The sequence below is a fragment of the Alosa sapidissima genome, chromosome 6 (assembly GCF_018492685.1).
Source record: "Alosa sapidissima isolate fAloSap1 chromosome 6, fAloSap1.pri, whole genome shotgun sequence".
NCBI classification, from domain to species: domain Eukaryota; kingdom Metazoa; phylum Chordata; class Actinopteri; order Clupeiformes; family Clupeidae; genus Alosa; species Alosa sapidissima.
In genome coordinates, this window is record NC_055962.1 from 3,878,784 (window position 1) to 4,022,962 (window position 144,179).

General features: G+C 42.4%; 3 protein-coding genes, 1 long non-coding RNA gene and 1 pseudogene across 4 annotated transcripts; 4 read left to right on the forward strand and 1 right to left on the reverse strand.

The window, feature by feature from the left end:
• Positions 1 to 6,805: 6,805 nt before the first annotated feature.
• On the reverse strand, positions 6,806 to 56,069 carry nt5dc1 (5'-nucleotidase domain containing 1). The gene is made up of 12 exons (XM_042094627.1): positions 55,657 to 56,069; positions 55,000 to 55,091; positions 54,642 to 54,713; positions 54,303 to 54,412; positions 53,227 to 53,306; positions 53,013 to 53,094; positions 25,500 to 25,674; positions 23,443 to 23,540; positions 16,866 to 16,987; positions 11,892 to 12,065; positions 9,128 to 9,296; positions 6,806 to 8,145 (listed from the first exon to the last, which is right to left on the reverse strand). The coding sequence occupies exons 1-12, from the start codon at positions 55,747 to 55,749 to the stop codon at positions 8,033 to 8,035; spliced, it is 1,380 nt and encodes a 459-aa protein (XP_041950561.1). The 5' UTR covers positions 55,750 to 56,069; the 3' UTR covers positions 6,806 to 8,032.
• LOC121712386 lies at positions 27,920 to 28,051 on the forward strand (annotated as a pseudogene).
• col10a1b (collagen, type X, alpha 1b) lies at positions 46,127 to 51,723 on the forward strand. Its single transcript, XM_042094614.1, has 3 exons — positions 46,127 to 46,256; positions 46,616 to 46,748; positions 49,345 to 51,723. The coding sequence occupies exons 2-3, from the start codon at positions 46,631 to 46,633 to the stop codon at positions 51,210 to 51,212; spliced, it is 1,986 nt and encodes a 661-aa protein (XP_041950548.1). The 5' UTR covers positions 46,127 to 46,256; positions 46,616 to 46,630; the 3' UTR covers positions 51,213 to 51,723.
• A 10,061-nt stretch (positions 56,070 to 66,130) lies between the features above and the next one.
• On the forward strand, positions 66,131 to 71,467 carry LOC121711244. Its single transcript, XR_006032272.1, has 3 exons — positions 66,131 to 66,370; positions 67,305 to 67,477; positions 70,733 to 71,467. It is a non-coding gene; the product is annotated as an uncharacterized LOC121711244 (long non-coding RNA).
• Positions 71,468 to 83,778: 12,311 nt separating this feature from the next.
• On the forward strand, positions 83,779 to 99,888 carry frk (fyn-related Src family tyrosine kinase). Its single transcript, XM_042094622.1, has 8 exons — positions 83,779 to 84,510; positions 90,409 to 90,530; positions 95,107 to 95,270; positions 95,559 to 95,727; positions 95,818 to 95,976; positions 97,417 to 97,598; positions 98,045 to 98,204; positions 98,621 to 99,888. Exons 1-8 carry the CDS (start codon positions 84,128 to 84,130, stop codon positions 98,827 to 98,829), a joined length of 1,548 nt encoding a protein of 515 aa, XP_041950556.1. The 5' UTR covers positions 83,779 to 84,127; the 3' UTR covers positions 98,830 to 99,888.
• Positions 99,889 to 144,179: the final 44,291 nt, after the last annotated feature.

Here is a 144,179-nt window from a genome sequence, read left to right on the forward strand (position 1 = left end):
AAAAGTTGAGAACAGGACTTTTTATGATAATAGCGGTGTGTTGAATTCCACTAGCCCTGGGGCAGCCGTGGCCTACACTGTTCCCAAGCTGGATTTTGAGTTTTTGACCATCTAATTAGCAAAAACAAAATAGTTGCCAAAATGGCAATTTGTGGCACTTATTGGGCGGGCATCAGTAAATAAATTCATATTGTTTACATGTGTGCATCCCAAAAATCTCCCTTGGATCAAAAGTACAGGCTGTGAAAAATCTATTATTATGCCTATACCGTATGCTAATTACCTACCGCAACTTAATCTCTGATTTCTCTATGCCCAGGTAGCAGTGCTTCACCCTAATATACTCCCAAGTCAATATATGCCTAAATCGCCTCATCTTAATCTGCACTGCCATTTTGTGCTCGTTGTGAATACACAGGCCACAAGAAGTCATTAAGGATTTTTTTGGTGCATTTACTTTTGTGTATATACTGTATGTGCTTCTCTGTGTGTCTGCTTGCCTGCATTATGTGTGTGTGCATGTGTGTGCATACCTGTGTGTGTGTGTGTGTATGTGTGCGCCTGTGTGTGTGTATGTTTGTTTGTGTCTTTGTGTGTTTATGTGTGTCTGTTTATGTGTGTGCGTGTGTGTGCATGTATCTCTATGTGCATATGTTTGCGTGTGTTCATCAGAATCAGCTTTATTGACCAGGTTTTTCCGTAAACAAACAAGGAATTTGACTCTTAATTAATCTTTGCTCTCAAAGTACAACATTCACTTAAGAATAAAAAATAATAAGAAAATTTAAAAGAATAAAAACAGAACAGTAAGAATAGAATGAAGGGCAGTAGAATATGGCTATGTATAAGAATAAATATGTACATTTGCAAATGACAAATTGCACATAGACACTAAGGTGGTATAGGGTAAAGCAATTGTCCATGGGAGTGCGGCTGGGGATGACCAGCTCCTTGTTGTCCCTGTCAAGGTTGCCAAGTCATGGACACCTCAACAGGCATAGTGCAATATCAGTATAGACTGATTAAATATAAATATAGTGCAAGGCAGTTCAGTGCAATGATAATGTATTAATAACAATTATTGTAAGTGTAAGGTTGAAGTACAGTACACATGAGGTAGATGAGCAGAACAGTGTTGATTGACTTTGTTTAGTGTAAGGGTGGGGGTTGTTTCTGAGTGTTCAAAAGAGTGACTGCTTGGGGGAAGAAGCTGTCTTTGTGTCGATTGGTTTTGGCGAACAGTGCCCTGTATGGTCTACCAGAGGGAAAGAGGTTGAACAGTCTCCTAAAGTCCACTGTCATCTCCACAGTCTTCTTGGGGTTGAGCTCCAGGTGGTTGTGACTGCACCACTGGACCAGCTGTTCCACCTCCTGTCTGTAAGCAGACTCATCACCATCCTGGATCAAACCAATGATGGTGGTGTCATCTGCAAACTTCAGGAGTTTTTAGAGTTTTACAGTTGGGCTCTTTGAGGTGCAGTCATTAGTGTAGAGGGAGAAGAGCAGCGGGGAAAGGACACACACCGGGTTTTGGATGAGAAGTTCCACAGTCTGACATGCTGCTGCCGCCAGTCAGAAAGCTGATGATCCACTGACAGGTAGAGGCAGGTACTGAGAACTGGGTGAGCTTCTGATGTAGAAGTTCAGGCATGATGGTGTTGAATGCCGAGCTGAAGTCCAACAAACAGGATCCTGGCGTACGTCCCTGGGGAGTCGAGGTGGTGCAGGATGAATTGCAGTCCCATATTTGACGGCGTCATCTGCCGACCTGTTTGCCCTGTAAGCAAACTGCAGGGGGTCCAGCAGGGGGCCTGTTATGTCCTTCAGATGGCTCAACACGCAGACAAGAGGGGGACACAACATCAGGTCCTGGAGCCTTCTTGATCTTCTGCTTCTGAAAGAGCCGGGACACATCCTTCTCGCAGATTGTTAACGCAGGTGGGGGCAGGGGGTTTGTGTGTGAGGGGTGTGATTGTGGGTGCTTTTCAAACCTGCAGTAAAAGTCATTCAGGTAGTTCATGAGTGAGTGTGTGTGTGTGCATGCATGTGTCACTAAATGTACATATATTCATTTATTGTCTGGTTCCCCATACCTTGTTTATAACAAATGTTCATATGTTCAACAAATGTGAATGTTCATATATAAATGTGATCACATGGAGGTACATGGCAAATATAAACCATAACTGATGTCTTTATCATTGGTAATTGAGCTAAAGTAAACATTTTTACATAAATTGCTATGGCTGTATTGATTTAAAAGCCTAATAATGTGGTGGGTCCACCAGACCCAAGGACATGGGCTGAGTAGCACAAATATGAACACATTGCAAGGATTAATCTCATCACTCATCAACACAACATATTTCCATGTTAATATAGGCATTAAGCTGCAACCAAGAAGTAACACTAATCACTGTATACCGCAGTTACTTTACTGTCTCTTCACTAGCACACCTAGAGTTCCCCACTGAAAGACCCACTTCTGGCTTCTTTGAGCTCCATATCTGGATTTCTGACGTTTCATTTCATCTTCTCAAGAGTTGAGAGTTTTATGGATGTAGTACAGCACGTTAACAGAGTGAAAGTGGGTAGGGAGGCGATGTAGGAGTTACATTCTCATTTCCTGCATTTTCGGCGTTGAGTCTTGCATGCACAGGCTAGCATCTCAAGGCAACTGTCTGAACTGGGACTCGGTGCCATCAGTACGTGTGCAGGGAGCTCATGTGTGGAGCTTTGGGTATTTCTCCATATCCCTGTTTGATAGTGTACTGTCTGTGCGACTTAAGTGCAACTATTAGAAATGTGCCAGTTCTGCTTAATTTTCTGCTAGTTATAAGTATAAGTATATATATAAGTATATATACTCTTTTACAAGGATACAAGGATACAAAGAAGTTTATTGTCACATGCATATAGTTACTAATTGTAAGAAATGCAGTGAAATTATGTCTGGTGTCAGCCTATTTGTGCATTTATGGGGGGGTGGGGTAAAAAGTGCAGTAGAAGAGGGGTTTAGTAGATTAAGTGGCAAGGGCTGCATAAGAAAGGTGGGGGAGGATTGGGATTGGGGGGGGGGGGGGGGGGGGGGGGGCACCAACAAGGAGCACCCAAGAGCAACAGGGGCAAGGAAAAACTCCCTTAGGAAGAAACCTTGGACAGATCCACGGCTCAAGGGGCTAACCCAACTGCCAGGGGTCTTGGTGTGTGTGGTGCAGAAAGGCTAGGCAATCAAGGACCTGGGTAGATCGATGGAGGAGAAATCAAAAATAATAAATAAAAAGTTCTATGGAGATGTGCAAAAATTGGAGAAAGTCAGATATGTGTGTGTGCGTGTGTGTGTGTGTGTGTGTGTGTGTGTGTGTTTTGACGTGTGATGAAATAAGAATAAAAGGTCTGTAGCATAGGGAGAGGGATGTAAAAGTGCTAAAAGTCATGTAGTGTGTTTGTGTGTGTGTGTGTGGGGGGGCATTAGTGCTGAGGAGTGAATGAGTGCAAAATTAGTATAGTGTGAGTTCAGAGTTGGGAAATGTTTGAGAGTGCTGAGGAGTGAATGTGTGCAAAGTCAGTATAGTGTGAGTTCAGAGTTTGGATGGCCTGGGGATAAAAACTTCTCCTGAGTCTCTCAGTTCTGGCTTCGTGACTACATAGGCATCTTCTTGATTTCAGCGGTAGGAATAATCCATTGTTAGGATGAGAAGAGTCCTTCAGAATCTTTTGGGCTCTTAGGAGTACTCTTCTGGAATAGATATCTTGTAGAGCAGGGAGTTGAGTTCTTATAGTACGTTCAGCTGAGCGCACTACTCTGCAGAGTACTACAATCTCTAAATGTGGAGTTCCCATACCAGGTGATGATGCTACCAGTTAGAACATCAACCGCTGAAGTGTAGAAGGCCTTCATGATGGATGTAGAAACTTTGAATTTCCTTAGCTGACGAAGGAAGTAGAGTCGTTGTCTGGACTTCTTCAGAACATATTGAGTGTTAACAGTCCATGTTAAGTCTTCAGTAATGTGGACACCAAGGTATTTAAAACTTGTGACTCTCTCTACAGGTTGCCCGCTGATCATTAGTGGGGTGTAACTGTAGTTCTGCTGCTGCCTTCTGTAATCCACTACCATTTCCTTGGTTTTATTGACATTCAGTGTCAAGCTGTTAGATTGACACCACTGTGCCACCTCATCAACCTGATCCAAATAGAGCTGTTCATTGTTGTTACTAATCAGGCTCAAGATCACTGTGCCATCTGCAAACTTGATGATGGAGGTATGACTACTGTTGGCTTTGCAGTCATGTGTGTAGATGTTGTACAGCAGTGGACTCAAAACACAGCCTTGGGGAGCACCAGTGCTGATGGTTAATGTGTCAGATGTCAGACCCCCCACTCTAACCACTTGTGAACGGTTGGTGAGAAAGTCAAATATCCAGTGACAGGGGGGTGTTCAGTCCTAAGGCCTTCATCTTTGTGACCAAGGTGAGAGGTACTATCGTGTTGAATGCTGAACTAAAGTCAATGAACAGCATCCTCACATAATTCCCATTCCCCTCCTCCAGGTGAGTTGAGTAGTGTGCATGAGGTTTGAGATGGCATCCTCTGTAGACCTGTTGGCTCTCTAAGCAAATTGGAGGGGGTTGAAGGAGACAGGGAGGGATGAGCAGATAATGTTTTTCACAAGCTTCTCAAAACACTTTCAGGGCTACTGGGCGGTAGTCATTCAGACATGATGGACTTTTGTTTTTCGGTACTGGAACAATAACAGACTGCTTGAGGCAAGTAGAAACTGTCTCTTGAGCCAATGATGTGTTAAAGATATAAGTGAACACAGGAGCTAACTGAGTAGTGCAGGATTTCAAAACCCTGTTAGAAATTCCATCCGGTCCAGCAGCTTTTCTACAATTAACCCTCCTAAAGGCATTGCTCACATCGACCTCAGAGACACAGAAAGGTGCATCCTCACCTTTTGATCCTGTGAGGGAAATTTGGTCTCTGCATTTATCCCTGTTTATTGGTCATTGGACCAGCATTGGACACAATACTGCTTTGCACAATGTCTGTCAACAGTACAAAGTCTGAAACATATCTACTGTCTTGAAATATCTCTACTGTCTTGAAACATATGTCTTGCAACCAACCCCCTCCACACAATAATAACTTTGTAGTTTATACATAGCAATGCCACATAGAACATAGTGCTGCCTTACACATTGTTTATTAGAACATATTTAGTCATATTGACAACAAGACAAAACAGTTTGACTATCTTGACATTAGCATGGACTGACAGTTTCATTGGTATAAATACTTGCTTTTGAGACATAAGCATTATGAGCAAGATACATGTTGCAGGTAACTATGTGGTGCAGTTTACACTAATTGTTTTGAGAAATGCAGTCACTGTTGTGCAAACATTAGTGATTTGAGAAATGCACCAAAGAGAAAAGCTGTTTTATCACTCTATTGTGTAACATTTCCATTCCAGTAAGTGAAGGTGCCATTTGCCTCACTGAGATCACAGATCACAGAGTGTATTAAGAAGACATCTCTGGCTTCCTTCCTCTTTTCTCAGTAACCTCTTGATGAACATTTTCACAACAGGATGTAGAAGATCACAGTGATAGTATGATCAGATAGCAGTTTTTAGGTCACATATGTGCACTGAGATAAGAAGTATACAGCGGTATTAGCTTGTTAGTCACACTTACCAGTAACTATTCATCTAGTGAGTTGGTGGAGTATACCTTTTGGTGTTGCACATATAATGCGATGAGTATTAATGCATTGCACTGCAGTACTGTATGTAATGCAATGCATAGGCTACATTTAAATGTGCAGGTGCTTTTTGACAGTTGACTCTTGTTAATTATGTTAAATTAGTTTTTTTTAGTTATCAGCTTATGTCAGCTGTTGGTTTCTACGCCATTAGCTACATCTGTCTAACTCCAGTGTTATACTTCAATGGGTCACAGAGTAGCTTCCTGAGGTCATGTTCTATCCCAGCATGGGGGTTAAGGACAGAACAGGAGCATGTCTCTCCTGCAGTGGTTTGATTATGGGCCTCCTCTCTTGTTGGTAGTTGTGCAGCAGAGTTAAGTTCAGACCTGAGCTAGAGGTAGCACTCCATCTCTGCTCTGGTAAACTCAAACATGCAGAGACAGACTATCAGGGATGATTGGTGAAGATACATTTGAGACACATTACTTTAAGTCTTAAGATGTGAGACATATTTTTTCAGTGTAATATTCATGCATGAAACCATGATTCGTTTGGATGAAGCATCTCAATGTGATGTCAATTTGATTATGTAATAATCTTAGACCTCTCTGAACTAATCATAATTGTAATAATCATAATCCATACATGATTTGCTCAGAGACTTTCTAATGAGGAGACACAGCACTCAAAAAATCCTCCATAGAAATGCATGGGTTAGTTTGGCAGCTGTACACATATCACACCCCTTCCGCTGCAAAACGTTGACATGTGAATACATTGAGCCAATCATGTGGTGTGTTGTGAAGACATCGTGCCAATCATGTGTTGTGATCTCGCCGCTGGAGCAAGATTGGTGTCGTGAAGCCTTACGCACACGCATTTCTGTCGAATTAGATGCCCGAAAAGTGCCCAAAAAGGGTTGCAATATGGCCGCCAAGTGGAGGGACTTGCCTAAAAGGACTTTGATTTGCTCCAAATTACACCTTGAGGAATCCCTATTAGTGCATGGACACTGTAACTGAAAAGGTTTTTCTCAGTAGCTAAATATCAGTTTTGTCAGATGAATTTGAAAGGAATACACACAAGGGGGAAGTCGGTGTATGCATGTCTTTATTCCACAGATGAGGTGAATGACACTGCTCCTGAATTTTACAGAGTACAAACTATGGATGAGGACAGCACAAGGCCAAATAGGGTTTCTTTAAACTGTAAGAGCAAGATAACACCATTAACCAACTGTAACTAAAGGCTAATCAACTCGATACATACAAAATAGAAAACATTTGGACAAATGAGCTCACCTCATTTTGGCTTTAACTGTGCTTTAAGTACTGTTTGATCCAACACAAATAGTTACAACACAACCTACAGCCAGCTTTCATTCAAACTAACAATGAAAAACATTCAATTCATTCAGTGGTCAGTTTAAGCATGGCTGACATTGCTTCTGCATACAATATGGCACATATGTATCCCACACATATACAGTACAGTAGATCACTGAGCAGGACATTACACTAGAACAATAGAGTACATAGACAAGCTTTTACACTTTTTTTCCACGTGAAACTCATTTTAAGTTCACTTCAAGATGTATGAATGACACAGCATGGTATGACATATTTGTGTAGTTAGTACTATTTCCCATTATGGCACACGGAGGAAAATGATCAATAATTGAATGGAGCATTGCATACAACAACGTAACTCCAAGGCAAACAAATATCCACAGAATATACTGTGCAAGATTTGACACAATCAGTACAATCAGTCTTTTATTATTTATTAAGACATCATGGGGTACTTTCAACAAACAGAATACTTTCAACTGTTAAGCAGAGAACACATGGCAGTCCTAAAAAGAAAATGCAAGCTTACAATGATCAGAAATGAATATTTCCCATTATAGCCAGGTTTGGAATGATGGCCCCCCTGAGTTATATGCTTATTAAGTAAAATGGACGGTGGTCAATTTAAATGCACCAACCAATGCATAGTGTTGCAGAAATCAATGGCTAAGTATGGAGAATTAGGTCTTAGACAGATTTGGAAAGCCATTTAAGTTTTCAAGTCCTTTCAAAACAGGAGGTAAAGTAACTTGACGGTTTGACGGACACACTCCAACATCAACAGGTTACATGTTTTCAATTCGAATGACAGACAATGTCTAAACAGACTTAACACGGAGATGCTGATGTGCTGCACTGGGGCAGCACCTTCACATGGTGATCTATCTATGCGCTCGAGAGATGGGGATGCTGCGCATGGGGCAGCCAGGGGCCTGGAGAGACCCCGGGACTCAGTGGGTGGAGATGGACACTCATGGGTGGCTCTGGGACCACTTCAGCAGGGAGTCGGGGGGCCGGGGGTAGTATCCTGTAGTGCTGGGCTTGTCTGGAGAGAACCGTGGGAATTTGTAGTCCAGAGGAAGATCTAAGAAAGGAAAAGAACATCATCAGAGTAAAAAACCTCAAAAGGGCCTAGATGAGAACGGCAGTCAAACCAGCAAGCTAATAACAATGAATAAATAAATAAACAAATACATCCAAAAATCATATTGTAGACACAAAACCGACCTTGTATTATATAGGGCATCACTAGTTGCTCCAATACACCAATTTTAACAGGGCTATTTAGACTGGTGATAAGAAGTATAATCACAAATGCCACAGTCACTCTCCACATTTTAAAGCATAGTTTTAGCCACCTAAAAGGCTTGCAAAAGTTTGCAAACACCCATATTTTTTCACATATTTTACAAAAACATACACCATCAAAAATTAATTTGAAGGTGATACAGTACCAACGATGGTTGCCTGATAAAAGTATACCTCAAAACATGGCAAATTGCAACATAGTGTTGCTTTAAAGCAAATGACATAATAATGACTAAGCATCTTTTTTATACACTGCTTTCCCCCACTCCCTCTCCCATGAAACCATCCATTATCATTTACAGCTAGACTCTCATATGCCATTTTTCAATGAAAGCAGACAGTAATGTAGTTGCGGCCCATCGTAAAGATAACATAGTTTCCTGCTCCTACTTTGGTATTTCTCAACATTCTCTTCTCATCAACCGCTACCGGATTTGTCTATTACTCCTTCACATTGTTTGTCACAATTATCACCTTTGTGTGCAAATTAAATATGATAACAGAGCATGGAGTCAACTGAAGCTTCACACATTTATTTCTTCACACACGTAGCACATTTCATACGCTCTTAACATTGTAAATTATATTGCCAAAAGACACCAGTATGTTAACAAGCTTTTATCAATGCCACTTGGGCTGACTGAGGTGTTTGTAAGGTTTTTGCATGAAGGTAGTTAAGTTGGTCAGTGTTGACCAAAACCCCCTAATGCTGTGCTAACGGCATGGATGACCTCGAGGTCATTTCAAGCAGACCGTACCTGCGATGGCTTCTACACTGGGGATGGCCACGGTGCTGTATGTGTGGATGCTGTGAGTGCACCAGGTGAGTTTGAGCGCCTCCTCTTCCCCATCGGCGCTCTTGGGCACGTCCGTAAAGTAGGAGCCCCACTGCTCAGACGAAGCCGAGGGAGTCTTCATGCCTTGATCCTAAAAAATAACATCACACCAGCATGACGGGCCAGAGGAGAGCATTCCACACCCAGACTGCCTCTGGATGGGTGGCTACAGGGTGCCCAAAGCAATATTGTTTGTGTTTATTCTCCACATAAATAACAAATGGAAAACAATACCAATGAACAGACAAACCCAACCGCATTTCATTCAGTAAAAACAAACTAACTCATCCGTGCCACAGGCTAAACAAAAGACTGTGGTGACAAACACATTGCTGTGTTGATGCGCTAATAACCGCTGTGTCATTGGGCCGCACACAAGAGCACCCAGAGATGCTATAGACTGGATGATAAACTCACTTCTTCACACTTCCTTCAGGCGAGGGAACCTTTTTGCCGTTTTGTAGTTTATTCTCTCTTTGGTCAAACACGGATCCACACAGTTTCAAACATGCCCCATTGTTATGCTGACCCTCACTCTTCAGCCTCTCCCCAGGCACAGCCCCCAGCTCTGTGCCATTAATAGAAGGCAAATCTCAGAGGTGCTTCCAGTCAGATGAAAGGATGACATCCATCAGATCCCCTGCGTCTGCCCAGTGAAAACAAACTTGAGCCGACACTGGGCCTTTGTGCGGACTTTCCCTACAGGAAAGCGCCATTCCTCTGAACCCCAACACATGACAACACTGACCCCCCTGAGTCAAACAAAAACTCCAAAGGCACACAAATTACATACTACTGTGGACATTTCCAGTACATCCTCAAGATCCAAAGCATCAGATGATGGAAAGAAAAGTCTGCACTAGTTCAGAGGAATTCAAAGTCTCAAGAGAGCCTGGATCACGTGAGGAGCCAGACAGATGCATTTGGTCAGGGCTGATATATGTGGAAAGACTGGGCGGCAAACGGCTGGGAGAACCACCGGACATCTCCGGCTGAATCACTCCCCGACTTCTTGTCGCTGCCACACTTTTCTGTGAACCATTTCACAAGAATGAGGTGGAGAGTGTGAGTGTGTGTGTGAGAGAGCGAGAGAAAGAGAGAGAGAGGAGTTGAAGGATGTCAGGAGACAGCAGAGGAGGGAGGCCAAAAGAAAAAGTGAGAGGTAGAAGGACGAGCGCCTACACAAATGGAAGTAGAAATGGAAAATGGGTGCTAGAGAGAAGGGGCGGCAGAAGGAGGATTGTGGGAAGGCAAGGGGCGGGGGGGGGATTGGGGGGTGCGGTGGTAGGCGAGCAGAACAGACTAGGAGTCACTACTCGGTGGAGTGCTCAGACCAAGCTCCTTACACTCCTGCCAACAAAACTGCTGACTCATACCCCACTATCCCTGCACTACACTCTCCCTCCAACACACACACACACACACACACACACACACACACACACACACACACACACACACACACACACTCTTTCTCTCTCCCACACACAGACACACACACACATTCATCGGTCTTCATGGCTAACAAACATCCTGCAGCCTGATACCTGTCCAGGAAGTGACCCCACTGAACGCATAGGCCGAGGGGAAACACTCAAGGTCTGGTCAATGAATGAGACCACTGCCTAATGGCATTGCATCCTGACTTCTACAAGCCGTTTTATTGTTTCCTTCCATGCCATGCGTCAAGAGCCCTGGCCTCCCCTCTCTGCAGTCGCACGCAGACTTTCACTTTTCTCCTCTAATCCTCCTCTCCTCTCCTCTCCTCTCCTCTCCCACGCTCGCTTGCCTTACAGTGCTGCCAGTGGTGTACTTTGCATAAACATGCTGCAACACGACTAAACAGTCTACAAACCCAGCAACTTGAAAGCATAGTTACTGAAACTGGAACTGATTTGCAGTTTACAGATGTTTACCGGGTGTCTTGCCGGCCCTCTCTCTGTGGGCACACACTCACACACTCTCTCTCTCTCTCTGACACACAGACTCACACACACACACACACACACACACACACACACACTAACACTCTCTCTCTCTCACACTCACACACACTCACACTCTCTCTCACACACACATTCACACACACTCACACTCACACACACACACACATGTAAGAGAGACAGGACTAGGGGGAGAGAGTGTGTGTGTGTGAGTGAGTGCCTGAATGGATTGAGTGTGGAGTGAAGGTGGGGGCTGCTGAAACTGAGCTCCACAGTGGACGCTTTGTGGCACGTTGCCAGAGGGCTGAGGTGGGGTTCTCTCTCTCTCTCTCCCTCTCTTTCTCCCTCCACCCCCCTCTCTCTCTCCCTCCACCCCTCTCTCTCTGCTTCCCTCCACCTCTCGCTCTCTTTCCACCCCCCCTCCCTCCCTCTCTCTCTCTCTCCACCCCCTCCCTCTCCCTCCACCCCTCTCTCTCTCCACCCCCCTCTCTCTCTCCCTCCCTCCACCCCCCCCCCTCTCTCTCTCTCTCCCTCCACCCCCCCCCTCTCTCTCTCTCTCTTTCCACCCCCCCTCCCTCCCTCCCTCTCGCTCTCTCTCCACCCCCTCCCTCTCCCTCTCCCTCCACCTCTCTCTCTCTCTCTCTCTCTCTCCCTCCCTCCACCTCTCTCTCTCTCTCTCTGACAGGGGGCAGGTGGGTGTGCTGCGTAAGCAGAAACAGCTGCGTGTGCCGGCCGCTGCTCACCTCATACTTCCCCTTCTTCTCCAGGGGCTCCGCGGGGGCCTCGCTGCTCTTGGCCGTGCTGCTGCCCGGGACTCCCTCGCCCTCCATCTCCTCCACGATCATCACCGTCTCCCACTTCCCGTAGCTGCTGGCGGGGAACATGTCCGAGCGCATGCTGTCTCCAAAATACACCACCTGCACAGCATAGGAGGGCAGAGCACAGTCGACACATCAATGAATGAGTTGGGATGACAGACAGGCATGGTCATGGTTTAGCGTTTATATCTCTCAGTTCAAACACATATACAGAGCATTCAGGGAGTATTCAAGTTCTTTCACCTTTTCACATTTTGTTTTGTTGCAGCCTTATGCTAACCGTTTAATGCTACAGTAGCCACATCATTCAAATACTATCCAAAGGAGCTTTTTAGTGTAAACAGTTGTCATTTAGAGATTTTCTTATATCATCCGAATATCCGTGTGTCCGAAACACGATTTGTGATTTGTATGGTTTTGATTGATTGGTTTCAACTTGCAAGTAGATAATCCAGAAACACTTATGCTAAGGAATAATACACTTTACTTAAAGGTGCTCTAAGCGATGGCGCACGTTTTTTAGGCTAAAACATTTTATGTCACTTACTGCAAACATCACCTAACCAACTGCTAGCTGTCTGTGTCCTGAATACACTGTAAAAAAACGAGATCTCTGTGGACAGTCCAGGCTCCAAAAACGGCAACAACAACAACCAGGGCAAACCTAGCCCATGAAAACATAAACTGTTCCAGCAAATCACAGACAAGATGCGCATTTAGGAGAGTTTCAATTGCACGGGAGCAGCTCGGGAGGGAGGTGGAGGAAGTAGCGAGCTAACTCTCTGTTTTGTTTGAAAGTCAACAGAAGTGACGTTACCCAGCATCGCTTAGCCTTAGAGCACCTTAAAGTCCGAAGTCTATGTCTCTAAAAACAGCTGTTTAATGTGACTGCTGTTCAGTTCTAAAACTAACTTTTTTTTGTCTTGTTTTTTTCCTATGCAATTTTGGTTTCCCTTATAATATCTTATTTTTTCCTATGTGCTGTTTATCTGTTCCAGTGTAAAATTGTAGCCTGGTCCTACCCGCCTAGTATTTTCATTCACTTTCATTTCACTGAGATACTAGTCTGGCATCTGACAATACACTAACGTTTCTCTTGGACATCCAAGGTGCCGGGCCAACCAGAGAAGAAGTGGATAATGTTAGTTTTCAAATTGAAAGTGGCTGTGGTAAACGGTAGTAGCAACACCTGCACACATGCAGTACAGCAAACTAGGTAGACTAAATGCATTGTTTCCTGACTGCTGATGCGGCTTAATATCAGTTTGTAGAATAAGAAGAAGAATCCCTGATCAAGGTGAATGGTTAATCTGGAACAATGATTTCAAAGTGAACACAAAATCTATGTCTGTTATGATGCTAGAGTTAGAAACATTTCCCAATCACGAGAGGCCAGACTCTCTTCACAAAGTGAAACAAAGTAGTGAGTCTGGAAACCAGGCTATATGAGCTGTGCTATATTAATAAGCGTGCCTTTCCTTGCCTAGCCTAAGTCTATCTGACACCTGATGAGATTGTAAATTCCTGTGATGGCGATCATCTCATGGGCTGGACCAAGGGAAAACCACACAATCGAGTTCAGGCCTGCCAAGCAGTACAGGCAGCACGGACTCATTGGAAGGCCCTTTCTTGTCTCGTGTGCACATGGGGCATTTGGAGGAAGGAGGAAAACACTGCACCCTGTGTCTCCATATCAAGTGCACTGCATCTCTCAAACCTGGAAAAGAGGAAAATAAAACAGCGGATGCAGGAGCAACAAGCAGAATGTGTTACGACCTGACGAGCTGTTTGCCAAAACCACAGCACTTCCTCAAACAAATGAGAGCTGTTAAGTGTCACAGCAGTGGACAACCAATGACTCTCCCACCAGGGTCACCTGAAGCAGACTTTATAGAGAGAGTAAAGGCTAGTACCCCAGGCAGTGTGCTGGAGGGGTAATGAAAACTTTTTAGTGCTAAAGGAGTTGCACTCAGAGGCCCTTTCTGCAGCTCCACAGTGGAATGCAAGGTTGGGGGAGGCAGGAGAGAGACTCCCGACACAGAGCCAGGGGAGCTGAGGGAGAGGTGGGGGAGGGGAGTGGGAGACGAAGAGGAGGGGTTGGTGTTGGTGTTGGTGTTGGTGGTCAGTGTTACTCCCGATGACTGCTGGGGCAACTCCGGAAATTAGCCCCTCGGTTAGTGGGCCGTGTGTACGAGCCGGCCGCTTGGCGGGCGTAAATAAACAGTGTCTCTGAGGTGGACTCGGGTTTCGGGTTTCCAGACATTCCCAGAACTCTGCGCCCGTCCCCGCCACAGTCATCCCCCGTCCCAGTCCCAGGCCCCCAGCCTCAACGCTGGCCCTGCAGCATGACCGTGTCCACTGATCAGTTTTCAGCTCTCCGCTGCCAAAGGGGCAGGTAAAGTATGAAAAATATTTACAGGCCAAGGAATTCCATCCCCTGGCATGGCGGAATAGAGCCGCCTTTATGGGCCTCTTTATTGGCAACATGTGCCTGTATTAAAACCTCACCTCAATTCCTCTCAGGCCACTGGGATGGACGGCCTACTGAGCACAATCTGGTTAATTAAACCATTTCACACAGTGATTTACAAAGGATGTCAGCTTGTGAGGATGATGCTTACAGCCCAGGACGGCTCACTGACCACAGGCATAAATACAGGCCAAGATGGAACAGTGACTCGATAGGACAGTTTTGGAAACACGTCTCCTTGTAAAACCAAACAGATCCATCACAGGGCTTGTTTATCCCCAATAGGGCACACAAGGGCTCTTTGTGCTGACCAGTTCCTGCGCATCATTTGAGCAACAGAACTGTTTCTATTTCATGTTTAAAAACATTTCACTTGCAGAAGAAGGTTATTACAAGGCTTCATTTGATTACTTTAAGTCTGGAAACCGATTTGTGGTGTTAACAGAAACAGGGCATCCAGTGGGGTGAATGTCTATAAATAGGAATACACACCCTCATTTTCAAATGATGAATTTTCAGTTCTCTATCACCACTTCATGAGACTAAGGCAATTAAAAGGCACCAGTGGTAGGTTTGCAGAATTAACTTGAATGCAACAGTTTTTAACAAATTAGCGCAGCGTGGTTATGATGCTAACCAGCTTTAACCACAATTTAGTACAACCTGGAAAATCATTGTGTGGTGGTCAATGTTGATATACAAATAAGTCAATGTATGGGAAACACTGAGGCACACTACCTGATGTTTGCCACCTAGTTGTGCAACTGCGGTAGTGGTCATTTTTACAGTACCGCAGTATAAATACAGTGTTACAATATGCTACAGTGATGAAACAACATTTATCCAATACTCCAAGTTTGGCTGTGTTCTGAGCAGTCAAAACATCAACAAGGTAAAAAAAAGTGTCAAAACATCACCAAGGAGGCCAGTGAGTACTGAAACATCAACAAACTTCACGGTTCAAAATACTAAGGCGTGCATTGCACTAGGAAGCTTAACATAACAGTCAACTTTGCATTTCTACAATTCGCTATATTATTGTGCATTTATGAATGTACAGTATGACTTGCTTGTATGCCTTTAGTTTAAAGAACAACAATTTTATACTGTTATACTGTTAAAAAATCTTCTCTTCTCCCTGGACACACACATAATGTCAGAATAAATGTCATTCATGTGTTTCTGCACCCAGCATTTTTACGGTAAGCCAACACTAGGAAAATAATTCCATAATGCATTTAAAGATTGATTAACAGTTCCAAGGATTACATCTTCTGAAATACGTTTAGGCACGTGAATGTGACATTGTGTCCTGTGGGGAGGGAGGGAGGGCCCTCGTCAGTCTGCACTCTAAGGCCTATAAGCCCGTGTGAATGGGGCCCATTCAGCCAGGCTGCCATAAGTCCCGTCAGGTGAAAGTGGAGCGAACCCAAAACATTACAGACACAGGTCACCTCAGAGGCCCCCTCAAGTGGCAGGTTGACACTGCATTCCGAGGGAGCGCCGTCCACACAGCCCCCCCAAGAACACTGGAACACTGGGAGCATTCAGCCACGCGTGGCGGAAAAAGAACCCAAGGAGGATGTGGAGGATGGGCATCCCTAGCTGCACTCACTTTGTGTGTGTGTGTTTGTGTGTGTCTCTGTGTGTGTGTGTGTTTGTGTGTTTGTGTCTCTGTGCGTGTGTGTGTTTGTGTTTGTGTCTCTGTGTGTGTGTGTGTTTGTGTGTGTGTGTGTGTTTGTGTCTCTGTGTGTGTGTGTGTGTGTGTTTGTGTCTCTGTGTGTGTGTGTGTGTTTGTGTGTGTGTGTGTGTGTGTGTCCCTGTGTGTGTGTGTGTGTGTGTGTGTGTGTGTGTGTGTCTGTGTGTGTGTGTCCCTGTGTGTGTGTGTGTGTGTGTGTGTGTCTGTGTGTGTGTGTCCCTGTGTGTGTGTGTGGTGTGTGTTTTCTGCTTTGGGGTGGAGTCATTTTTTCCTACACAGCTTTGCCTTGTGCACTGGCAGCCTGCAGGCTTCACCGAGGCCCAGCCCTGTTGGCAGATCGCCGCCACGCGGCGGGAGCGTCATCTTTCACAGGGGCCGGCCGCTGCAGGTGTCTGCTGCCGTATGCCGGTGAGAACTTGTGTCTGTTTGAGTTACGGCGTGGCGCTCTCTGATCCTGTGCCAGTGCTGCGAATGAGAGTCAATCTCAAAGCTCTGCTTGATGCGCTCCCTGACAGCTGGTATGAGGTGCTCAGGATTCCCATATGGATTAGGTTTGATAGTGTAGCAGGAATTTTCACGGGCTGGTTCACTTGTGAATTTGACAGGGATTGACACTAAATTACACAAAAAGATCCCATAGATCATCAGAAGACACTGCTCTGAGTATACAAAAGCAAACACACTCACCCACACTCATGTGCGCACACACACACACACCCTCCTTTCTTACCTTAGGATCCTGCTTTCCTGTCATGGTCTTCACCAGCTCATGGAGATGTGGCCAGTTGCCCTGTGAGTACCAGCCTGGCTTGTCCAGCGATGGCAGACCCTCACTGTCCTCCATATCGTTCACTGTACAGAGGAACATTTCTCACAGTCACTGAGAAGCCCTACAACTCAGTCCACTCCATGTTGCCTCTACCAGAAAAGACTTCCTTGTTTATATTACATCATATTTAACTAATAAAGGAACTGGCCAGACACAGTTGTTGAAATAGTCAAATAAATACTGTACTAGATGTTTTATGAAACAAATAAACTGACTCAGTGACACGTATCCAATCCTGGATCTAATTTATTGCAATTCCATGTGATGAAGATTACATTAGGAGTACTTGCACTGAGTTCACATTCATTTGGCTTGCTCTAATTTATCCTTTCATCATACAATCTTTGTTGTGACAGCTGAATGCATGAATGAACAACCAGAGTAAAACAGCAACGACATGACAATCATGACAAGTCTGTTCTTACCAGCATGGTAATAAGAAACTATCTAACTACCTGTGATAGATAGATAGATAGATAGATATACTTTATTGATCCCTAGGGGAAATTCAAGACTCATGAGCCACACTCAACATTTGCAATTTTGCAATCTCCTTGTATGGCTCATGTTCACAGCTGCCTGGGCTACCATGGCTACCACCTCTGGAGGCGTCAGCTCCAGTCCCGCATGATCACAACTCATGCTCCAACATTTAACAACTTTGTCTCCACTCAGACAAGACATCTTGATCCTTCCAGCATGTTAAAGTAACGGAGAAAGTGCACAGCCTGTTAAAGTAACGGAGAAAGTGCACAGCCTGTTAAAGTAACGGAGAAAGTGCACAGCCTGTTAAAGTAACGGAGAAAGTGCACAGCCTGTTAAAGTAACGGAGAAAGTGCACAGCCTGTTAAAGTAACGGAGAAAGTGCACAGCCTGTTAAAGTAACGGAGAAAGTGCACAGCCTCCACACAGCTGTGCCCTGAATACGTCTGTGTTCCCCATCCAGTCAATCGGCCTGCCTCTCCACATGCTCTTTGGCTTGCTCACATGTGATTGATATGGTGAAATACCACTCAACTAGTAGGCTTGTCTAAGATGCAAAATAACTCCTAATTCTTCATCCTCCTTGGGTGACCACAGACCATGCTGAGCAACCACTCAACTTCCCCTGCTGGGCACTAGTGTCCTCCACAGTTTTCTGCCCACTCTGAGGTTGTGGCTGCCTTCTCTCTCTCCTTCTCTAGTTTGGACACCTCTGGGCTGTTCAGGCACATACTGTAATGGTCCTGCAGGCCTAACAGCCCCATGTGTGCTGCAGTTGCTACACAGGGTTTCTGACACAATGAATGGCTCAATCAACCAACCAAAGTCAATATCTTATTCAAAGGAAACATCCAATGCACATCCAAATGGGGCAGCCACTGGTTAGCACTCTGGACTTGTAACCGGAGGGTTGCCGGTTCGAGCCCCGACCAGTGGGCCACGGCTGAAGTGCCCTTGAGCAAGGCACATAACCCCTCACTGCTCCCCGAGCGCCGCCGTTGAAGCAGGCAGCTCACTGCGCCAGGATTAGTGTGTGCTTCACTTCACTGTGTGTTCACTGTGTGCTGTTTGTGTTTCACTAATTCACCGATTGTGTTAAATGCAGAGACCAAATTTCCCTCACAGGATCAAAAAAGTATATATACTTAAATCAAAGCTGTATCAGAACAAGGTGGACCAAATTTGAGAAATTAACAATTACAATGAATAAAGTAACTTGTTAATTGTTAGAAAGTAACTTTTTACACTAGAGAAATATGTTGCTTTCCATGTTCTTTTACGGATTGTACAATTGATGCACAGTTTCAACAATGCTCAATTCTGATTTACTGGTAATACTTGCCTACGGGAAGCTTCAGGGCATTACAGACTCCATACGGTAAGCAGCTGCATAAGCATGCAATGCCTCCTCTGTCATCCACCAAAGTGTGATACAAAAACAACTCTTTTTTCAGCACGTTTCAGAGTGGGTCATGTTTAATCCTCACATGGACATAATGGTCTGAGGAGATAAGCATGTGTGTTTTTAACCCATCACCGTCCTTTTTTAATTATTATCTGGCTCATTCCTATGGCTTAAAAAATGTTATATAGGCCTGTATCTTTTGATTTGAAAGTTTTGAACTCATCCCATAGGTTTCGCATGATTCTCCACTGAAATGGCAACACACATATCACTTAATTAAGAATTACTTAAGAGACAGAGACAAAATAATAGTTCTATGTCTTACATGTTAAAGGGATACATCACATGGGTGCTGGAGTGCAGCATTAACCACAGAAAGCTGGCCTGAAGGATTGCTGGAATTGTAGCTTGGAGAAATATGGTGGGCAAGTGAACATACTGTAACATTTTGAGTGACAGAAATAAAAAATGTAGAATGTATCATTCTAATATAAGGGCCAGTACTGCCCATTACTGGCCTTAGTGTTGTTTCACACACAAAGCCGCACGGTTTGGGTTTCCCACTCGGGGTGGATTCCTGCGTAACTGCTGGTAAGTATTATGGCAGCCATTCCATCACAAGAGTACGGAACAGCAGCAGCGGGTGATTAGAAACAGACCAATCACAGCTCAGCCCTTTCCTGTGCACTCCCCCCCCCTCCCCCGGGGGCATGCTCCAGCCGCTCACTCTGCTGCAGTCTCATGTCTGAGAGGGGTTTCTCTACGCTGCTCTGTTTCAGCATGACTAATGACCCAACACACACACACACACAGAAAGACATACACACAAACACACACTTTTATCCTTTCAAGTACAATCTACTAATAGCACACACACACACAAACTTTCCACTCAACTACACAGCCTTCTGACTAGCATACTGGTTCTACATCTGTAAACTGTGATGGTTACCTCATGGAAGCCTTCATACTTCATAGCACTTTTCTGAAACCTTTTCTTAAAAATCATGTTCATGATGTAAAAGCAGATGAGAATGGCAAGAAAAATGTCAGCCGACCCAAAGGGTCTGGCAGGAGCAGGAACATTTTTGGTGAGTAATCACACAAAATACTTTACTTCTAGCTTCCAATGGATCTCCGCCAAGATAAGAGACAGAGGGACTGAACAACACAGCTCCCAGAGTATTACTCATGCTTGAAAACCCTCCAGGGGGCCCCAGGAACAACGTCCATTTGAAAATAAACCAAATGGAAGGTCATGAAACTTGCACTTCATTTAATTAATTACAAGGCACACATTTAATCAAGCCACCAAGACCAGACCACTGACTATGCATCTGGATTTTAATGAATCGTAACAAGACAAGTATTGTTTTCAGTGTCAAGTGTGTGTGTGTGTGTGTGTATGTTGCTTTACTCATCTTACAGGCAACAAGATTGAACTGACGAGTCAAAAAATTTGTGAATGGTAAAAATGTACATATGTATGTCTTAATGCTCTTTGGTGCACCATAGAAACAACATTGGGAGAAGTGACCCCTATCCAAAAATGACATCCATTCTTGGATGGAAAAACAAGTTTACATTTTTGTGAAGGTTAAACATTTTATCCACACTGTGGCAAAGGGGAAAAGAAACATGTAAATACATACGATCCAACACAAATAAACAGACAAGCCCAAGCATACACACACACAAAGAATGGAATGAGAAGATAGTACTGCGGCATGTGAGAAGAGTTGTTATTGTAAAAGTGACTTGAACCAAATGTTTACTGCCGAATTTCATAACCACAGAGAGTGCCGACATTTGGGACAGGCTGTTTGCCCTGCTATTATGAAAAAACAGGAAGGCAAATGTGTTAATGGATATTCACTCCATTCACTTCCACTAGTTTTGCCACGGCATACTACATGTAGATTAGATTAGGATGGATAGACAGATAGACAGATAGACAGATAGATAGATAGATAAATAGATAGATAGATAGATAAAGATAGATACTTTATTGATCCCCAAGGGGAAATTCCAGAAATGTAACTCTTTTTCTGAGAACACTCTGAAACTCTGAATAAAATGTGGGGTTGTGTTGGACTTTTCCCTCATATGCTACTGTCTAGTCGTGGTGCCGCCATGTGTTTTGGCCACTGGCATCTCTGGTCATGCACACGTGTGGCCACACCAATGAGGCTGGTACTAATGAAGTCATGTGGGCCTTTCCATGATGGCATGTCTTTTGCCAAATGAAATGCTTAAATACAGAACTGAACACATTTCATGAAACCAAAGATTGAAACCACTGTGGTCTGGACTTCAAATTGGATTCAATGGTGTTCATAATTCTTAAACTAAACCAAATTCCAATGTGATAGGGGGAAAACTGTATGGGCTCAAGCTTGCGTCCAGGAATAATGGATTATTCCATTAATATAATAACAAGAACCCAACACTAACATTATTTTTCACCACCACAGAGAAGGAGACTCAGGCAGTGACGGTGATCAATCACAGGACAAGGGTCTATTCTTCTTCTCCCTGCAGTAGGAGAGAGTAGCTTCACAAAGTTGATCCACTAGTCCCTGATTAGTATATAGTATATATAGTATAGTATATATACTTTTTTTGATCCTGTTAAGGAAATTTGGTCTCTGCATTTAACCCAATCGGTGAATTAGTGAAACACAAACAGCACACAGTGAACACACAGTGAGGTGAAGCACACACTAATCCTGGTGCAGTGAGCTGCCTGCTACAACGGCGGCGCTCAGGGAGCAGTGAGGGGTTAGGTGCCTTGCTCAAGGGCACTTCAGCCGCGGCCCACTGGTCGGGGCTCGAACCGGCAACCCTCCGGAGTCCAGAGTGCTAACCAGTGGGCCACGGCTGCCCCCTGTCCAAAAGTGTAAGATAACCAAGTTACCCAAATTGATATCACATCAAGAAACTTTACTGAAACCACCAATGACTACAGATGTGCTGTAACAGAGGCAAACATTTCAGAATCTTTCACTTTCTAAGGAAGCATGTTGCCAATTTATCTTCCCTTATCATCGCAACTTGATAGTCTGTCTCTGCTTGATGGGGTTTACCAGAACAAGGTGAGCTATCTCTACCTCAGGTCTGAGCATCTCATAACCAGAGAGAGGAGATATCTACACTTCTGTCCTTAGCCCTGATGCTGGGACAGGAACCTGGTCTTGGTAAACTAGCACTCTCTAAAGTAAGACGTAGACGTATTTAAAACAAACACATATAAACAAACACATATAAATCAACAATTGACATTACTTTGAAACTTCAAAATTGCTCCATAACAAAATCCAATCTGTCTGATTTCAATTTGAAAATAACAGCTTAAATAACTGGAAATAACTAAGTTCATAAAGAGAAAAAAAAATCTCTATCTGAGGAATGTACAGGTAACCATGACAACAGCCAATTCCCCTGTGAGCCATGTGGAGAAGTTGTTTGAGAGAGACACACTGCATATCTGCAGCAGAATAACAGGTCAGCTGAGGATTGACACAAAGCAGTGACGCGCTGGACGGAGGAGATAACAGAGCAGCAGACCACCAAAGACTGTGGACAGCTGTGCCAGCGTGGCGACGCTACGAGAGAGTGGACGGGAGAGGAGTCACCGGTCTGCAGACTTGCTTATTTCAGCCTCATCTCCTCCACATGATCTGGCTCAGGAAGCCCGTCCAGATGGGGAGCGACCAAGAATGACAGCCTGATACGAGCTCTGCAGAGGAACACCAGCTGAGATGGGGCTTGGCCAAGCCCCGAGCTCGCCTCTCGGTACAAATCTGAATAGAACCGCTGAACCTGAGATACAATGAGCACAATCAGACGTCCTCGTTTCAAAACTCTCTGACGAGCCTGTGGGACACAGCGTGGCATTATTAGGATGGGAAGAAAAACAGAGTGCTCACGCTGCAATTAAACCCGATGCAAGACAAACACGGCGCGGGCCAAACCCACTCGCGGATGGGGATACTTGAGCCTGGGACACTATCTGAAGAATAACACTTTAGTCAGCATGTTTCTTCTCAAACAGGAAATTCTGGGACGTGGTCCTCCCAGAAACGTCCAAAATCAGCTCAGAGAGTTCAGAGGGCTAGAAAGGAAAAGTGTGCAGTAATCCCTCTCACAAGGTCTGCACTGCAGCTTGAGAAAATAGGCCACAGTATGGCAGCATGAGCTGTAGCTAGGCATAGTAAAAAGGTCCAACAGACATTGCATTACACTAACACACTACTCAAAAACTAAATAGTCAGAAGACATACGAAAGAGGCAATTGCAAAAAATATCAACCAAACAAAACCTAATTTGTGTTAAAGACTGGTCCAATATAACATAGTTTATGGTCCTCTAACCACAACACATGGGAGCACTAAGAGGATTTACATTTACGGCCGGTCAGCATAAAGCACACAACACATACACAGTCCACATACTAACATCACACCATATGCACTGCCGTTGCACTAGTTTATACTCTCCCTTGCGTCTCCACAAAGTGGGACAGCTGCAACATAAAGAGATCTATAGAAGTGATTGTAGTGTCATTGGGCTGGACTCACTGCAACTCACCCAGTGTTCGGAAAGGCCTCTGATGGGGCACCAGTGAGAAGAAGCCAGGCTTCAAGGCATTGGTGATAATGACATCAAACAGCTCCTCAAAGTCTTTCCTGAAAAAAGTCACAGTACAAAACTATTCAACATAGCTGAGCCTGAGGTCACACTTTGGCCAGTGCAGCCTCTTGGACAGACTAAAGCACTGCTGCTCATGACTGTATGGAAAACAGAGTGTGGATTTGAGCAAAAAGCAAAATACAGCAGGAATGTGTCTAACATAAACATAATGGAAAGGGGTTGGAGATCGCATGCTGAGCCCTTCAGGGGTAAGCGAGGCTGTTGTTTTAAAGTTCTGCGTCCAAATGCACCTGGACCGCTGAAGTAGCATCCTGTCTCCGGGGCTTTTCCTCAAAGTGGAGCTGCCTAATGGGTGCAGCGGGGTAATGGCTCCCTATTCCCAGAGTTGAAATTCACAAAAATGTCAAGGGGAAAGAGAATGTTTCCACTGCAGGCTTACGTTGGCAGGTGGAGCTGAAGCCAAGTCAGGTCACGAGAGAAAGACCATAAAGCTCTTTATCACACAGCTGTGACAGCCACATGGAGGGGAAACAGGTTCAAATTCACAAATGCCAGAATAAGTGCAATACGTTTTTGACTTTCCAAAACATTCCTGCCGCAATTGCCAGGATTCAAGATTAGGTATTACTTAAGACATGGCAATACAGCAAGAGAAGGAGGAGGAGGGGAAAGAGGAGGAGGAAGAAGAAGAAGAAGGACAAAGAAGAAGAAATAATAACCCAAAACTGAACAGCACAGCTCTGCTAATGGCATACTGCTGTTCACATGTGCACATTCTCCTGGCATTAGGTAGTCAGAAAGTAGGGCAGCAAAGGTGAGGTGGCTGCAGCCTGGTCGTGTGACACTTCCCAGCTGCTGCTCGCTAGCCCAGGGCTAGCAGACCTCAGGGACCTCGGAAAGTGTGGCCTCTCCCGGGAAGCATGCCCTTTAACAAGCTCCAGGAAAACAGTGCCTCACTGACAGATTCAGGACCCAGCTGAGTGACTGAACACTTTCCTACACATGGTCCGGGGCGAACATGCCTGCTGCATGCAAGAGAGCTTAGAAGAAAGGCCTCATGGGAAGGGGGAGGGGAGGTGGTTTTGGTATAGTTACTTGGTGCTTTAGCGACAGCAGAGAGGTTCATATACAGGCCAATGTATGACTCTGAACAAAGCCCTCTTATTCACAGCTCCTGAGATGGACAAGACCCAGCCTGGGAGTCCTGTACTTCACCCAGAGCTTATCTTGACACAAATCTAAGTCTCCACGTCTTGTTAACACGCTCTCTGAAAACAGGCCTCTGCGCCAGCATGACAGGGTGCCCCCATTCCACCGGCCCGCCCGCACAGTGAGGTGGCCCGTGTCCAGAGGTGAGAGGCCACTGGGACACTGGGGACACTGGGAGCAGCTGCGGCAGCAGCAGCAGGGTCCTCTGGGGGAGCAGTGAGCGGCCAGGCCGGGGTATTTGACAGGAAATTGCTGAGGGAAAAGCTTGTGCCACATGAATCCGCAGAGGCCCAGCGGGCGTCCAGAACAAACGCCTCCCCCTTTCCAGAGTTCCGCTCGCGAGCAGCTCTCCCTTACAAACAATGCTCAGTCCCCCCTCACTGTCACAACACAAGCTGCAGACCCTCTGGCCAGGTGGTTGCTGGACACACTACCACTTTGGACGTGGGCCATTTTAATATAACAGAGCTTCTGTGGGGCTACAGAGCTGATAAACTACCCCACATGTCTGTGGGACATCTGCTGGAGAGCCTGGCCAAGACTGTAAGTGGGATCAGGCTCTAATAACAGACTGCAGACCACAGCGAACACCGCCACTGCCACAGGCAAAGGACAGGGCCCCAAGAGCAACCACTCAAAGTGGTGGTGGTGGCGTGAAAGACAGTGGGCTACGGGTGGGAGGTGGGAGTGTGTGTGTGTGTGTGTGTGTGTGTGTGAGATGTGAAGTGTTGATGACCGCCTCAGCCCAGGTGGAGGAGGGCTGTGTGCAGGAGGAGGTGACTCACCCCAGGATGTGCTCACACACCAGTCTGCAGTAGTCGCTGTGGGAGCTGGTGATGAGGAGCAGCACCTTGCCCGCGTCCTTCATCCGACGCAGCCAGGCCTTGACCGAGTCCGAGCAGGGCTGCAGGTAGCGGCCCGGGTTCTGCTTCACACAGGGGAAGTACGTCCCAGCATCCTCTGATGGACACAAGCAAACAGCAGCAAGGAACTATCAACGTCAGTGCTGTGTCTCACGCCAGTCAGCCAAAGAGCATCAAAACTGAACTCTTGTCCCATATTTGCATCTTACTTACTAACCTTATCACTGTGTGTTTTTTAGCAATCACAAAGTCTTATACACAATAGAATTGAGAATCCAAATAAACCAAGCAGGTGCTGAATATATGAGTATACATAATACATAAAAATCCCCACAATCAAGCCAATTCAAGGCACTATATGAAGAGTAGCTAATGTATTTCTCCTATGGTATTACAGAGATTTACGGTGTAATCTATTCACATATATAACAGTGAAGCTGCCTTTAAGAGAATGTTAAAGTGTAGGCCAGATGCAGGACACTGCAGGGAGCTAGGGTCTACTTTTGTAACTCACTGAGCTCTAATAGCCTTACCATTTGCTGTTTGACTGCAGGATACTCAAAACCATCATACCCATGTATCTGGTCAGCTTACTTCAGTCAGCCATTTTACAATCATTTTCTTCGCTTATTCAGACATGTTATGGCCAATTTCCAGTCACCAACAAATCCCACATTCCACAGAATCCCACTGTTCTCTGAGTCTCCCTTATGAGTAGCATGATGAGTCATCCACCCACTGAGTTCATTAGAGTAGAATACGCAGAAGATGTTCCACTTCACAGTTCATACCCCACGTGACTCTAAAGCCATTGTATTTCTCTAATTGTTAAGAAAACAATACCAATGAAGCCTAGAAGAGGAAATATGAGAAAATGCTTTAATCCTTGCTTTCATTCACACAAATGGGACATTAAAAAAGTATTTTACAAAACCAAAATTTCACCAAGGGTAAACAAAAACGCGTTGTGAAAAATCGGTATATGGCTTACAGGGGTCGATACATGTCTGCTATTTTCCCTAAGCCTTTCGATGACATTACCTCACCAGACTCAGGCAGCCTGTGAAGTAAAACTGAGGTCAACATTTGGAATTAATTAGAGATGAAGTGACACATGAAAAAGAGGCGAAGCTATACTTTCCCTCGAACAACATAAAGCTACCAGCACAGGAAGTGCGTTGGGGTTTACACAGGGGAGGAAGAATGTGGACCGTATGTGAGAAGTGGGACACGTCTATTTTCATACGTCGAGGGAGAAAAGGCTTCAGAGAGCAGGGAGCACACCCACATGAGCACCATGCAGCACAGGCACAGGAGGCCACCTGGAGCTCACCTGGTACACTACCACACACTCACCAGCATTACCACACAGTCTCCTACACTCCTCTGCACCACAAGCACGTGGCCTCCTAGCTGCAAACATGGTGGACATGGTGGTGTGGGCATGTGGTACACGGGGATGCAAAGAGAGGCAGCCACTTGAGGGTGAGAGGATGAGCTGGGGTGGTGGTGAGGAAGCAAGAAAGGTCTCCGACACAGCAGACGCCAAACTTAAATCTGTGGATTTATTCTACACTGAAGCTCAGGGAACTGTGAATCCTTCCCCACAATCACTAGAGTCATTTAAAATGATTCAGCTTTAACTGATCTGTGACTTCAAAGAAATGCTCTGATTGGAGCCGGAGTGTTCCCGAGCACTCTCCACAGTAAACCCCCCATAACACACATACCAGAGATGGGAGATGATTCCTCTACGAACACTGCTCTCTGGTGGCAGAACAAATACTGTACACTTCAACACTAGTGGGCAGCTTAAAGTAGAAATGCAACGGCGAGATAAATACATACAGTATTTATAGCATCAATTAATTATTTCATTATACCAAAATAAAAAAACAATTAATAAAAGAAAGCAAAAAAAAAGCACGCTTTTACGTTAAAATTGGTTACCTAGTACGCCTTTGTTTTTGCCATGGTGTGGGATCACAAGGTTGTTTAGCATGAGTTTAACATTGTACAGTTCAATGGAGCTCGAAAGTTTGGACGAACGGGCCAATTTCAGAACCGGATTACTTGGGAACGGCTAAACGTACAGAAGAATGCTTTACATCATTGCATTTGGTAATCATTGTATTTGGAAATCATTATTTTGATATAATGGGTTGTTCAAGTGTTGAGTGAAGTGTTACAATTCATGTGATATCTGTGTAATGCGATTATTCCGCTAAATGTATCAACTGTTTTGAAATTATCTTATTGTATGCACATAGATATTAACATCATATTGTCACCTGGAACAATGTGAAATGTGAAATGTATAATTCAAAAAAGTATAACAGAAGAAGGTTGTTTGGAAGGTTGTTTGCCCAGGGCGAGGCTCGGCCATTGCACGTCCGGTAGTGCTGACCCCTGCGAATTCCTCAAATGTGGGAATCTCGACTGCACAATTTTTTTAGTGGGCAGCCGTGGCCCACTGGTTAGCACTCTGGACTTGTAACCGGAGGGTTGCCGGTTCGAGCCCCGGCCAGTGGGCCGCAGCTGAAGTGCCCTTGAGCAAGGCACCTAACCCCTCACTGCTCCCCGAGCGCCGCCGTTGTAGCAGGCAGCTCACTGCTCCGGGATTAGTGTGTGCTTCACCTCACTGTGCTGTTTGTGTTTCACTAATTCACCGATTGGGTTAAATGCAGAGACCAAATTTCCCTCACGGGATCAAAAAAGTATATATACTTATACTTAGAAGCTGAACCATTCCGGGAACGTCATCATCTGCCTTGATCAAAGATGGCTGTGCCTTGGATTAGTAGCTCACTGTCCAGCAAAACCACTTAAAGCAACATTCATAACAGAACAATGATATGGTGAAGACATTGTGATGATGAGGTGCAAGCAATGAAGGATTTTGATGACCCCATTCTAACTCTAATTATACATTATTTTCAGCAGTTCATTAGATCAGTGTTTATCTAGTTCAGCTAACTGAGCACATATGGTATTGAATCCAGATGACTATATACTGTATAAAAAGACACTGTTTTCAAAAAACCTTCAATTCAAAATAATAGAACTAACCATGGCTTTGCGGGAGGAATGACGGCCCAAAAATAGTGCAAAAAATACTAAAAAAAGCACAAGTATGGATATTTCAATGTATCCATAACCACATGTGTGTCACTTAGCCCTGTTCGAAATGACAAAACAATCTGTTTAGAAATGTATCACATACACTATGTTATATTCATTCTGACATATTGGCTCTCTAATTCAGGTTGTGACCAAAGCGACTGCATTAGTCATTTGCCAAGTCACGACAGGATGGTAAAGTACAGGCAGAAATGATGCCCTCTTCTGGACAACTCTGGGAGTTGCATCTAAACTAATGCACTATACAGCATATGAAGTGCAATGCAAATAGGCTACAACAGACACACACATTCACACAGACATTTTGTGTTCGAAACACAATTAAACCATTGGAGTATTGCTTTTTCTTGATTATGTTTCATGTGTTTTAAAAAGGGATAAATCCAGTGGACATCATTGTTAAAATATGAAATGCACATCTAAAGTCTGTAGGCAGGGACTGAAATTAGCACCAGTCACCAGCCAAATGCTGATAAAAGTGGCAACAATGACACATGTGCATAAATGGCAGGTTGACTCACACTCAAAAATACAGTTTACGTGTTTAATAAAACAGAAACAGAAACTGAATCTGACTATGATCCCAAAGGGAGATCATTCAAACAGTCCCACATATTAAATATGTAAATATTATTCTTGACTCCAATTTATCTTTCAAAAAACAAGCGAAGGAATATGCAAACTTCGAAATATAATCTGGCAAATGTTAGATATATAAGAATCTGTCTGACAACAACAACAGCAAAACTGTACATGAATGCCATGATCATCCACACCTAACAAACTGCATGACGAGCTGGACTCAGGCAAAAACTCTGAAGACCATTCTCTCACTTTACAAGCAAGCTCTCAAGGTATTAGACAGAAAACACATGTCTTATCATCACTGTGTGGCTGTGTGAACATTCTAGGAGTGTCTGTTGATGCTTTATGTTGGATCTGTGAGGGTTGTGTGAACGTTTGTGTGCTCCTCCTTGTGTATGTGCTTTTGTTTTTATCTACATGGTTGATGGCCAGTCCTGTATTGCTCTTTTCATGTGCTTTTGTAAAATATATTTGATTATTATTAACTTGGCATTTAAGAACAAGTTAATTGATGATTTCATAACATCTTGCCAAAGGACTACAATTGATAATTAGCTGGCTGGCTAACACTTGCACATTTACAGAAATGTTAATGAATGTGTGTTTTCTTTATGTTATTCTTAGGGGCAGCCGTGGCCTACTGGTTAGGGCTTCGGGCTTGATACCGGAGGGTTGCCGGCCAACCAGTAGGAAAAATGTGGGCGGGGGAAGTGGTTGAGCACTGCTCTCCCATGCCCACATCCATGGCTGAAATGCCCTTGAGCAAGGCACCTAAACACTGCTCCCCGAGCGCCGTTGTAGCAGGCAGCTCACTGCTCCGGATTAGTGTGTACTTCACCTCACTGTGTGTTTCCCTAATTCACGGATGGGATAAATGCAGAGATAAATGCAAATTTCCCTCAAGGGATCAAAAGAGTATCTATACTTATAAATAAATAGATGGTAAATTTCAGACACAAAATAATGATTTACTATTGAATGGACAGTGAATTTGACTGACATTTGTCATTTAGCAGGAAGATAATCAAATTTTTAAAAGTAAATATTTAACTGTCTCTGGAGGTTCTATAGTTCTTACCCTAATTATCTAGTATGCATAGTGCTGCTACCAATGCAGTGTTCTCTCTGCTGACTCCATGATGAGAGCTTGTCAATGCTGTTTGTCATGAGAGGATACTGCTATGAGCCACATATGACAGAAGTGAGGATGCTTGGCAATGGAATTGTAGAGCTAAGTGAGTATATCATGTGCTGAGTGGATCTTTGCCAGTCACTGTCAGATGTACACTCTATGACAAGCTCTCGCCCCCTAGAGGTCATGCAAGAAGTTGTAATTTAACAACTACATTACTGGTCAAAAGTTTGGGGTCACTTAGAAATGTCCATTCCACTACATTATAGACAGAATACCAGCTGAGATCAGTTGCATTGTTTTTTTGTTTTTTTTAATCGGGCAGCAGTTTTCAGATTACATTATGTGCTTACATAAACAGACTCACATGCATCAACCATACCGCAGCCAAAGCAATAGGCCTCCCCACCCCTAAATTATCTGACCTCAACAGCACACTCACCAAGAACAGAGCACGGCCCATCGCTCATGACCCCACCCACCCCCTCAATCCCTTCTTCATTCTGCTTTCATCAAAACGCAGATACAGGGCTATGGAGTGGAAGCGAGTACGCTTCAGGAAAAGCTTTGTGCCCTCTGCAATAGCAGCACTTAACAACAGATCACAGCGGTGATGGATCACTGTGCCGCCCTCATTCCTCTGTAATGTCAACTGGTGATGGTTTTCCTGTTTGTATCTGTGTAATGTGATGTACATGTGCTGTTCGTGTGCTGTTGTGATGTATGTGGGTGGGGTATGTGGTGGCAGGATGGTGGGTGGTGGGTGAAGAACCGTGACTGTGTGTATCTATGTATTTCATGTCTGTGAGGCTTGTATGGTATGTGAAAACAAATTTCCTATGTAAGGACAAATAAACTAACTAACTTACATAGTTGCAAACGGGTTCTCCAATGTTTTCTCAGTAGCCTTTTAAAATTATATCAGATTAGTAAACAGCATGTGCCTTTGCAACATTGGATGAATGGTTGCTGATAATGGGCAATATAGATATTGCGTTAAAGATCAGCCATTTCTTTCTACAACAGTCAAGAACCTTTTGCAATTATGTAAGCACATAATGTAATGTGAAAACTGTTTCCCTGATTTAAAAAAAAAAAAAAAAAATCAGTCAGGTTACTGGTTATCCCCTTGCCCACTGGACCGGATGTGTTTAACCTGGAGGAATAATCTTGCAGAAACTCGAACAGAAATCAATAGAGAACTATGATCTATTTTGCCAAAAATGTCACAATGATGCAGTATGTCATACGCCGTCGTACACAGCATGTCCAGCAGGTGGTGCTGTTGGATGTTTATAGTTTCCTTCACTCTACACTATTTCATGTGGCCTCCCTCTCTACTCTCGTCTCTCTATCTGTCTCCTCTCCATCACACACATACAGTACGCAAATGCAAAGGTTTTAACATGTCACAGCAATTAATAAATTATTGGAGCTCCATATGCTGACGTAATTGCAAGAAAAATGATATGCAACGTACACAGGTTAGTGTTTAATTATGACCGCCGCGCAGCGAAGCGGCGGTCATATAGGTTTAGTCAGATTTTTTTTTTTCTTTTTCGCACGTCCAAATTTCCGTCAAGGATTCCCGGGACACTGAAAGACCGGGGTACACGAAACTTGGTGGCCATGTAACCCCACATGGATAGCATGGAACCATCGTTTTGATCTGTAGCCCCCCCGCTGGACTGGACCCCCCGAAAGGAGGGTAGGGCAGACACAGTTTTCTGTGAATATCTCGAGAACCGTAGGGTTTAGGAGGACCATTTTTTTTTGTATGTTGATCTCAAGGGGCCATGTCAACCCATTCCATAACCACTCATTTCATGTATAGCACCACCTAGATAAACACAAAAAAGTAAAAATGAGGTGTTGTAATCGCAGGTATCTGTGACCTAACATAGTCAAAACTGCACGAAATTGGAAGTGTAGGATCATTATGACACCCTCTGAATGCACACCAAGTTTCGTGGAATTCCATTCATGGGGGGCCACACAATAAATTAATTTATGTTACTATACACCAACTGGCCTGTAGGTGGCCGGAGGCAGTTTTCTGTGAATATCTCGAGAACCGTAGGGCCTAGGAGGTCCACCTTTTTATTTGTATGTTGGGTACACGAAACTTGGTGGGCATGTAACCCCACATGGATAGCATGGAACCATCGTTTTTCGTTTTGATCTGTAGCCCCCCCGCTGGACTGGACCCCCCGAAAGGAGGGTAGGGCAGACACAGTTTTCTGTGAATATCTTGAGAACCGTAGGGCCTAGGATGACCAATTTTTTCTGTATGTTTACCTCCAGGGGTCATGTTAACCCATTCCATGTGCACACATGTGCATAAACAGATACACACGCACACACATACATTCACAGTAATCATACGTATGACACATACTCACACAGTAGACATATGTACGCATGCAAGCACATGCACAAACACACATACGCAGACAAACACACAAGCACGCACACACAAACACACACACACACACACATAAACATAAACGTGTGCACGCACACATGCACACAATTCAAGAATTTCTCAGAATTATGAACAGGCAAGATGGGGGTGGGGTTGTATAAAATGAATTTTACATGTGAAATCTATAAACTAATCATGTTTTGGTACTTGTTGTCTAGCAGATACCAGTGAGAATTGAGTGTGGATAATGCAATTTAGTGAGACAGTTAGAATCATATAGGCCTTTCAGAAAAAATGTGCTGGACTGGGCGGCGGTCATATTTTGCACCGCTCTGCGGTACATCTAGTTATAATAATCATTTCATTTTTTTCCATCTACTCTCATTGATTTAATGAGATTTTCTCAAATAAATAACATTACTGGGACTGAGGGTCATTTCTGCAGAGTCTCTTTCTATTCCTATTTCCTGAAACATCCTCCCAGACAAAAGATTGTCAAAACTGAGGGGCACGCATTTGGGGAGGAGAGGAGAAGGAGAGCCGGCAGTCTTTGGGTGGACAACGTTCCACAGCAGATCTTATCCTGCCCGGCTAACTGGACTGCATGTTCCATGAGAATCACAGCTGAAAAAATGTCCAGCTTTACAAAAACATCATTTGCACTTTTTGTAAAGCACAGAGGCAATTTCCCTGACCACCCACAATTGCTGACGATTTTTTGAAGGTGGAGAAGCATTTACAGGAAATTATTTTAAACCATTCTCACAGAAAAAAAAATGTTTTATCCAAGAACGTCCTACTGAACATCAGAGCAATTTCACCTGCGTAAGAGACAAGCTCCCTCAACTCCCTCTTCCAAACAGACACACCCAAACGTTCTGTTAACCAAAACTCTTGGATACAGGAGACTGTCCCAATGTCTCATGTCAAAGGGAGGCTTCTCCACAAGCCTTCCTTATTTCAACCAGACAGACTGAGAGGCACACCATGCAGAAACACAGTCCCATTTAAAGAGCGATCACAGAATGGAGAGATCAACAGGAAATTATCCTCCAGACTAGAACCATTTTCAACCACAGGCAGGGCTAAAAAAGAGCTAACTGCCTTGCATCATTCCCAAAGCCCAAGCTGAAGCCTTGATACTACCAAAAACTCCTATAATGTTACTGAAGATCGCAGAACACCTCTAAGGTAGAGAGGTACAAGTTGTTGGACTAAGTTCAGTTAAAACGACTCTATTCAAGTGACTACATTTCTTATGCCAATCCAGGGCCATGTACTCATTTAGCGGGCACAACGGTTGAATGCTCAGCAAACAGAGTCAATGAAGCACATATCCTCACACTGAGAACTATAATCTTGTGTGTGTTTTCTAAAAACGCCTTACCTTACTTAACCTTCACCCATTTCCACTCTGCACATGTCTTCACATTGGGGAAACCACTCAATCTTTAAAATCAAGCCACATTTAGAAACAGTACCGCAAAGAGCAGCCTATGGGGCACCAGCCAATATTTTCTTCCATTGAGTGTGACAAACGGCAGGATTTATGACCAATGGTGGCAATAAGTATAAGATGTGCTCTGATGTCAATTCTTTGATTGATGGTGCTCCACCTGCACCCCCTGCATTGGGGGTGGTCAAGCCCAAATCATGTGACCGTCTGTCTGCTCTAGAATTTCCCTCCAAACTTTTGTGTCTCTTTGTGAGGACGAGCTCCACAGCAGACACTCTGCACTTGCAAAAACGCCAGCAGGCCCACTGAGTGGCCACAAGCTCCCTGCCTGCCTTGCTATGACGAGTCAGACGGATCACGATTATACCTTTCCATTGGAGTGGCCTGCCATATGAATGACCCTGTTTGGTGACTCAGCATCACAAACTGACATCAAAACTGTTCTTTTCTTGTCCAACCACTCACTTTCCATCTCTGAGTCTCTCTCCTTTCTTTTCTGTCTTTAGTGAACGTGGCACAGAGCAGTTTTTTACAACCATACTTTGATACAACGCAACATAATGAAAAGCCCTGGGGAAAGACCAGACTGGAAATAGGGGCATTTTATCATAGTTGTCAAACATTAAGGAGAGTTATTTCTAATTTAAAGTAAAAATCCTTCATGGATGAAATGATCTGGTTAACACTAAATACATTGCAATTTGGGTGGTTAAGTGTTTTCTTTTACTATCTATAACTTTGCCTTACCACAACTGACCTGATGCTTGTTGTAATGACTACCACTACACACACAAAAAGTCAAATAAAGGAATTGGCCACATGAGAAATGAACAATGCATGGCAATGAAGAAACACAAGAGTGGTTTCTGGGATACCCATGTGAGGTGATGCAGGGAGCCGCTGACGCCAGTTGCACGGTCATGCCCTCTTTGAGGGGAAAGTGTGGACTTAGCCATCTGTCATTACACAAACCCAAGCTAGACATCAGTATGCCTGGGTGGGTCTAGCATTCTCCAAAAGCCTAGTACTCCCAACCTCGAATTAGATGCAATTGAGCTTAATCTTACTGTGATCCCCGTAATGCAATCATAATGCAGAATTAATGTGGGAAATACATTTAAGAAGTATATATTATATCCCTATTCCCCATCATTTCACCCAGTCAAACTCCCTGTTTTGTTTCTTGTGTGGCAATAAAATTATAAAATAAAATGAAATGGTTAAAAATCTCTATTGTAAACAGTAATGATGAACAATTTTATTTTATCTCCATGTAAGCCATCAGGGGATTAAAATGGTGTTACACAAAACAGAGACATATAAGTAAAATGTCTGCAATCGGTCTTTGATATCTTAGATTAGAGGCTCACGACATCAGCTAGTCATAAATCATGTATTTCAAAGGAGTAACACAGGTTTACATGCACGGAAATCTAATTAAGTCTCCCTTGCTAAATTAGCTAAAGAAGTGGTCCAAATGTCTGACCCATGTGCAATAGTAGGCAGCTGGTTCTGCACAATGAGTAAACCTCCCTCCCGACAGCGTCAGAGGCGTGCTAGCGACACACTCTAGCACCATGGGCTTTGTTAGCACTCCCGCCTCCCATTCTGAGCCTCTGAGGATGCGAGTCCAAGTCCAGACGAGTGTGTATACACGACACAGGGTGCAATGGTGACGTGAACCGGATGGGAGTGATGTTTTGGGGGGTGAGTGTAACATCAGTCAGCCAGTAGAGCACTGTACACTGACTAAACCTCCCTCCTGACTCCTTGAAAGACGTGTTAGCAATAGACGCTAGCGCTGAGGGGTTTTAGCCTCCCATTCCCCTGCCTTATTGGCTGCGAGTTTGGGTCCAGGAAACACAATGCAGGATAGGCATCCACCAGCAGCAGTTCCTGGGGAGTCATCTCTTTTTTACCCGCCGAATATTCAGTAGCCCTAGAAGCAAAGTTGACAGTGTTTCCACAATGTTCCCCCAAGAGAAAGAAATAGAATTCTGACTGTGCAAACTCAATTGCAAACAAGGCCAACAAATGTCCAAGGAGACATTTCAAGGAGTTATGTTTGCGTAGAAGCTATATACATGAATCCCATCCTTCACCTATGGGTAGAGATTTGTGTTTAGTTGCAGGAGCCTCAGTTAAAGGATTTTTTAAAACAAAGTGCAAACTTCTACAATTGCATACTGAGGTACTGTAGGTGACGACAGCAGCAAACCATAAAAGAACAGGAATGATAATTCTGGAACGTCAAGAAAGGAACATCACAAAGGCAGTCTTCTCCACTAGACACTTTCAGTCAAATTATAGCCTGCTGTGCATAGATGTGTCATTATAACACACTCCTTGGAACTGACCATGACAGCCTGGATTATAAAATACTGGAACGTAACAAGTGTGATCTGTGCACTGTTATCGGATTTCTGGAATAAGCCATTCTCCCCAACAGTAAAAACACACAGTCAATCAACTGAATCGTGGGCTGTGCTGTTTAAGTGTTAGGGGCAAAGCAAATAACACATGAAGCAGAAACACACATACTGCCATTGAAAAAAGGGAGGGAAATGAAGGGTGGGTACACGCACAAGCCCCTTCATCTGCTGCCAAACTTCACAATTATTATACAAGAAAGGCATACAACTCATTAACAGATCATTGGCCTTCATTTTCAGACTTTAGACGGGCTGCTAAATGCATGGGAGAATCACACCATCAATGGCAAGAAATGGCGAAAACATACCATGTTGATATTTAACACAAACACACAGCAGTTGCATGACAAAACTACAGAGAGACCGTACAAATGTAAACAGAATGAAATCCTGCCTAGTTTGGGAAAACAAACTTCACCTCTTCCTCCTCACAAATAAATACCTCCCAAAACAAACGTAGAAAATGCTTTAGAAGTATGACAACCTAAGGCCTAACAGACCAAAACACAAACACAACAATTACCACACTATTTACAAACAACTGTGTACATTCCCACCCAGACAAGAATTAAGCTATGAAATTGACACTGACTATGAATTAACGGTTTCGTCCTAAACTGACATCAATCCACCAATAGGTGAACCATATAGCTCACCACATAAAAAAAAAAAAAATAAATAAAAAATAAAAAAAAATAATTACACAAAGAGTACACAATCCTTACACAAATAGCGATACTGATTGGCTGTCTACTGACTGACCCAGTTGCTATGATAAATGCACTTGTCAAACATCACTTTTGCAATCTAGTTGGGGTTTGGGCAAATCCCCTAATCTATCAACACTGTGGGGTGTGGGGCCTACTGCAAATACACCATGAACACAGACAGACACAAAAATGCTACAATTTCCACAGCATAACCCAGTTCACCATATGAAATCACCAAATGATAACAATCTTTAAAAGTTGCCTAGGTAATCCCACAGATACAAAGTTGTAAATGTTGTACATTATTATGCTAAGCTATTTAGGATAAACTAAATTCTCAATACCACTCTTCTTCTACAGAAACAACCTCTAGTTTCCAATATATCAGCACCTGAGGACATGCCTCAACTAAAATAATTAGAAGAATTAGCAAAAATCGCTCAAATACAAGTGGCTTCAATTGTTTAACACTGTCATACATAAACAGCATGGCTTATTTGTTGTGTTGTTGTTGTTTCACATGTTTCACTAGCCTGGGTGTTCCCATGCTGCCTTGCGCGCGATTTGATTCACGCTGCTAAGGCAGCCTGGAGACCATGGAGCACATTTTCGCCTGAGATAGGGAACCAATCACAGAACAGGGGGGAAAGCAAGACGATGATGAGCTATGCACAGACGCATTTGATAGACATCCGTGACACCCAATAAACGGATCTGGGCATTTTTTTCAAATACGAGAAAATGAACATTTGGTTCCCAGACCACGTCTCATTGAGAAGTGGTGGCGCTAGCCAGGCTAATGTTTCACAGAAACAACTTTGCATAGCAGTGGTCTTACAAGACATGGTTTCGTTATTGAAAACTTGCACAGAGGTATTGGCCTTTGGCAAAAATGATTATAATTCTTTAGGATCTAGTTGAGTCTATATCAAATTAATTCAACATTATGCACTTGCATCACCTATCTCCACCCCTTTTCCAATACCCAATAAAAAGACCAGTACATTTTCAATGCAAAACATTCTTAGCTGAAACAAACATCACTTTGCTAATTGGTGGATAAACAATGCAGACTTTCAGTTGCAAAATAGTTGCAGTTTCACTCAAGGGGAGACAGTTTTCCACCATCTTGACCCCTCTTCTGCCACATGGAATGCCTAAGGTAGATAGAAATAGAAAATGAAGACATAAACAAAGAATGCCATAATTATGTGTGTCGCTTCCACTTGGGCTTTGAGGTCGGACATTTGTGCACTCCTTTGGTTTCTAATTGAGCGGAATAAGCTAAAATGGGGATGCTAGGAGAAAGATAAACTGGGAATGTATCTTCATGAATTAAAAAACAACAACACTTGCACCTATTTTAAGTCAGTTTTGCCCAGTTATCAAAAGGTCTTGATATCATAGTCATCATAGTCTATGGATGAAATGCTAATTTCCAAAATGTACATACCACAAGAGCAGCATTTTCTCATCAATGATTCTTGTCTCAAAAATGTATTTTCTTTGTCTCACAAGAAATAAAACAGCTCACTGATTCCTAAACAATAAGGAGATATATGAATAGATTGAGAAAGAAATTCAAAGGGAGCGGAGACTGAAGAGGGGCTATTTCTCAGGAGTTCAAAATAAGAAATTGGAGAACATGGTTAAAATCTCATACTGATTAAACTATGCTCAATTATGTCTAGGAGACATAGTATAGACAAAGGAGATTTTTTCCTTTCCTAATAGGCAGGAACACAAACTGGACAATGCACTGAGGTTACATCAATCTGTTAGATGTGAAGATTGACAAAATAATTTAGACTTTTTTCTTTTCTTTTGCAATAAAGACTTTGAAAGCATACACATAAAATAAACCCAAATTTAGAAATGTCGCAGTGCCAGTGAAAAACTCCATCCACCCAGTGGCAGGGCTGCTGACGTATTGTTAAGCCTTTTCTTTCATCTTCCCCACTCAACCCAACTCCATAAAAAAATACTATTAAATGGAAACTCTGCAACACAACTACTGCGCTGCTGTAAACATTTTCAGCCATGTACTTTTAAAATATTTATATTTTAGCAGACAGGGTCTTAACAGGTTATTCTTCTAGCATCAGACATTTTTCTGTAAACTTGAAGGAAGGATGTGGTAAACAACTATTTTAGTGTATAAACTAGTTTGGCTTAATATGGTTGTCAAAGATGATGTTAAATGCTAAATTGAGTATATTTACAATCTTGAACAGGACATCCCCTAAAAAAACTACCAGAGTATAATAAACAAATTTAAATAGCACTCGAAAAGGAAAATCTCTTGACTCTGCAAATCTCTGTGCTAAAATACTGAAATGGCCACAACCACTTTATGAAGTCACACTATAATTATTAAGTTGGGAGGATGGATACTTGATGGTTAGAGAGCCTGAGCCTGTGGCCTGCTTTAGGGCCTGAGTGATTCCAAGATGGTTGGACAAGGCTTACTGTGAGCAGCCAGCTATTGGTTTATTTGGGGATAGATAATTGAAGCCTTTATAATTGGGGAGGCCATGTCCCTTTTAATGTCAACATGGTACACTTCTGCAGTCTCACAGAGGACACAACTTTGTCAGCTTCAAAACATTACAGGTCCTTGTTTGGGTTTGCAGTCTAACAGTTATTTTTGTGTGTTTCCTTTTCACGGCATCATACATTTTGTTTTGTGGTACGAATCCAACACCATTTACACTGTTGTAATAAAAGCAGTCAGTGCAACACCAAAAAAAAAAAAAAACGACTTCTGTTTTCTGCATGACTTGGTATGGGACTTTGGTATTTCAAGTACATGCATCAAATTCAAATTAAAAGAGCATTCTCAAAGAGACACACTACAGGAACAAAAGAGTGAAGTTAACAGGGGCTCTTCTGTCAATATATATCACAGTTGAGATAATCACTCATAGGTTGGTCATGAAGGTCCTGGAATTCCAGAGAACAGGCTTCCTACTGCTGCATCTCTTTCACTCAAAGGCTGAACCAGCAACCTGACAAGGCCACCTGCAACCTGACAAGGCCACAGTCCATTTGAAATGTGAGACATACTATATGGTCATCATCTTACGACTTTGACTGTTGGCTGCTGAGGACGTGGAGAAGATAAATAAAAGGGTTGATTCCACACATAGTTTGCTAATTACCTATAAACACAATGGCTGCACCAACAGCCAACAGCTCAAAGCCATAAATAATGTCCAGAGATGGCTCTTGGACACAAGAGACCTCTATTTAGGGATCCAAAGAGATCTCTACACTATCTTTAAATGTTCAAGGAACTCTTGAGGCCAACTGTCAAAAATGAACATGTAGGCGAGAAATTCCATGTCTTTCCTCCTACACATTCTCTCAGTTTTTTCGGGCTGTCCTACACATTCAGCACAATCATGCACATGCACACATACACACACACAGCCACAGAGAGAGAGAGAGAGGAGAGAGAGAGAGAAAGAAAGAAAAAAAGAAAGAAAGAGAGAGAGAAGGAAAGAAAGAGAAATAGAGATACAGTAAACATTATACACAGTCCACTAAAGGTCAAAAGCCATGGTAAAGCTTTACAGCTTGCGAAATTATTCTGGCTTATATCAGGATCATAAAACACATCATTTAAAAAAAAAACTGGGTTTCAGTTGTCAAAATCATTCTAATGTCAAAACACTCACAGTGCAAATTAAGTATTTTTAGTTTGGTCAATTTTCTGCCAATGGCATGCTAAAAATAAAAACACTGGGCACAGATTATTTGATACCACTGACAGAGAAAATAACTTCCAGGAAAAGTATTCCAGTCAAAAATGCTATGTTTTTCCTACTTTCGGAATTTAAAAAGGTACCTCTTGTAGAGTAATCCTGTACTACAGAACAGCACAGGGCTAAATTAGGCCACTGGTGCACAACTCCTTTGCAGCAAATCATATTAAAATCATCCTGAGCTAAATGTCAGACGGACTGACTGAAAAGCTGAGGAATGGAGAATGTACAGTATAGAGCAAGAAGCACAGGAGGCAGGAATCAAAATTAGGCTCAAAATCAGCAGGCATGAAACGAGGCGATGTCCAAACAGCTAACCAAGGGGAAAAAAACAAAGATTATTTTTAAAATGTCATGCACAAAATCATCAAACAATCCTTGACCTATTAGAAACACCCTGTCAGGAAATGTCACATTTCTCTTGCATTTCTTTACAAAGGAGGTAGAGAGAAGCAATTGCTTCTGCTGTTTGTGATGTGTGAATCTCAGGCACCTACATACACCCAACTCCTTTCTCCACATTAATCACTTTGAAAGGGTGACAATTTGGTCTAAAAAAAGCCCTCCATATAGAGAAACAACAACAAGGATAAGAAAAGCATCACAGTAATGTTCAAGACAGTGGCTTTGGCATACAACACCTAGCTTGCTAGTCACCACTAACCCTGACACCACCTCCACAGCCGTATACTTTGGGTCACCAATCAGGAAAAAGACTGAACACTCTGGTCAGCCCATGTCCTCTTAGGTTGAGTGAGAACCCAACTGTAAGTGGTCGTTTTCCAGATGGTGCCCTCAAAACGGGCAACCTCATTGCTTGTGGGCAGAACTTCCTCCCCCAAACTCTGAACTTGGTAAAGTGCCCATTAACCAGGGAAACGCATAAACAAGATAAATCTTCTAGCTCTGGCTAGACCCTGAAATGACTCTATATGAAATCTTGACACAGACAGAGAGAAAAAAGCTGGAGGTCATTCAACCATGATCACAGCTTTACTGCTACACTGAGCATAGCCAAAATTGATGCAGTTTTGGTGTCCTTGTGCAGCAATGACATGTCATATTTAACAAACAAAAAAATACCAACTAGTCTGCAGACAATGGTACTAACCTTTCGCATAATTGGACTGAATTCCATAGCTTGATATATACAGCAATTATGTATTAATCTAAGGGAGATTTTATACAGAGTATATGATGCCAAACAAAGTAGGCAATGCAATACTTCTCTGAAGAAGATCTATGACTAATATAACTTTATTGTGACTGAGCACAAAACAAAACTTAACTTAAACAACTCCTTCAAAATAAGGATGTAACGATTACCGGTATAATGATAAACCGTGATAAAATGTTGATGATAACAATTACCGTTTACTTTTGAAATATCATAATTATCACGGTTGATTACCGTGGTGTTGAAACCGTGTGATTAATCCTTCCCAGCTTCATCCGAGCCCGCTTGACATACTGTAGGCCTGGTACAATGAAGCAAAACTGGTACCCTACTGATTCTGTGGTCTAATTGATGGTTTTAACTGCGATTCGGATTAGGCTACACCTGATTTTAAAAGGCGGAACATTTTCACTGCAAAACGTGCACTGTATCATTTAGCCACTCTGCGTCCACATTTAATCCGTTCCACTCACGTTATCAGAACACAGTAGCCTAAAGTTTCATTTCAAACACTTACTTTGGTCTCACTCATTGGATCCAAATAACAGTAATTGCAACCTCCAAGTCATGGTAGGGTAAGTTAAGCTATAAGCACATAGCCAATTAAACATGAAAAAGTGAACAGGACTCTTTTTGAAACTATTTTAGGTTGTATAGGCCTATCAGTGCTTTCTGAACATAATGACACACTTCATTGAACAAAAATACCGTGATAATACCGAAAATCATGATCATTTTTGTCACTATAACTGTGAGGTTAAATTTTCATACCGTTATATCCCTAATTCAAAAACGCCTTAAACTCCAGTAGAGTGATATTTTTAGGAAGTAGTAAACCAAATTTGTGTGCAGTTATGCCTCTTCAACAATTTTGTCTTTTCTGTAAGCCTCATGATGGTTAAACTTCCGGCAATGATTTGAGGCGTTTGTCTTTGGGTGTCTGTAATTGAACTTTAACTCATCCTGGTGGGTCACCACTATCACTCCTTACAATCATAAAATGAAAGTGTCTCTTAGTGGCCCATTTGGTTTATTAAAACATTAAATCTGTATTCCCTTCAACTTCCACGTAGGAGAAAAAAGAACAGGCTATGTATAGTTGCTACGTTTTGTCTTGGTGGCTAAATCAGTCACCTTAACCTTCAATTAGCTTTTTCCCCCCTACAAGTGGTGCCACAACATTAAGTCACCAGGAGAGTTAAAGGAAGGACAGAGTCTAAACACAGACAAACATGTCTCAGGAGGGTTTTGGCACCTTATCAACATGGCCAGGTGCTACATGACACCTAAATGTAGCAGAGATGTTCAGACTATAGTGTGAGATGCAGCATTACTGAAGCAAAAGTCATCTGGGAAATCAAGTGACTGTCATGTAAACCCCTACCCCCATTTCTTTTGTATGTCTAACAAGCCCAGCCTCAGACTACAATATAAGAAAAAGGCCCACTTGTTTCAACCACTAATCTGCTCCACTTGTCTCAAGTGGAAACTAACATAGACACCATTCAGTTACCATAGGAACACAACACAGTCAAGTATCTACTGTATGGAATTACATATGTGACGAGAAACACTGTTTACCAATTAAAACAATACATCACAGGAGCTAAATATGATGACAAAGAAACCATAGGAGTTAAAATGTTTTTCTATTTCCAGAACTCAAAGCAAATCATACTCTAAATGAGAAGGCACAAATGGCTCCCAAAAACAGTTACAACCATTATCTGCTTTAATTCCCTAACAACCACAAAGACAGAAAATCCCATGGCAAAATCCCAAATGATATCAGCACGCAATCTAACATCAGGACCATGAAAATACTGATACTATAATGGGATAACTGGAGGCGATCATGATTATGATCCAGTAAGCTGCTTTGTTAAGCTTGTGGCAGGTGTTTACATGTGGTCCCTGTGTGCCAGGTGCACTGCATGTACAATACTCATCCCATTAAACCAAACTCAAATTCACAGAATAATGTAGGAGATTATGCCAGGCTCACAACCCCACAGGAAGTTTATTTTTAGATGGGAATGCATTTTTTGTGACAGGATGCAAATCCAGAGAAATCAGTAAACAAGTTGCCTCTATGTGGTCACATATGCCCAGAGGGAGAATATCTATAAGATGCATTGATTGGAGTCTACAATGTTGTTAAGTGTCAGCTTCAGTCCATGTAACTCTGTCATTTGGCTTAAAAGGAGTTCCCTCAGGATGGCCGTGGTTCTCTTGGCTTTTGGCTATAAAGCGGAGAGGTTTTCAAATAATATGTTTAGCATACCGATTAAGGCTCACCGGAACCATAGCAACACGTGCCAAATCACTAATGCCACATGATCAAAAAGCACAGTTGGAGACAGAGATTGTTTCTCCTCATCTGTTTGGCTGAGACTCTTCTAAAATTATTTGAAAACAACAAAACAACACAGGATAAGACTGATAAAATTGTTCTTGCTTTTATGCAGCCAAAGGGAATGATCCATATGTCCAGTGTAAAGTGGCTACAATGTCTGAAACACACTCAGAAGTGACACAATTCAGTGCAACTTTAGACAGCCTATTCTAAAAGAACTACTGAACGAACAATGATATGTACTCTCCTTAACAAGATTATGACAATCTCAGCATTTGACAGCAAGTGTTATGATATATAAATGCCAGTATTAACATCAGAGAAGCCACAAACTTATTTCTGGCAACCAGTCTCTAACCACTACTCATAACACTCCCAAACACACACAGATACCACATACTAAAACAAATAACTCCCACAAGCTGTGGACAAGGTTAATGCCACAGAATGGTTGCATTACTATTTTAGTGAGTATTATTACATCCTCACATTTTTAGGGTGTGTACACAAGGATGACAGCACAATGATAGCAGGTCAATATTTCCTTGCAGTTTGGCGAAAGCAGACACAGAGGACTAAACTGATTAAGGTGGCTATAGATAATAACTAGATACTCAAAGATCCCCACCTACTGAAAGTGTTTGGCACTAAGTACTGGTTTTAAGATGCTGAAAATAGCTTACATTAGGACCACAATAGCAACTGTGGAAACTGGTTCCCATGAGAAACTGAAAGATCTCTACTATCCCCCCTGCTGTTGCTTTGCAGTACTGCACATACAGTAAAACAGTCTCATGACATGCTAGACTTTTTTGAACAAATAACAACTTTAATAGAAATTTGCTTAGCATAGGATTTTGACAACTCATTTTAATATCTTTCAGATGAATGAAAAATAATTAATATGTTAACACAGAAGTTTGCAAAAGTATAACTGGTTCTAATTAAACATCTATATATATTTGACAAATATTCTTCATATGAACTACAGACCTCACAAAACTTTTACTGATAACTCAACACATTTCTAACTTAGTTCCATTTTTACTTATTTCAGACACTTTTAACAAGTATATGTACACAATTGTCCTCTCCCAACACACTTTTGCCTGGGCTGATAACAACTAAAAACGATTTCTTTTTTTTTTTTTTTAAAACAACTTTTTTTTTTTTCAAAGAAAGCCTCAAAAAGTCACTGACAAAATACCTTTATATATTTTTTTTCAGTGTAAGTTTAGACAAAGCCATCCAAAATGTAGCATGGCTTCACAAGGGACAACAAACCCCTCATTGAAGCTGACATCACACAAGGGAGGTGCCTCAGCACTAGGTAGATGCTGGGTGATGCTGGAGGCCGACTCCATATAAATACCCGTATGACTTCACATCAAAACAGTAGCAGCTCCACAGACAGACTCAACACCTGAGGATTTATTGCACAGCCCGGGACAGCAGCCCCGAGTCCTACCCCTCTGAATTTTGGAGCCCAGACCTTCTGGTAAGTGTTCCCTTATCTTCTCTATGACCTGCATGATTTTGATCATCTCATGTGACCTTGCTCATGAGATCCTATAAGGCGAAGAGTGTGTCTACAGATCAAATCTGTAGATCATGTTTGTAGAGGAATGCATGCAAAGACATACATGGGTTGAATAGAGTGAGTGATGGAAGTGATGGAATACTGTGTTCTGTGTCACCTCGAGTGTGACTTATTCTTCGTCTGCTCCTATTTTTTGTGATGTGTTTTGATCAGTACAGCAGACAGAATGAAAAAAAAAATTGAAGTTCACAATCATGCTCATGCTGCAGCACCATGAGAAGTTGACTAGCCTGTGCTGGCTCTATTACATCTTCCAGGTTTAGCTTCAGAGGATGGACCTCCGACTCAATTGCGTTCTACTTCTGGTGGTGGCCTTGGCAGAGGCCACCCCAGAAAGATACCACTACCAAGTGAAGAAGCACCACCCTCCACCTCCAGTCAAGGCCCACCGTATGTCTGCATATTTTATTTACCGTAATTTCCCAAGTATTAGCCGTGGCTTATACATTCATTTTGCAAAATGTCTTCAGCTATGTGGTTAATACACGGGGGCAGTTAACATGGTATTAATATGGTTTTGTTTTTTTAACTTGCATAAGTAACTTGCACACAGTCCTGCGTCTTATACACAATGTGACTAATACGACATTACTGTACCATCTAATTTGATTGGGCCATAATACATCAGCTTTGAACGACACCGTTTTTCACTGCAGGATATGACTGCATATTTGCTGCATGCTAAACAGGCAGGCATGTTCAATGTCTACACAAACAAAACAGCACAAGTAGACCCAAGATTATATCAAAAGGAGATAAAATTGCCATTTAGACTACTACTACTGTCTGTGCCAAATGAATGTCATTTAAGTGAATACAACAAGATACAATATTTATTCATTAAGTTGTAATTATAATTACTGGGACAACAATGGCCAAATAAGCAAAAAGGAAAAAAAGGTCAGCAGAAGAAGCCAATTAATATGTTTAATTCAAATGAGCTTTCATGTATATGATACCTATGAGTACTGTTGCATGTAGCATATTGCCTCATTACTTATTCACTTGGACTTGCTCATGCATTGACAAGCAGATTTCCTATAATACACAGAGAGATGCATATAGCTCCACAGGTGAAATTATATTAATATATATGGTTTAAACACTTCTGTATATCTGAGACAATCATATTGATCTGACGATTCAGAGAAAATGTGATCATGAAATATTGGACTCACTGAGATAACAATAGCCTGTGAGTACCCGTTCCTGCTAAGGCTCTTTCCCACAAACTCCCATCTATGGGTCAGAGAGAGTACAACGGAAGAAGCTTACACCACTTCCACAACCTTCACAGTTTTTCTGTATGATTCACACACTTTAATCACAGGACGTTTTGTCTATGTTTAAGAGCTGTGGCTCCAAAAGTGACTTAAAACTGAACATTGTGTCAACTAAGGTGCAATTAATATAAAAAGAGACTAGAAGTTCAAATTCATTCTCCATGAAAGTCCACTCGTGGTTTTCACGGGTGACATGCCAACACTTAAACAGGTCTTTCCTAGGGTCAGCTGAGGCTCTTTTTTGAAAACTGTCCAGACCAGATGTTACCATGGCATGCTAGGCACACCCAAAACAAACCACTTTTGAGGTGCTAAATTATGCCACAACAGTTTAGACCAAAACAATCCAAAAAGTAAATTACAAAAATCCAAGGGGCAAGTCTTTTACTCAAGCAAACCGTTTTTTCAGGAAATATAGTATATTATATTATTACTGAATAAATGCTATTTGACATTATTATATATTAACTGTTACTAATGGTCAAGAATTATTGATTGATGTTATATTTTGAAGAATAAACAAGGATATCACAACATCAAAATTTGAAAATTGCCCCCGTCATTGCTGGTTAGTTTTATGAGCTGTGGCTACAGCTGGGGAAGCACCGCTGGCAACCGACACTGCTATGGTGGCTTTTAGCAACCTGCTGATTTCTAACTCTCAAATAGTAGATTAGGTTCTTCAACTGCTAGTCTAAAACAAAAGAGACATAGCTGGGTGTAACAAAAAGTCCACAATAGCTGCACAACATTCCAAACTGTTTTTTGGAGTATTTTATAGTAGAATGCTGAATATTAATATAATATGTGCTGCAATACATCGCATTGAGATGGGCGGGGGGAAATAAAGGAAAGAAAACACAACATTTAAATGTTGCTTTCATACTTAAAACTGAATATTGATTTAACATTTCTATGCTCTCAGTTCTAACATTTTTTTTTTAAATCCATACTAAGAGTGTAGCTCTGCTCTCATTTGGCTTGTAAACTGACATGCCATATGTCCTGCTTAGCCTTCACATGCTCCAAACACAGTTGAGGTCACACAAGGTTATGTAATGACCTTACCTCAGGAATGAAAATGACTTGACAGTGCCACGGAAGAGCAGGGCAAATACATTTCATGCCAGAATTCAGTAATCTGGAGTCAGTAATTCTTATTTATCCTTAAAATGACTTTCTCACAATATCCCATGTTGTTGCTAATTAAAGCTACATTGAGTCAGATTTTTGAAATACATAAAAAGATCATGCTGCATCATACGTCTTCAACATGCTCATACAAAAAAAATGTATACTGAAAATGAATTTCCACATCAAAACTAGAAAAGTATGCAACAAAATACACCATCACCTACTATGATCATAGCTCAGAGAGATGACTGATAACTAGCAGAGTAGACAATGGAATGATCAATTTATCCAACCTACTGATGCATGAAAGCACTGGCCATCAATACCAGTACACAAAAAGAGGACACCTTCATCTAACCTCAAAGGGGATTCAGCTTTAACTGAAGAAAAGGGACACATGCTTAGAACATATTTTATCCACAGAAAGCTGCAGATCTTTGCTTGAACTCACTAATTTCAATCAAATGGAAACTGTAAATTTGAGTGATGCAGTTGAAAGGACCATGATGGTATTTTTCAGCAATGTATGTCCATACATCACATTGTAATTTTGTGTGTCTATTTTTTAGCTATCCCTGGGGAGCCAGGACCTCAAGGTAGCCCTGGATTACCTGGACCACAAGGGCCCCCCGGAGCCCCTGGAGCACCTGGAAAAAGTGGCGTTGGACACCCTGGACCAAAGGGTCCCCCTGGACCACCAGGAGCACCCGGCTACTCTGCAACTGGCAAGCCCGGTAACCCAGGATCCCCTGGGAAGCCTGGCGCCAATGGTCTTCCTGGGGCAAAAGGACATGCTGGTCCTCCAGGTGCAATGGGCCCTAGAGGGGCATCAGGTAGCCCTGGAACCCCTGGACCTGCTGGATACTCTGCTGTTGGAAAACCTGGACCTGTAGGATCTCCAGGGCCAATGGGACCAAGTGGTGGAATGGGACCTTCTGGTTCACCTGGCATGCCAGGAATGCCAGGTCAAAAAGGTGAAAGAGGTGTGGGCATTCCAGGCTCACCAGGTGGCCCAGGTGGAATGGGACCAATGGGTCCCGTTGGTCCACCTGGAAAGTCTGGAATCGGGGCACCAGGTGCAACAGGACATCCTGGTGATCCTGGAAAGCCAGGTGGCCCAGGTAGAGATGGTATTCCAGGAACTCCTGGTCAACCAGGTTTAAAAGGCCACCCTGGCCCTCCAGGAGTGGGCGCTCCAGGTAAATCTGGAGTAAATGGTAGCCCTGGCATGCCTGGCCAACATGGGCCTAAAGGTCCACAAGGACCTGCCGGACAGCCAGGGTCTCCAGGTCTACCAGGTGTTGGCAAGCCAGGGCCACATGGAATTCCAGGAGACAGAGGTGCACCAGGTTCTCCAGGTACAACAGGGCAGAAAGGTGAGCCAGGCCCAACAGGATTTACAGGTGCTCCAGGAGCTATTGGTCCCATAGGCCCAGCTGGTCCTCAGGGAGCTAGGGGATTTCAGGGAGAGCAAGGTGCTATGGGTGCTAAAGGTGATATGGGAGGCATGGGACCTCAAGGGCCAAAGGGTCTTAAGGGTGATCAGGGACATCAAGGTTTAACAGGAAAGCCAGGTATTCCAGGTACTGTTGGACCAACTGGCCCTACAGGTCATATGGGACATCAAGGTCAAAAGGGTGAGCAGGGTTATACTGGTGCACCAGGTATTCCAGGTACAAAGGGGCCAGAAGGAGTTAAGGGGCATCCAGGACCACCTGGACCAAGAGGAGAGCGGGGAGAAAATGGGTTCCCAGGGGGTAGAGGGCCAGTTGGGCCAAGTGGTCCAAGTGGAATCCCAGGGCTTAAAGGTCATCCAGGTCCCCCAGGTGCTCCTGGGCCCGCAGGTGTCATTGCTAAGGGAATGTCTGGTCCTCAAGGGCCACCAGGACCTCCTGGTGCCAGAGGTCATGATGGTCTCCCAGGTCCATCTGGACCCCCAGGAGCCCCTGGCCCACCAGGTGAGGTCATTTACCATCATGAGAAGAGCATGCCAATAAAATCCCATGAGGTTATGCCTGTTGCTCATGAGTTGGTTAAGGCCCCAATGTCTGCCTTTTCGGCTGTTCTGACCAGGGCTTACCCACCAGCAGGTTCCCCTATTGCCTTTGAGACCGTTTTGTACAACGGTGAGCAACATTATGATCCTAGCTCTGGAATCTTTACCTGCCAAGTCCCTGGACTCTATTACTTTGCTTACCATATGCATGTCAATGGGGCAAATCTCTTGGTTGCACTTTACAAAAATGGTCAGCCAGTGGTTTTCACTTATGACGAGTATAATAAGGGATTCCTGGATCAAATGTCTGGAAGTGCTGTTCTTGAGTTGCACGCTCATGACACAGTTTACATCGCAGTTCCTGATGAGGAATCTAATGGCGTGTTTGCTGCTGATAATGTTCACTGCTCTTTCTCTGGTTTCCTAATTGCCGCAACGTGATACAGACACTGAACAAAACAGCAAACTTTAACATCAAAGAGCAGTTTGTCAAAAAACAAACATTTGCAATCACCATCACTAAGTGCAGGTAATTTTGTTTAGTAATGAGCACTTTTATAAGGTGTACCCAAAACATTATATTGAATGGTTTGCTGAAGAAAGTAAACATAAAATTCCACAAGACCCTTTCAAAAGCCTAACTATGTTAAGTACACTTCTATGGTAACATGAAGATTTTCCATCCATATGTATTGTTTAAAATGTGTTTAAAATCCTGTTCATTATTGTTTTCTGGCTTTAGTGTGAGATACGCCAATCTTGACATGTATAATAGAAAAGTTCACTTCTAAATGGCAGAAATTTTGTAAAATTGTAACTAGATGTCATATGACAAGCAGAAATTACTAGAAATGAAGGACAAGTCTGTTAATGCAACATTTGTTTTGTATATCAAAAGATCACATTATGTACAACATATTGACCGAAATAAAAAAATATTCTAGTTCCCAAACTGATCAGTCTCCTTCTTCTTACCATAAGTCATCAACTGTCTTCAAGGACACTTCTGTAATCTAACACCCACAACCCTTACCACTCAAAAACGTACTAATACCATTTTAGTAGTAGGGGTGTCACGATTTCGAATTTAAATCGAAATCGATCAAAATTACATCTCAATCTTGAACTCAAATGTAGAATCGACGATGCAGCCACTCCCCCAATGTCACGTCCAGCATGTATGCCAAGACGCACAAACGCACACACACGTGCTGAACTGCAGCGTCAACACTCCTCTAATTTTAGGCTGCAGCCACTTAAAATATACACATCAACCGGACGAAAATCGAAGCCCCTCTTGCTACTCTGAAATCACCGGTGTGGAAGTATTTTGTCATTCACGTCAATTAACACTAACTTAGCCTACTCAACTAAGCAAGTGAAAAGATGATCTAGTTGCAGTCCAAAATTACCTTAGGGCTTAAACTGCACATTGATTAGGACATATTCCATGAACACTAACCTTGGGTCTTGAGAGTGTGCTGAAACAATGAAATTATCATTCTGTGTTGTATAATTCCACTTTGTTCACGTCTCTGTTTAATGTTTGTTCAGTTTGCAACCTCGCGGTTGGAACGGTTTAAAAAAAAAAACCTCCCCCCTGAAACAGAATTGAAAAAGGCCAAAAAAAGTAAATAACATATAAGGAATGCATTAATAGCAATATTAAAATAGATCGAAAATCAAATCGTGACTTTAAAATCGAAAATTAAATCGAATCGAGGATTTGGAGAATCGTGAAACCCCTATTTAGTAGAATGGTTAAAGGCGAACTATGCAGGTTTTTTAGCTTAATTTTCCTTCACTTAACAGCTTCGGAGTCATTGGAATGGTTATATGACTTTTTTCGGGATGAATGGTGGCTGTCACGCTCCCCCCTTGCGCCTGTGACCGGAAAAACCACCCTTGCAACTTCGGGCCGGTGGCCTCAGTGTCAGGAAGTATAACGAGTGTAACGAATTGCTTTACTGCATTTAAATACACATACACTCCAGGCACCGGCTAGAACAAGGTAGCGATGGTGTTTCTCAGACATTCATCATGACAGAGCCAGCGAAAAAGAATCAAAAACCTAGAAAACAGTGAGGAAATTGCCAATACTGCATAGTTTCTCTTTAATAAACATATGCTTTGCCACTTGCTGCCCTACGTATCTATATGCACCTCTGTTTTGATGGTTTCTCTTGCAGAACTGCAAAACCGACTTTTAAATGTGAATATAAAAAGTCCACGCTAACTCACCTTTAAATGCTGATGTGTTGTAATTGTGATCAATAGCGGCAATCATGTCTTTCCAAAAGTCAGATGTCACCTCATTACCACGCTGTAAATGGTGAAAAGTTTGCCAATGAATACCAATGAAAAATACAAAATATGAATTGTTGTGTTCAAACAACAATAACAACTTTTTTAAGGAGAAGTACTGTAACATCATTTAAACATCCTTGGGCTTTACCTTGTGCAACATATCCACGACTCTTGCACAGAGTAGTGCTCCAGGGAGGTCAAAGTAGTTGTCATAGAAATAGTATTTTGCTGGAGAATGATAGAAAATACTTAAAAATATATATTTAACCCCAAAGAAACACACGTTGGGCCCTAATTTAAACAATATGCAAAGTCACTCAATGAGCAAAGTGTCTTGTGCCTGGACTAAAGCTATTGTGTAGCGTGTGGGAGCACTGAGCTAATCCACCAATGCTTGAGCTTAAGATCTTGCTCATTGTATTGGATTAGCAAATAGGTTTTGCCTTGTCATTAAATTAAGGTAAAACTTCCAATAATAGCTAAGTCTCCAATGACCATAGGTCCTAGAAATAAACGCCGGGGAAATTAAATGCACTTTTCATGACTAATACAAAAGAGTGCATACAGCAGTTCTATTCTTTTCTTCTTTTTAAAAATTGAAATAGCACCGGTTTGGGAAAAGTAGTTTCTTCAACTATATAGAAGGGCCACACGGTGGTTTGAAAGGGGGGGGTTGTCTGAGGAGTTGTAAATCGTCCACTGCTGAAAGAGGAATTATATGCAACAAGGAAAGGCTCGTGCAATCTTAACAACTGCAGGGAATTGTGTTCGACCTGGATTTTCAATATCACTGTTTATCACTAACAATGATTATTAAGTTAACTCATGGGAGTCTAACATTAAGGCCAGGTGACTTTGCAGCCCTGCTTTCACTTGTGCCGTTGAAGTTGAACTTGACAAAGACAGCAGAAGTTTCTTTAATGCTTTTATCTAGTGTTTCCTAGTCTTTTGTTAGGAATACTGTAGGCCTATTTCTCATTGACCGAAATGGGCAGTTACATGCTACAGCTACACGTAACCTTGTAAGCCTGAGCTTAATTTGAAATAAACGCAGGTCTCTTATAATCGCAGTGGCCCCAATAAACACTGTTAACTAAGTAATTAAAGTAATTATTGGAAGTTTTAGTTAGACTTTACACTTTTGCCCCTCCCCACACACACATACACATTATTTAAATTAGGGCCCTTGAAATAAATGGCTATAACATAATAACAATACTGCACCAGATCGTGTGTACGAGGTATTAAGGCTATTGAAATGCTTCCATTCCCTCTTTGAACCATAGTGCTTCAGTAAGTCTTCTGTGCTAAGGTCATGTGTCCCATGGGTTGCCCTGGATTGAAAAAAGGGAATCAACTATAGGAGCAGCAGCATCCCTTCTCCAAAAGGTGAAGTGCCATATTAATGTGCCAAATGTCAACAATGACAAATAATTATAATCTGACAAAAAAAAAATAATGCATGCACCTCCTAATCACAGGTATCCTCTCCCAAATAATCAGCCATGTATTTTCATTCTCAATCAATTACATCAAAAATAACTTTTAGAAATAATTGAATACCTCAAAACAGTTCCATCTGCAGCCAATTTTACAAGGTTTCCATCTTCGAGGTCCAACACTAAACCTTTGAAACTGTAAAATAATAAATAACAAAATACATTGATTTGGGGTTAATGAACCAGAGATTTCATGTTGACGCTAAGGACATTTTCAATTTTCATTACAGGCTACACCTGATCTTAACAACTTCAGGCTCTGCGAAGTCAAGTCACGACAGACTCATTTAAAATGCATGACTGGTGACGCGGTGTCTGTGCATCATCTCCTTGACCTACGTGTTATTATCACACATAGGCTACTGATGTATTCGGTAGCCTGTTATCCAATTTAAGATGAAAAGGAGACAAAGCCAACTCACCAAAAATCCCAGGTGGCGGGACTGAGGGTCAAAAGATCTTGGTCATATCCTTTATGTTCCACCAAATACCTGGCAAAGCTTTCATAGATAAGCTGCAACATAGGAACATATCTGAAGGTTGATAATCGCGAACAGGCTATGTTAAATCATCACATACAGGTTGAATGTTCAACATCAAGGATAAACGGTCAGTGAGCATCACTCAGTTACATAAGGCATGGTGCTGTGTCAAGTCATATATGTGAGTAGCGCAATAGGCCACATATGATTCATTTTGCACAATATGAGACGAGGATGATGAAAGCCATACAAACTAAACCCTGTCACATACTATCGCCTAGTAGTAGTAGTCTAGGCTGCTACAACCGATACTGCTGCAGCGAGCAGTGAGGCTATGTTTGCAAGGAGCTGATTCTGTGATGCCTATAAAAAGGCCATCTGAAATCCTTATTTGACCAAATCATTACGTACGAGAATGCACAGACCTAGCATACTCAATTTGGTAGCGCACGAATCTAATCTAAGTCAAATATAGGGAGCTATGCAGCATATTCACTGACTGATTGCTTCAATGAGTTCTCATTCAAATAAAAAAAAATAAAAGCCTGCGTCTCCAAGAGGAGTAGGCTATCATATAATAATCATACTCAAACTCACCCTAGAGGTCTCCTTCAAATGGTACCGACATAGGGTATGGTCCAAATCGAAACCAATTACATCACAGTCTGAAAGACAGAAATATTCGCTCATAATGACTGGTGACAGGAAGGTGAGACTACGCTGCCCCGAAGTTTTGTGTCGACCAGTATCACTGTCACTGATGACTAAAAACTGCACCGCTAGCTATGGTGGCTAACGTTAGCTAATGGACGGGGAATCTTCCACTGCATGTGTCAGTTAGGCGACACGTGGGACAGCCTTACGTTACAAAACACTGATATTGGTACAGGTCATCAAAGCAATAGTAAAGCTTATAATATGGTTTACAAAGAAATCAGTGCTATAATGAAATCACAAACAGTCGTGAGAAGCAAAACACTCATATGTGACTATCATTAAGCTACTTTTTGTTTCAGACTTCCGGGTAAATGTACCGTAATGTATGATGTAGAGGTGAAATTCAAGTTTAACTTGGTTTTGCAAGGGTCATAGGGCCAAAGATTGTTAAGGCAGAGCAAGATATTTCATCAGGAGCCACTTCCGGGAACCCGGATCGCACGAGGGGGGGGGGGGGGGTCAAAATCCCCCTTTATGCAGAGCAGAGGCAGCGACTGCTCCATTGAAGTCTATGGGCATAGCTCAGAATTTCACCACATGTGTTAAGGTCTAGGTTCTATAGAGTTAGGAATTAGCCTGGCGGGGCCATCCTATATCATTGAGATGTATAGTCTGGCATCGAACCATTCACCTCGCTTAATCCAAGGGGCGGGCAGAGAATTGTCTTTCAAACTGCCTAGGCATGCAATAGGCCAGCGCTACGACCATATCCGTATCCGGTCGGCAAAACGGCAAATACATCCTTCTTCGAAAGTAATGACTTAAGTGCATTGTGTTGCTCAACTTTCAAAGAAAAAGTCCAACTCCTCCAAAGTTGACGCCAACGCCGATTCAAACAACCGCTCTTCGTTCGCCATAGCCACCTTCCTTGTTGTTCACAGTCGCAGGACTGTCGTTATCCTGTTAAGCACGCCTTAAGACTCTCTAACAAAATAGAGCGCTGTGATTGGAGAACATCCATGGTGCTAAGCCAATAGAAATCCCTATGGTTCGATACTAGACGTACAGGCTGAGCAAATTAATTTGCTGCCGCTAGGGTGCGTCTAGATTTCTAGGCTAGTTAGGAATGTGAATTTCGGGCACATTTTCATGATCCTCAAACCCTTCTGAACATTTCAGGTACATTTTTAGCATTTTTGAGCAATCCAGTCTGGAGAAAATCAACCTTATATCAGGTGTGCGCTGGTTATTTATGCCGCTGCTGTTGGCCGGTTGCAACCATAGACAGTAAAAGAAATGGACGAACAGACTCCGTCGTTTTCAATGGGAGGGCACTGAGTCAAATAGAACGATTTTTCAGTTGGTCCCCCCAGTACTGCACAGACTCACACTTAACTTCGTGACGTTAGCCATCAAACTGAATCTTGTAACTCATATGATAGATACACAGAAATTCTTCTCACACTTCCTTCGCCTTCAAAGTAATCAAAGTTAAACATTTATTTATGTATTATTATTAATATCATCCTCACCAAGTCGTGTTAATGTTGAAGCTACCATACATGATCATCTTCAAAAACATGCTAAAACAAAACAAAAAAGTTATAGTCTTGAAGCTAATCTTCTTTACACTTTTCCGACCTACGGTCAATCCATCGAAAACCTCTGAAATGATTAGTGCCGTTTTTAAAAAAATTAGGTTTACTTTTTTATTATTATTAGGTTGCCTCTGTGTAATGCTTTACCTTAACATACGGTCGTGTATGCTAGGTTTTGCTCATGAGTTACCGTCATAGACAGTAAGGTGGACTGAGCTTCTTATCCAAACAATACGGTTATCTCCCTACGGCGCGAAAGAGAGATTACGTCAAAGCTAGCTTCCCTCCAACTGAACAAGCAAAACATTCTTCTTACGGGTAACCAACGTTACGGACGAGGTAGTGGAGTTTGTTTTGCCTTTGTAGTGTTTATGTGGATTACACAGAAGCTACGATATCAGCACAGGATATATGTTATATGAAGTTATGGTATTTCAAAAAAATCCTAGAATGAATGGGCTTCTATGGGAGTTAGCAGAGAGGTGGTCCCTCCAGCCTACGTCGATTCTTCTACTTCCGGGAATTCGCCTGCCCCCTTGGTTGCAACTTACGCTCGTCAATACGTCATCGGCACGCCTCTTTATGCAGACAGGATTCGATCCCCATTTCGCGCCCATACACATGAACTACGACGAAGTATCTTGCTCCGCCTTAACAATCTTTAATAGAGCTGGTAAGTCCCGCCCTTTCCGCTGGACCTCTAGATTGAAAAATCGTCAATGCAAGTGAATGTGAGAAAATAATTATTTTCTGGTCCCGTTTGATTTGTGCCATGAATGTGAACATATGTCGTCTGTGAATTTTTAATATAATTTTTCATGTTACGAGTTTGACAGTATATTATATGACTCTTCGGCTATCAGTTGTGGAAAAGACATAACGAGAAAGACTACATGTCGCCTGTGACGTGAGCTAGCTCTAATCGCTAACATTAACTGAGATGCTAGTTTTTGTAACGGCAGGAATAAACACACATGGTAACAAAAATATTTGAAACATGTCTAGCTTCACTCAACACATTAACACTACGATACAGTGTGATTGTAAAGTTGTATGGTTCACTGTGTTCAAAGTCGATCTTAATAACCCTCTACATCTCGACCAACTGATGGTTGTTATGGGAAACTAGTGATCTGTCGTCTAGCGGAAAGTTGTAGTCCACAAAGTGCTCTCACACAAAGTTTAACCGCATCAAACTTCTACCCGCTCAATTGTAGCATTCTTTACACGAAAATTGATATTAAAAATTCACAGACAACATATGTTCACATTCATGGCAAAATTCAAACGGGACCAGAAAATAATTATTTTCTCACATTCACTTGCATTAACGATTTTTCAATCTAGAGGTCCAGCAAAGGGCGGGACTTACCAGCTCTATAGGGCTACTTAAAACCCATCTCTTCCTACTCCAAGTTTATTGATTAGCAGGGATTGATCATGTCCGGTTCCAGGGTTTTAGTAGTCTGGGAGCAAAAGGCTAGTAACTTGGTAAACCTGACTTTGTTGACTGTGTTTTTTTCTTTGCTGTCTGCTTAAGGGTTACTCAATGAGAATAAGGTGCCCGGTGATATTCCTTTGGCAATTTCCATAAAAATACCAAATTAATTAGCCTAGGCCTACTCTTTTTGAAGGACATGCATGTAAACCCATTTTTTTGTTATGCCTAGCCCATAATGCCACAATTTTATGTCACCCAGTACTGTAGACAACTTAAAAACATTAGATCTGTCTTTTCTGTTTTATCATCCATGTCTGAAAAAAAATAAAAAGTTACTAACTTCAGGAGCTTCAACTATCAGGTGTGTCAAGTGCTAGGACTAAAATTGGAAAACGACACAGATAAGATACTGAGGGACATTATTGTTCTTCCTAGGCTTTTTCTTATTACAGTGCATGAAAATGCACTGTACTGTTCTTCCTAGGCTTCCTATCCTAAAGCCAAACCGAAGTATCCCGAGGTCTTTATGTGGTCGGATAGAGAGTCCAGAATTAATTTCACCTTTCCGGAAAAGTTGCCATCTTTGCTGCTGTAGGAGTCGGTTGCAAGTGTGCTCTGGAAATTCACAATTTCGTCGCCGTTTAAAAAAAAAAAAAAAAACAAGCGAAATAATATGCCCTTCTCACTTCCACGCTAACGAGCTTTGACTAAAAACGGTAACATCGAACTTTCTTAAAACACATCCGAATGACATGATTTGGATGTCAACTCAACGTATGTACTCCCAATCATCCGTAAATCGATCTAAAGTGCATTTTACTCCGGATAATTCCTTTAATGCAGCTTCAACCGTTTAACGTAGAAACTTCATTCAAACTATGTTGCGTAGGACATGGGGGCTTTGTATTTTTCATCTTTGTAACTTTTATACTTTTTAAACTATTAATTATTAACTTTTTATAAAATCCCAATAGACTTAACATTAGGCTGATGACATCACAATGGACTAATTAACTTGATTTGCACCTGTATCAACTTCCAGCTGCTCATCTAGGCCCCATCAAAGAATCAGTTCAACTGATTGCACCTGTATCAACTGCTTTCTGCTGAACTCTCTCTGTGTCTCTCCATTCTACAAGGATATAAGGCACATTTCATCCAACTTTCTATCCATTCATCCTCTTCAAACCATTCACTCATCCACCCATTAAACTATCCATCAACATCCATTAAACAATCTGCCTATCAACATCCATTCAACTTTCTGTCTATCAACATCCATTACACTATCTACATTTTTTTAAACTATATACTCTGTCTCAGGCTTTAAGCATACAATATGGCTCTATTAAGACTGCCGTTAAGCAATTAGAATCCTAGGCCAGGTGGCCAGGCTATATTAAACCTTGTCTACCTAGTTCAGTCATTCCAACTATTAAACCTCATCTACCTAGCAAATAATTTAACCTTTTAAACTATCCACCTATTTAACTGTTCAGTCATTCCAACTATATTAAACCTCATCTACCTAGTTCAGTCATTCCAACTCTATTAAACCTCATCTACCTAGCAAATAATTTAACCTTTTACACTATCCACCTATTTAACTGTTCAGTCATTCCAACTATATTAAACCTCATCTACCTAGTTCAGTCATTCCAACTATATTAAATCTCATCTACCTAGCAAATAATTTAACCATTTAAACTATCCACCTGTCCAGTCATTCCAACTATATTAAACCTTGTCTACCTAGCAAATAATTTAACCTTTTAAACTATCCACCTATATTAAACCTCATCTACCAAGCAAATAATTTAACCATTTAAACTATCCACCTATTAACATTTTTCATGTGACGTATTCTAGGTTCTAAGCTTTGTTTAATCCACCTGATAGGCAAGGGACAAGTTGAACCCATTGAACATCGTTGTCTGCAGCTGCCTCTCAGTAGGCTCCATCTCTGTATTTCAGCAATGTCAACATTTCAGGCATCAATAAAGGTGATGATGAAACGTTATCCCATTGTTCAATATTTGATAGCCTGTCACAGGTACGTTATTTCGCTAAAATTGCCCTGATTTGGTACATTGATCTGTATCGATAACGTTATGGGATAACCTGCAGTAGCCTAATGGTAGCCTAACTTTTTTTCTCTGTTCAAAACTCGGTTTACACGAATACGATAGACTTTCTTAGAAGCTGTGAAATTTGGCCAGAAAGGAACGTCTTCCCTCTGAAAGTTGACACAAAATCAAACGATATTTGATCATTCAACTTCAACTGACAGCGACAGGTTTTGGTAGGCATGTAGACTCAGCAGACGTTAAACGGTAGCCTACAGTTATAGCCAGCGTCAGTCAGCATCATGTAACATTAATGGCGTTAAAGTCATGAATCCTGTAACATATTATAACATAACAGCAATGGCTTATTCGAAGACGATCTGCATGGATATAACCCTCACAAACTTTTACCAGTTTGTTGACTGCCCAACTAGGAAAAACAGGACAATAGATCTCATGTATGCAAACGTGAGGGATGCTTACAGTGCCACCCCCCTTCCCCCACTGGGAAAGTTGGACCATAACCTCATTCATTTGCAGCCAATGTACAAGCCAAAAGTTCAGAGGCTACCAGTTGCCACGCTACTGAATGGAGAGGACTTCACAGGTCCCACATTGCACTACTGACTATCTGAACTTCTGTATGGACATTGTTGTTCCCACAAGGACTGTACGCTGCTATCCAAATAACAAGCCTTGGATAACCAGTAATGTCAAGACCCTTCTCAATAGGAAAAAGATGGCGTTTAAGGAGGGGGACATGGCAGAGCTGAGGCGAGTACAGGGGGAACTCAAGATTAAGCTGAAAGAGGCTAAGGAGGACTACAGAAGGAAGATGGAACAGAAGCTGCAAGATAACAACATGAAGGAGGTGTGGGACTGTATGAAATCTATCACTGGCCTTAAGAAGAGCAGCAGCTCTGTGGAGGGAGACCTGGACAGGGCGAACCAGCTGAACCACTTTTACAACAGGTTCGATTGCCCATCCCCCAGCCCCCACCCCACCTCATTACCAGGGCAACACTCACCCCCACCATCACTGGATATTGCACCCCTCCCCCACATGGCGACCACGAACAAAGAGGTGACAACGACCTCAGTCAACAGCCATCAGACACACATACCTCAGATGCTGCCCCCCTCCCCTCCCTTCCCCCCTCCATCCCTCCATCACCACTGCTGATCAGGCTATTGCACCTCTCCCCCACATGGTGACCACGAGCAGTGAGGAAACAATGGCTTCAGCCAATGGCCATCAGTCTCTAGCCACACGACAACCCTCACAGAAGCACCCCTCCTCCTCCTCACCCTCCACTCCCCTCATCCCCCCCATCATTTCAGCGGACCAAGTAAAACTCCATCCTCATAAGGCAGCCGGGCCTGACAGACTGTGTCCAAGGCTGCTCAAGGCCTGTGCTGCTGAACTGGGGGAGCCACTGAAGCACATCTTCAACTGGAGTCTACGTCTCGGACAAGTTCCAACACTGTGGAAGACATCATGTCTCATCCCCGTTCCCAAGAAACCACACCCCAGCGAGCTTAATGACTTCAGGCCTGTCGCTCTAACATTACATGTGATGAAAACAATGGAGCGGCTGGTCTTAGGTATGCTCAGACCCCAGGTGCGCCATGCACTAGACCCGTTACAGTTTGCATACCAGGAGAAAATGGGCGTGGACGATGCCATCACTTATCTTCTACACAGGACACATTCTCACCTAGACAAGGGGAAAAGTGCTGTGAGAATCATGTTCTTTGATTTCTCAAGTGCTTTTAACACCATCCAACCCCTCAGACTGGGAGACAAGCTCTTGCAGATGGATGTGGACGCTCACCTGGTAACCTGGATTACAGATTACCTGACCGAGCGACCACAGTTTGTCAGACTGAAGAACTGCCTCTCTGACACTGTGATCAGCAGCACCGGAGCGCCACAGGGAACTGTGCTCTCTCCAGTCCTGTTCACCCTGTACACATCTGACTTCTGCTACAACACCGAGTCATGCCACATGCAGAAGTTTTCTGATGATACTGCAATTGTGGGGTGTATCAGGGACGAGCAAGAGGAGGAGTACAGGAGCCTGGTGGAGGACTTTGTGCAGTGGTGCAAACTCAATCACCTTCAACTAAACACTTCAAAGACCAAGGAGATGGTGGTGGATTTCCGAAGGTCTAAGCCCGCTCTGCTACCAGTCTCCATTGATGGGGTCAATGTGGAGGTGGTAAGCACCTACAAGTATCTGGGTCTCCACCTGGACAATAAACTGGACTGGTCAGCCAACACTGATGCACTCTACAAGAAAGGACAGAGCAGGCTGTACTTCCTGAGGAGGCTGCGGTCCTTCAATGTGTGCAGCAATCTCCTCAGGATGTTCTATCAGTCTGTTGTGGCCAGCGCCCTCTTCTATGCAGTGGTATGCTGGGGAGGAAGCACAAAGAAGAAGGATGCTGGGCGACTTGACAGGCTGGTAAGTCTGGCTCTGTAGTGGGAGCTGAACTGGAGTGCATCACTTCAATATCTGACAAAAGGACCCTAAACAAACTGATCAACATCTTGGACAATGAATGTCATCCGCTCTACAGCACTATTAAAAACCAAAAGAGCTTGATCAGCTGGAGACTTCGCTCACTGCCATGCACAACTGAAAGGCTGAGGAAGTCATTTGTTCCTAGGGCCATTGAACTGTTCAATGCCTCACTAAAGGGAAGAGGAGAGATAGACTTCTCTGCTTAGTCTGTCTGCCTCTCCATGTCCATGTTTTTTGAGTACTGACTGCCCACTACTGCTTACTACTGTTTTACTACTGTTTTACTATTGTACACAGCCTAATGTTTTCACTACTGTTTTACTGCTACACTGTTTTTCATGCTATATTAGCACACATGATCAATGGCTGCAGTCAGGCTTCTGATACAAACATCCACGGTGCTAAGCCAATAGAAATCCCTATGGTTCGATACTAGACGTATAGGCTGAGCAAATTAATTTGCCGCCGCTAGGGTGCGTCTAGATTTCTAGGCTAACCTCAACCTGTTCTTGCACTGAAATAGTTTTTTATTTTACCTTGTCTACATTACACTTTACTCTCCTATTTGTCTATATTATTTATGCTGGTCTCTAGACCTTACTCTTGCACTGTTGCACTGTTGGACTAATGTTGGACTACTTTTTGCACCTCCACCATGACACTCACTCTCTTGAGCACCTTGCCAGGCACACATAACTAAGGACTGTGGTTGGAATACTGTTTGCACCTTCACCATGCCACTCACTCCCTTTAGCACCTCACCAGTCCCGGCCCTGTCACTACAAGCGTCTTATGCTTGATCACCCTCAAGCACATTGGACTTTCTTAATTTAACTTATATAGCGTATTTAGTATTTAGTTTTGTTAGTTTTCTTATCTGTCTTATCTTCTACTGTCTTTATTGTACAGTGGAGTTTAGTTATATGTTTATACTTATACTTATGTTTACCATTTCTGCTGTAAGTGCATGTTGTGTGTTATTTCTGTATGCTACTGAGACCCTTGAATTTCCCCTTGAGGATCAATAAAGTATCTATCTATCTATCTATCTATCTAACCACCCAGAAAAACTCAGAATGTGAATGATAAAGTTGATTAATTGTATGAGACTTTTTATTAGTTATCCATTGCTATATTAGGCTGTTATGCTAGCTCAGCCTTTAAATATGCTGTTTTTTTGGTCATGTGGACTTGATTAAACGGGTAAAGATAATTAGAGTGCATGAAAATGCACTCTACTGTTATCCGAATTATTCTTATTAGAGTGCATGAAAATGCACTCTATTGTTATCAGATTTATTACAGTGCATGAAAATGCACTGTACTGTTATTCCAAGGCATTTTATTATTACAGTGCATGAAAATGCACTGTACTGTTCTTCCTAGGCTTCTTTTTACAGTGCATGAACTTTCATTCCTTTGGAAATAGATGCATGTATGACATGATGCTGTGTCATTATTATCTTTAAATAATATAAAAGTGTGAATAGCGCAGTGAAATGCCATCAGTCACATTATTACTCATACTTACAGTGGGCTCCGCAATTTGGAAAAACAATATATATATTTGTCATGTAGCTATCCGTTTTGTACAGATTACTCAGGTATGCACATGTGTATATTGTATGCGCATGCATATATCGTAAAAGATTTCAAGACAGAAACATTGAACATATTTTAATCTGTATTTATAAAAAAATACAGTGGATTAGATGGAAGTGTTAAAATTATGATCGATAGTCTAATAATGCCATTATTAAGTGAAGAGTACCTGATGACTTGTTCAGGACTTGAAAAAGATTGGGACTTGGACTTGGACTCGACTTGGCTTTGATGAGACTTGCCCTCTGTATTTACTTGGGACTTGACTTGGACTTGAGTGCTAAGACTTGGGACTTACTTGTGACTTGGTCCCACCTCTGGTTGGAATGACTGAACAGTTAAAATAGGTGGATAGTTTATATGGTTAAATTATTTAGGTAGATAGTTGACGATAACTGACAGTTGGAATGGCTCTAATGTTTGCTAGCAGTTATGCTAACTATGTTAACAAATATAATAATGATAACCAAGTTACTTAATGTTTTCATTTTTAGTAGTTATGCTAACTAGCATGTTAACATGCTAACTATGCTAACATGTGACTTAGCTAACCTAGCTAATCATTTTTAGTAGCTATGCTAACTAGCATGCTAACTATGCTAACCATGTGACTTAGCTACCCTAGCTAATCATTTTTAGTAGCTATGCTAACTAACATGCTAGCAATGCTAACTATGCTAACCATGTGACTTAGCTATCCTAGCTAATCATTTTTAGCAGTTATGCTAACTATGTTAACTAACATGCTAACCATATGACTTAGCTAACTTAGCTAATCATTTTAGCAGTTATGTTATCTATGATAACTATCATGCTAGCAATGCTAACCATGTTACTTAGTTAACTTAGCTAATCATTTTTAGCAGTTATGCTAACTATGCTAGATAGCATGTTAGCAATGTTAACTATGCTAACCATGTGACTTAGCTAACTTAGCTAATCATTTTAGCAGTTATGTTAACTATGTTTACCATGTTACTTAGTTAACTTAGCTAATCATTTTTAGCAGTTTTGCTAAAAATGCTAAAAATGTTAGCAATGCTAACTACTACTAAACTACTGAACTTTTTAACTGTGCAGCCATTGTAACTGTTACTTGTCATCAACTATGACTCCTACCCACTGTAGATAGTTAGCATGGTTAGCATAGTTAACATTGTTATTGTTGACGTTCAGTCTAATAACTCCAACCAATTTTATACCCCAACCAATTTTATCAATGAAAACTTCCTCAAAAACGTCACATCATAGGCTTTCTGGCGATATGATTGGTTAAGGGATTTGTGGCGCTAATTTCTTTTACTACATGAAGGAAAAATCAAGAGTTGACGTCTCCCTCCACTAGAGGAAAAACAGCAGGAAGCACTATGCATCATTGATCTTGACGTCTCTAAAGGAGAAACTACTGGATCATCTGAGGTAAAAAGTCTTTTTATGTTATCATTACTTGTTATCCATGTTATTACTTCAAAATCGTTTTTAAAAGTTATTTTTGCTGGTAATTACACCTTGTATGCATGGCCATAACATAATGCATGTGTGTGTTCACTTCAGCTGATGACAGCTGGTATTTTAGCACACCGTAATCTTTAGTAAACTCATCATTTTCAGTCATTTTTGGGGGGTTACTATATGTCAACCAAGATTACAGACCTACTAAGACTGACACTTTAACGATTTGTTCTATTTTGAACGATGTTGCTAGCTTGTCATCTGATAGAAAACTAGCTAAGTTAGGTAACGTTAGCATCAGGAGAGGCTGCAACATGTCCTTGACGTGTAGTCGCGATAAAGTTCACTCCCGTACTTCACGACTGCCAACTTTATGTCAAGTACACCTAATCAGTATTTTATTGTCAAATAAACCTTTCATTCCTTCGTAATATGTATAGCACAATTTACAGTTGTTTGTAGCCAAGTTGCTTAGCTTACTTAGATAGAAACATCTGACATGAATGACAACGTTAATGTTACGTTACCGACGTGAAGACTATTTTGATCACCGATGGTGTAACGTAAGGATTTTATTCATTGACTGCTGTTTTCATGAATACATGACTGAAGATTTGTTATAAATGTGTCTTAGTATTGTTTAGCTTTTAGGCTGTAAGGTTGGCTGCTACGATTATGAGGTTTTTGGGTGGCTAACTATGATGGGAGCTCATACACCAAGCCTACTCGTCGACACATTTTCTAAGGGGGTGTTTTGTCTTTACGCAACTGCAGTAGCCTATGCACGGTGTGTATGTGTATGCATACGCTGTTTAGATGTTTTCTGTCATATCTCCTGACTGAGTAATGTAAAATAAAACTAAACAACTATCAGACCTGTGATTTTTTTTTGTTATTTTAGATGGAGGGAGAGAAGTACGTGCAACTGGGGTGAAAGCAGCCGACTGCTGATGGCAAATATGACCCCAAGGACCACGATGGCATGGACATGGGACGTGGATGGGTAGCTTCTGGATGAAGAAGAAGACAATGATGTGGTACAGGAGGAGATAATCTCCCATCATCCTCAGCTGGGTAAGCATGTTTGTGTGTGTGTGCGTGTGTGCGTCCATCTGGGCGCAAGCACATTTCTGGTTGTGATATTGCTTATAACAATAATGAGAGGGATTATAGTGATAATAGTTTGGTTAGATTTGTAATTCAATTTCTATATTTCTTATCTGACAATTTCTTTATTTTGAGTTTGGTCAAGTCCCATGTCAGGTAGAAAGCATACACTTTGCCTATCCTTCCAACACAGACAGAGACACCAACTCCAATAGCATTTACACCCCATCGTCTGCTAGGCTTAGATGGACACACACGCATGCACACCAGTGTTGCGCGGGTTTGGTCACAAGCGGCCCGCGGTCGCCCGATATTTTAATCAACCCGACCGCAACTCGGACCGCGAATATTAATTAGGACAAAATTATACCCGACCCGAGATCCGACCCGCTTATTTACAAAATGTGTGCTTTTGGTTATAGTCTGCATGCAGTGTGACCGTAGGCCATTTCTTGTAAAACAAACTAATTTATTTAGGCATGCAGAACATAATGTTTGCGTATGGAGAGAGAATGAGAATAAGAGCGCAAGCACGCACGCAACCATCAAGGATTAGAACACTAGGATAAGATTTGAAGGCCATGGACATACATCTTTCTTTCGAAAACAGAAATGGTGAGGCAAGGTAGGCTAGAGAGATACATTGCTGGTCAAAACGTTAGCGTAAGAACTGGTTTATAATGCTGAATGAAGCACAAAGCTTTACAAAAGCACATCCACTGTTTAAAGTCACAAACACAACGAACTGTAACTTTTATGCATGCGCAAACCTATACATAGGATGTGCCATAACATTTATTCCTGCAGGCTGCCCGTTTTGGCTGTCATACTTTTAAATGGCTTCGCAAGAAGCAGGCCTACATAGACCATAACTTACTGTCATCTTCTTTAAGAACTTTTCCCAAAATTTCCCATAGCCTATATCGCTTTTCCTGAAGGGGTGTCTATTATTTTTAACTCGCGTCTTCAGCTTCTTTACTGTTGACTTTACTGTAGGCCTATTGATGCTTTACTGTATTGATGCCAGCCTTCTTGTGATATTTTAAGTAGGCCTAGGCCTATTTGTAGAAAATATATATTTAATTAATTTTAACTGACCCGCCCGCAAATGACCCGAATATCATTAAAATATTTTCTTTATGACTCATAACCGCGGGTGACCGCGGGCAACCGCTTAATTTCGGGCAGACCGCGCAACACTGATGCACACACACACACACACACACACAACCATGCCACAGCTGTGACAATGCACACACCACGGATCTGGTGTGAATGTGGCGTTAGTGTATCACCTTATGTGTAGGGCAAATGATATCGATAATTATATATTGTATCCAATTTATATGCTGTATGGTTGTTAAATGTATTGAATTTCTTCTAACGTTTTAATTGTTTATATATATGTGTGAATGTTAGTATGAATTGATGTTTTGTTCACCATGTAAGATTTGTTGATCTTTGTTATACTGTTGTCTTGTCATTCTTGTAGTTCTAATAGTTACTGCATGTTTGTAAACATATGTTTATGTTATTTACCTGAAGTTGTTGTTCCTGGTTATTTAATCACATTGTTTAAGACTTTTCTAAATAAAATGATTTATTTCCCCTTTCGTAAACCTAACACATGTGCCAGTGTCTCTATATTCTTGTTTTCGTAGTAGAATGAAGCACACGGAGAAGCAGTTACAATCAGCTAGTCTGTCTTTCAGCCTTTATCTATCCTCCCCACAATTGATTTTTCCTCTTCAGAGTACAGTAAGACATCCCATATTGAGCTTGTTTTGATGGTAAAACATCTTATTTTTTTACATGACCATTATATCTGTATTTTTAGGTCAGATGCCAAACCGGGAAATGAAAACATTCTACTCTTTAAAAATTCTACTTGTTACTGTTATGAGTAAATTAATCATAACTTCTGAACCAAAGGTGATAAATTGAGTCTGTTTTTTTCACTGAGGAGAACACAACACTGGCTATAATTTGCACACTATATCTACAACAGACATTAGGTGACAAGAAAAATTAATCTTGACAAATTGATATCTTCACATTTTTTGATGTTGAATTTTGAAGGTTTTGTTTAAAAACAATGTGTGTTACACTCAAACTTATTAACTATGATATGTACCATTGTAAAGGGCTAGTTCTCCTGATTACAATGGTGGGTATATCTTATCTCTGCCATGCAGCATGGCCACACAATAAGCCTTTTTGTCTCACAAGGGCATCAAGTATGAAAAAACGGAATGTTTCGTGCCGTCTGCAAAGGTCTAATAAATGTATCATAACTTTTGAACAAAAGGTGACACATATCACTGAGTAGAGGACAAAATTGTGAATCTCCTATACACTATGTTTTTCTCTATCTACAATAGAAATTGGGAGAAAAATGAGATTAATCTTGACAAACTGATATTTTCGTGTTTTTTGGGGTTGAATTTTAAAGATATTTTTTAAAAATTATGTATGTTCTCCTCAAACTTATTAATTATATTTTATACCATTTGAAAGGGCTATTTCTCCTGATTACAGTGGTGGGTATATTGTATCTCTGTCATGTAGCATAATCATACAATAAGCCTTTTTGTGCCATAAGGCCATCGAGTATGAAAAAATGGAATGTTCGGCACAGTCTGCAAAGGGTTAACCTAGTGCTCGTTGTTATGAACATTATTAGAATCTCGTGAGTGACGCTAGCTTGCGTGTAGGTAAAATTGGCTGACTGGCTTGCGTGTTCGTAAAATTGATTTTTATTTCTCTGGCTGTTGCAATTGATATCAATGATTAATATGAATATGACGGTTACAAACAGTCACGCACTTGGCTTCATAAGAGATCGCGCGTGCCCGCCCTCATGCACGCACGCACGGACTCGTGATTGCGGACAGCGGTAAAATTAACGTGAGACCGGGCGACAGCGGCATCATGCCGGATTCAAACCAGCGATGCTGGCACAATTGTTCATGTGCTTCGTACAGCTGTCATGTAGTAGAGTCTAGGAACCATAAGTGGGGAAATAGTTGAGTGACGGACTAGCCGGCACTCATGTAAACAAACCAGCTGTAGCTTATCAACTGATAACTGATTAGTAATTGCACTGGGTTATTGGATCACACTTGATTGGTAGGAAGGGGCGAGAGGTATGTTGATAAGCCAGTGTGAATGTGTCTGTGGAGAGTTTGTGCCTTATCTCTGGCTTGTCTTTGTGTGTTGCAGCGTTGGAGTGGTGGATCGCTAAGGGACCGACGGACGGCTTATGTCGCCAGCTAGACAAGCAGTTTTCACGCAGGACGGCATCTGGTTGAGCCCGGAGAAGGGGAGCAGACTGCGTGATCCGGAACGCCACTGGCCACGACGACGCTGGGGAGAACATTGGAATAACGCTCAATGACGACAGGCCACAGACTGCAGGCTGCCGGACCAGTGATCAGTGTGGAATTACACCTCCCTTACGCAACTGCCTTGGGGAGAGAGAAGTGTGGAGCTTTCCCCCCATGTTGAGCTAAGTGGCCCTTCCCTTCCGTTTAGAGTTATTAATCGTAGTTTGAGTGTGGGTTTGCTTGTGCGTGATTGGGGGGTAGTGTAACGTAGCGAGCAGAGCATTGGAGCTTACGTGGGTAGCAGGTGGAGTATAACTAGCAGGGGCTCCTTAATATATATTTATTTGGGTATGGGGATCTATTGTATTAGGGTTTTGAGCCTCGTAAATTCCTGTAGTGCCACCCGGTGTTCGTGTGTAGGGTTAAAGTTCCCCAAGTGCTGTATGACAGAAGTGTGTGTGTGTTTGTCATGTGTTCCAGCTTAGGCCTCCGGTAGACAGGAAAGGACTGGACTTTCTTCACGGTCGACAGTGGATTAGGAGAGTGGAGGGCCAAAGAATTGACATTGGACTTTTTAATTATATCATCTATGAGTACAGAATTGTAAAATAAAGACTTTTGTATTTTCTTACCTATTTCTCCGAGTCTGTGTGTGGGTGCAGGGGAGTGCTTCATTACAGCCAAAATGTCAGTAGAAATGAATTGTTGGAATCTAAGTTCACATAACCACGACTACTGAACCTGTGACATTAAATTGGGGTAGCAGGCAGGACTTTTGATCTGTGTGAAGCACCCTTTAACAGCCATGTCAGACTCCGAAGAGGCTGGAACGTCGACAGGTATAGGGTGACAGGGTAGAAGCACAGGATACAGAGCAGATGCAGCTCAGCAAGGTAATATGATTGGTATGTCCCCCTACTTCATTGGCTCCCCATGGGTACCGAGATTTAGAGGTATAGATTCTGAGTTGTCCTATGGAGAATGGAAAGCTCAAATTAAGTTTATGTTGGCATCAATGTCGGCATGGTCACGTTTACAACAGAGTGATTTTGTGATTGGAGCTTTGGATGGTGAGGCTAGGAGGGAAGTAATGATTCTCATTGAAGATGAGCGGTCCACTCCAAGAGACATTTTCAAGTATCTTAATGGGTTATATGGGGATAATACACCCTTAGCGCTGTTACGTGGCATGTTCTTTGATTGTAGGCAACGCCCCGGGGAAACCGTGCGAGCCTTTTCCCTCCGGCGTCGAGAGCTTTACCAGCGGCTGAAAGACAGAGACCCAGATTTTTTCCAGGAGACGGGGCTAGTTCTAAGAGATCAGTTCATCATGGGCCTGCAAGATGCCGAACTCAGACGAGAATTGAACCGGATGATTCGTAGGAGGGAGGTAACGACATTTGAACAGGCCCGCGAGGAAGCCCTCCAGGTGGAGGGTGATAAACAGACTAACATCTGGCAACCACCAACATGTGCAGCAGTGTGGAGTGGAGAACCTCACTCAAGGCTGGAGCCCCAGAGTGATTGGAAAGCAGAGTTGAAGACCGAACTGCTATCGGAGATTAGCCTAGAAATCTAGACGCACCCTAGCGGCGGCAAATTAATTTGCTCAGCCTGTACGTCTAGCATCAAACCATAGGGATTTCTATTGGCTGACGCCGTGGACGTCATCCAATCACAGCGCTCTATTTTGTTAGAGAGTCTTAAGGCGGGCTTAACAGGATAACGACAGTCCTGTGACGGTGAACAACAAGGAAGGTGGCTATGGCTAACGAAGAGCGGTTGTTTGAATTGGAGTTGGCGTCAACTTTGGAGGAGTTGGACTTGTGCTTTTCTTTGAAAGTTGAGCAACACAATGCACTTAAGTCATTCCTTTCAAAGAAGGATGTATTTGCCGTTTTTCCGACCGGATACGGATATGGTCGTAGCGCTGGCCTATTGCATGCCTAGGCAGTTTGAAAGACAATTCTCTGCCCGCCCCTTGGATTAAGCGAGGTGAATGGTTCGATTCCAGACTACATTTCAATGATATAGGATGGCCCGCCAGGCTAATCGGAGATGTGTTTTCAGATGAAGGAAATGCAAAAGGCCCTGTTGAAAGAATTGCAACCGGTCCGTAGCCACTCTGATGAACAGGTAGCAACATCGAATTGGCACCCGCACACCTTCACAGCACAGCCCAAAGAGTCTCAGGTAATCCTCAGTAGGCCACTCTCTAGATTTCAGTGGGATGAACAAGGGAGACCCATTAGTACGAGATGTCATCAGAGTGGGCACATTGCCTGTTTTTGCCACAGAGAAGAGGAGAATTTAAACTAGATTCTCCAGCCACTAGGGGGCAGGTGTCCAGAGTATCTGGTATAGGCCCAGTAAGCCCCCAACTAAGTCAAGTTGTTGGCCCATGCCCACGAGTGGACATTGACATAGAAGGTGTGACTGTGAAGTGCTTATTGGACACAGGCTCTCAGGTAACCCTTCTCCCAGAGAGCATTTATAACAGGGTTCCCAGTAGGAAGAACAGGCAATTTGAGGATGCTTCTTGGCTGTCTCTTCAGACAGTTAACCCTTAGAACCCGATTGACGCAAAGTGCGTCAAAAAACACACCCTTTCTTCTCTGTTACATTGCTCCGCGACTGTTCATCACAACGAGATAAAACCTTTATTTTATGACAGAGAAGAAGTGGGGCTTTCCAAAGAGACTACGCACTTGTCTGTACGATCAAGTATGTAAATAAAAAAAAAAAAACATGAAATTAAATAAAATTGCATCATATTTAAAGTCTATACTTCTCTGCGTTCACCTGCGCACCCATTACTCTCGTTTGAATTACTCGCGAACCCGTGATCGCATAGATATGGCAAGCATATCAGATATGAAAGAGGAGAAAGAGGGCTATCCATTGGTACCATGGATATCGATCTTTCTGGCTTATAAAAACAGACGAAGTGACTGCAAAATATTAACGTAATGTACACAAACCAACGCTGCACACCCATTACTCTCGGAGTAATTACTCGCGGACCCGTGATCGGATATATATGCCACGTATGTTAGATGAAAGAGGAGACACAGAGCTATTATTTGATACCAAATACATCCTTCTGGGTTATAAAACAGACGAAGTGACAGCAAAATAATAACTTCATATAGCTGGACTTACCCCACGTTTTTGTCTGTTTTTGTGGCAAAGCATGTTTATAATCCAACGCTATCGTGTGTTTCTCTATGGCAAAACATGTTCATAATCCGGTTTTGAGATCCTAGGAAATTCCTGCATGGCATCCAATTCAAGGCTCACATTGCATCCCAATTTGTTCAACAAAGAAACACCTTTTTTGCCTTTACTTTGTTCATGGCAATGCAGTAAAAAGTTGAGAATCATCATGAGTGCATACACCATAGTCACACATGCTAACAGGCAAACTTGGGTCAAGTCAGGTCAGATCAGTTCGTGTCACAGATATGGAGCGCAGAATGGTCATTTTTCATCGCTAAATAAAAAAATGGCATTTATTTCCGTAAATCACACACCACATATTTCTGTAAATTGCTCAGCCCCAGAGTATCCCTCCAACATGGCAATTATATTGCCCGTTTCAGGACAGTCTGCCCTACACACACATGAAATGCATGTAGAGCTATGAGCTTGCTGTGGTGAGATACAGGTCAAAATATAAGAATTTTTATAATATGATTTTTATATTTTAATTCTTTAAAAATCTAAATAAAATCAATGCTAGTACTAATACATGAAATGATGGCAGATCTGGATAGACTAGACTCTGCTGAAAAAAACAATATATAATATGTGTGTGTGGCACTTACAATGACCAGAATAAATCCTTATGAATAAAGGTAGTGAAAATGCCCTAAAAACAGCTTAGGGTTCTAAGGGTTAATGGACTCTGGGTTATGCAATCATGGACGTAAAAGTAGGGAAAGTAGAGTTGCCTCAGCGGGGGATGGTGGTGGTTAAGGACGGGCAGGGTAACCAGCCGTGGGAACCGATATTGGGCATGAATATTATTGAATGTTGCTGGAAAGAACCGTTTAAATATCCAGATGCTAAACTGTCTTTTTTGTCCACACAAGTGCAGCAGAATTCTAGGCCATCCTGTGAAGGTGCCCTCCAGGTGTGTGATCACGTGGTCACAACCCAGAAGGAGGGGACTGGATTTGCCCCCTTGGGTTCTCGGCCTCCAATCGTGGTGCCCTCGCTATCTCAGAGTCGGGTGATGGCAAGAGTTCAAGCAGTGCGTGTGGTGACTGATTGCCCATTCAACAACAGGGTGCCCCCTGATGCTCGAGAGCAGGAATTGCAGGACCAACAGTGGGGCTGGGAAATAATGTCCAGGGTAAAGACCCCAAACTAGTTCGTCTGAGACGGCTCCTAATTGATGATAACCAACTGTCTGTACAAACCTGTAAGCAAGAGTCTGTGGAAGTCCGTGAGTTGTTGTGGCAGTGGCCACGGTTGGGTTTGCAGGAAGGGGTCCTTCTCTGCAGAGTACAGGATTCTAATACCCGAGAAACTTATCACCAGATTGTGCTTCCTCCTTCTGAAAGACAGGCCGTGTGGGAGACTGCACAGTAGCATTGGCCACCTTGGGACTGAGGGAACTTTGTCTGCTCTTTGGAAGAGGTTCTATTGGCCCCGAATGGCAAGATGCAGTCGAGAGTGGGTGGCAGCATGCAAGCACTGCTCGCTGAGAAAGGCTCGCACAGAGTGAAAGGTTCAACGGCACCATCAGAGGTTAGTAAGGGCATATCAAAAAGTGTCTGAGCATGCTGCTCAAGCTGCCGTACAGCGAAGGAAGCATCATAAAGGGGTGCGGAATTGCTCGTTGGTCCCTGGGGAACGGGACTTGGTAAGGACTTTTAGGTGAGGGGATTGGGGCAAATTAGCAGACCGGTGGGAATCGGTACCACATGTAATAGTACAGCAGTTGCCCTCAGTAATCCCGGTTTGCAAAGTAATGCCAGAAGGGAAGGGCCCATCCGAACAATCCATCAGAACCGCCTGAGACCATGTCTGTTTCAACCAAAGCCATTTCCTGATGCTGCAACCTCCCCAGTGCGGGAACCCAGTCCAGAGGAGCAATGGCCACTGTGGGCCATTGGAACAACACAGCCATCTGGAGTGGGTCAGCCTCCTAATATAGAGGGGCACGAGGTACAGTGTGAAGGTGATCAGGAAGCAGGCTCTGGGGGGCAAGGCGCATGGAGTGAGGGAATGCGTAGGTCACAGAGAGCTAACCGAGGGAAGCCTCCAGTACGGTATAGGTAGACTGTTGCCATGGGGTGGCAGTTGTGGTCAGGACGAGACCATGATTTAGCTGGGAGGGGTAATGTCATGTGGTAGAGTCTATAAACCATAAGTGGGGAAATAGTTGAGTGACGGACTAGCACTCATGTAAACAAACTAGCTGTAGCTTATCAACTGATAACTGATTACTAATTGCACTGGGTTATTGGATCACACTTGATTGGTAGGAAGGGGCGAGAGGTATGTTGATAAGCCAGTGTGAATGTGCCTGTGGAGAGTTTGTGCCTTGTCTCTGGCTTGTCAGAGGAAAGGACTGGACTCTCTTCACAGTCGACAGTGGATTAGGAGAGTGGAGGGCCAAAGAATTGACATTGGACTTTTTAATTATATCATCTATGAGTATTAATGAATTGTAAAATAAAGACTTTTGAGTCTGTGTGTGGGTGCAGGGGAGTGCTTCATTACAGCCAAAATTTAAGTAGAAATTAATTGTTGGAATCTAAGTTCACATAGCCACGACTACTGAACCTGTGACACAGCGACGTCTTCTCCATAGTGCTACGGAAGCGCTGCTTAACCTAGTGCTCGATGTTATAAACATTATTAGAATCTTGTGAGTGACGCTGGCTATTGCGTGTAGGTCAAAGGTCCTCCCTTTCGTAAAATTCATTTTTATTTCTCTGGCTGTTGCAATTGATATCAATTATTAATATGAATGCCCTCAGTAAAAAGCACACCAAACAGAAAGCAAACAGTTCCAAACCGTCACGCACTAGGCTTCATAAGAGATCGCGGGTACCTGCCGGCACGCACGCACGCACTCGCGATTGCGTTGACTGTCAGACACCACCGAGGTGAAGTTAGTTTGATATTTGATATTCGGATATTGGACAGATATTATTTTTTTTTTTTAATGCGGCCGGTTTCACCCCGTGTTTGCAGACAATGTACAAACAGATGACCTGTCTACTTGATCCCAGCCGACCTACTTAGGGACCGTCTATAAAGTACCTTCTGAATTACCTTCATAGTCTTTTTTGTCAATAGCTTTGACATCATGTGACCTAGTGACTCCAAACCAATGCAGAATAGTTATCCTACAGTATATGGGACTCATCAGACACAGGGACTCATCAGATTATTTCTCTGGCTGTTGCAATTGATATCAATGATTAATATGAATGCCCTCAGTAAACAGCACACCAAACAGAAAGCAAACAGTTACAAACAGTCAAGCACTAGGCTTTATAAGAGATCACGGGTGCCCGCCGGCACACACTCACGCACGCACTCGCGATTGCGCTGACCGTCACGGTACCGATCCACTTGCACGACACTTCATTTTGTCGTGTCGCATAGATGTCGCGCTGCCTCCCCACGTTCAGTCGTGTGTGGGCGTTTTGTTTAAAATGTCAGTTACCAGCTCATACTCAGTTCGTTTTAACGTATCTTAAGTGTTTTTCCACAAATGGACCACAATTTTAGGCATGTACTTAACAGTATACAACACATTAATAGCCTAAACAAACTATGCAAGCCATTTGGAAATCTTGTTTTATTTAAACTACTCAATGCAATCTCAAATCCTCACCAGAAACACCAACAGTCAATATATTCATCCAAATCCTAGTTTTGTTTGTTTTATGGACTAATAGTGGTCGTGGAAAAGATCGTTAAAACATTATTTGTCTTGTAAGCGGAACCAAAGTCCTTTTAGGCAAGTCCCTCCACTCGGCGGCCATATACCAACGTTTTATGGGCACTCATCGGGCACAGTCTTTGGGTCGAACTGCGCGTGCGCAAGGCTTCACGACACCAATCTTGCTCCAGCGGCGAGATCACAACACATGATTGGCACGATGTCTTCACAACACACCATATGATTGGCTCAATGTATTCACAACACACCACATGATTGGCTCAATGTATTCACATGTCGACGTTTTGCCGAGGAAGGGGTGGGATATGTGTAGACAACGGCCATATTGGCATGACAAACTAGCCCCATGCATTTCTATGGAGTATTTTTTGAGTGCTGTGTCTCCACATTAGAAAGTCTCTGGTGGAACCAAAGTTTCACAGGCACCGTTGTGGTAGAACAAAGGACCTACAACCTCGTCCTTTCATTGGAGAGTCGCCTCGCGTTCAACGGATTCATTTGCATAAAGATGGGCTTCGCCCAGCTTTTTGACGAGCGACATATTTTCAAATGCAGCGCTGCCTTCCCGGAATGCTTTGCGGGCGCGTTAAAGTCGCTTGACGTCACCCATAGGACTAGAGTGGAATGCGACACGACAAAATGAAGTGTCGTGCAAGTGGATCGGTACCGTCAGACACCAGCATAGCGTAAAATTAATGGCTTCTACATACCTGACGCACCCGACCGGTAGCGCGACAATGTGACGTCAAAATGACGTAGATCTCTCTGGCGCGCCAGGGTTTTGGCCGTGTAGCACACGGTAGCGCACCACTCATTTTTTTTCAGACGAGCGCGACAAGGCGGAAACAGGAAGATGGACTAGTTCGAGGGCAAGCGAGTTGCAGTGTTTTGTTACAGTCGTGAATTTTTAATAGTTTGCTGGATAAGTTAACAAAGTTACCAGTGAGAGTTGCAACACATGGAATTAAGAGGAAAGAATAGAAACGATTTATTTTCAAACAAAGGATATCTATTAAGGCCGGAACAAAATCTCTTTCCACTTCAGGAAATTACACAAACTCAGCTAGCTAGCCAGCTAACTAAACTGTTTAAATTATTAAAATTTCCCTCGGTATGACTAAAGTACCTATCTATATATCCATCTATCTATCTATCTATCTACCTGTGCACACACCTTGGAAACTACATGATAATGATGATGGTAGTTGTGAATAGTAGCAACCAAAGTCTGAAGTACCATCACAGAGGCTAGCTACAGGTGTTTCTTACTGCAGCTTCTTCTGCTGTGTAAGTAGTTAATGTTAGTCTTTTCACAACAGCGACATCTCTGTTCAGGAGAATATTGCAACTAGTGTTGCGACCACCACACACGAGTATAGAGCTGCACAGTCCCGCCCACAGCCAAAACACGGTTAGGTGCCGGATGTAAGATTCCCATTCATTTGTCCCATTGACGTTTGGAAAAATCCGTATCTAAAGAGTTTTACAGCATGTCTTAGGCTAACCAGCTACGGCATAACTCATAAGCATACAACATATCATTTCGAGTAAAAAAACGAAGAGAAAATCCAAAAAAAGGTACAAGACTGTGTACATATTTTCATTTCCGAGCGTAGGAACTACTCATCCCATAAACCACCGCGCCTCACTGAATAATATATAAGCAATGCACGAACCAGCGCGAAATAATTTCCAACCGGTGACCGCACGCGAACCCTTTCCTCCAAACAGTGATTTTTATATAGTGAATGTGCAGTTAATAGCAGTTATTTAAGGAGTAATCGTGTAATAGTGTTTTGATATTGAATTTTATATTTATCATCGTGTGTTTTATATCGTGTGTGTGAAAGCGGTTAACGTTAACGGCAGTGCTTCATAACGTTACCTGACTCATCCTATGCTGTCATCACTGCTCAGTCGGGCTGATGCATGGACTGGTGCATGGTCTGCTCTTGGACCACCATATTCAGTTTATTAATTTGCCGTGAATTATTACACAAAATGTTCATTAAATGCACGAAGTATTCCTAGGTTAATGATTGATATGAACCATACAGTATGAAGGCTACAGTAGCCTAGCTAATGTTAACTAGCACTGCTAGCAGCATTAACGTTACCAACCTCCCTGCTTAACTCACCACAACTTTGTAGGTCTTGTGCCTCATGTTGGCCCTTACAAAACCCACAAACTGACTCTCGGACACACAACAGTCAATAATGTGACCCAATTTAAAGTGGCTTTCACCCCTTTGGACACTCACTAAAACATAATATATTTCATACCTGTGTTGCAGCATGTAGGCTAATGTTAGCTGCATTATGTAATGACATACAATGTCGGAAATGCTAAAGGTTAGCCTGTCGGCTAGTGCTACCTAAAAAATTTGAGTGTTTAAACATTTACAGTGGTCTATTTGATAGTGTATTGGCCCTGACTAAGTTCGTGTGATGTATAAACCCCAATCCTTGTTGATACAAGTACCAATATTCGTCAAGAAAGTTTTTAATCACATTAAGATTTTCGCCATAGGCAGTAAAAGACTCCGCCATGTCAATATTTTTCGCTGAGAAAGTTTCAAACTATGACCATAACGGCCTTTCCACCAATCAGAGGCATCGCTGTGGGATTGTTCAGGATTGTGGGTAATGAAGTACTTATCCAAGAGATCGCGAATAAAATGCATTTATCTCAAAACAAGGTTAGTGCCCCACGAACTCTTGGTGTCTATAGGAGCATATACAATCGCTTAGTACAACCGTAGCTGGTTTTAAGTCTACCACATGCAGTTAAGTTTTTATGGCTTACACCGCAATTGTCAATGGAGAAATTGCATTGAATTTTTACATCCGGCATCGGCTGTGGGCGGGACTGTGCAGCTCTATAAATGGTTACGGCGCTTCTGTGACGTCACATTGTCGTGCTACTGGTCGGGTGCGTCCATAGCAAGGGGGCAGGCGAATTCCCGGAAGTAGAAGAATCGACGTAGGCTGGAGGGACCACCTCTCTGCTAACTCCCATAGAAGTCCATTCATTCTAGGATTTTTTTGAAATACCATAACTTCATATAACATATATCCTGTGCCGATATTGTAGCTTCTGTGTAATCCACATAAACACGACAAAGGCAAAACAGACTCCACTACCTCGTCCGTAACGTTGGTTACCCGTAAGAAGAATGGTTAGCTTGTTCGGTTGGAGGGAAGCTAGCTTTGACGTAATCTCTCTTTCGCGCCGTAGGGAGATAACCGTATTGTTTGGATAAGAAGCTCAGTCCACCTTACTGTCTATGACGGTAACTCATAAGCAAAACCTAGCATACACGACCGTATGTTAAGGTAAAGCATTACACAGAGGCAACCTAATAATAATAAAAAAAGTAAACCTATTTTTTTTTAAAAACGGCACTAATCATTACAGAGGTTTTCGATGGATTGACCGTAGGTCGGAAAAGTGGAAAGAAGATTAGCTTCAAGGCTATAACTTTTTTGTTTTGTTGTCTGTTTTTGAAGATGATCATGTCCAAAGTGCGGCCCTTTTTAACTCAACAAGATGCAGAAAAACTAATTCACGCCTTTATCACTAGCAGGTTAGACTACTGCAATGCACTTTTCACTGGTCTTCCCAAAAAACATCTAAAGAAATTGGCACTCATACAGAACTCTGCGGCTAGACTTTTAACTAAGACTAAGAAGAGAGAACACATCACCCCTGTGTTGGCTGAACTGCACTGGCTCCCTATTTCCTATAGAATTGATTTTAAGGTTATGTTAATTACTTACAAAGCTCTGAATGGCATAGCACCTTCATATATCTCTGAGCTTTTAATATCTTATCAACCACAAAGGAAACTTAGATCATCCAATTCTAATCTTTTAATCGTACCCAAAGTGCTCCACAAACAAAGTGGAGAAGCTGCGTTTATCCATTATGCCCCCAAACTATGGAACACCCTGCCTCTGTACATCAAGCAGGCGAGTTCAGTAAATATTTTTAAAAAAGATCTGAAAACATACCTGTACAGGAAAGCTTTTAGTTAACTCATCTTATCCTGTAGACTACATTTTCAGATTATTCTACATCTGCTACTATTGGAGGGCGCAGCCAGCCAGAAGCAGATGGGCTCCCCCTATTAAGTCAGGTTCTGCTCAAGGTTTCTTCCTGGAATATGGGAGTTTTTCCTTGCCACAGTTGCCATATGGCGTGCTTGTGGGGGGTAAGAGGGTTAAGGCTGCCAGTCTTATGACGTCATTTTCTATATTTTTGATATGTTGCTGAGTATAACATAAACAGCAAAGAAAAGTGATTGATAATGACTGACTGACTATTATTGTGTTACATGCTTCAAATGTAAAGCACTTTGAGCTGCATTCTGTGTATGAAAGGTGCTATACAAATAAAGCTTTATTATTATTATTATTATTATTATTATTATGTATGGTAGCTTCAACATTAACATGACTTGGTGAGGATGATATTAATAATAATACATAAATAAATGTTTAACTTTGATTAAATTTTGAAGGCGAAGGAAGTGTGAGAAGAATTTCTGTGTATCTATCATATGAGTTACAAGATTCAGTTCGATGGCTAACGTCACGAAGTTAAGTGTGAGTCTTGGACGAACAGACTCCGTCGTTTTCAATGGGAGAGTCAAATAGAACGATTTTTCAGTTGGTCCCCCCCAGTACTGCGCAGACTCACACTTAACTTTGTGACGTTAGCCATCGAACTGAATCTTGTAACTCACATGATAGATACACAGAAATTCTTCTCACACTTCCTTCGCCTTCAAAGTCATCAAAGTTAAACATTTATTTATGTATTATTATTAATATCATCCTCACCAAGACGTGTTAATGTTGAAGCTACCATACTTGATCATCTTCAAAAACAGTCATGCTAAAACAAAACAAAAAAGTTAAAGCCTTGAAGCTAATCTTCTTTCCACTTTTCCGACGGCATACGGTCGTGTATGCTAGGTTTTGTTTATGAGTTACCGTCAGACAGTAATGTGTACTGAGCTTCTTATCCAAACAATACGGTTATCTCCCTACGGCGCGAAGAAGAGATTACGTCAAAGCTAGCTTCCCTCCAACCGAACAAGCTAACCACTCTTCTTACGGGTAACCAACGTTACGGACGAGGTAGTGGAGTCTGTTTTGCCTTTGTAGTGTTTATGTGGATTACACAGAAGCTACAATATCGGCACAGGATATATGTTATATGAAGTTATGGTATTTCAAAAAAATCCTAGAATGAATGGGCTTCTATGGGAGTTAGCAGAGAGGTGGTCCCTCCAGCCTACGTCGATTCTTCTACTTCCGGGAATTCGCCTGCCCCCTTGGGTGCGTCGAGCGGCGTCGAGTATGTGGGACGTTTAAGGGTGACAGCTGCGGCCAAGGCATCATGATTTGAACTGGCGATGCCACAATTCATGTGTTTCGCACAGCGACGTCTTAGTGCTACCTTTGCTTTCTGAGAATACGTAAATGACAGAGGCAGGAAAACCTTGAAGACAAGTTTCAAAATTAAAGCAATATTTTTTTTTTGTAATTAGAAGACGAATTTCCCCCTTTGGAAACTAGCCTACGATACCATGGCCTCTAGAGAAATAGTTGGCGGATGTAGCAACGGATAACTTTAATTACTGAAAATTATATATATATCTCTTATTTTTTGGAAGATGCATCGCAGTCAAAGAGGGCAGGCCCTGTGCACATCCCTGCTCAGGATTAACGTTAAACAGCATGTTTTATAGGGCTGGCCCAGCCCAGCACAGCAGGAACACAGCAACCGCTAGGGGCGTAACAGCACACAAACACACACACACACACACACACATCTATATTCTGATTTACCTATGTTAACTTGTTTTTATGTTCTTGGAACTGTAAAGCTCATTGAGTGGAGTTGTATGAAATGCGCATTTCATACAACTCCACTCAATGAAAAAGCTGAATTTGTTCCAAGGCAATTTATGGGTTAAAGGTTAAAGGTCCATATGCTCCGCAACTAGACAATCTGGTCTGACAGTGGCGCTACAACATTAGAACAGGTGAAGCTGGGGTTTGGACTATTTCCGTGGGTTGAAAGTTTCGAGGGGAAAAGTAACCAGGAAACTCAGTAACATGAACATCGGATAACGATAGACACAGAAGTTCTATGTATGCCAGTCTGTATGATATCCCACCGCGTGTGTAGCCTAGAGTGTTTTCTGGATGGACTAACAGTTCCCGTGCCTTTGATAGGCTATTTCACTTGGATTATGTGAGGGGCTGAAGCTGGTGAACGCAGCGGCAATCAATTGAATCTCAGTCAGATTTATTCTGTTCTTCAAACTAAACGGCGGGATTCTTGTCGTCATGAGCGTTAAAGAAGGTTGTATGCAATGTCTTGAGGCTGTCTTTAGACCATGCCTAAACCGATTTAACAAGAACAGTGGACCTGGAAAGAACGATGTTGACAAATCGGTGGTTATTACAAATCTGCAGGTTGTGGCTCCCATGCGTGAACTGCCACCACCCTTACCTAAGGAAAGACCGGGATATGCCTATGTAGCTCTCTATAACTACACGGCCCGAACCGAAGACGATCTTACTTTTAATGCTGGAGATAAACTCGAGGCATTGGATAAAAGCCATGGCGAATGGTGGTATGCAAAGGCTCTCACCGGTGTCTCGGCGAACAAGAAGGGTTACATTCCAGCAAACTATGTGGCTGCAGTTGAAACTCTTGACGCAGAACCGTAAGTAGCATTGGCTCTATACTTGGTACAATTGACTGTAATTGTATTTTCACCCAGTTTCCTTCCTTTCCTTCATGTGTTCAGTTTTGAAAACTAAACTGAATTACCTATTGAATGGCTCTTCTGTTCACTTTGCATGTTGATTAATTGGTTTAAGGATGCACACATTTGTGGCTATCGTTAGGACTGGGGCGCGCAGGAGGCACGGGGGACGTGGGGAATATGTCCCACGCAGTGCTGAAGAGACGGCCGTCGTCCCCCTCACTTTTGATAAGGAAAAAAGCCTTATATACGCTAAATAAATAATAACCTATATGGTTTGCGCTAAATATATAAAACTCTCCATTAACAGCATCACATCACTAACCACAGCCATCTACAGTACTGTAAGAGTGCACAATCTATTTACTCTGTTGGATATCTGAAGCCAGTTTGTCTATAACAACCATCATTAGAGATGCTTTTCGTTTGGAGCGGCATACTGGTAGGCCATCAAAAGCATAACATTTTCGGTTTGGTTTGGGATCTAATTTTACTTTTGGACTGTTTGATTATATTGCTAAATGTTGGGACTGATGGGCACTGAACTCTGGGAGATATTTGATGGTTCACTGTTATGTTTCATGCAGTTGGAAAAGTGTCGGGATTTCCACCGGTATTTATTGCGAGACAAGGCAGCCATTCATTGAATAGGGGTTGTGCTGTAATAGAAACCTTTTTGCGTAGCCAAGTAGCCTAAATTGAGTTATTGTTTAATTATGCCTTGAGTCACGCAACAATTGCGTTAAATGTAGCCTCAGCCTCTGGCAGCCTAGCTTCAGCCTCTGGCAATTAGCTCGAAAGGGGCGGCAAGACAATGAGCTTGAGAACGTGTGTTGGAGACCCATGGTAGGAAAACGACTTTATTAATCCAACCAACAATATAATAAAATATTAAGAAGAGGTGTTATTTCATTGACCTAAATCGAAGCAATGTCTTCTAGTGCTGTGGACTGATGGCACTTGTTGGTATGGTATAGGCAACAGTGGTGGAATGTAACGAAGTACAAATACTTCGTTACTGTACTTAAGTACATTTCCCACGTATTTGTACTTTACTTAAGTAAAATTTATAGTGCATACTTTTGACTTTTACTTCGTTACATTTTACAGCAATTATGTGTACTTTTACTCCGCTACATTTCTACAACACCATCGTTCCTTTTTACGATACATTTTATGATCAGTTTTTTTCTGTCTGACAAACACGTTTGTTTTACCGGGGGGTTGCTACCAAAGATTCTGGAGCGCTACGTGCATTCTTAGAAACATAAGCTTCTAGTCTAGACCAGGCAAAGCGTGAGCTTAGCCATCTGCATTCGGTAGGCTATATTCACCAGACCCATGGCTACACTGTACATGCAACTGTGTTCTGTGCCTTTCTCTGTCTGTTATCTGCAGTGTTAGGGCCTCCTCTCCGATGAGATTGCTATCAGGCTATGCCCATGCTTCTGTCACACGTCTGATCATTTGCGGCACAAATGAATGGTAGACTATTAATGAACCGGTGGCCGGAAAAAACGTAACATTTTCCAGATGAGGAAATATTCCTTAATTGTGTGTGATTAAATAAAGATGCATAGCCTACAACTGGGGGGTAGTAACGTGAGCGCTCATTCAATGCCTATGCGTCTGCGCAAGTGAAACTGAACTTAATCATAAAGACACCTTTCTCAGCAACTTTTCTGTTCAATCAGCATAATTGGCATTACGATCCACCCGACGTTTCCCTTGTCTACCCCGTTAAACTTCAGGCTCTCGTGTTTTGCTGAATGATATTACTCAGCAGATCACCCTAGTAGATAACCAGAATTACAGTCACAGAATTGTAGGTCAGAATGTAAACTGGGCCACAGATGGTAAGCACAATTGCATTAACTTAAAACTATCTAGTCGAGTATAACCTAAAACTAGATTAATTAAAATGCCACAGCCCATACTGATTTTTCCTTTTAAAATATAGATATTAAGAGAATAAATCATTATGCAAATACTTTTACTTTTAATACTTAAAATACATTTAAAAGCAGGTACTTTTTACTTTTACTTAAGTAGGGTTGTCATTGTGGTACTTTTACTTTTACTAAAGTAAATATTTCTCTGTGTATTTGTACTTTTACTTAAGTACTGAGGTTCAGTACTTCCTCCACCACTGATAGGCAAATATGGGAACCTGCCTTTTATTTGTCCGGCTATAAATAGAATCAATCCCGGGCATAATTTGAGGATTTATGGTAGCCTATCTCCTGCTCAACATGACATTAGCTGTTATGTTTATTGATAACAAACTCAACTAGCCTACTGATCAACTCGTTTTCACTAGCCTAACTATAAAATAGAAGTATATAGGCCTATCCAAAGTTTTTGTTCTAAGACATTTATTTCAAACATAATTTCAAGACACAAATTGGATACTTCAGTTACCTTGGTGCATAAATCCCAGAGAGTAGGCTACCACACCCCAGAGTGATGGGCCTTTCTTACGCGTTCAGTGTGGGGTATAAACAAGCTGAGAATTTAGCGGTGTCACGTCTGGCTGTCACAGACATGGGGAGCTCTTTGAAGCTTGGGATAATGTCGTACAGTTACTACAGTAACAGTATTTTATTTTACTTCTTATGTAATATATATTTTTTCAATTTTATAAATGCTTTGTTTAAATGCTGTTGGAACAAATAGTAGTTGATTATAAAGGCAACTTTCTGTTGCAATTTTCTGTGTGTTCTGGACTGGTAACTTGTTAAGCCAACATGTTCTAACATTGCATAAATATTAACTGCAGACACATAGTGGAGAGTTGATTTGGTTTATACCAGACAATTTAGGTACTGTAGGCCTAACTAGGCTATTTGATCATGTAGTCTATGTTTGGATCATAGGCATGATGATTCATTCATGGCTTCATAAAATATCAACATCATGTTGCTTTTAGAGTATTCTACCATTGGCCCAAGTAGTGTAAAATAAATCTAAAAAAATTAAATAAAAGTATAATTGCACATAGCAAGAAGCTGGTCTGAGGGCAGATCTGGCGTTGTGCTCATCTCACAGTTTTGACAATTTTAATCAAAAAATATTTTGAAAACAATCAATGGTATTATCTTAATATTCTGGCAAGTTTAAAATATGATGGTCGAAAGTGGGCCAGAGGTGGCGATCCGATATCGGGAAATCTGATCTCACTATGGTTTGTGTTCACAATTTGGTCCCCCTCACTTTCAAAATATCTCCTGCGCCCCTGCGTTAGGATATGGGTTGGGCATGCAGCCTAGCTTAAAAAAAGGCTGTGATAGTTTTAGACTATTTTCTATCTAAAAGCGATAATTGCAAGCAGGGTAGGAATTTCATGGCGGCCACGACGGCCATGGCCGTCGTAGCCCCTTGCATTGGCCGTGATGCCCCTTTGAAAATCAGAGGTTTACAGGCCACGGTGGCCTTGGTGCCCCCTTCTTTCAATATTCTGCTTTGCGTCCTACTAATAGCGATATTTATTTAGCCTATGGCCTGTCAAAACAATCTTAGCATTCACAGCACAAATTAATTTAGTATTTTACGCAGTGGAGAAAGTGACAGTGCAAGAAAGAAAGTGCGTCCAAATTCACCCATTCTTCTCAGTTGAACTACTCGCGAAGTAGCCTACTCATCACACAGACATCTCAAGTATCACATGAAAGGGCTTTTTCTCAGCTTTTAAACGATGTTAGCCGCTAATTGCTGTCGTGAACGGTTCGCGAGAAAAGTAAATAATATCATTCAATTTAATCATAAATTCTACTGAAGGTTTTGCGTCCATCTTCCTACCCATTCATCTCGGTGGAATACTTCACGAACCCTTCGTTTAACACAAGACAAACCATGTATCAGAATAAACAGCAGACCTTACCGAACACAAAGGTGTAAAGCAGCCCCCTGTACAGTTAGCCGTTCCAGAGTAATCCCGTTTTGAATTTGCAGTAAATTTCAACATGCATAGATGTCTCCAAATTTGCGCTTTAAGTTTTACACTGTGTTTAAATTGTTCCACATTATTTCATAACGGGCCAAATACAAAATAAATATTACAAATGTCGCCTAGATATCGGTAAATCAGAGGACAGCTGACTAAGAGTTTGTGAAAGTAGCCTTAATGATCACAAAATGCTAAGCAACCTTGAATTTCCCCTGGGGATCAATAAAGTATATATCTATCTATCTATCTATCTATCTATCTATCTATCTATCTAAGCATGCATCTAGGCTATTTGAGTTTCTTAAAGCTGAGCTGTGCTTAAATTGTTCAATACATGATTTCATAACAGGCCAAATATAAAATAAATGTTAAATATAGCCTAGATATCTGTAATATTAGATGATCAGATGATTTACAGTTATATGTAATATGTCATGTTTCATGTTTTTGTAATGTTTCATACAGTGATGCAGGTCTACTGCAGTGAATAGGCTAAATACAACTTTGATCATTTTTATAGCCTACTACTGTTTGTTTAACTTTGGCCTTGGTGCCCTGACATGTGGCCTTTGTGCCCCCCACCAAATATGCCCAACTGAAGGCCAAGTGGCCTTGCCCCCAGAATGGTGAAATTCCAAGCCTGATTGCAAGACTCAAGCGTTAAATCATTCACAAGTAGGCCTAGGCCTATTTGGGGACAAAATCACTGCACCCTTAATGTGCTATAGCCATAATTCGTCTCACAGCCCACCTAGTTAGTTAGTTAGGCCTATCCTAACCTTGAGCTATGGTGAACTAGGGTAGGCTTTTCTAAAATTATCTTCTAAAATGAACCTTTTCTGACCTCCTCCTATGTTACAGCAAATAATGAAGACAGCAACACAATGTGTTTTTGTGTGTAGCAAAGGAAAACCAACCTAAGGTGGAATTGCTAATGTTCAAACCCACTGTTGAAACACACAAGGCCTACATGTTGCACTTGGTTTTGAGGTTCTTTCAGTGTCATGGTTACTCTTTATCACAAAGTGTTTTGTGTGTATTAAGTGGTGTGAATCTACTATACTGCAAAAGAACAAGTGTTTTACTGACGTTTTAACACAGGGTCAAACCACAGTTAATCATTCCCACCAAGACGGAAATGCTGTGGTTTGGTTAATCATTAACTTGAATTACTCAGTGCAATCAATATAGAAAGGGTGCTTTGTGGAACCCACATCTCTGAGAGTTCACGTTTACAGTGCAACTAGATAATCTTTATTACATTCATAGAGCTTTGTGAACATACACAATGTTGCATAAGAAACATAGAATTTGTAGTATAGTGAAACAAGACAGGATCTGCCTGACAACTGAGGATTGTTTGTCAATGACACTCAGCTCCAGGTTTTAAAGCCTGGATGCTTGATAAGCTAGTCGGTGTTATTCATCATTTTACAGTCAATATAGGCTTAGTTTCACACTAAATAATTTCATTGGCATTTCCCTTTCTGTTATTGTAACAGCAACACTAGCCTACATGTGGCAAATATCAAAAATGTATCCAAATCTCATTCCACTCATCACAATCTCATCTTACTTCATCTGGCATTTGTGTAGTCAGCACTCACGCTTAATGAATCCTCATTATCAGGTCAGTCAGACTTCATCAACTGAAATTAAACCAAACCACTTGCTCATGTTACAGGTAGACAAAACAAACAAATAAAACAAAATGTCAAAACAACTTTTGATGCATGGAACACTCATTTCATGGTGCTGCTGGATCTGTTAAGAATGGTCTCAGTCTCTGGATAATTGTTCAATGGCAAATAACATGAATGGAAAGTAACACCTGTAAGACAAAGTGGTGTGTTTGTATGAACTATAGTTTATAGGAGATTCTCAAAGTAATGTCCATTGTGAATTTGCAGATGGTTCTTTGCGGACACAAAAAGGCTAGATGCAGAGAAACTGCTGCAGGGCGAGGGCAATTCGCATGGGGCCTTCCTGATCAGACACTGTGAGAGCCAGAAAGGAGAGTATTCCCTGTCAGGTGAGGAAACCCTAACAGCTTCTCCATTTTCTTTTGGTCATCAAGAAGCACAAAGTTTGCATTTATGTTTGACAGAATATGGCTTATTGTTGTTTCCCATAACATTTTGTGCTGATTACTCCTGTGCTGATGGAATTTATGTGATTGCAATTACAGTTCCGACTTCCTTATTCCTACTGGGAACTATTTAGCCTGGGTCAACCCCAGATGAACTATTTAGCCTGTGTTAACCCCAGATGAACTATTTAGCCTGGGTCAACCCAGATTAACTATTTAGCCTGAGTCAACCCAGATTAACTATTTAGCCTGGGTCAACCCCAGATGAACTATTTAGCCTGGGTCAACCCAGATTAAATATTTAGCCTCAGGGCTTAAAATTAATTTTTCAAAATGGGGGGGGAATTCCCCCCTTAGGTTATTCATGTAGGGGGGATTTACACAATTTGGGGGGGAGGGGGGGTCGATTCTGATACCAAGTCAAGAATTGCGATTTCAATACTTTGATACTTTTTTAAAAAAAGTGTTTGATTTTGGGGCCCCCACCACCCTGACGTCATCAGTAACATATACTGTAGTGGGATCATTCACAACAGTGGACATCCTAGATTCTGCTTGACTCTCTCCACACACACAAACACACACTGAAAATGATAGCTTATGTGATATGTTTCTATCATATATTTTTGAATTCATATAGAGTGTATTTATTTAATAATGCATTTTTTTTAAAGTATAGCATTTTACTAGTAGCTAAACATATTTAGTAATTTGAATGCCTCATATTGACGTTTAACCTATAACACTTAGGCATATCTTTAATGTGGTGTGTAGGTCCAATTGAGTGCACATTGCTGATGAGTAGGTGTAATTGAGTGCCTGTCACTTTAAGAAAATACGTGAGAGTAATTCTATGGAGTAATTAGCCCCCCTTCAACCTGACGGTTTTAGGCTATAGTCGCTAGTGAATAAAAGTTGTGCATAGTGCGGTATGTGTATGCAAATCATTATGTTTTCTATGTCATTAGATACAATAAATGTTCAAAAAACTAACATATCGAAGACAATCTTTCTGGGATCAAGTGTTGACGTGACCTGAGCTAGCAGGATAGTTACCAAGGGGCTCTTTCCAGATGTAAAAGTTTGCCATGGTAGCGTAGCCTATTTGCGTAAGCGCAAAGTGGTTCTCTCTCTCGCTCTCTCTCCGTGTGTGTGTGCATCTGCATGAGGCTATGTTCAATTCAACTCGGTAGTTGATCAGTCCGGTCAATAGCACCGCATTCACGCCACTTAATGATTGGCTATATTAACGTCATCAGACAGGCTGTAAAAGTGTATGCGGGAATTTCTCGCATTATGATGGCTAGAGTTGCGGGACTTGAACAAATTATGCGCAATACCCGCAATCCCGCAGTGAAATTTAAGCCCTGAGCCTGGGTCAACCCAGATGAACTATTTAGCTTGGGTCAACCCAGGTGAACTCGTCAGCAAATTTGACATTGTTAGACATTGTCCGACATTGACATTGTTGTTGAAGCCGATTTCTGAATCACCAAAAACCTAAGACCTGATTATAATCGCTTATCCAGCACAGGGCGGGCTTTATATGATGATGGACAGAGGAGTTTACAGTGCTGTTCAACACAACCAATGGAATTAGTAAACAACTGCATTCAAAGAGTTTGGCTCCAAAATGATATATCCTCAATTTAAATGAATTTTCATAAATCATTTATTTTAATTTTGTTTTCCAGGTAATGTCAGTGGTACTGTAATTGATTGTTATTTGATTTATCTTCATTATTCATATTATTGATATTACCTGAAATACACAATTAAATAACATGACTTATTAATGATTTCAAAAATGGTTTTATAGTGTTTTGGAACCAAACTCTGTATTTAAAACCTTTGTTTACAAGACAAATGTGTTTGCTGTTCTTGTGGAAAGCTTTGGTAAAAGTTAAGTGCACCAATTTCAGTTTAATTTCACTGATGATTATGCCCCTTGGAAATCAGAAGTGAATGAAAGGTCCCCAGACCCATTCTCAACCTGAATTGAGATTTGAGAAGGAGTCTGGTAGTCAGGCTAGGAACGGTTCACCTGGGCGCAATATCCCTGTTTCCTCATTCCAGAACAGCCCTGCTGTATATCTTGTACTGTACTTTTGCAATAGGCTCTGTAGTTAATGAAGGTAAAAAGTGATAAAGCTGAGTTATTACAGTGCATGAAAATGCACTGTTCTGTTATCCAAAGTCTTCTTATTATTATTATTACAGTGCATGAAAATGCACTGTACTGTTCTTCCTAGGCAACTTCAACAACTTCTTCTTCTTATTATTATTCCGCTTACCACTTTTTCCGTACGCAATTTCTCTTGAACAGTTTAACTTAGAAACTTCATTCAAACTTTGTAACGTAGGTCTTCAAACAGATCGGGTTGGTATGACTTTTCAACTTTGAAACTTTTATACTTTTTAAACTATTAAAGAAAAACTTTTTAAAAATCCCCATAGACTTAACATTGCCGATTGTGACATCATAATACGGCCGTTAAGCAATTAGAATCCTATGGCAGGTGTTCAGGCCACCTGGATCAACTGCCAGTCTCAGGCTTTAAGCATACAAACTGGCCCTATTAAGACTACACATCCTGTTCAACTGCTTCCTCTGCCAAAAACTGTTTCAAAATAAAAGTCCTCACTACAATATTTCACTATTAAACAATTTAACCCTTTAAACTACTGAACTTTTTAACTGTTCAGCCATTGTAACTGTTACTTGTCATCGACTATGACTCCTACCCACTGTAGCTAGTTAGCATAGTTAGCATGTCAGCATTGTTAGCATGCTTATTAGCATAACTGCTAAAAATGATTAGCTAGGTTAGCTAAGTCACATAGTTAGCATGCTAGTTAGGATAGTTAGCATAACTACTAAAAATGATTAGTTAGGTTAGCTAAGTCACATAATTAGCATAGTTAAGATGTTAACATTGTTAGCATGCTAGTTAGCATAGTTAACATAACTACTAAAAATGATTATCTAGGTTAGCTAAGTCACATAATTAGCATAGTTAGCATGTTAACATTGTTAGCATGCTAGTTAACATAGTTAGCATAACTATTAAAAATGATAAGCTAGGTTAGCTAAGTCACATGATTAACATAGTTAGCATGTTAGCATGTTTAACAAAACTGTTAGAAAACATTAGTTAAGTTAGCTAAGTAGCATTGCTAGCATAGTTAGCATGTTTAGCAAAACTGTTAGAAAACATTAGTTAAGTTAGCTAAGTAGCATTGCTAGCATAGTTAGCATGTTTAGCAAAACTGCTAGAAAACGTTAGCTAAGTTGGCTAAGTAACATGGTTAGCATAGTTAAAAATCTTAGCATAACTGCTAGCAAACATTAGAGCCATTCCAACTTTAAGTTATCATCAAATATCTACCTATACACAGCCATTACACTATTTGAATATCAACATTCATTAAACTTCCAGTCTGTCAACAACTTTTAAACTATTTACCTTTTAACTTTTAAACAGTCTACTTTCAAACTATATATTAAACTATCTATTAAACTAGCTGCCTATCAACAACTTTTAAACTATCTACTGTCTATCAACAACTTTTAAACTATCTACATTCAGCTTTTAAACAGTCTACGTTTAAACTATCAACTTTTATTAAGCTATGCAACCACTATGTCTATCCTAGCATCACCGTAGTAACCATCTCTGTATTATCTGTTTTAACTATACATGATATTTTACATCACAACTTTAGCATTTTCAACTCTCTCTGTGTCTCTCCATTCTACAAGGATATAAGGCACATTCCATCCAACTTTATCCATTCATCCTCTTTAAACCATTCACTCATCCACCCATTAAACTATCCATCAACATCCATTAAACAATCTGCCTATCAACATCCATTCAACTTTCTGTCTATCAACATCCATTACACTATCTACATTCAACTTTTAAACTATATACTCTGTCTCAGGCTTTAAGCATACAATCTGGCTCTCTTAAGACTACTATTACCTCTGCCCACAACTGTTTCAAAATAAATGTCCTCACTACAATAATTCACTATTAAATAATTTAACTATTTAAACTACTCAACTATTTAACTGTTCAGCCATTTCAACTGTCAGTTGTTATCAACTATGACTCCTGCCAACTGTTTCCAAATAAAAGTTTGTTTGGCATTTTATGTTAATATACAGTATGTTTATATTTTCATGCACTGGTAATTTCCTCAATTACATTTTCTAGTTGTCCTCTGATAAAACGGCTGATAGCATTTGGTCTAGAAAATGGTCTTTGGGTAAAGTTGTGACATTTGAGCTCATACTTATTCCATAGAAATGTGACTGAACATGAGTCAATCTGATGGACACGTTTGCAGTTATGCTTTTTATTCAAATAGTACCATACTTTTGCCTATAGATATGTGTTCCCCAACAACCCAATGTGTTTTATACGCCTTTTACATGTGTCATTTAATGAATGTGCGTCATCTACATAATCTGTCATACACCTCGTCATGGGTTCCCTCTCTGTTCCCACAGTTCTGGACAAGGGTAAAGTGAAACACTACAAAATTAGAAAAACAGAGACGGGAGAGTACTATGTTTCTAGGAACCGGACCTTTCCGACTCTGAAACTGCTTGTGGAGCACTACTCAAAGAAAGAAGATGGCCTGTGTCTGCGTCTCTTGCAACCATGCAAAAAGGTGAGATGTCAATGATGTCTTGTTTCCTTTCTGGCTTGGAAGGTTCTTTGGAACTTTATCCACGTTGATGCCCGCTATGAATTTTAAGCCAAAGTGCAAGTTGTACACAAACACCTTAATGATTATGTACTAGGCTATTCAACACTAGACCTGCAAGTTGTACACAAACACCTTAATGATTATGTACTAGGCTATTCAACACTAGACCTGCATGTTCTTACTCTGGAGGATGAACATGACTTAAGTTGAAGTTTGTCTTCTAATGTTCTGGTGTTTGCCCCTATTCAGATGGAGGCTCCTCAGACACATGGACTGTCCTACAACACTGCGGACCAATGGGAGATTGACCGCAGCTCAGTGCGCCTTTTACGCAAGCTGGGGGCTGGACAGTTTGGGGAAGTGCACGAGGGAATCTGGAATGACACCACACCTGTTGCTGTAAAGACTCTGAAACCAGGTGAACATCAAGACTCGGTGAGCTCAGTGAAGTGCCCCTCAGGTACTAGTGCGAGACTAACCGGTATCCAACTCACTGTCATTCCATCAGGGACCATGGACACTCAGGATTTCCTGGGCGAGGCTCAGATCATGAAGAGGCTGCGGCACCCCAAGCTGATCCAGCTGTATGCTGTGTGCACGGTGGAGGAGCCCATCTACATCATCACGGAGCTGATGAAGAATGGGAGTCTGCTGGAATACCTGCAGAGTAGGAGTGCACCCCACAGTCCCACACTCACCTGCCCCGCCTCCCCCAATTATACGCTGCCACTGATTACTTGAGTGATATGTGCTGGAGATATGTAGGGATTGAGATCACTCACTGTATTTTTAGAATTACCTTTTGTAAAAGCTATGCTATAGATTTTGCTAAGACATATTACATAGAATTTCAGATTTCTAACAGTTTCGAACATTAAATTGGACATCAAGGGATAAACACACCTTACCTTGAGGAACTGACCAACTCATTAAAGACTTCAAAGAAGTTTGAGTGATCAAGGTCGCTTTTTCCTTTGCAAGATGTAAATAATAACATTGTAGATGGGCAAATAGTGAGATTCTCTGAGAGTTTCTGATGCCAAGATGGGCACCTGTGCTGGTCTTTGGCCTTGAAAACATGATGCCGTTTAGTATAGTATACTGTACTTATTAAGACACCATTTCACTCTGCCTCAGTAGTTCAAACTTTCATTATACCAGGTGATGTGGTGCTCACTCAAACCAGTGGAACATTTTTTTTTTCAATTGAATGCACATATACATTCAGCAAATGTTCTGTGGAATTCTTACCAGAAAGAAATGTTCCCAATGTAGTCTGCTGTGTGTATTGGTGGATGCAGACAAATCTAATCAGATCTAAAAATAGCTTTGCATAACATGTCAGTCATGAGCAAGAAGGCTGTAACACAGAACTTTATCACATATTTATGTCTCTATTCACTTATCCTTTACAATAATATTAAAGATGAGGAGATGTACAAAAGAATGGATAGATGGATGGCTAATTTTCTCTAAATTATCTCAGAAGTGAATTCCTCCGTTCATTCAGGCTTTGTCATGGCGTCCTGTTTGAAGTTTACCTTTGCTCATGACTGTGGCAAGAAAAGAGGATCAAAGTCTAACTGAAATAAACTGAATGAGGGCGTTTGTCTTAAGACAGGCACGTAGATACTAGCTAGCGCTATCTCAGTTTTATGACATGAGTGCGCACTGAAGGAAAGACTTGATTGCCTTCCTGGAGATCAAATCATACTATGCTATAGTGTAACCTTATAATGTTAATGTTGATTATGTGAGTGCAAGTTTATATTCAAAGTTTGTTGTCATGTATTAGAGTGACAGGAATGATCCGGGTTATTATTAGAACTACATAGAGTAAGGTGTGCCTTTTGAATAACAGACTGCAACCAAAGTCTCCACCCATCTCTTTGTCTGTAAATGTAGTCTGTTAATAGTGTAAGATAGATCCTATTGTTGGTCACTACACTTCATCTCAGGACATCCGTTTGTATGGCCCTGATAGCATTCCTATTAATATCCACCATCTTTGGCACAGTGTTTTAAGCATTTATTGCTTTAACAGCCTTTAAAGACTGTCTACATACTTTCTGACTTTTTAAAACCTTTTTTCCACCACTTTTCTCAGAGGAGGGTGGTACAAAACTGCGGGTCTCTGATCAGATCGAGATGGCAGCTCAAGTGGCTGCTGGAATGGCCTACCTTGAGCTCCAGAATTACATCCACAGAGATCTAGCTGCCCGAAACGTTCTCGTTGGGGAGAATAATATTTGCAAAGTTGCTGACTTTGGCTTGGCACGGGTCTTCATGGTATGATCTTACTGATATTCTGTTGTCACTCTTAGACTCTCTTCACAAGTTTCATGAGTTGTCACTCTTAGGTTTTCCTTGACTTACCAATGTTGGTTTTCTTTCAAGTAATAGCTTTCTAAGCCTGTTTGATGACATTGTAGAGATAATAAGAATGCCCTTTGTGTACATACCATCTGGATAGTCTGTTTTCAACATCCTCCAAGACTACGAGAAACGTAGGACATCATGAAGGAATGTCAACAAAGCTAGATCTACAGGTTCTTCCTCTTAGACCTCACAGAATGTTTCTGTATAACCTCTTGGAATCAAACCTTTTAAACTTTTTGGTTTAGATATAGTTCTGTTAATACTTCTCACATTTGACCATGGACATCTTCAGTCGTGATATGTTGCTCATCTGATTACATGATGAGACTGATGATCTAGAAATATATCTCTTTCAGGATGAGAATGTATATCAAGCCAAAGAGGGTACCAAGTTCCCTGTGAAATGGACAGCACCTGAGGCCATCCATGACAACAAGTTCACCATCAAGTCTGACGTGTGGTCCTTTGGCATCCTACTTTATGAAATTATGACCTTCGGTCAAATGCCATATCCAAGTAAGGCTGGGCTTACTTTGTCTAGGTCTTGTCTATCTTTGTATGTGTTTTAACAGTTTTCTCTTTTTGTAAATTTCACTAGCCCTAAGCGAACACTGAATTGTCCAGCAGACGGCCTTTTTCTTATTTATTTTTTTTCAGAAAGAGTCCACCCATAAATCCTGAATCTTTTTCATCCACAGCTTATGTATGCATCAGTCATGAGATATGTCAGCCCCTCAATGGTTTCTCCTAAACATACTGTTTGAATCATAACCAAACTTGCCTCCAAGTCATTATGGTTAGCAACACAATGTCAAAGTATGCAGTGCATTCTCTTTAGTGATTTCCCGCTGGTGTTTCTCGTACACCTCAACAGGAAGTCTCCGAGAATTCCTGTAAAGGCATGTTAATAATCTACCTCTTCTGTCACTCAGCCATGACCAACTACCAGGTGGTGCAGCAACTACCCAATGGCTACCGCATGTCCTGCCCTCCCCACTGCCCCAAAGTCATGTACGAGATCATGCAGGAGTGCTGGACAGAACAGCCCGCCAACAGGCCCACCTTTGAGACCCTTCAGTGGAAGCTGGAAGATTTCTTTGACATGGACTTGACATCTTATGACGATGCCAACCACTACTAGTTAGGGTTGCTACTAATTCTGCAACCTTTTGTAATAGTCCTGTAACACTTGCAAAAAGCCAAATGCGATCATGTCCACTTAGTTAATGTGGGATCCGGAGAAGGAAGAGAAAACACACTCCAATAAGTCATCTATTATTAGAAAGAATGACTTCAGATAAAAACCCTGTCATGACATTTCACTGATGTCATTTGGACCATGGCGTGGAAGTATCTGTTGTAGTATTGTGTCAGGATGTGTTGAGAGGAGAAACTCTGACAACAGTTGTTGTTTTGTCAACTGAAAGCACTTTTTATAGACCTGCCAGTGTACCGTAGTGTCTGGCAGTCGTATCGGCAGCACTGTGAACATGAGGGTAGCCTTGTTTACTGTAGGCTTGGTTATAGTGACTATAATGCAGTCTTTAACGTCGTGTATCTGTAAGTGTTTGGATGGAAGGATTACTGCCTGACCTGATAAACCTGCTCAACTTGTTGTCTATCTATGCGGGACAGATGTGGTCCAGCTGTTTATGGGTCGTGACTCATCAGAATGCTGTTCTGTAACTGCCTTTGTCAGAGTCTGACACCTCTTTGAAAAAGAGGAACAGCTTTGCTTCATTAAATCCTTGTTCCATAACGTAGGGTCATTATGTTCATTCGTATGGCCAGTTCAGTCACATACTCTCCGTTGAAGAATCATCCTCACCAACACAATTTAAAAGCTATTACACAAAGAGAAACTGTAGAGTTGAAACTAAAGTTTACTAAATAATAACAACAATCATAATAGTATGGTTTGACAGAACATATCTTTGGCATGATCATGTACATTACACACCTGAAAGTGCTCTTATGAAGGACAAATCACAGTGATCTGACCAAATAAGCAGTTAACATGAAGGTATTGTGTTTTTTTGCTGTTTTTATCCTTGCTAAGGGTAGACAGTTCAGTGATTTTATTTGTTTTCCTTGATCTACTTTTTAATGACTGAAAGATTTGGAATGGGTTTCCCTTAATGTGTGTAATGAACAGGCAGTTACAGTTGCACAGCATGAAATAAATAAGAGATTTAATGTGTCACATGTAATTTATTTGTTTGGAGGGACACAATTGACTTAACCATGGTAGCATTTTTGTGACCTGTGTTTCAGTTGCCTTTAATTGTCCTTTTGAAGTATACATTTTTAATAATAAAAAATATTTCTCTATCAAAAAAAAAATATTAAAATGAAAATATTTCTGTAAAACGTGGTCGCGTGTCTTTCTGTTCAAAATCTGACTGAGGCTTTTGCTGTTTAACTCTGAGAATGTAATACTCTGTAGATGCCACAGGGGGGAGCTGGTGAACCAAGCGTACAGAGGTATTCCGAGTATGTGTTTTAGTGATAAAAGAACTCTGAGTAATCAGTGAAGCCTGCCTAAGAGAAGAGTACTGCTGTTGGGATTTGAGATTGAAGATTTCTAGTAGGAGGTTACCTTAACCTGGTTAGTCACTAAGCCATGGACTTGGAGTAGTATGGCCCACCCCTATTTCCCATTAGACATGGTTATGTCAGTCAGGCTGCTAAAATACATTGCACTGTATGTCAGTATTGCTGAGTTTTTTTGTGTCCATTTTAACTCGCATGTTAACACTACTTTTAATTTAAGTATCACTGCAAATGTAATGTGTAGCTATTACATTCTATTAAACTTAATACAAGTCAGGAATCTGGAGAGGAAAATGTGCAGATGCACAGAGGAATAATTCATGCTTTGCCGTTTGCCCTGTACCTCATCTGGAGGCCAGGCTTGCTCTTCACTATATGCTCAGTGGTGGCTAACCACGAAAGCTCTCTGCCGTTCCTGCTTCTCAGCTCTGGAGACACACCTGGGCACTGTAGCCTACAACGTGTCTGAGTAGCCTCGTTGGCCAGAACATGGTTGTTGAGTGATGGAATGGGCTTCAAATGCAGTCTGTGACCCTGTGGCTCCTCAGGAGACACCTCGTCGGCTCCCATGGGAGTTTGCCCGGGCCCTGTCCCTGGCGCTCTCAGCGCGCCACCTCGGCCTCTCACACCCCCCTATTCAGAGCCCCAGCTGGAGGAACCAGTTTAGCTGATGCATGGATTATTCAGCACCTCAAATGAATATTTGAAGGAACTTTTCTTCCACTTATATTAGCCGAAATGTTTGGTGTCACAATATCTCTTATCAGGGCAGCACTTATGGTGGTGTTGCACTGTCAGGTATGAGCGAAATTAAACATTTTCCACAAGCATGAATGATGTACATGTATGTTGATTTTTCACTTTATATCAGACTCAAATCATGCATGCTTATGTATATACTGTATTGGTTTAGTTTGTTTGAATGTAAATTGTCCTGGATGAAATTTGCATAACAGCCACACAGAGATTGCAAGTCTGTGACGACATTGCATCAGTGTCTGCTAGAAGAATCTGCAAAGACCAACATAACATTGATTGGTGTTCACATTACATTTGCTTTAAGAGACTTCAATATTTCCATGTTTATGATGGAGAGAGTGTTACTGCTGATAACAGAACATTTCACTCTGTTCTGCATCTTGAGAATATTGCTCTGTTTTCATTCGATACATCCTTCCATCCATCCACATTCCACAACTATATATTTTTCCATGTTTGCTAAAAAAGGGTATGATGGTAGTGTGTGTATGTCCTCATAGGCCGACAGTGGCCTGGCAGACTCAACAGTGATTATAAACGATGCCCAGACAAGGCGTGATTACACTTCAAAGAGGGGAAACGCGAGCGTGAGACATGTTTGGAGAGAAATATTTAAATGATTCGTTTCTGTGTAGAGAGAGAGAGGTTTCAGCCCGGATGAGCTGTTAGTGATTTGTTGCAATTTATCCCCCCAGCCCCGCACTCCATCTCAACCATATTTATGTCTGCACAGTTAATACTGTTATTCTCAGGCACAAGCTCGGAGCTGCCTGGCATGTGCGTCTCTGTGTGTTGGTGTCTGTGATTGACTGTGACAGAATTACACAACGCAGTGATGGAGACGGTGCATTTGGCGCAGTGTTCAATACTGAGTTTAATTCGGCTGCAGGAGTTACAATTCCAGCGTCAGCAGCATCGTGACGCCTCCACATCTCAGAAATCTATTTTAAAGACAATAAAATGGTATTGAAGTGAAAATCCCCTTTCATGGTGTAAAAATGGAAATTGTAATTGTTATCGTAAATCTTTGGCTGTTTGTGATTTGCATTTGAAAAGGCACGCTGGCAGGGAGAGATAATATGAGCTGGAGTGAAAGGGTGTGTGAACCTCACTATGTGTGGCTATATGCATTCCAGCACAGCCTCTGCGAATTCTCTCCTGAAAGTAACACTCTTTATAATTCTGTAACATGTGAAAACATACACGCTGCAATGAAGGTCAATGACAAACTTGTGTGGTGCCAAGTGGAAGTCTGGAGATGATTTGTCTGGCTGTTCTGGGTGGTTAATTTGCTGATTGATTCTTTCAGAAATCCCATTCTGGCCATTTTCCTGCTGTCAGTCAATCACTAAGAGGCTTATCTGCAAATGTCACCGTGCGCCGGATGCAAGTACCCAGAGAGAAAAGAAACAATCTGACTTTCTTCCTGAAAACTCACAGTGGCCTTTAACCAGAGTTGAGAAAATAGGCATGTCTTTTTACACTGAAAAGACTAGACAACAAAGAGCTGCACCCTCTACTCTTGCAACAGCCTCCTCCATTTGCACGTGAGCAAACCCAGCCCACCCCAATCATCACTGGCTAAAGTAGGGAGGCTAAATGGACTGTTGGTGCACTTTAAGTATTTCCTTTCCCAATCACACTTATATTGTTTCATGACCCCGATCACAATCAGAAATGCCACAGACATTGTCGGTTAATTCTCTCTGGTGGGAGACTTGTGGATCGATATCTAATCTGATACTCAGATAATTCTCTGGCATCTCATGAGTCCTTTTCTCTTCCCATATACAGCCACACTGAGAAGACAGAAGTGCTGTCAGCTGGCAGGTGGTCACGCACTTGTAGTTAGTTACAGTTGCGGGCGGCACACCTGGTCCGACTTAATGAGCGCGGGAGTCTTTTGCTGGACCAGAGGGTCGGTGTAATGATATGAGCAGGGAGGGGTCAGCGTGGGGTTAGGGGCCGGCCTCCAGTGGAGAGAGACACAGGGCCGTGGGCCTGACATGACGGATGGACTCCTCCCCAGCCAGTCGCATCGATCCCCCCCAGCCCTAATGGTCCTCGGAGGGGGCCGCGAGAGTCCTCCCGGAGACGGATGGCCCCTTCCCAGCATCCCACACCACCCAGCTGGACTCAGCACCACGTCTTCATCAAGCAGGTAATGAGCGTGTTTGGCTGGGGAGGAGTCAGGTGAGGAGGTGGGAGTGGACGGGTTGGAGGGTGATGATGTTGGGGTGTCACCAGACCTGCATAGCAACGCCGAGGTGAGAAGCGTGGTCCTGAGCCAAACTTCTACACCCCCCACTCCAAACTCCGTGCCACCCCCCCCCCCCCCCAAACCCCATCTCAGCCGCTCAGACTACGGCATTTCCCCCTCCAGAGTGTGAGCTGTGACTATTTGTGTGGTTCTTGTGAGAGACAAAGGTGAGGCAAGGCCGTCTCCTCCTCTCCCACCGGCTCAGCCATCCGCCATCCGCCAGCATGGCCATGATTTGAGCATCTGGATCCGCATCATACACACCACCCCCCGAGAGACGCTCCAGTATGATCAAAGAGCGGGTGGAGATGAAGCCTCTGTTCTCAATCCTGCCTCATAGTGCAGGTAGGCGTGGGAGACGCGTCGCTCTGTCTAAAAGCCAGGAGTCGCGCTGACCTATTTTAAGATGAGCAGACTTGACTCGGCTCGCTCCAATATTATGGTTTTAGTAGTCGACTTTGTACACTCAGACTGACTGAGAAGAGAGACGCTGATGAAACCCAAGTTAACAGCTCAATGTTGTTGCTGCCTGCTGCTCTTGAGCAGTGCGCATACCATTTTTATATGTTGGTGCTGTTTAAAGCTTACACATCAGTTGATTATATAAAATATGAATAATTGAACAAAAGAGGCCGTCTGTTAATAAAGTGGGTTTATTTCAGTGCTGTCTGCACTTGTGTGATCTCTGCTTTTCTTTTCTTTCTCTCTTCTTTCCACCGCTGCAGTTCTCCTTCTCCCTCTCTCCCCTCGTCATTCAGACACCCGCCACATCATCAATTAAAGATCTATTCTGTATGAATACTAAAAAGGCTTATTTCCTACCATCTTAATATTTAATGTCTCTGGAATTTCATCGATACAATTAGCCTCCAAAGTTTGAACGCGTGTTGTGCCATTTACCAAATTCAGTTTAAGGACATTCCTTGGCCCAGTTTTATCTTTTAAAGAGAGCGAGAGGTTCAATTTAATCTTCATTGAAAGCTTTCTCAAACTAGATGTATCACATACAGTAGTGGTACATAATATGATCGCATCTTCCTGCATGTTCTCTTTGCAAAAACCGGGGGCCAAAATCTTCAATTCCTTATGGACTGACAGTGGGGTTACATGCCCACCAAGTTTCATGTGCCCTGGTGCTCCGGTGTCAACCAAAAATCACTGTGCTAGAATGGTCATAATAAAAGCAAAGAATACAAAAAACACATTTGCAGGATAAGATATAGGAGGATACAAAAGAATAGACCCAAGACAACCAACAAGGGATGCGGTTTAGCTCATTTGAAGTTTTTTATTATTATTATTATTATTATTATTAACTGGTTTTCAGTCTGTTTGTTTGAGAGTATTATGGTGTGATATTACAACACTAATCACATTTGGTATTCATAATGAGCTTATCCACTTTCCTGGAATAAAAGGCTGCAATATATGTTTTCCTGTCCAGATAAAGATTGCCGTTTTTTTTCCATTAAAGAGCTTATCAGGAAACGCTTCATATAATTATGAGATGGAAAATTGACTATGTCCATTTAGTGTTTGTTCCCACACTATGAAGACGGGTAAGTGAGCATCATGTCATGGCCAAGTCATGTAAGATAAGGTGAGGTCAGATAAGATAAGAAGGTGAGCTATACTTTATTGACCCACGGGGAAACTCCAAGCCTCTTCACACAAGAACACTCAACACAACAAACATGATCTTACATTCAAACTAATATAACATATCTTTAAGATGTTGAATATGAGACAATAGTAGACAGTCAAATAATAATAATGCTAATAATAAAAACAGACATACTCATACAATATCTGTTTGTATCATTGATACCGATGCCTGCTGGCCTAGGTCCTTCAGCACAGCTTCCAGTGGAGATATGGAGACTGATTTAGATAGTAGCCTGCTTTCAAAGGGTAGACTGTGTGGACTCTGTGAGGTCCAAACCCTCTGACCAATGCTGAATTGATAAAGTGAGAGATTGAGGAGGAGGCCTGCCGCTGCTGGCAAAGGTTTGTTAGCACTGGCTAATGAAGTCAGCCCCTGTCTGGGTTGAACAGGGATTAGTCAGGGTCAATTTATTTAAAAACATTCAGCAGTTGGTTCTCTGCTTCTTTAAATCTGCTGCTAAGACGTAAAGTACACTGTACACATGCAAATCATTTCAATGGAATAGCATAGCGTGTCTTTATTGTCTTTGCACACCTGTGCAACAGAATTTAAATCATCTCACTGAATGAAACTTGAACATACTGTATGCATCAACAACAAACAGCAGAATCTTCTAATAGATTCAACACATACCTGTATGTGCATTGCATTATTAAGTCCAACAGTTATTAAACATGAATGTAGGATACTCACCTAAACACGTATACATACACAAGTGAAAGTATATAACCTACACAACATAAAGACAATACCTTATTCTTAGACCTTCTTTATGGTTGTTAGTACGATTGAATGAATATCCACAAGATCATGAAAGAAACTTAAAGTAATTTATGTATTTTCATTTCAGAGTGAAACTGGTAAACTGGAGTGAGCGACTTTGATCTTGAACATCAGTGTAGAGCATCTGGTGGCGAAAAGGATCCTTTTTCTTCAAGTCGTCTCACACTTCCAGAGATGCCAGTGAAGTGCATGAGTCCATAAACTTGTGATCAGATTCAAGCCATTTACAAAATTAACTTAACAACAGATGTTGATCAACAGTAAGTGTTTCCTTTACAAATGAGAAATCTGTACTTAAGCCAAAAGCGTCCCCTTTCACCCTCGGACAATAAAGAATGCTCCTTGCCAGGCACTCTGTGACATTGTCACAGATGTCCAAGTCTATCAAATGATGTTCAAGGACTGTCGTGATCGTTGACAAAGCTGGCCAAGAAAGCACTTGCATATTCTGATCAGTGAGACGAAGGGATAATGCCCTTCAAGTTGGATGTCCTTTCATTTTTCATTTGTGAGAATGGGCTCAATGCAGCACAGTAAAAGAGCGCTGAACAGATGCTGCTGGAAGGTCCTGTCACTTCGTTAGATTACCTACAGTACCATCCGTTTCCAAAATTAATAACCTGGCACAGAAAAATGGTTTAAAAGAACGTTTTCACTCAGTTTGTCTGACATACTATTTGCTCAAGTGTTTATCAAAATGAAAGCATTTCTCAAGGGTTTCAGTGTGATTGAAAGAAAGTTAGTACATATGTTGTGGAAGCTCAAGGTATTCTTGCAATTTTGTGTTTTGTGTTAAAGTTGCATTCACTCTGTCATGGATGCTGTATACAGTATTATACATATAGAGTGCTTACATTCAGAAAAACAAAACAGAGAAGTACCTCGATGAAAAATACACGTGGACATAAAACAGGATTTGGTGCTTGGCTTCCAGAGATACGCAGGCCACCTAACGGAGCTGACATCCGTGTGTATATGACATGCTCGGGGCGCAAAATGAAAAGCTAATGGTCCAAAATACACTCTGAAACCTTGCCCATAAAATACTGCTGAATGCATTGTCTCTCTCTCTCTCTCTTCATTTAAATTCACAACCAACAAATAATTCTGCTCACCTTATTAGGCATATTCTTCATGACCCATGGATGGTAATTAGATCATATATTAAGATCTTTTGAAGCAGCTCTGTGTGTTCAGTATTCAGCAGTGCCTCAGCACGCGTGTTTGTCCACACACATGAGATTCCTCATGGCCTGTCCCAAATCCCTCTTATGCCATCCATCCTGCTTTCCTCCATTCCACTTCATTGTCTCTTTATTTCTGCACTTTCCTGCATGGGGAAGCTTGATTGATTTGGCTTTCTAAGCCAGGCGACAGGGAAGTTGGGGGGCTAGGCAAAGTGTTTGGGTGCATCGCATAAGCGGTGACACAGACGAATGGCACAGCGGGCCGAGATGAATCATTTGACTTTTCTCAAAATTGCGGCTGTTTCCTCCCCAGACAAGAGCCCTCATCATGTGCTTGTGGCAGGGAGATAACGCGGTGACACGCACATCTGTTTTGCTTTGGCCTGCATTACTTAGCAGGAGTGGCCAATGATACGTTAATCTCCAGGGGTGAGTGCTGACGATCAGGCTGCGAGCTGGAGGCCAAGGCAGCCAGTAGCCTACTCCAGGGGACAGTCGAGCTGTTTCGAAATGGTCTCACCCAAATGTTTTATGGTTGTTCTGAACAAAACTTGGGCAAGAGTTCTAAGTCATTCAGTGGGAATCAATTACACAGAAATCTTTCACAAGAATTTTGTTGTACCTTTTTTTAATTGGGAGCTTTATGGTTTGAAAAGGGATAAACTTTGTCAAACTCTGTTGTTGCACTACAGTTTGCCTTCATAGTATAACAATAGCAAGCATTGATTTTTGACCACAAATTAGCCTTTAGAAGGGAGAGGAGAGGACACAGGAGAGCCGAGTTTCTGGACTGGGACCCAGAAGTAATTAATGCCGTTGACACTATCCCAATCTGCTGGCCTGCCTCCTCCCTCTGTAAGCCCCCACAGGCCAGCCACCGCTCAGCACTTACCCTGTAATCCACCGCAAGAACAACTCAGGCTTTTAATGAAGCTCACTCCTCTTCGTTCCTCAACAGTTCAAATAGTTCCAGCACTCTCTCCTCCATTCTCCAGGTTGCTGAAAGCTTGATTATAACATAAGAAAAGCTGATCTGAAGCACGTACAGACAAGTGTACACGTACGGACCCCCAGCCCTCCCGCCCCCCCCCCCCTCCCCCCAAAACACCCACACACCCACATACACACACATACATACATATGAGGGAGAGGAGCGAGCGAGAGACAGAGAGATGGAGACTCTGATGCATACACACACACATACACTATAAAATTGTCACCAGAATGCAAATGCACCAAACCCTTCTACACAGGATATCTGTTTCATTTATCATCATAAAGCAGCCAGTGGCCATATAAAGGATGGGTTTAGCTTTATAATACATATTGTGTATCAAATATTTAGTGTAATCCCCATCCCCCTACCAGTGAACACAGAGGGACTGAGGCAGAGAAAGCATAACATATATCTCTATGAAGTGAGGCATGCAAACAAAGCATAACATATATCTGTAGGAATATATCAAAGCATAACATATATCTGTAGGAATATATCAAAGCAACACCTCAAAGGCCTTTTGTATGGTCTTATCCTCTCCATCCTCCTCAGATTTCTACATTAAAGTTTAGTGAATTTCCCTTGCGGATCAATAAAGTATCTATCTATCTATCTATCTATCTATCTATCTATAGTCCTCTCTGATGATCTATCAGTGTGTATGTGTTTCTTTGTGTTCATTTGTGTTCGATGGACTTGACAATGTACCATTGTGCATTAATTAGTTCAGTCACATAAGTGAGGCAATTAGTTCAGTCACATAAGTGAGGCAATACTAACAAGTTTGAATAAAATGTAGTGATTTATTGCATGTCTCCAACGGGGGATTAACTGGCAGTTATTCAAGCAGACAGTTTTTTTCCCTTCCGTCTGCAAGGCATTGACCTGTGACTGAATGGTCTCTGCCTTTCCTGAAATTTACACTCTTTTCTTCTTCGGACTGACGTGACGGCACACACACACACACACACAAACCCCACCCCTCATGTGAGGAAGGTGTGTCGCAGTGCATGCTGGGTGTGAGGCTGTCGGTGGTCGCAGTGAACAAACGCAGAGCAGCAGGTGCAACAGGGCGCTCCATCTGTGGGCCAAGGAGCCCTGCGAGGGAAAAGCAATAAAAGCACTCAGTGCATCACTCGCCCTCTGCTGCTACTGCCGCTCCTGCTCCTCCTCATACGCATGGCAGGGCACGCTGAGCCCATCTCTCTGAGGTGGAGATCTCAGGCTTCCATAATTGGTTGTTTTGGCTATGAATGGAGAAATTATGTCATTTTTCAACATAAATCAGTAGATAAGCTGAATCAACATTTTATTTGGAATGTAAAATAATCGTAGCTAAAGTGGGGTGCATAATCTTGTTTTTGATGGGTAAATTGCTTTTCCCTACCTACCCCACTAGTGTATTTTATTCAACTGCTGTAATAAATGGAAAAGGGTTGCACTAGAGGCACAAATAGTGTGAATTATACACGAGGCTTACGTAAACACTACATGACAGCAGCATAAACTTTTCATGGGCTTCTATGAGGGGATTTCCTTCCTGGCTGCCTCTTTGATGGGTGCCGCTGTTTTTGGAAAGATGAAATACTGAAGGATGTAACTAAGTGTCCTCCGTCTCATGACTAGAGCTTTCTTTACACATCCTGCATGCAGTGCTTGTGCTGTATAATAGTGCCCCTCATGTCATCAAACACCAAAAACCACAGACATGCAAACACACATACACACACACACACACATGGTTCCACATCTATATAAAGCATCTCAAAGTTCCCTGACATGTGACGTGACCTTGTCCAACCAGAGATGTAGCTGCAACGCTGTCACTCGCTAATGAGAGTACAAATAATTGGGCTTGATTGGGCTGGCTTGGTGCCACAGCATTAGAATGATAGATGGGATTGGCAGATCAGACGAGAGGAGCAGGAAGCACTTAAGCCATAAAGCAAGGTCGTTTTCACCATGAGAACCACTCATTTGCAATGTTTTTTTCCAGTTGCCTTGGCGCAGTACATACAATGTCAATTATTACCAAAGGATGGATGCTTGCTCTTCCAGAGGTGACCATCTCCCCTCTCTGCTGTGTAGTAAATTGAGAGGAGGGCACTAGCACATCAATATGCAGTGTATGTAGCTCAGCAGTTCATGGATTAACAGCAGAGTAGCAACCAACACCTCACTTTGTGCCAGATAAAAATATTGCTTATTTAATGATAAAGATGTAATGTTTCTTTTATTCGGTGAGGGCAAACAAGAGAGAAAAGACACAATTAATGTTTATCACCATCTCAGAAATTATATTGATTGTCTGGTCTGCAAGAAATCTTTTTGGAATAAGAATTCAAGAACACATACTCCTTGTCTGACACTGGTAAACTCCTTGTGGAATGGATGCATGTCCCAAACCACATACCCTTCACAGTCACAAAATAGATCAAGTTTATAGAGACCCATTGGAGTCACGAGTAGTACTGTTTGAAGGTTAGTTGTGACTTGAGCTGAAGATGGTTGCTTGAGACCTCTATCTGAATCAGTCAACAGGACAGCGTAATAATCCTCCAGGAGAATTAGTGGTGAAATATGCAAATGTCTTCTTGGAATGGAGGGAGTGGATTGGATGGACTGCACGGTCGTTGTCCTTCGTTTATGGGAAATGGTGCACTGGGGTCTGTGTGAGCATTGCAACCCTCTGAGTGCTGATGAGAGGCTGAGGGAGAGCAGCAGCAGCATCTCAGGCCCGGTGCTTTGTGCTCCGCATGCATGAAACAGCCAGGGAGTGCTGCTATGTGGGGGAAGCTCTGAACAGTACAGCAGGCTAATTAATTACTGCAATAAAAACATGGAACATCGTTAAATACCAATTCCATTAGAGTTCTCCATTCCAAGAATATCAACCGACAGAGGAATGAGAAACCAAGGAAAGATCAAGGAAAATAAGCCCAGACTGACACATTTTTAGAAAACAGTTACTCAGTAATATGCAGACACACACACACACACACACACACACACACACACACACACACACACAAACACACACACACACACTGCCTGCTCTTATTTTCAATAAGCATACAAAGCAATTATTAATCTCACAAGTGGTGTAGTGCTCAGAACATAAAGTGTTTGTGAAATCTAACAGGGTAAATTACAGTAATTGTCCAATTCCAAATACACAGAGCATAAAAGCAGAATATGTAAAGGAGACGTCATATCTAGCTCTGTGGTTGTGCATGTGCCTGGCATAATCTATCTGTGTGCATTCCGTCTGAGGAACCCTTTCAGAAAGTGCTTTGACATTTTCTGGTGAGACATACTGTAACAATATCCTTCAGTGAAGGATCCGGTGTGAAGTTTCGATGGGTTCCTTTGAAAATGTTTTACTGTGTCATTAGTTGACCGTTTTTTTTAAGTGTTTTTTTGACAAAGTAATCATCCATATTAAATGAAGTCGTCAAAGCGCAGCCACCTCAGAGTGTTCACAGAAAGCTTCTCAAATAAATATTCCATATACGTACGTTATTTTAGCCGTTAGCATAACCCGGCTCCGTAAACAGAAGGAGAGTGCCACTTTCATATTGAAATGTCCTGAAACATTTCTGTGTGCTGTTTGACTTTATGTTTGATTGCTCTTTTGATTGAGATGTATAGATAACTAAAGTGACAATATGTATAGGCTTTTCCTCAGTATGTTTTCAGTTTGATGGCACAGCATTACCAAATATACCATATCCATACCATTTCCATACCAAATATACCATATCCACACCATTTCCAAAAACAGCAGCTGGTGGCCCAGCAAGTACATATTGATGGTGTTTGGAAGCTTGTTAGCACAGCAACACTTCACAAAAACACTTCTCACAGCTTCATCAAGTTATGCAAACTCTCCTACAGAATACATAAAAGTGATGTTTAAGATCTTCTGAGACATTACAGACATTACATTACATTACCAAAAGCTTTTACTAATTATGACCTTTTGAAATGTTTGACTCTAGCACATAATTTTTTTGATTCCTTATAATTGAAGCACCGTGAGCTACTTAGTCATCAAGAGGCCCATTATGAGTGAGAGAACTTTGATTGCCAGCGTCAAACCCTCTCCAGGAGCCCTCAAGTGGAGGGCTTTTGATGGCTGCTTTGGAGAGCCGTCTCTCAGCTCAGTAATGGCCTTCAATTTGGAGACCTTTCACTAACGTATTGCACCTCTGAGTAGCAAGGCATACCATCAGTGAGCATTGGAATCTAGTGGGCAAGATTATTTTCAAGGGTCATGGTGAATGGGTTCAGGGCCCGTATCTCAGCACCCTCATTTGCAGTACGTATCACAAGGGAAGACAGAGAGAGAGCAGACGGCACTCCTGTTTGGAGAATGTACATTTCTTTCACCACATCAGTTTCTCCCCACAACCTTTGGTGCACTTTATATGCAATATTTCTTGAAGAGGTTTTGCATTGAGTCCAGTTGAATCCCTGGGGACAGCTGGGCCTTTGCTTGAATGATTAATGTGAGGCTTTGTTCTGCTTGAAGGAGTCTTTTTTTCCCCTGCTTAAGCACCATTCAACTCTGAAAATGCTACAGGAATAAATAAGAGTTCCAGACCCCAGTGAAAATATTTCAAAGGGATGCGAACAATAGGGAGACCATCTCTGACCATAATTCATTACAGACTGAGAGATGTGGATGGGATAAAAGCCATTTAGCCTCAGCATTTACATTTGTTATTGCTGGGGAGTTTTACGAACTGTACTGAAAGTCAGGCTACTCAGTACAATCGACTTCTGTATATCTGTATACAAAGTTTTGATATTATCATCTAGACTAAATGCCTTTTTTTGCTTTAAATGATTTTTGAATCAAGTTTTGGTTTGACAGTGTTTTGATTTGAGGTAAACATCTAAATGCATAACTAACACCTTGTGTGGTAAACAGACAGTTGCTCATTCATCAGTGATATCAAGATGTAGTGTGAGCTTAATCAATGTGATTTGTTGATTCAGTGGAAAGAAGTGAACCACTGAGTCTGAGTGATAGGGACACTACTTACATATTGGTGATCATTAAAATGATGAACAACGTCAATGCCACTGGCCAGTCTCCTGAAATTGCAAGTAACTCATGCCAAAACTCATTATGTTTGTAAATACTCCAAGGGCCCGGTTAGCTGTGTCCAGGATGAAAGATAGGAGAGCTACACTAACTTTTGGTATTTGTGTGTGTGTGTGTGTGTGTGCGCGTGTGTGTGCGTGCGTGAGTGTGTGTTCATGTATGTGTATGAGTGTGTGTGTGTGTGTGTGTGTGTGTGTGTGTGTGTGTGTGTGTGCGTGCGCACGCGTGTGAGAGCAACCTGGCCATGAAGCATTCCGTGTCTGATTAAAGTGATGAAAGAGGCAGCATTTACTGCAGTCCATCTGGTGCAAAGTTGATTGCCTTAGGGATGGGATTGCCTAGGCAGCCGGCCTCATGCCATCAACTCTAAGTGCCACTGGCTGGAGTTGACCAGCATCTTGATGCTGACCCCTTCCACTGGCTCCAAAGGACACTATAAAAGGTGTTGCCTTTGCAACAGCAGTCTGAGATCCCTAACCACAGATACATACACACTCTCATGCCAACGAGTTGCAATGGGCCAGACAAGGCCTTTGGCACGGGAGCCCTCCATAAACTCTTCATGATAGACCAAGTCTGCTGCGGGTGGTGCACAGGCCCGTGGGCAGTGCTAATCTTGTAACCTCCGAGGTGAAAGGGAAGGTGCTCTTTTAAACAGCCTGGCAGCTGAGGTGTGTAATATTTATGATGGGAGACATGTGTGGGCACAAGGAGGTAAGATGTTCCGAATGCCAGAGTCGGGGCGTTGATGGTCTATTTGGCACAGGCTAACGAGGTCCATGAAGTGTGCTGACTTCAATTATTCATAATGTAATGTAAAAGCAGTGAAAAGTTTTTATGTGCTCCAAAAAATGCCAGCATGGCAACTGCACTAGCTCCAACCCAATTCCATCAGACGTCATAAAGCACACTTTTAATATATCATTTGACAGGGGAGATATCAACTTCAGTGTACAATCTTTCTGGAATTTAAGGGTCAGCTCTAAAAAACATAAAAGTGTGGCTGTGGAACCTCAGTGCAAAGATAGCCACATTTTCCTCTGAAATGACTTCCTGACAACAAAATCATTTTAATGTCAATAAAAAGTATTCTCATCTGAAACATGCAATGATTTGTTAACGTTCCCCCTCTCCCATGAAATCCTCCTGTCAAAAACCCAAGGGCTCAGATGCTAAAACCCGTTTAATCTTCCCCACAGAATTACCCCAACATCCATTACTGAGCGAGTGCAGAAAGCACGTGTGCTCATTGCAAGCCTACATGGAATCATCAAAGGTGATGCAGAAGCTGAAGTTAAAAAATACATCAAAGAACCTCATTCATCTTTGGAGCCCAAGGAGAGGGGCAAATCAGATATAGAAAGCACTTCTTTGTTTCGTGCCCTTGTATGATTCTAGTCACATGAGATTTTTTTCTGACTGAGAAGGATGGATATTTCTTCTTCGTCTCGTGTATGGCCTGTGCCCTTGAAACTCCAAGGTCACATAACCTCTAGCTTTTGCCATCTCTACAGACAGGTCATCTGCTTGAAAAACATTAGCCCTATTTTTTGGTCAAAGTTTTCTCCATGCTCAGTTTGATGAACCTATTAGGAGAAATCAGTATAAATTCAATTATATCCCCAAAATGGTGAATGTTTGGGCCTAAACAATCACAGGAACGGAGAGCACTGGGCTACTCATTCCACCAACGAGGAACCACTGAGGAAAAGAGTCTAGAATTTGATCTAGCATTTATGGCTAGTCGACACAACAGATGCTCATCAGATGACCGTGAGTGGTTGGGGATTCACAGCTGGATCCTAGAATTGAGATAGCCGTAAGCAGATCTAGTAAGTGTCCAATAGGCCAATGTAGAGTAACTAGGAGAGGAGTTACATGTGCCCTCTTTACCAGCCCCCTCTAGTTTAAATAGGGGCAATTCGTCAATTGTGTCTATTACAGCCACATTAGGACGAATTGCCCCTATTTAAACTAGAGGGGCTGGTACAGAGGGCCAAATGCCCGCCCTTCTCAACTGCTATTCTGGCCTGAAGATGGAGCCCCTAGGGCATACTTGTGGGGCGGGGGTTTACTTATCGGCCAAAGTGGGTGGGGTGAATTGTTCCCTTTGTTCCATTTTGGCTGAGGAATACACCGGGGGTGTTCAGCTGACTGGGTATAATGGCAAGGTGTCTGTGGCTAATGGGGGACACCTGGATATATTTGGGAAGTGGCAAACGGTGTGTGAGTTTGACAACTTGATTTTTTATTAGCAGATATTGCACCAGAAGAGGGGTTGCTGGGGACAGATTTTTTATGTAAGTTTGGAGCTGTGGTTGATTTAAAGGGGGGGTCCTGTGTGTTAATGAGAAAGCAATTGTCTTTACAACTCATCCATTCTTTAAAGGAGAACAGGCCGGTGACTGTGGAAAAGGATCTTGTTATTCCTCCTAGGAGTGAAGTTATCATTCCAGGGATCATCAGTGGGGCCTGTTTAGAAGGTATGGAAGGCATGCTGGAACCCTCAGGGGCCCTTTCAAATGATTGTGATGTATTGGTTGCTAGGGTGGTCAGTAGAGTAGATAAGGGTTTGATACCAGTCAGGCTTATAAATGTGGCAGAACATCCTCATACACTGAAACAGGGCATGTCGTTGGGCACCTTCTGCCCTGATGTTTATGTGGAGGAAGGGCCGATATTGGAGACTTCTGAAGATTGTGTAGGTTGGTCTTTGGTGCAAAAACTGGGACTACATAATAGGGGCTTCAGCGAATCTGAGATGCAGGGGATTAATGGCCTTCTTTCCACTCATTTGTCTGTCTTCAGTAGAGATGACTCCGATTTGGGGAGGACACATCTGATTCTTCATCAGATTGACACTGGACAAGCGCCACCCATTAAAATGGCTCCACGGCGTGTGCCGTTACATTTACAACAAAAAGTTACTGACCACATTAAAGAGATGCATGAACTGGGTGTGATTCTGCCATCTGTAAGTCCCTGGGCTGGCCCTGTGGTCCCTGTTAGAAAGAAAGTTGGCGGGCTACGCTTTTGTGTAGACTATCGTAAGCTTAATGATGTTACACAGAAGGATGCTTACCCTCTCCCACGTATCGATGATGCTTTAGATAGTCTGACTCATGCAAAGTGCGTTTCCACCCTCGACTTGGCCAGTGGTTATTGGCAAGTCGAGGTCGATCCTAAGGATCGGCCCAAGACAGCTTTTACCACAAAGAGTGGCCTATGGGAGTTTAACGTGCTTCCTTTTGGTCTGACTAACACCCCCAGTACGTTCCAAAGATTAATGGACCTCGTATTAGCTGATTTACAGTGGACGACTTGATGACATCATTGTATTTGGCTGCAGTTTTAAAGAGCATTTAAGTCGACTGGGTGAGGTTCTAAATAAACTACATGCAGCCCATCTGAAAGTAAAACAATCTAAATGTAATTTGTTTTCCACTAGGGTACAGTATTTGGGGCATATTATTTCCGCTGAAGGGGTAATGACCGATCCTGCAAAGTTGGAGGCAGTACGGTCATGGGCAGAACCTAAAAATCAGACAGAAGTAAGGAGCTTTGTGGGATTGGCCTTATATTATCGACGGCTCGTTAACAACTTTGCAGAGATTGCCCGACCTCTGCATGCATGCATTGACTTAGATATTATGGGACCCCTACCAGCAACACTTTTGGAAAACAGGTATATATTAGTCATCAGTGATTATTTTTCAAAGTGGACAGAGGCCTTCCTTATGAAAAACCAAGAGGCCTGTACAGTCGCAAAAATCTTGACTGAGGAATGGGTATGCTGGTATGGTACACCGCGTACCATTCACTCTGTTCAAGGCAGGAATTTTGAATCACACTTGTTTAAGGAACTGTGCAGATTGCTGGATATGCATAAAACCAGGACAAGCCCATATTCACCTCAGTCAGATGGGATGGTGGAAAGATTTAATCGAACACTGTTATCCATGTTGTCTTTGTTTGTCGACGCAAATCAGCTGAATTGGGATGTTCTGCTACCCTATGTCATGATGGCATATCGAAGCAGTGTGCATTCAAGCACAGGGTTTTCTCCATTTCGGGTTCTCTTTGGTCAGGAAATCGTTTTGCCAGTAGATATACTGTTAAATCTGGATTTAAAATCTGAAGTTTGCATCTGTAAATGAGTATGTTTCCAGATAGAGGAAGTTTCGTGGGCCATATGAAATTGTGGCCCGAATTTCGGAAGTGTTATATACAATACGGCCAGAGGGGGGCGGCAAAGATATGACTGTACATTTCAATAGGTTGAAACCGTTTGTGTCTCCTTCCTTCTCAGGGAACCATACACCTCTGCCTAACTGAAAGTCCATCTACATCAGCAGCCAGGCCCTCCCAACCAGGTCACGGACCCTTCCAGCCCACCTTTACACTTTCTCAACCAGCACCACGACCACAGAGATCCAGTGGAAGGAGGTATGGAGCTAGTTGGGTTTTCTCAAGATCACGCCAAACTAGTGCGGCTTCTGCTGACTCTCCTGCCTCTGCTGTGGCCCCGGCCCCTATCTCTACTGTAGCTCCTGCCCCTACCTCTGCTGTGGCCCTTGTCCCGGCCCCTGCCTCTGCCCCAGCTGTGGCTCTTGCCCCGGCCCCTGCTGTGGCCTTTGCTCTGGCCCCCGCCTCTGACTATGCTATTGGACAAAGATGTGATTTGAGTGGGGTGGTGCGACCGGAAAGGACAAGAAATCCTCCAGCATGGACAAAGGACTATGTCTTATGAAAGAGACTCGAGGACAAGTATTTTGTTAAAGAGGGGGGTAGTGTGATGACTTTGACGATGAATGCAGTTCACCACTTGTTCATGAGATGAGGGTTTGATTGAGTAATTGAATGAGGGACACCTGGACAGTGAGTCGTTTTAAGAGTCGAGTGCTGCTTTGTCAGGTAAGGCTGAGCAGCGGGCTGTTTTTCACGGAGCAGTGGACATTGTTAAGTGCTTGTACGGGGAATGAAAGTTGGGGCTTTTGAACTGAGCAATTATAAGACTTTGGAGTAATCAACGCGGGACGCTTTGCTGTGGATTTAGGCGGTGCATTTGTGTGCTTTTTTTGGACTCTTTTTGTGGGCATTCGGGATGCCGGTGCCCACGGACTGTGTTTGCGGGAGGGTCTTGGCGACTGCTGGATGGAGGGAAGTTTTGACGATTAGTGGGGCGGCTAAGCGCAGATTTTCATCAGAATCGATCACTTTGCGATAAAAGCATGAAATTTGGTATGAAGGCTCACAAAGGGGGTCTGATCAGATTTAGGACCGTAGGCACTCAAAATCTGGCCTCTGGGGGCCATGGCAGCCATTTTTCAAAATGGCCGCTAAATATCGTAATGGGAAAATGAATTAAAAGCTGCCAGAAACATAAAATGCAATAACACACTTTACCATAAATACATATAAATATAAGCACACTTAGACATAGAAGGTATTTAAAGTTTAAAATACAAGATATGTCTAAAAAAAAAAAGCTGCCAAATATGGATTTCATAATGTCATAATGGATAGATGACAGAAATAAACAATTACAAATTTTGCACATTTGGTCATTAATCAATCCAGTTTATTTTAAGCAAAAAGGAAAAGAGTGTTATGTCTGCACACAAGTGTGTGTAAGGCATTATGTTAGTGTTCAATTATGCATTGAATTGTGATGCAGTGAGTTGCTCGATTGTGCTGAGAGCATTGTGTTATGCCTGACTGATGAATGTTTGATACTTGGGTCTGTCAGCGGGAAGTTCAGATTTGATAAGTAAACGATACATGAGTTAACGATATCACCGGTGTCTGTGTGATCAATTACTGATATCGCTCTCCCACCACCTACCCCCTTCCTGGCACTACCTGGTGAGCCTCCGATCCCCTGGACTCGCTGGTTAAACGCCTTTGAAACCTTTCTGCTGGCAGTGGGGCTCACCGATGTGAGTGCAGCCCGCAAAAAGGCGCTGCTGCTGCATTGCCTGGGAGCCGAGGGTCAGCGTGTACTTGGGACACTTGAATCGGGCGCCGTAACCACTTATGACACAGCTGTAGAACTACTGACCGGACACTTTGCTGCCCCACAGAGTGCTCTCCTGCGTCGGTTTTTATTCCGCCAACGACATCAACTGCCTGGTGAGTCTGTGCAACAGTATGTTGCTAACTTACGGGGGTTGGCAAGCACATGCAAGTTCGGTGTGCTGCAGGACGAGATGATCCGCGACCAGTTAATTGAACACACTAACAATGCAAAAGTACGAGAGACTCTTTTACTCGAACCTGATGATCTATTACTGTCCAGAGCAGTTATGATTGCATTACAGCTAGAGAGTGCAGCTCAGTATGCATCAGCGCTAACTAAACAGCAAGTAGTAACAGCCAGCCCAGCTCCTTCTCTTTCCCCTGCTTTGACATTGCCGCCTAGCCAGAGCGACATGCTTGAAGCCGACTCTTCAGCATGCTCTTCAGCAGCAGTCATGCTACTGCGGTGCCAACAACGTCATCGACCACGCTCACACGCGTCACAGCCCTGTAATAATTCATAATGTGAGCTCTGGCTCGGCTTCATTTAAGTCATGCACAATCCGCCTAAATGATGTGTGCATTCCACTGCTTTTGGACACTGGTGCCAGTGTGTCTCTCCTGAACATGCATACATACAATGCTTTTTTCGGCTCACTCCCACTATCGGCGCCCTCTGCTTCACTCTGTGGTTATGGCGACTCAAAGATTTACCTGATTGGTTCTCTTCGAGTGACTGTTGGCTATGGCAACAAGATTGTGCCCAGTTTTGGCTTCCACGTCGCCCGTCGCGGGGCCAACCTGATGGGCCTGGACCTGTTTTCTGTCCTTGGATTCTCCCTGGTGGACACAATAGGGGACTGCAATTCTCACTGTCTCCACACCTTGGCAGCAAAAGTGGCCATCTCTGTTTGACGGCTTAGCTGTCTTACAGCTTTTGCCCACCAACCTCTCCTGAACCCTTCCATTAACTCTGTCATCCAACCTCTCCGCCGCATCCCTCTGGCTCTCCGTGATGGCGTTTCAGCCGAACTCCGACTGCTCCTGGACGCCGGCATCATTGAACCAGTGGATGCGTCACCCTGGGTCTCGAACTTGGTGGTGGCTAAGAAGAAGTCAGGGGCTCTGCGCATCTGTGTCGACCTGCGTGCGGTCAATAAGGCAGTGATCCCTGACAGGTTCCCTCTACCTACCTCAGAAGAGCTCACAGCTCAGTTCCGTGGCTCAACAGTGTTCTCCAAACTGGACCTCAGACAGGGCTACCTCCAGGTGCCCCTTCACCCCATCAGCAGAAACCTCACAGCCTTTGTGACTCATGCAGGTGTGTTCCGCTACACGCGTATGCCTTTTGGAATTAGCTCCGCCCCCAGCTGTTTCCAAAAGATCATGGTGTCTGTGTTGGCTGGCATACCGGGCGTGGCCATATACCTGGATGACGTGGTAATTCATGGGCACACCACTGAGAGCCACGATGAACGCCTCAATAAAGTCTTTGCAGCTCTAATCAAGCACAAATTAACCCTAAACACCGAAAAATGTGTTTTCTCTGCACCGGCCATTGAGTATGTAGGTTTCCGGTTGTCGGCGGATGGTATTACACCTCTTCAGTCAAACGTGGACGCCATCCTGGCCATTCCCGAGCCCATCTCAGCTGCACAAGTCGCCTCTTTTTTGGGCATGACCGGCTACTATTTGAAGTTCCTCCCTCACTACTCTACTACCACCGCCCCACTGCGCCAACTGCTGCATAAGGGTGAGCCGTGGGTGTGGTCACGAGCGTGCTCTGATGCTGTGTGTTCACTCAAGGTGCAACTTACCTCAGCCCCAGTGCTGGCTCACTTTGACATCTCTAGCCCCACCCTGGTTACCTGCGATGCATCAGCCACAGCCATGGGAGCGGTGCTGTCACAGACTCAGCAGGGCGTGGAGAAGCCTGTCGCCTTCGCCTCCCGGGCCCTCAATCCAACAGAGCAGCGTTACTCAGCGGGCGAGCGTGAAGCATTAGCCTGCATCTGGGCATGCGAAAGGTGGCACCTGTACCTTTATGGCCGTTCCTTCACCCTCAGAACGGATCACCTGAACTGCACTGCTCTCCACTTCTGGGACATGTCACAGGCCACTGAGGCTGCATCGCTGGTCTGACCGCCTCCGGCAATATAACTTTGACCTGAAGTTCACCCCGGGCAGAGATAATGTTGTAGCTGACCTGCTGTCCCGCTCCGTTCCACCCCACCCTGCCATACACACACACACTGACACTGACTGTGTGGAACACGACATTGTCCAGATGCTACACACGCCCCTCCAGACCACTGTACCGCTACAGAAGCTCAAGGAGGCATCTGAGCAGGACCCTGTCCTTTCTCAGCTCCGTGCCTACATCCAGAACGGGTGGCCTCGCGAGGTGCCAGAAGAGCTGGCGGCATTTTCCAGGGTGAAGCAAGAGCTGTCCTGCTGGAACGACACCTGTGTGGCACGTGGCCTTTGCACAGTGGTTCCCAGCGTTCTGCGCGCACGTGTCTTGACCATGGCTCACGAGGGCCACCTAGGTATCGTGAAGCTGAAGCAGCGCTGCAGGGACCGGTATGGTGGCCAGGGATAGACAGGGATATTGAGGCCCTGGTGAAAGACTGTCCTGCCTGCCTCTTGAGTGGTAAGACCGGTCACCAGGCTCCTCCACCTCTACAACCTCTTGCTTGGCCTTCTCAGCCCTGGGACCACCTACAGCTGGACATATGCGGTGAGATACAGGGGGTTCCCCACCATCAACACTTTCTTGTGGTCGTATATGACCTTCACTCGAAATGGCCTGAGCTCATCACCACTGGCTCGGTGACCTCTCAGGTCATAATCGACTTTCTGGACTCACTTTTCTCCCGCTGGGGCATCCCAAACACCATAACTACTGACAACGGCCCTCAACTCGTCTCTGCAGAGTTCACGTCTTACCTCAAAAGCAAAGGCATCCGTCATGTCCGTACAGCTTACTATCACCCCCAAGCCAATGGTGGTGTTGAACGGTTCCACCAGTCACTGAAGAACAGCCTCAGAGCGCACATGGTCCAGGGATGGACCTTTCCACTGGCCATACGGCACACGCTTCTTCATTACAGAGCCACTCAGCACTCAACAACAGGTGTCTCCCCAGTGTCTCTCATGCTTGGCCGTGAGCTCCGTCTTCCCCTCGACCGCCTCAGCCCCATCATGCCTCAAGGGCCACCCCCTGGGGTCAAGGCCTCTGTTGCCCGTCGGCAGAGGCAGATGAAGCAAAGATTTGACCTGTCAGCACGCGTTAAGGTTCCTGACATCAACGTCTCAGATTGGGTCAGGGTCCGCAGGCCCCACAGAGGCAACAAACTGGCCTCATTTTGGTCCTCCCCTCTCCAAGTCACCCGCCAGTTGGGTGCAGCAACATTCTCACTGAATGATGGCACTCGGTGGCACTCAAGCCGCCTCCGCAGGGTGCCCCCTCCGCCACATACAACGGTGGTGACACCCCAAATCGTGCCTCCAGCTTGGCAGGACGTCCCGACGCCACAGCCGGTGCCTCAGATAGCTCCCACACAGGTCCCCGACACGCCTCTTGATTCGCCTTCTGGGACTGGTACCTATTCATCACACACTGCCCAGTCTCAGCCTCATGGCTCTCCGCGACCTGTTCGCACTCGTTCTCGCCCTGGGCACTTACAGGACTTTCAATCCAAATTTCATGTTTGAAATCCTGTAGGGGGGGGGGGGGGGGGGGGGGAATGTTATGTCTGCACACAAGCGTGTGTAAGGCATTATGTTAGCGTTCAATTATGCATTGAATTGTGATGCAGTGAGTTGCTCGATTGTGCTGAGAGCATTGTGTTATGCCTGACTGATGAATGTTTGATACTTGGGTCTGTCAGCGGGAAGTTCAGATTTAATAAGTAATCGATACATGAGTTAACGATATCACCGGTGTCTGTGTGATCAATTACCAAACATAACAAAGACGTTATTATGATATCTATCAGAAATTATGTACTTTTTAAATGCATATTTAAATATGTAATATTAAATTGTGTCCATATACTAATACGCATAATTTTTACTTTGTAGTTTGTCAGTGACTCCTCCTTACTCAGTCAGTAGGTTTCATCATGTGGTGGCCACAGTTGAATATTATTCTCTTTAAAATCTAGGGAATTGGTGGGATGTTTTACTCTTGACTACAAGTGAGATAAAGGCAAAGTCAGTTGAATGTGTTTCTCACTGTTACTCAGTAAAAATAGTGTAGTGTACTGCAAGTGAGCAAACATAACTCAAAGGCAAATATAACGTAAAATAGATTTTAGTCTGCAGAAATTTAGAGTTAGGATTCTGTGAAATAAAGTTGGTGTACATTTCCACAGAATTTCATTTAGGCTGGTTATCTAAACTAGCTGCAAATCATCCTATTTATTTCATTAACTCTGTGCTTTTGTATGGCTAGTTTATACCACCAAAAGCTAATCTCAGTGAATTCTTTCCTCTCTAAATGCTCTCACATTGACTAGAAATATTACACACAGTTGCAATGATCAGGCACTCAGTGGATGTCATCAGAAATGCAATTAATCATTTGCATCCAGAGCAAACCCCTGTGATTGCCTTTGAACAGACACTATTTGCCTTGGCCAAGCAAATACAGTGGAAGTGGCCAGATAGATATGGTGAAATTGTCATTCTTTTTGGGGTCTTCACATTGAGATGGCATTCTTGAGGACTTTAGGGGACTGGCTGCAAGGAAGTGGTTGGGTAGAGGCTCTTGTTCAAGCAGACTTTACCACAACAGGCACAGCTGACTCTTTCTTAAAAGTGCCCATGTTGCTCGTACAAAGAGAGCCCACCAAGTAACAGTGGCTGCATTGTACATTTTGCAACGTGCTGCATATAATAATTACATGAATATGCATTCCTCTAGTGATGTGCTGAGCTTTGATGAATGGTGCAAGAGGCAAAATGATACAGTTCCACAGTTTCAGTATTAGGCCACAGTTATGGTGCTTTTTTCTATCTTTGTAAGGTCTCTGCGGCTGGGCTTTTTTCACATGTATCTTGATGCCTTGGCTGACCTCACACCATGGTTTTTCGCCCTTGATCATACCAATTATGCCAGATGGATTCTGGTACATTTGATGGACATGGCAGAGCTCCCCACCAAGCATCCACAAGTTTACAAGGAGTTCTTGGCTGGCAATTTTGTTGTGCAGAAGACAAAAGAGAGTGATCAAGCCCATGAGCAGAATAATGCCTGTATGAAGGGGGATGGTGGAACCGTTGGCTTGCTAGGCAATCCTAGTGCACTGCGGCGGTGGATGGTTGCTGGGCCTGAAGTGGTTAGGGTTATCCAAGAATTTGAAGAGGCACATCAGAGTGGCCTGAATTAGGCATCACCATGATCAAAGCCCAAGTGTCCAAGTGAAATTTGCTAGGGATGTTCAGTGGCTTGTAAAGGTGATCCAAGAACTTGGGAACCCATTTGAAGAGGAGAGCAGGGATATCATTGGTGGGTTTATAGGGAATGTTTTAAAAATGTATAGAATATTTAAGCCATAGCCTGATTAGTTATTAGTGGTCTGCTGTGTTTTTGTTACTGAGCTTGATGGTCATTTATGAATTGAGGTGTGTTAATGTAGCCTATTTATTTTTATAAGCGTATAGCCTATTTATCCCTTGTGGACCTTGTGGGTGTGTGCAATAATGTGTGATACTTCTGGTAGCTATTGGCTTGGTGCTCCATAGATTGGTTAACGTTCCCTTATTCCCCAGATTCGCCTCAATCTAGTATTTTATGAGATATTGTTAATAATAAAAATATTTGCTGCTTCTTTATAATCATTGCTGTGTGCGTGTCTTGTGTGGAATCTTGGAGACGACAACCGGACCTTACCGGTTTAAGAAAAGGTGGTGGCAGCGTACCTAATCATTAGAAAGTGTTGTCACATTACAGTAACACTACGAAAGTAGGTCTATGTTTCTATATAAATAGACATGCAACATGCTCAAATTCTACTAAGTTATGCAACAACCTATCTATAATGACAACTGTAGACTTATTAGAGGATACAAATTAAAAGGGAGTGTGAAACCTATAGTCTACAGTCTACACATATAGATAGAATAGATAGGCTGACTAATAAGCACGGATATAAGCTATTTCCCTTAGTGTGATTGACTGCATACTTTGACTTTCCTCGAGTAAGCATTCGCATTATTGTTGTCACACTTGTGTGCAAATATAGGGATATGATCCAGAAATCGTAATGTTGTGGCGATGTGGCCTGGATCAACTTTGTTTATTCCACCTCGAGTGCGCGATGTGTGGTAGCCTTGGACACGATTGATTTAATGTTTTTTTTTAAATTAATGCAGTTGTGTTGTAATGGTTCAAATGCATCAAACCCAGTTATGTAACCCTGTCACCTACTTCCAGACTGACCAATAATTCTGCCACTGCTACGCTCTGCCACTACTGTTGTTTTTTTTGTTTTGTTATTAATTACAGATGATAAAGACGTAAGATTCTTGCCATTTCGTCGGATAAACACTTCAATCTCGCATTCGCTGGAGATACTTTTTTTTATTAATTTGATGATTTCAATTATTAAACTTTGGAGCAGGTTCGAGTATGAATGGATCCACAAATGAGTTTTCATTGTTCTTAATATTGCGGGATTGGCTATTTTGTCTTCGCGAAGGTCTGCGCTCTTGAGTGGCCTTCTAGTTAGCATATTAAAATGAGTGTGATTGAGGGAGGAGAGAGGGTGGAGTGTAATGCTCGTGCAGGTGCGCTTAATTTCATGTTAATTGGGATGTACAAAGAAAAGCTGCATGGAATGCTGCGTACGCACAGTTTCATACATCAGGATTTTTTTCTGCGTACGCTACTTTTCAGGTTTGCACATACGCAATGTTTTAGTATGAAATCCACGCAAGTCTTTGTACATGAGGCCCCAGGCGTGCTGCAGCATTCTGAATCATTTGCAACGAGTTTACTACACAATCAGGCAGGCCAGCTAACAGTAAAATACAATAGTCCAGTTTAGAGATACCCATGGCCTGCACAAGAAGTTGTGTGGAATCTTGTATCAGATAAGATCTGATCTTCCTAATGTTGTAATGGACAAAACATGATTTTGCAATTCAGGCTACATACTCAAAGAAATTAAGTTGGTCATTAATTATGACGCCAAAGTTACGTGCCAATCTAGTTGGGGTCAGTGAAGAGGAGTCAAGCTGGATGGTAATCTGTTGGGGAATAGCTGTTTTAGCTGGAAACACCAAACACTCAGTTTTTGAGAGATTAAGTTAAAGGTGTTGGTCTGTCATCCAGACTGAAATATCAGGCATGCAGAAATCTGATGGGAGTCCTCAGGTGGTAAAGACAGGTAAAGTCGTCCGCATAGCAGTGATAGTCAAATCCATGGGAGCGAATTGTCTCACCCAAGGAATGGTGTAAATAGTGCCATAATACTGATCCTTAAGCCACACCTGTGGTGAGGTCATGATATTTTGATACAAGACACACTGAAAGAATGCCCTTTATGGTAGGATTCAAACCAGTCAAGATCTTTCCCAGAAATTCCCAGTTCAGACAGTGTAGAAAGGAAATTGTCATGGTTTACAGTATCAAAGGCTGCATACTGATGACTGAGCAGACTCCTGATTTGAGGTGCTACTGTTTTACAGGTTTGAGTCCGGGCGTGTGCAGGGCTGAACCACATAGGTTACATTAGCTACTCTAAATGCTTCAGTCACAGACAAGAGCAATTTCAGTAGAATGACCACTCTTGAAACCAGACTGCATACGGTCTAGCAGGTTGTTCTGATACAGGAAGTCATAGACTTGCTTGAAGACCACTTCCTCCAAAGCCAACAAGAAAGGAAGAAGGGAGACAGGTCTGTAGTTCTTCATCAATTGTATGAAGTGTACTTTTTGTTAGCAAAGACTTAATCCTTGCCTGTTTAAAAGAAGGAAGATGTTGTTGGATGGCTTTGCTGAAGCAGTAGAGAAACCTCTTCTTCATCAGGAGGAGAGAAAGAGTGCAACAATTCACAGCGCAAAGCTCTCCTAATGGACTCATCAAACTTAGCACTTTCTGCAACTTTCATTAAAAATGTTGCAAAGTCATCTGCTGACAGTGAAGTAGCTGAGTAACTGGTGGAGGATTGAGAAGAGACGTGAAAGTTGAAAATGGTTTTCTATAGCTGCTCTATATAGCTTAATATAATAATAGTAACAATATATCTAGCCATTTTGGGGATATTATTGAATTTATATTGAGTTTTTGGGAAAATGTCTTAATGCCATATGTTTTAATCTTTTTAAGTTAAGGTACCCAATTTATGAACTGTATTTAAGCCTGTAAGAGGTTTATGTTTGAAGGAAATTTGATGATTTCTGATATTTGACAAATATCTGACAAAATTTGAAGTCAGAAATTTTTCTAATGATTTAAAATTGTTAGAAAAATACTTAGGTTTTTTAAATCATCAGTTAACCTCTGTTAAATATGTATTTGATAGAAAAGGACAGTTATTTGCTAAAATGATTTTTTACCGGAAATGTCCCCATAGCATAGCAAAAAGTGTGTAAAAATGTGCCATTTTGGAATACGGTGGCCATATTGGATTTTTGGACAAAATTCAACATGCCCCAAGTTTTAATCTGTTCCAATAGGGGTTCTGACCAGGAATCCATGGAGAAAACTTTGACCAAAAAATAGGCCTAATGTTTCCAGCAGATGACCTGTCTACTACAGACATTATCACAAATGCTGAGTCCCCTTATCTCATCAACAGTTTATTTGCACTATCTGGTTTTAGAAATCTGGAAGAGGAAATGGAATCTACGACTGCATAGCACGTCTGAGTATTGCCATGACGTATGAAGTTTTGTTTTCAGCTGAAGAACTTAACTGGTCTTTGAAGCTCCAATAAAACAGAATAATTTAGAGGGATGACAAAATACAAGACAGACACCGGCTGAGAGAGTAACTGAAAACGTACGCAAACAGTCTCTGCTGCTACAGTAGTCTGCATCAGCCCCACGGGCGAGCGAAACAGGAGATGGTAATTGTCAAACTTCCCTGGCTAAGTTTTCTCAAAGCAGTCCCGGCGCGATGTTGTTCATCCTCTGTGACAGCCAGGATCTTCTGCAGCTACCAATCTGCATAAAGATGAAGCAAGAAGGTTGCTGTGGTAACCATGGCTAATTAATGAATGAGGGGGAATTTCAGAAAATGCCATATGTTGGCCAAAACTGCTGTAATTAGACATCTGGGGAAGGATGTAAGGTGAGAGGCAAGGTTTGAAGCAACTTTCAAAATCCCTCTCAACAGTTGAAATCACTGAAAGTATGGAGTTGCACGTTGCGGTTTTGCATGATGACAGCCACGTGATAACGCTGTGTGAGGGTGATGTAAGCTTGCCTCGTGTGCGCTGGTGACTAGTCTCTCTCCGGGGACTTTTCCGCTCAGCCCGTTCTCGAGCTGATTATAATGAAACGGCAGACATGACAAAGCATCTCAGCTCTCCCTCTGACAGTCAGCTGTCGGTTTCCCCTCCCATGCTGACATGCGGGAGTGCAATCAGCCAGTCCTCCCTAATGATGGGGATTCTCTGCGCACAATTAAATCCTGGCCCACTCCCTTCTATGCTCGGGCGTCACAGTAAGTATGGGAGAGGAAGCCCATGAGTGTGTCCATGCAGACACACCACTCCTCCATGGCGGCCATAACTCAGGCTCCTGAGCAGAGGGACAGGGGTCGGCTGAGGAGAGGTCCCCTCGCCTGGGTGGAGATGCAGAGATGCAGAGTGGTGCATAATAATAAAGGGCAGTTTGGATCCCTGCTCTCCACAGGACAGGGCTCTGTGACACAGGATGGAGCCACCCCCTGACCTCTGCTGGCAGTGTTTTCTTTCTACCTCTGACAGTTTACACCGAGGGTCACCAGCCTGTCTGTCTGGAATACAGTGAATCAATCAGCCAGAGAGAGAGAGAGAGAGAGAGAGAGAGAGACAGAGAGAGAGAGAGATCAGGGGGGAATACACAAGTGAAACAAAAATAAGTGAATTCAGCTGACTTTCATGGGCAGGAAAATGCACGGCCACCTGACCACTGAACCAGATGCCAGATGCCCATCTTCATCACCGGTCATGGCAGGACCAACGTGTTGCTGTGACATTTGCCAGAGCAAGCCAAAACCTCCAGGCCCCTAGGCAGCTGTCACTTCTCTGGAGCTCAGAATAATCTCACATTCAGACAACTGAACCTCGCTCGTCCCTCGGCATCGCCTGCCACAGTAGCCTCGGCTAATTCAGCCAGTCAGTCCGGCTCAGAGTCACGCAGGACTGCCTTCATATCTCAGCCCAGCGCATGAGTCACCTTAAACTACTGTACGGATGCTATATGGTAAATGCTAAAGGCCACATTGATCTGCCCACAGCACCACATGCTCCGTCCAAATGGCTAAACTGAACTTGAACTTTGTGAAGGTAGATTAGGAGTCATATCAACACTTGGTGAGGAGGGAGAACTTTCCAGGTAATATCCAGCGGGACCGCTTGAACAAATTCACGTCACGAGTCCATAATTTATGTCCACACTAAGCATCAATTAAAGCCATTTAAGAGGATCGTTTCCATTCAAAGCTGGTGATGGAGCATTATAAAAAGTTTCCCTGACAGACAGTTTGGGATTCAGTGGATGAATCAACATAATAAAAGAGCAGGGCATCCATCATCTCCCCAATTACCTCTCAGACAAAATTAGAACATGTCACAGTAAAGGTCAAGGTTGCCTCAGCATGTGTGTCCATCACCGGCAAATAGCCCTGAGAGTCCAGCCGTCGCTCTGAATGCTCTTCCTCATTTCTCGTCGTCCACTGATGAGGCATTTCAGGCACTCTGCTCAAAAGCAATGCCAGACTGCCTCTCTGTCACAGACAAGTGGCCCTGAACACATCTAAATCAAATCACAAATAGCCCGACAGGACACAAGGCTGAGCATGACCCGAGGAATAAATGTGCCAATGGTCCGTGTGCCAGTCTAATAATACACTCCCAACTGCATTTTGGTGAGCGATGATCACACTCTTTTTACAGAAATAAATGCCTTTACCACTGACCATCAACACCAGTCACTTAACCAACACTGTCCAAGCCCAGGTGAAAACTAAAACATGTCAGCACTATCTGAAATATGTTTATATTATTATAAATTCTAGTGTGCAGTGAAATCAGAAAAGGTGACTTAAGTTTTAGCTGTTGGAGGTTGTTTGAGTGTTGGTTGTTGTCCAAATTGCACTCATTCAGGGGTCCACTGGGTGATAATGACATGTTTCACTACTCCCACACAGGTCTTGTATGCCACTCTGTCCTGTCCGTGGCCAAAGTGTTCCTCTGTAAATCACCCGCCGCTCAGAGGAGAAGAGCACCTCCAGGCCTCCAGCAGGGACAGCCTCTCCAGACACCAGATAAATTTCTCTCCCCCTCTAATTACAGTCCTTGCCACCCTTGCACCCCCTCCAGAGTAAATCACTGCCCCCACCCCCAGGGCCCTCTGCTGTCCTCCCATCCCCTCGCCGCAGGTAAACAACCCTCCCGTCATGGACCACAAGACCGCCTGTGGGCAATAGCTGTATATCTGGGCAGGATTCTACTGGCCAGTGGCGACCAGTGTTTACCAAATTTGTGGAACAGGTTCAGTGTACGTCTCAGTCTTTTGTCATGTACAGGAGAAGACACAATTTGGGCGATATAATAACACATATACGACTCTGTTATAAGCATCTGTTGAACGAGGCCAAAATGGACAAAAAAAAAAAGCCACACTCTTTTTTCACCTCTTGCTAAGTAATTGACACTGGAGCCATGCTGCTGTTAAACATTTACGTCAGCTATATTTGTTTACATCAAAGGCCTGTCTCACTATAATGATAAAATGGATTTTTCATGCTTGTGTTCACAATGGGAATGCTTAAAAGCCCACAATGAGGTTTTGACTTAATTTCATTCAAGGGGAATTACAATTCAGCTTGTAATGCGGGGTGGACTATTCCCTGCAGGATAAACATGATTTCCTAGTCACAATTATTAGTCTGGATTAGCCAGGCACAGTCAAGCATTTCCCTGCATTGTTAATATTTCATACTCACATGGCACTCAAATCAAGGCTGCTCACTTGCGAGCACCACTGGAACCAATTTATCTGAATTAAAATTCAAATGATCCCCTCATCTCTGCCATCTACAGCAAGGAGCAGCACAATGAGCTACAGACCTAATAGCTTTCCCACTGGTTTGCACTCTGCACAACTGCAGTCTCATTTCTAGGAGAGCCAAGCTCCAGTTCACAGAGGCAAAACAGATACACATCTGTACAGAGGTCTATGTGTGTGCAGACTCACAAATTCAGTGTGTAAACACCTAATTAACAAGAGCCTTGTTTATGTTGACTGTTGAAGAGAATTTAAAGGCAAGACTGAGGTTGATTGTGAGAGTAAACTCGTACACTATAATAAAGAAACCATGAATCCATCAAACAAACAAGTGCACATAAATATGAGTTCATCAAAAGCCAATCAGCGGATTAGATGGTAGCAAATGTTAAGCAAATATTTACGACAGTGGAGAACCTTACCTTGCTAACAACAAATCATGCTTAAAAACCATCCAAGGTGAATGACAAAATGCTATTTCCAATGTGTCAGTGAAGGGAGAAAACACTTGCTTAGCCTTGGATTAAAATGTTGCTTAGGAACGCCGGGAGGAGTGAGGAGCATCTGGAATATGATTAAATTATGCCTCCATTACCTGGGAGAGTGCATTTCCATGTTCAACACCTTAAATTACACAGGCCAGGTCAATAGCAGAGCTACAGTAGGAATGTTTATATCGGAAATCTATTTATCCGCCTTTTCCCTATTGATTTGCTGTGTCTGCCTCTCATCCAGACTCCCTCCCTCCAGGGTGTGGGATTACTCTCCAGTCAAACACCATTGTACCACTATTACGCACAGGATTTGTAAATACACTTTGTATGAATCCAAATTTTGTGCATGGTACAACTGCCCTGGATGATGTGGTGCACCCTTTCTACAAATATATGTCAGAATAGCCTCCCTCTCATTCTAGGGGAAAGAATCTAAATGTGTGTTTTTGACGGGGCTTGAACATTTGGTTAGTACAATCAATCCTTCCACACCGTCTGAAAAGGAAAAAAAAAAAACACTCGCCCCAGCAATGAACCTCTAAGTGAAGCAGGCGTCACCGGCTGCCTCTCTCTCCTCCACACTTCCTCTCTTCCCTCCATTTCATTCCTAATGTCTGGCCATAATGGCGGTGGGTGAGCGCTCCTCTCCCGGGTCTAGAGCATGAGGAGAGGGTGCACTCTTAAACATGGGCTGATACATTTTATAAACACATTAAAGCGTCACAGACATTTGAAGAACATTCAGCTTAATGTGTTTCTTACCACAATATGAGTACATGTTCAACTGAGCATGTCCACTGATGGCATCTGTGGTCAGTACTTAGAAATTACAGCAATGTCCCAATCCTCTCTCCAATGACTTTTTGTCCGCAATACAATTTCTCCATGGAAACTGTGAGAACGAATCAGCAGCCATATATGCTCCCAACGGGTTATACATGGAATGTTAGTGCAGAGAACACATGCTCTTGATATTCTATGGGAATGTCTTTCAAGGTCAAACCATTCACATTCACTTTCTTTATTTGTTTAATTTTATTTTATATTTAGCCAAATAGTTAAGTTAAAGACGCCAATGACAATGTGCGGTTGGTGGCTGTAAATCTGAGGGTGGCTCTCATCTAAGCCGCGGGCGGCAGCTGTTTGTGAACTGCAGCTGGATGGGCGAGTGCGGGGATCATATGGGTCCCCAGCGCAGCCTCTGGCAGACGCACGCACAAGTCTGCCCGCTGTCAGCAGGCTCTGCTGCCAACAGTCAGAGAGATACTCCACTGCAAAGGAGAAGGCGTGAGCTGTCTGTTTCAGCTGTCTAGAGAACGGCAGATATATTTGGGGCAGAAGTCACATTGAAAAGTGAAATATGAGGTTTCATTTTTGTGAAATATTCCATCTGTCACATTCGTTTTGGGTGTATATAGTAACAATAATCTGTAAATACTGATTTAAAAGATCTTAAGGCTGTTGTTAAATCACTTCCAGTGAGGGTATCTCCATTAGGGCCTGTACACCGAGGGTGACAGCTGTAGAGGCCTGTACCAAAGGTTTTCACAACTTGTTAACCTTGTCAGTTGTCACCATCACCTCCGTTTCAATGAAAAAAAAATCACTTAAGTCTAACAGAGTAATTAGTGTAGCTGTGCAGCTAGGTGATATCGTCAAGGGTAACGTCCAGGCCTCAGAGGAAAATATGATTTTATTAGGTTGAGGCAGCAAGTCAGTAGCAGTATGACAATTTTCGGAATAGTAGAAAAAATAGTTTATACAGACAATATGTAGACAATATTTCATACTTCTATGGAAAATAACGACCGGCTCTGGGACTCCCTAACGTCCCCTTATGTCACTGAATGTTGTGGTTGGCATATAGTTTCAGCTAAATACACCAAATTTGGTAGGTGTGTGTAACTCCTGTCTTGAGTGGTGTAACTGGCTACAACAAGTCGAGCTAGGTTAAACCGTTTGTTTTCGTTTTTGTGAAAAATTTGCCAGATTTCTCCTTTAAGTTGATCACATACCGCCAGAGATGTAAATGATTAATAATAATAATAATAATAATAATATATGTATTTTTCACATATGTATTTAACACTTTTCTAGACACTCAAAGACACTTACAGTTTTGTTACATAGTAGAAATACTTAAGTAGTACTTAAGTATGAATGGGGAGTATCTGTACTTCACTTGAGTTTAAATTACTATGTCATTATTATAATTTAAATAATATAAAAGCGTTTGACTTTTACCTTTGTGGTTACTCATTCATTTTGTGATTTATGTTGTATTTAATATGACATTTAAGAAGCGTTAGTTTTTAGGGAGAAAATGTATTTTTTAATTGTGATTAATCTAGATTAATTCATTTCAAAATAGTTGTTGTTTGTTTCTTCCTATTTTTACTTTTACTTCACTACATTTTTAAATGTATACTTTACTCCACTACATTTTTATTAGCAGCATTAAGTAGAAAGTAGCCTTTCGCTGTAAGACAGTGAAAAGGCTTTCACCTTAAGACAATTTGGTGTTAATGCAAACAACGTTCTTGCTCAAAACTCCACCAATTTATGTAATTGCTCTCAAACAACATTTTGAACCTGTTAGCTTCTGAAAATAGACCTCTAGGACGTTTTTGCTCCTTCTGTTTTTGCTCCTTGCTGGCCTTCTGAATTGACTTGACCTACTTTGTTCCAGAAGATCTCTTGGTCTCTCCATCATTCAGGCTCGTGCTACTGTTGTGAAGGATGGCTCACTTAAAGTACACTATGCAAGATTTTCACTTTAACAAAGCCAATTTGATGGTAAACTATCATAGGTGAATCGTTCACTTTGCATAGCTATACAGCATAGATGTAGCGAGTCGCTACTGAGAAAATCAGCCATGCAACTTCAAGAACGGCGGCCCGACAAATCTCGCAAGAATCATGAAACATTACCTTGTCAGTAGATGTACAGTAGCTCTTTGGAGATGAAGCATTTTCATTGTGTACAGGGGGGAAGTCACGAGAAGTTTGCTATTTACAACAGCAGAGTAAAATAAATAAATATATATATATCGCGAGTAGAGGGAGCTCTACAATCGCCAAAAATACCTTAACCTGCATAGTGTGCCTTTAATTAAAAAAAAAAACTTGTCACAAAATATCCATACGTCGCCATCTACGGATATATTTTGAGAAAAATATTCGTCTTATATTCAGACCAAAGCCATACTATTGTAGCCTACCAATTACATGCATGCACCAGTGGTGGAACATAAGGGCCTGCAAGACCTTCTCTAAAGACCTAACTATATTCAAACAATTGAAAAATCATGGTGTCTGATAATATTTCAGTTTATCATTTATTCTTTGCGTCTGCTTCTCTTTTTCCAATCACTCTACTTATTCCCATTTCCTACTGCAATGCGATTTGATTGACAGAGTGTGAGAACAAGTAGCGAGGGGGTGCGAACAATTTGGGAGCCAATCAGAATGGATGATTCCAGGAGCCAATCAGAATGCAGGATTCCGGAAGTAGATGAAAATGAAGGATTCCAGGAGCCAATCAGATTGCAGTATTCCAGCAGCCAGATCAGATTGCCTGATTTCAGAATGCAGGACTTTGGAAGCAAATCAGAATGCAGGATTCCAGGAGCCAATCGGAATTCATGATATTAGCCTAACCCTTAAAAGCTTTGAGGAAAAATACAGTTCCTGTATAGTTCCAGCTATGTATGATATATTATTAAACTCTGGAACAGACTGAAATTGTTCCTTACAGATTTTTTCTGAAAACCACTCTGTATTCCTGTACCCCTGGTAGTATTAAACACATCCATAATTGTTACACTCTGTAATACCTCCCACAAATCCATGAAGCAATTCTGTCTTTAATAATCTTTAATGTATCCCTTTTAAAGCTGAGCAGAGCTTGTTGTCATAAGTATCACTTGGGATTTAGATGAAGGCATCATTAAATGGCATTAAAGTCATTAACATCAATGGCAGCTCGCTCCTCTGTTTGAAGTTGGGCAGAAGGGGAGAGTGGCACTGCCAGTTTTGGCAGGAAGAAGCTCAATGTACCTGAGGAGTGACTACTGGCGGGAGTCCTGCCGCGTCCTGCCTGGCTCCCCCACCCCCCGCTGCGGATGATGATGATGGTCCTTCAGCCCCTTATTGGCCTGTCAGCCGTTACAGATGTGCTGCTCCCTCCTGGAGGTCACCCCCAGGCTGCTGCAGCTGTCGGAGCCCACCACGCCCACAGGCTGGCCCCCGGACGGCGCCATGACGACGGAGCATGAGCAGCAGCACTAGCCTCCTCCTCCTCCCCCACGCTCTCCACCGCCGCGGTCTCAGGCACCGGCGCTTGGACATACATCTCCAACTGTCACCCCACTGGCACCTGAGGGGTTGGGTGCTTCTCAGCTGACCGCAAAGTGTTTGCTAATCAAAATCCCATTACCCATTTCCCTTTGATTTCCCCAAAGTCTGTGTCTCCAGACTGTGACAGTTTTTGTGCTGCCGTGTGGGTAAGACTGATGGCATGTGAGGGGAATGTGCTGCCGGCAGGTGATGAATCAGACAGAAGTGTGAGCCTGTGTGAGTTGTAATTTTATTAACTGCAGCCTGTGATGGATTGTTCTCCACCACACCGTTGCCTCCAAATAAATGTCTGTCGCATAAACGCCACCATAAAAGAAAACAGTGGCCTGGGATTGTCTCGTTGTTAATGTCACCGTGCCCATTCCATATCTAATGAGCAAGCATCTCAGATGTGATCCGTTTTTCAACAGATGTGATCAGCTGGTGCGAGGACTTTGGGGTTTTAGGAGACCTTCTCGAACTGTAATTACATGTTGTGTCTGTTCCTCCTCATGGAAAGCCTGGCTGTGACAGTAAGCAGCCTTAATCTCTCTGGAGTCCATTCAGATTACCCAAAGAGGAGAGCATTCATATATCTGAGCTGACACCAAATGCTGAGGTTTCTGCTTCCCTCATCTGTCTCAAACACAATTCATTTTTCTATCATGCTAACCCTTGCCACAGATTGCCAGACAGGGCAAATAATTAAGGATACTCGAAACAATGTACAGATACACTCTGTTTAGCAATGCAATAACAACTAAAAAATAACTCTTACACTCAATGATGCATGAACTGTGGAAACAGAAAATTTGTCATACTAACAGATCATTAACAATAACTCAAATAGTCTCCACTGAGCATACAACAGCACAAACACCTTCCTGAGGGAGAAGATTGGAAGTTAAATGCCTCCTATTACAGGAAACAGACAGGCAGTTATTACAGGTAATGATCAGTAACGCCCTGGCAGAATGTGAAAATGTGAAACAATGGCCTACTATAAACATGGTCTGATATATCTACAAAAACTGCCACAGAAGCAAAAGTCCAGAATGAGGTGACAATGCCCCTATATGCAACCTGTAGACATAAGGACTGTTATGTAATGAGTGATATGCATGTTTTAATTAAAATTCTATGCATTATGAAAACTGTAGTGCTCCCTTCCTAAGACAATATCTGTCAGTTTTTATCAGCATGTACAAAGATTCTAATTTGTCCCAACAGATCTGAATTAATGCGATCCCCCATTAGACATGCATTATACATCAGTGTCTCCCCGCACTGCTGATTTGGCAAGTACGTTTTACACCTGTCCACACTACCATTTTGCTATGGAAGCACCTTCTTCTTCCAGTGCTGGATGTGATCTTTAAACAACTCAATCAAGAACCTTAGTTAAAGCTCTGTTGACAGTAAGTAGAGAAGCTGTGTCTGCATGATATTGGAATTTCCAGTGTATGTAGTCCTGGCACATTTGACATATCAGTGAGTAATCTGTGGTTATGGTGTTCATTAAGATTGTAAGAAATTGTTTTTATTACACCCTTAAGAACATCCATACCTTTTGGTGCAATTATCTACAAGAACAGTAGAACCCCCAACATTTAATGTTGAGCCATTAACTAATGTAAACAAATCATTGATTTAAGTAACCATCTGTGCATTCGGACGACGTCTGTAGAAGCCTTAAAGAACCTTCTCATCATCGTTCTCAGACTCTTTGAAATGTGCTGTGATGCAAAGCATCATTTGGGGTGTGACAGGGATGCGTGTGGTAGCGGGGGGCGATGATCCATGTCAGTGACACTGGCCCTCTGCTCCGCTCCCCCGCGCCCGTGGCCTCTCAATCACGCCGAGAGGCACCTCTCAGCCCAATCACGCCCGCACGCTGCTCCCCGCGCTGCTCCCCGCGCCCCACAACGCCACACCACGCCGTCGCGTCGCTGAGTCAGCAGACAAATGGACAAGGCTGGAGCTCCGCATCTGACTTTCATGAGCCTCAGAGTGTGCGTCTCCCATTTCTCATTTCTCTGCGTAGTCTTCACTTCTCAAGATCTGCCTCTCATCATCATCATGTGTTAGCTTCAAATCCAACATGAATAGAATGGACAATATTAGTCTATAGGTAAGGATTAGTCTATACCTGGTCTGGGCTTTGCCACTCATTTAAAAAGGCAGTGTTTGGGTTTGCCTCTTTATTTTTTATCTGGCTTTTTTTAAACAAGTTCAAGTTTATTATCATGTACTCATAAATAAGCATTGAAATCCCTTGTGCTCAAGTGTCCAATCAACTTCAAGAATACATGTAAAAAATACTATAAAAATAGGATGGAGAGAGAAGGAGGAAGAGGGTAAAACAAAATCCAAAAAACGAAGTGCCATTATGTGGGGATTTCCAAGGACGGTTCAGCATCCTAATGACTTGCGGGTAGAAACTATCCCTGTATCTGCTGGTACGGGTCCTTATGCTCTTGTATCGTCTGCCAGAAGGCAGGAGGGTGAAAAGACAGTGGCTGGGATGACTGGGGTCGGAAACTATACGCTTGACCTTTCTTCTGCAGCGCTGGCTGTAGAGGTCCTTGATGGATGGTAACTCAGTCCTTAATAAAGTAATGCGCTGTGCTGATCTGACAACTCATGTGAAACCATATCTGAATGTGAACAATTGTCCTTATGCAGAATAGAGATACTTCCTTCAGAAATGTCTTCCTTTCACCAATTAGTTAAGGTTTAGGCCTCCAAAATATCATATTTATGCATAGGCACTGGGTGGGCAGAGTAGGTATGGGGGAGCAAAGAGATTTGTTTTCAAACCTCTGGCTAGCACAACCATGTCTTACAAAATCTTGATTAACAGGTCTTTTTCAGGTCTCTTGAGAAGCAAAGAAATGTACTGGTTTTGCTCTAGTACCCATTGTGCACAGATAGGGAACATGTTGATAATTTTGAAGAATCAATTACAGTGTCAACCTATTCACTCAAAATATAAACACATGGTATTACTGACATATTGATTTCGTATTCATATCTCACCTTATGATCATACAGTAGCTGTATTTAACTGTTCTACAACCCATACTTTGAATTTGGACTGTCTCCATTTTTATCCACAGCAAATCCTTGAGGTACATATACCGCATGGATGCTATTTTATCCCAAAGCATGTATGAATATGTCAGCTTATTTTTATTCTCTCTTCTCCTCATCCTTTCCCAAGCAGATGGAGCCTCCCTTAAGAGCATTGTTCTGCTCAAGGTTTCTTCCTGTTAAGAGTTTTTTCTTTGCCACTGTTACCTTATTGCTTGCTCAAGGGGACTTCAGGTTCTGGGCTCTGAAAAGCACCTTAAGTGACAATAAAAATTCTTATTGGGACTATATGAATGTGAGTTAAGTTCAGTTTTGTCATGTGCTGACTAAAAATGTGTTTTGTGTGTATTTTACTATGTAAAAGAAGTGTGTTGCTGTCACCTGGATTTGAATTATTGCAGTGTTGGTTTCTTCTATGAAATCAGGGTGTTCCAAATGAGTCTTAACGCTGGAGGAGGAAATGATTGTTGGGCATCTATACATAGTGACATGCACAGAATCTGGGGCGCCACAGTGCCTCTGCACAGAATAGTTATATTAAGGACCAAACAATGATTTGCAAATATTGAAAATTGACACTTAGGCACTGTAACATATAGGCCTACACATTTACCAATTTCTTCAAAACCAGTTTTAAAAAAAATAAGATCAAAGTGAGAAGAGTTTGAAAGCCACCATTCACCATTCATTATTTTTGTGAATAAATGCAGTGGAACATACAGTATTTCAAATGGTTGATACTATTGATCATATTCAAATATGCTAAAGATCAAAACCCACCTGTACTCTCTGGCCTTCTCTGCCCTCTAGCATGCTATGCTTGCTTTCTGTGTCCTGCTGTTCCTTGTTTAATGTGTAGATGTATGTGTATATGCATATATGTATTTTATTTTTATTTTATTTTATTTTTCTTTCTGTTTTCAGCACTTTGGTCAGTGTAGGCTGTAGATGAATGTCCTATAAAAAGAAATTTTACTTACTTTTACTATATTTATCTGATGAATAATAATAGGAAATAAATATCATAGAAAATTAAATATTGAATCTCCAATTGACTTATTATTCAGATAAATCATTTTACGTGTACAGGAATGGTGATTGGATTGGTTGCGCTTGAAATCATTTAGATGAATGGGCAGTCCATCATATTATCCATATCCAAGTCAACACCAGCCTGGATAACTGAGGATTTAACAGATTTTGGTGGGAAGAGGGTGCCAAGCAGTTGTATAGTCTAGCAGTGAGGCTGGATGGCAGCGTTGCCATATAAGGTGCCAGCTGAGATGGTGCCAAGGAGAACAGAAAAGAAGATGGAAAACTAATTCCACTGGACACAGAATCAGCATGTATAAGTGCATGATGATGTATTACTCATTCTGTTTCCCAAGAGGAATCAATTATAAAAGAATCAATAAACTTTGATGCCAGGAATAGATGTGTGTGATCATTCTAAATATAGACTACCATTTAAAATTCTTTGTAGATTCTTTGGAAATCATTCTGTTGTTTAATGTTCATTGCATCTCTTTTAAAACATGAGGATGCTGCCAGTCTGCATGGACCCTCTGGCAGACCGCTTCTACAGCTCTCTGGTCACCCCATTTCTATCACCCAGGGACAGATGTCCCCTTCATATAATGTTTCTGCTAATTGGCAACAGACTAAAGCTTCCCCCATAGCATTGCATGGGGAAATGTCATTTTTGTGTCCTAGGCTTTAAAGTGGTATTTTGCATGATGAAATTCTTTAATGGCCAATATTTAATTAATATGTGAAGGAATCAGATGCTGCAGGGCTGTTTTGCAGACACCGTTCCATCAGAGCACGCCATGGGTCCCCTTCCATTGTAATCAGGTGTTGCCGCCTACGCCTCATTTGTTAACTAAATAAACAGTGCAGGGAGCCTTGAAATACAATAACTGTGTGTCACGCCAAAGTAGAGCCTGAGGACTTAGGAACTTGATTTTCTCTCATTTTATTTATTGATATATTTTCATCAAACTACAATGATCTCTGGAGCTGCGGGGGGGGGGGGGGGGGGGGAGATACTGTAATGTTGTCACACTCTTTATCCCTTCCCATTAAGGCCATTTAAACAGCGCTCTTCCCCTTGACCAGGTTTGCCCTGCAGTGGCTCTCTACTGCTAACACTCATTTCCATCATCTGATCCATCCAAACCCATCATATCAGCATGTCTATGCTTGTCATAAGGTAGCAATTCTGGCATTAGATTTGAATATGGATCACATAAATAGATAGTTTATTAGTATACTGACAGAACAACAGTGCATAAAATAAAGAGTACAGTAGTGTGTGTGTGTGTGTGTGTGTGTGTGTGTGTGTGTGTGTGTGACTGGAGGTGGATCATGTACATTTTCTACACTTTAGTATTGAATAGTCTTTAAATTATCTGCAAGCTAAGATGCCTGACTTCCTTCCTCCTTGCAATGGCTGCATCTCATTGTTCTCCTGACATACGCTTAGCAGCATATCTACTTTGTAGGCTACACTGTGTAGTGTCCAGTGATTGAAATTAAAGCCTTCACCCCCTCTGATCCAGTATTAAACACATCTTGGTGTTGATGGTTCCACTTTATGTGCTGACTTGTGACATCTGCAACATCCACCAGCCCTTTCCAATATCTGACCCTCAGTGTGCCAGTGCAAAGTCTCAGACCATTTAAATTGTGGCTGGGAAAGAACCTTGTGGAACATCTTCATATGGAAGCTGACTAAACCATGTGAGGCTCCACTGTCTGTAATCACTGAAGAGTGAATGTTGTTACTTCATTAGATATATTGTAGACCTGTCTACCAAACTCTCCAATAAGCTGATGGTCTTTATCTAAAACATCTCCAATCCACACAGACAGCCAGGTATGGCAGTACGACTAGTGAAACTGCTAATTACATCCCCAGTGCTTTCCCTGGCCTATCCCTCTGTCCTACTTACAGTAGGGTGTCAGAGAGACTCTTGAGAAAACACTGGATCTCTGATCACTCACTGGCTGAACTGATAAATTCTCCACCGAGGGGAGTGTCTCCAGGGAAACGGTGCACAGAATGAATTTGTGGCATGTTTCATGACACCTATATGCTTTTGAAAAAGAGAGAAAGAATAAATGCCAGCTCTGATATGTCCACCATCAATTTAATTTGGATGGGAGCCTTCTGCATCAACTGACCTGACCTCCTTCAGGGACGTTCAATACATTACTTTGTTCAGTTTCTATATCTGTTCTCACTTGATGGGCTACTGGCTACTGTTTTTCATATTGTTCTTTACAAATGTGAGAATCAGTGTTCTATCTCAAGCCACACTCGTCCTCATATTCTCTAAAAGGTCATAAACTTGTGTGCACTACCTCACAAAGACTCACTAGGTATTCTTTGGTGACACCCAAAGGCACATCTGTCCGCATTGCACAAGTATATTTCTGCCATTATGTGGTGGTCAGTATTGGGGAAGTTACTTTTAAAAAGTAGTGTTTTAAGTACTGTTTTTAAAAAGTAGTGTTTTATGTTACTCGTTACTTTTACGTTACTTTTATGTTGCTCGACTTTGGGCAGAACTCAATATCTGTTCCTAAATGTGTAGGCCTACATAAAATTCTACTATCGAGGACATTTCAGGTATTTCTGTTGTGCTCTTGGCACATGACAAGAAAACATTGGGCTATTATAGGCTTCAACACCACCACTAAAGCCCTATAAAACAATATCAAATAACAAAGCCTCGATACAATCTGAATTGAAAAAGGAACTACGTTTCGTTACCAAATTTTCAGTAGTAGCGCGTTACACTACTTTCTGAAAAAGCAGTTACTTTACTCTAATGCGTAACACACAACACTGGTGTTGGTCATATTCCACGCTGCTCTATATGTCTAGATGTTTACAATACTGTGCCAATGTATGTGTGTGTGTGTGTTTGTGTGTGTGTGTGTGTGTCTGTGTTCATCATGTGTCTATGTGCATGTGTGTGTATGTGTGTCTATCTGTACAGGAGGTAGAGGACTGTGGTAAGTTGAACATTTTTAGATGGTTAAATATCCCCGAAAAGCTGAAGGAGACATCAGCAGTGTATTTATCTGAAAGGTTGCTTATATCAATCAACATTTATTCATCTTCACAAACCAACACCAGGCATCACTAGCCAATGGGAGACTTAAGCTGGGATGGCATGAGCTCACTGATGAAGATGGAGCAATGCCCGTGTTCTACCCAAAGCTGGAATAAATACCAGCCCAGCATCCGCCGGAACAAACAGCCGACACCACAGCCAGGGGCATGATACACAGCTCCAACCCCAAGATAGGGAACAGAGAGGTTGATTGGATGATTGGACGTTACTGGCTACATTTTGTATGGGGTGAGTGTCCTTTCATTTGCTATGTGTTGGTTGGTCACAGTGGTGGATTTGTCTCACTTATTGTTGTTTGTTTGCAACCTTAATTCATAATGCTGTGTGTCTTCCCTGTTAGGCTGTAGTGGTGCGTCCTCTTTGGGGCTTTAGCCTTATCTGTTACCTGCCATGTGTAATCTCACTGTAAACTTCTATCCCTGAAAAATCTGTGTGAAATGACTATACGTTTACACAAATTCACTGTAAAAGATTGGCCTATACAAATGTAAAGCATGTATGGAACAACCATAATTTATACAGACTTGTCCTTCAGCTGAAAGCTGTGTGCAGATGAGTGGCAGGTTTTAATGGACATTTAGTCAGTCATTCATACAATGAAAGTAAAAAAGCTTTTTTTTAGCTTTCTTTGCATCAGCAAGGAACATTCCTAAATAAATCCCCTAATGTGTCAAGGCTGGAAAAACATGAGCATGGATTGCAAAAGAAAAAAAGCAAGATATAACAATGATAAGGCATATTAAAGTGAAAGATAAAATGTGACAGGTGTATTGTGTGTTTGCCTAGTTTTTAAGCCTGACCTGGGTGTCATCAAGAGCTATGTGACTTTAAAATGCTATATTTAAACCCCTATTTT

Coding starts and splice junctions, on each gene's coding strand:
- frk (XM_042094622.1), top strand. CDS start 84,128: ATGAGCGTTAAAGAAGGTTGTATGCAATGTCTTGAGGCTGTCTTTAGA. Junction 95,271..95,558: donor TCTTGCAACCATGCAAAAAG/GTGAGATGTCAA, acceptor GCCCCTATTCAG/ATGGAGGCTCCTCAGACACA. Junction 97,599..98,044: donor GCTTGGCACGGGTCTTCATG/GTATGATCTTAC, acceptor TATCTCTTTCAG/GATGAGAATGTATATCAAGC.
- col10a1b (XM_042094614.1), top strand. CDS start 46,631: ATGGACCTCCGACTCAATTGCGTTCTACTTCTGGTGGTGGCCTTGGCA. Junction 46,749..49,344: donor ACCTCCAGTCAAGGCCCACC/GTATGTCTGCAT, acceptor TCTATTTTTTAG/CTATCCCTGGGGAGCCAGGA.
- nt5dc1 (XM_042094627.1), bottom strand. CDS start 55,749: ATGAGCGAATATTTCTGTCTTTCAGACTGTGATGTAATTGGTTTCGAT. Junction 55,092..55,656: donor ATTTGAAGGAGACCTCTAGG/GTGAGTTTGAGT, acceptor CCTATGTTGCAG/CTTATCTATGAAAGCTTTGC. Junction 23,541..25,499: donor GTGTGTGAGCACATCCTGGG/GTGAGTCACCTC, acceptor GACTTTTTTCAG/GAAAGACTTTGAGGAGCTGT.